General features: G+C 41.2%; 2 protein-coding genes across 3 annotated transcripts in view; both read left to right on the forward strand.

Annotated features, from left to right (window-relative positions):
• The first annotated feature begins 49,598 nt into the window (after positions 1 to 49,598).
• Positions 49,599 to 111,448, forward strand: chrnb5a (cholinergic receptor, nicotinic, beta 5a). The gene is made up of 6 exons (XM_020514540.2): positions 49,599 to 49,823; positions 61,455 to 61,600; positions 65,212 to 65,256; positions 75,751 to 75,860; positions 78,621 to 79,572; positions 110,442 to 111,448. The coding sequence occupies exons 1-6, from the start codon at positions 49,772 to 49,774 to the stop codon at positions 110,592 to 110,594; spliced, it is 1,458 nt and encodes a 485-aa protein (XP_020370129.1). The 5' UTR covers positions 49,599 to 49,771; the 3' UTR covers positions 110,595 to 111,448.
• Positions 111,449 to 138,788: 27,340 nt separating this feature from the next.
• Positions 138,789 to 144,179, forward strand: part of chrna6 (cholinergic receptor, nicotinic, alpha 6) — a 6,996-nt gene continuing 1,605 nt past the window's right edge. The window contains exons 1-6 of one of the 2 annotated variants that reach the window (XM_048594533.1): positions 138,789 to 138,958; positions 139,123 to 139,262; positions 139,379 to 139,423; positions 140,318 to 140,427; positions 140,529 to 141,362; positions 141,459 to 141,531. In XM_048594533.1, the coding sequence (XP_048450490.1) occupies positions 138,898 to 138,958; positions 139,123 to 139,262; positions 139,379 to 139,423; positions 140,318 to 140,427; positions 140,529 to 141,362; positions 141,459 to 141,531 (1,263 nt within the window). In that variant the 5' untranslated portion in view covers positions 138,789 to 138,897. Of the gene's footprint in view, positions 138,959 to 139,122; positions 139,263 to 139,378; positions 139,424 to 140,317; positions 140,428 to 140,528; positions 141,532 to 144,179 lie in introns of both variants that reach the window. The other variant, XM_020514539.2, reaches the window with a different exon arrangement.

The following is a 144,179-nucleotide window of genomic DNA, read 5'->3' on the forward strand; positions in this document are numbered from 1 at the left end:
TAATGATCATATCTGTAAAATTGCACTGACATCATTATGAATTCTTGCTATGCCAAAGTTAATGCCAGATAATTCTACTGAATGCCTATCTAAAAAGAAAAACCTGAATAGGTTACTTTTCATGAACCTTAAAGTCTTATGTCGTCTTCGATCGTTGAGTATATACCAAACTCTATTGTCATTCAATAATCCCCTTCCACGTGCATTTGTTTTATGTTTCACTTTTTTCTTTATTTTATCATTCAATATTTGTCTTCCTGTCACACGTGACTTGCCTCAAAAGCTATTTGACGCATTAATTCATTTGACAAGTATAAAGCCATGATTAATCAAAAACCTTTTGACTATTTATCACATTATTTCCTTCCTCCAGATGCCTGATGATAAGCTCATTTGTTTCAGCTACACTGCCAATAAAATCACACTCACCAAATTGCTTCAATGAAATTATCTTTCACGAACAACACTCTGGGTACACCTAGTCTATAAAGACTGAAGGTCTACATAACAAGTGATGGAGGCTGGCTCTATATGCAATTTGAAATGAAGGTCAAACAGGTATTTGAGGATTAAGAATTTAGAAAGTTGCAGTGAAAGAGGGAAGGAGGAAAGACTTCCATTAATTCTATGCCTTTCATGACTAGAATGTCCCAAAATGTTTTACAGCCAATTAAATACTTTGAAGTGTAGTCACTGAAGTAACGAAGGAAATGAGGGAGCTGATTTGTTATGCAGAATGCTTCTAAAAACTTTGATATAAATGACCAGGCAATCTGGTTTCAGTCATAGAATCCCTACATTGTAGATAGAGGCCATTCAGCCCATCAAGTCTGCATTGTCCCTCCAAAGAGCATACCACCTAATCTCTGTAATCCTGCATTAACCATGGCTAATCCACCTAAACTGCACATATTTGGACTGTGGGAGGAAACCGGGGCACCTGGACAAAACCCACGCAGGCATGGGGAGAATATGCAAACTCCATACAGGCAGTCATCTGAGGCTGGATCAAAGTCAGGTCCCTGGCGCTGTGAGGCAATAGTGCTAACCACTGAGCCACCCTGTTTTTATGATGTTAATTGAGAGCTAAACGTTGGCTAGGCCATCTAGGAAACTGACTGCTGTTATTCTATGGAATTGTGCTAGAGAATCATTTACATCTATCTGAAAGGGCAGATGAGGCCTTCATTTTAGTTTTTATTTGAAACATGACACTTGTGACCGCCAGCACTCTCTCAATCTTGCACTGGAAAAAGCAGGGATTCACGACAAAGCATAACTAAGCCATCCCTTCAACACCTGTCTCCTGAAATACTGGAATTCCCAAACTAACAACACTGTAGGAAAACCTCCAATACACAGACTACAGCGGTTCAACAAAACAGCTCACCACTCTCTTCTCAAAGACAACTAGGGGTAGGTAATAAATGCTGGCCTAGCAAAAGACCATAAAATAATTGGGAAAAAGGCTCTCATTTTACTTCCAATTTGGAATGGAAAGGTTGAGGACTTATCCGCAAATTTTCCCATTCAGCATGGGAATCAGGAGGTAAGTTCAATTTCAACTCATGGTCCTACTTCCAATTGCTGACAAGTACGATTTTCATGGGATTGGAGCCTAATGTAAAGACCTGTACCCGTTCATGGCCAGGAAGCAGTACAAAGCCATCGTTGTAGCTGCTGTCTTTGTATCTTCTTAAAATAGCGAGAGGTTCTTCACCTTAACTTCATCCAGGGCAAGTGGAGAGCTGTCAGCCTGGATAAAGTAGGGACAGATTGGTTGTTCAATGACATTACTGCTTATTAGTTTTTTTTAATACAAATTTGCATTTTTCATCTTCAGGTAAAAGTGTTAACAATATTGTTGCATACCCCTTATTCCCATCCCCACTGTCATTTGGACTTCGTCAGCTTCATAGAGCCTCAAAACAGTACTACATAAAAATCTCAGGAAATCGGTAGGTGAGCTCTTAATGAGCTCTCTAATGACTTTAACGTGCTCCATTTTCAATGCAGATGACTTCTTTTTCCTGTCAGTCTCCTCCTCCACCAGTCTCCCTCCCATTCCTGGGAAGGTCAGCAGAGTTACATAGAAACTTAAAAAGTAGGATCAGGAGTAGGCCACTCGACGCTTCAAGCCTACTCCACCATTCAATATAATCATGGCTGATGAACCAACTTAGCTTTCTCCCCATACCCTTTGATCTCTTCATCACTAAGAACTGGATTTTACTCATTCTTAAAAATATTCAATGTTTTGGGCTCCACCACTTTCTGTGGGCAGAGAATTCCACAGGCTTTTTACCCTCTGGGGCAAGAATTCTCTCTGGAATCAAGATTTACACATAGGCTGTTAGCAGATTATTTTTTGCCATCCTTCCTCCATTCCACCCAGGAAAATATGGCACTAATTAGTCTCAATCTTCAGTCAATGGCAATTTCCATTCCTCTATTGGCAAAGTCAAATATTGTGCCTACAAGAGCAATCAGATGCTAGGTCACTTAATTGCCATCTTTGTGCTGCAGCAATTCACCAAGTCTGCTGAATCTGTACCTTCCAGACCTGCAATATCCACGATCTAGAATGACATTGTGAAGGAGACAACTTTTATTTGATTCATTCCCAGATATGGGCATCGCTGACTGAGCCAGCATTTATTGCCTGTCCCCAGGTGCCCTTGAGAAGGTGGCAGTGAACTGTCTTCTTGAACCACTGCACTCCACATGCTGTAGGTTGACCCACAATGCTGTCACAACTATAGTGAAGGAACAGGGATATATTTCCAAGTCTGTAGTATGACAAATAGAAATTCCTTCACTAAAAGGCTTTGAACCTTCGCTGGCTTGTGGACATATTTAAGGCTGAAATAGATGGATATTTGGTCTGTCAGGGAATCAAATCATACAGGGAGGAGGTGGGAAACTGGAGTTGAAAGTCAAGATCAACCACATTCTGACTGCTTGATGGCTGCATGTCTGGTCCTGCTCCTGTTTCTTACGTTCTTGGTTCTTAATTCAGAGCAGAGAACGATGACCCAAGTTCAAAAGGAAAACCCTAATGAAAGTCAAATAATTAGGAACTAAACAGTAATTTTATTTCTGGAATATTCTCCTTAGTTTTATTTTTTCTGCACATCCTTTTTTAACTTCCACTTGATGTCACCATCTATGCACCACAGTGCCACACATCCAAAGCTGGTGTTTAAGCAATCCCATCTTTTTCCCTTCTCCAAGCTATTATCCTTCCTCTATTCTCTCCCCATATTCTCTTACAGTTTTCTGATTTCAATAATCAAGATTAAACATGGCTAGGATGACTCCCTGGGATCTTAGGCTACCTTCTTCAGCCCTGACATCTGACACTTCTAATACAGCTATAAGCAGCAGCAGAATACATATCCAATGATGTCTTTGGAGCATGTGGAAGAGGAGCATATTGACACTGGTTTCATTTGACTGTCAAACAGCCTTTTTTTTGTTTATCTTTATGGAGTCATTGAGTCATACAGCACGGAAACAGACCCTTCAGTCCAACTCGTCCGTACCGACCAGATATCCTAAATTAATCTAGTCCCATTTGCCAACATTTGGTCTGTATCCCTCTAAACCCTTCCTATTCATATGCCTTATGAATATTGCAATTGTACCAGCCTCCGCCAATTTCTCTGGCAGCTCAATCCATACACGCACCACCCTCTGCGTGAAAAAGTTACCCCTCAGGTCCTTTTTGAATCATTCCCCTCTCACCTCAAACTTATGCCCTCTAGTTCTGGACTCCTCCACTCTAGGAAAAAAAAACCTTGGCTATTCACCCTATCCGTGTCCCTCATGATTTTATAAACTTCTATAAGGTCACTTCTCAGCCTCCAACACTCCACGGAAAAAAGCCCCAGTCTATTCAGCCTCTCCCTGTAGCTCAAACCCTCTTGTTCTGGCAAGATCCTTATAAATCTTTTCACCACCCTCTCAAGTTTAATAACATCCTTCATATATAATATCAATGGTGTAAATCCTTCCTGTACTAATATCTCCCAGTATAACTCTTTGTCAGGTAATGTTTGATCCTGCTCCCGTGAGGTACCATGGCACATTTTACTATATTAATGGTGCTATATAAATGCACACTTTTGTTATTCATTCCTTCTGTAAATCACTACTGATGTACCTCAGAAAATGAAGGGTGTTCTGACCCTTTTCCAACCTTTTTTTCTCCATTTTTGAGTTCAGCAGCCCCTTTAAATAACAGCTGCAGCCTTTAAAAGCACAGCTGTGCTGTCAGTAAACTCTCTCAGATGGCCAGGATCTGTACCAGGAAATTGTCATCAACACCTAATCAGGCCAACCTTGAGAAATCGTTCATGGTCAGTTGTCACAATTTACTTGGAAACGTGTCCTACAATGTCCACCAACACTCAGAAGTATTTTGGCACAGACTTATTATGATGTTCCAGATATTCACAATCAGCGTAATTCTTGACCATCATGAGCAAGTGAAACAATGAGGCCGGGGGTCTCAGAGGGATTTTAATGATTTGTGAAGAGGAGCTGTTAAAAATCATGCCTTTTTTTCAAACATAAACCATTTTTTAAGTTTGTCAAGATCCTTTAGAGGAGAGTTACCAGAACAGTGCCAGAAATGAGGGACATCAGTCAAAGTAAACAGACTAAAGACACTGGGATTGTCCTCTTTCAAGCTGAGCAGTTTAAGGAGGGGGATTTAATAGATATTTTCAAAAATACCTCAGATTTTCTCATATTCTGCTCTTCGCACAGGATACAGTGTAAAGGCCAATATACTCAGTAATGTTCTCAATTGCCAGTAATTAGTTTTAAATTGATTCATCTACCTGTGCTGCCTTTCAAGCTAGCCCAGATTGACAAGTTAAACAAATTGCTCTCTGATCTAACAAGATGGCATTTCTTGAGTAACCACAGGAATGAGCAAATGGCTATTTAATAAGTAGAAGTCTGCTAAATAATTACTAAAATAAGCAATGAAATCATCAGGGTTTTTGTGGTAATAAATGACAAGTTATGAGCTTTCTTCCAAAGTGTCTGTTCTAACCAGCACGACAAGACAGGAGTAATATGATAGAGGTTGAGGGGGCAAGGCAAGGGAATGTTCCGAAGAAGGGTAACTGAGCTTGAAATGTTAACTCTGTTTTCTCCCCACAGATGCTGCCGACCCTACTGAGTGTCTCCAACAATTTCTGCTTTTTGTTTCAGATGTCAGCATTTTCAGTTCTTTTTTTTAAAATTTAGTGCAAGACATGGGATGCTGCAAGCTTCCACATAGGCTATAAGGAGTAAATGCTATGACTGAGTAAAGAGCCCAGAGATGCAGCCTGGTCCAATCCATGTGTGTCCCTAAGGACACAGTGTCCTTGCTGCAGCATTACAATGACAGCTGCTAGTACTACCTGAGGTGCAGCTTTGAAGCACAGAAGTGTCCTGTAAACAGATCAGAGATATGCCATGTGGATTCTTAGAGGCTAGTACATATCAGATGCTAATGTTTGTGGTCGTGGGGTGCATGTGACCAACATTCATGCTGTGTGTCCTGAGACATTGATGTTCGGTGCCCAACATGGAGGTTCTTCAAAGCAAGCGGTGAGCTGAATTCACCAGATACCATTCTGGTTTTCACGCCGAGTTTTCTCAACATCCAGCTTGTTTGGCGAGCTTGGTAAGACAGAAAGCTGAATATTAAATGAGATGAGTTGGGCCATCAAGAAAGTGTTTAATAAGCAATAATCCCTCTTAATTGGTAACTTGCTGCTGCCTAATGAGAAACTCACCACTTAGGAAAAGATTAAACAGATGGAGCAGCATGCTCCTGACATTGAGATGGGTCTCACAGTCCAATTCTGCCACACATCTCACCCATAGCCCACATTGCCCAAGCCTCCATATGGTTCCACCCTATAATTCTGCAAATGGTAATGAGATTAAAGTCAGATCAAGGGGCAGTGATTTTTGGGGACTTGAAAATGGAATCAAGTTCCAACTTGTATTATCCTGTGTTTTTAAGTTTACTTTTACTCCACATACCTCCGTGGGAGTATTCTCCCAAATGAAGATGATCATGTCCAAAGATCGCACTCATCTCACAGATACCCTTTTTGATGAACGGTATATGACTTGCTAGTCTCATGAGCTAAGTGAAGTAAATGTAAACTTTCACTTTTAAAAGAAAACAAGCTCAATATTGTTTTGCATCGTAATTATCTCCATATCAACTTTACTGCTTTGTAAATCAAACTCCTGATGGAATTTGGTAGCCAACCCAACAAAGACTAGATGAAGGAATGGAATTTGAGACAAACATGATGATTTGTTCTATCTCGTCTAATTCCTAAAATCGTGTGTTGAATTCCTCGCTGACTTCTTTGGGTGTGCACAGGAGAAACCGCTTCCTTTTCTCTGTGACTCATTTCTAGTATTTTCTCCAGACTCATGAAGGGTTTCAGCATTTTATTTTTTAATTGACAGGACAACAGATGCAGTTTCAATTTTAGTGTATTAACAGCACTGATCATATGTGCTAATCATTGTCATTTCCCTGCAGTTCATAGTTCAGTTCATTCAGCTTTGATGTTATATCTGTAAAGAACCTGAAGTCATGCAACTGGTGCATTGTCTGATCGCTCACTGCATACTTCATAACTTGACATAAGAAAAGTGATGATTTCAGGAATCAAATCAAAAGATCTTTGCAGGATTTTTCCTTGACTTAATCACCTCATATTAGCAGAGAAGATTAGTCCAGCATTAAGTTCACAGAGTAAGGATTTAAATAAGAGATGCTGAAGGGCAATGCTTGACTTAAGTTTACAATCTAACAATAACTTCCATTACATGAGAAAAATTCATAACTTTACTCACTAATCCTTGCTGGTGGATTATACAGTGCTAGTTGACTAAAGAGAAAAATCAGGACTATTTCTGCAAAATACAACAAAGTCCACATTTGCACCAAATATGGTTGTGTTAGTGCAAACCAGTTTCTTGATTGAAATGTTTGTTTCAAGCATGTACCTTTTGATTTTGTTGTAAATATCCTCCACCTTTGCTTTCTTTCTTTAAGGTGCAAAAGACTGGGAAGATCCTCGTTAGTAGTTATGTCTGTAAAACCGATAAACTCAAAAATCATCAGCTGGGTTGTGTTGGTCATGTTGATGAATTCTTCAAACTATAGGGAGTTGCATTCAAGATCCTTGAGGTCCTTCTGTAGTTGCTGAAAGATGTCTTTGGACAAATATTTCATTTGTCTTGCTAGTGTGGAGTCACCAAATGTCACGCTTCTGATTGCCATTATTATTTCTTCTTTATACTTAAAATCTTTAAATAAATTGAGTCAACAGTCACAGTCATTACTTCTTAAATTAGTCCATCATCTTGAATGATTTCTTGTGTTTTGCATGAAGATGACAAATGTGAAATGATGCTTCAGTACAGGCTTAACTTTTGCTGCTGGTTTAGGAAAAAATGACTGTTGGGCTTTCAAGACGGCCTTCAGCTCATCAACTTACTTTGTGCAAACCATGCTGTCAAGGGAAAACTATCCATGCATTCATTGGGCATCATTGTATGGTTTTGTTCCAAGTTTTCCTTTTGATTTATGGATATACTTTGATGACATATAAGGCAAACACTTATCTTTCACAGTTGTGAACAGAAATTTATTTTCCATCTAGGTGGAAATTGTACAGTTTTGTCTTCTTCTTAGATGGTCGAGATTCATCGCTCATCGTTACTGATCCATCTTGTAGTTCATGATGTCACTCCACGGTTGGTCCAGCTGCAGGTTAGTCTCAGATTCTGCATCTCTGAAACATCTGGCTGCTTTCAAGTGTGGAGATACTAGTGTTCTGTGGTCATGATTTGTTTCTGGGCTCCCTGGTCAACTTCCATTGTTCGGATATTGGATGTAAGGCATTGCAGCATTCCCCATATTTTTTCTTCATCCTGCACGGTCCTATTAGTTAAGCAGTTAAAGAGAAAAACTACAGATCTATTGAGAATGGACAGAGAAGTGAGACCAGCCGAACTGCTCCTACAGAGTCGATACAGTGAGGAGCTGAGGGAACACATCAGGTCAGACAGCATCAGAGGAGCAGGAAAGTTGACGTTTTGGGTTTACACCCTTCATCAGGACTCTAAGGAGCAGTTCGGTTAGGCAGATGAGAGTGTCAGTAGAGGGGGACTGGTTGGGCCTGCAGGAGAGGAAGAAGCAGAGGGCTTTTAGGCCATCTGCGTGGGGGATACAAGTGTGCAGGGATTGGATATTCATGGTGAAGATGATGCGTTTGGTGTCAGGGAATTGAGTCTTGGAGGAGGTGGAGGGCGTGGGTGGTGTCATGAATGTAGGTAGGCAGTTCCAGGACCAGCAAGGAGGGGGGGCGCGTGGAGGGAGACAGAATCAAGGTAAGCGGAGATGAGTTCAGTGGGGTAGTAGCAGGCAGAGACAATGGGTCGGCCAGGTCAGTTAGGTTTGTGGATTTTGGGAGGGAGATAGAAACATGCGGTGCGGGGTTGGGGAACGATGAGGTTGGAGGCTGTGGGCGGGAGGTCACCTGAGGTGATGAGATAATGGATGGTGTGAGAGCTGATGGTTTGGTGATCAGGGGTGGGATCATAATTGAGGGGGCGGTTGGTGGTGGTGTCGGAGAGTTGGCGTCTGGCCTCAGCTATGTAGAGGTCAGTGCATCATACCACTACTGCGCCCCCCCTTTATTCACGGGTTTGATGGTGAGGTTACAGTTGGAGCAGAGGGGATGGAGGGCTGCACGTTCTGTGGGGGAGGTTGGAGTGGGTGAGGGGGTGGAGAGGTTGAGGTGATCGATGTCACAACGGCAGTTGGAAATGAAGAGGTCAAGGGAGGGTAGGAGGGCGTGGGTTGGTTTCCAGGAGGATGGGATGTGTTGGAAGCGGGAGAAGGGGTTGGCAGAGGGTGGGTTAGACTCCCGGTTAAAGAAATAGGCGCGGAGGTGGAGGCAGTGGAAGAATAGTTCAACATCCAAATGTGAACAGAATTCATCGATGTGTGGGCGTAGGAGAATGAAGGTGAGTCCTTTTCTGAAGACTTACTGTTCATCCTCAGTGAGGGGGAGATTTGGGGGGGATGATGAATACCCTGCAGGGCTTCAGGCTGGGGCTAAGTGTAGAGCTGGAGCTGGGAGTGAGGGTGGAGACTGTCTTGGGAATGGGTGTGTATATGGGAATGGTCCCGTCAGCGAAAGCGGAAGTAGTGATGTGGTTAGTGGCGTTAGTAGAAGTGACGTAGTTGGCATCTGCAGCAGAAGCAGCATTGTCGGCGGTGTCAGCGTTGGAAGCTCTTACAAAGAGTCCATTTTGGATATGATTGGGTAAATAGTCTCCTATGTTTCTAGTATTGTTATATACCAGCTTCATACATCAGTTCCTAATATATTTCTTATTAATTTGTTTGCATTACATCACAAAAAATGACTCTGCCCTGAAGAGATAGTCATAGGGGTTCTGGAAGTGGAAGTCATGCAATGACATGATGGTCAATGTGCACATGGCAAGGGAACATGGGCAGGCAGTGAGATCAACTATCAGAGGCCTTGCAATCGATTAGTTGGTCACAATCCACTTGACTGTAGATTTCCAAGAGGTGGTGGAGATGCTGCATTTTTCCAGGCACATCCTTGAAGCATCTCCTTTGCCCTCCTGGTTACAATTTGCTGTGTGATGAAACTTGGAGTAGGCAGCTTATCTTATAAATCTTGTGTCAAATATGCAGTTGATATGGCCTGTTCAATGCAGCAGATTAACTGTAACCAGTGCCTTTGATATTGAGGATGTTAGCGTCAGGAAAGATATTGATACTGGCAGGGCTGTCCTGCAGTGGATTTGCAGGATTTTGCAGAGGCATCACTGGTTGTATTTTCAAGGCATATGAATGATCTGCTTTACATCGTCCATGACTCCAATGCATATTAGAGGACTGGTAATGCTGTTGCCCAGTAGATCATGAGCTTGGTGTCAAGCAAAAAATCTGTTCCTCAAATGGCCAAATGTTGCACAGTGATTCTAGAGGAAATATTGAGTTCCATCATTGATGTCTGCTCTTCCTGAGAAGGCGATCCCATGGTATGGAAATTGATCTACATTGCCCAAGGCTTGTAATGCAATGCCCAGAGATGGTCCTTGCACAATTGATAAGATTGGTGCCGGTCAATGCATGCAAATTGGCAGCAACATTGCACTTACTTATGTCAGTGTGCTCCAAAATGCAGCATTGAAGTGCAGAACCGTACTGTATGAGAGTTGGAGATGTGCCACAATAATGTGATAAATCTGGTATATACCCAACGTTATGGACCAGACCAAATCCCCACAAAATATATTAAGAAGATAATCTAAATCCTAACTTCCTCTTATTTTAAAAGTATTGTGTTCCAGATGCAATTTGATTGGTCAAACTACTCAAAATTAAGCAAAATATACTTTATTTTGATACTACAGTTAAAATACAAACAAGAAAAAAAGGAAGTGAATTGTCTTAACTATAACTCTATTGCAGTGCTTAACAAAATAATAAGTATATTACTACTACTAATTAACTGTTCCAATATCATAACATCCCATAAACACACCCTTGGCAAAGGCAAATTCAGTAAAATAGATTGTTTCATATATAATTCTAACAGCAGGAAGAGAACCCCCACTTTTAGATGCAACAGAGAGAGGAATAAGAACTTCCACAACCGGCTTTAAGACCACTGCGGGTGCAGAAGGCGAATACTAAAAATTCTGGCTCTCTGGGAGCATGACCCTACCCATTTAAGCTGCTTCTATTGTTCCAACTTTAGAAAAAAAGCCCCAAGGCCGCACAAGCTGTTTAATCTATTGACTTTGAGCACATAAATTGGCTCCTCTGTCTCAACCTTTCTTCTTAAAAAAAAACTAGAACAGGTTGATGTTAGGAAAGAAGATGTGCTAGAAATTTTGAAAAACATGAGGAAAGATAAGTCCCCTGGGCCAGAGAGGATATACCCAAAGTTGCTACGGGAAGTGAGGGAAGAGATTGCTGCGTTTTTGGCGATGAGTTTTGCATCCTCACTATACACTGGAGTAGTACCAGATGACTGGAGGGTGGCAAATGTTATTCCCTTGTTGAAGAAAGGGAATAGGGATAATCTTGGGAATTACAGACCAGTCAGTTTTACTTCTGTGGTGGGCAAATTATTGGAGAGGATTCTAAGAGATAGTATTTATGATTATTTGGAAAAGTGCAGGTTGATTAGAAATAGTCAGCATGGTTTTGTGAGGGGCAGATCATGTCTCACAAGCCTTATTGAATTCTTTGAGGATATGACAAACACATTGATGAAGGTAGAGCAGTGGATGTGGTGTATATGGATTTTAACAAGGCATTTGATAAGGTTCCCAATGGTAGCCTCATTCAGAAAGTAAGGAAGCATGGGATTCAGGGAAATTTGGCTGTCTGGATACAAAACTGGCTATCCAATAGAAGACAGAGGGTGGTAGTAGATGGAAAGTATTCAGCCTGGAGCTCGGTGACCAGTGGTGTTCCGTAGGGATCTGTTCTGGGATCTCTGCTCTTTGTAATCTTTATAAATGACTTGGATGAGGAAGTGGAAGGGTGGGTTAGTAAGTTTGCCGATGACACAAAGGTTGGTGGAGTTGTGGACAGCGTGGAGGGCTGTTGTAGGTTGCAACGGGACATTGACAGGATGCAGAGCTGAGCAAAGAAGTGGCATATGGAATTCAACCCAGAAAAGTGTGAAGTGATTCATTTTGGAAGGTTGAATTTGAATGCAGAATACAGGGTTAATGGCAAGATTCTTGGCAGTGTGGAGGAACAGAGTGATCTTGGGGTCCATGTCCATAGATCCCTCAAAGTTGCCACCCAAGTTGATAGGGTTGTAAAGAATGCATATGGTGTGTTGGCTTTCATTGGCAGGGGAATTGGGTTTAAGAGCTGTGAGGTTATGCTGCAGCTCTATAAAACCCTAGTTAGACTACACTTGGGATATTGTGTTCAGTTCTGGTCGCCTCATTATGGGAAGGATGTGGAAGTTTTAGAGAGGGTGCACAGGAGATTTACCAGGATGCTGCCTGGACTGGAGGGCAGGTCTTATGAGGAAAGGTTGAAAGAGCTAGGGCTTTAGTCATTGGAGCGAAGAAGGATGAGAGGTGACTTGATAGAGGTGTACAAGATGATGAGAGGCATAGATAGAATGGATAGCCAGAGACTTTTTCCCAGGGCAGAAATGACTATTACGAGGGGGGCATAATTCTAAGGTGATTGGAGAAGGTATAGGGGAGATGTCAGAGGTAAGGTCTTTACACAGAGAGTGGTGGGTGTGTGGAATGTGCTGCCAGCGGTGGTAGTGGAGTCAGATAGCAACTCTTGGATAGGCACAAGAATGATAGTAAAATGTAAGGTATGCAGAATAGTTTGATCTTAGAGTGGGATAATAGGTTGGCACAACATAGTGGGTCGAAAGGCCTGTACAGTTCTATGTTCTATGAATATCAATGGAAGGCTATTAGATTTTTGTCTTGTTAAACCTAAAAATGTTTTCCTCTCACTCTGTTGAATGCCACCAGAAGGTCGCAATTTTCCTCAGTGTAATATAATTGTTCACATTCTCCTCACTTCCAATCATTCGCTTGACAGTCTGAATGCAGACCCCTGACTTTGGTGGCATCTAGAATTAATCCCATTTCTTATACTCTTTAAAAAAAGGAGACAGCCCAAAAGAGCAATCTCTCAACCTGCATCTGCTCATGTCTACTATGAGGATGAAGTTTGTTGAAGCAGTGGTCCTTGAAGAAGACTTTTAATGTACTGCATTGTAGATTACCATTTACATTACAGGATTTTCACAAGCCTGTGCTATTCGTTAATATTTGTAGTAAAATTATAAATAAAGACTCAGATTAGTTATGGCCATTCAGCTCATTTAACTACTGAACCAGTTTACAGTCATCAGAAATGTTTGATAGTATTCCTTTACATTTCTGGTGGAAGTTAAATCGTTTGGTCCAAAACAATTAAATAGCTTCTCCTGGAGGGAATAAAACAGTACAAAGGCCAGTCATACCTGGAAATTAATGCACTGGTCATACTGGACCTCCATTTTGAAGTATATAAAGTGAGTTGGACCAATATGCGTCATTTGCAAGTTTTACTGGGTTCTCCCTATGGGAGCTGTGACTTCTTCCATTCTGTATTTCACATTGTTAATGTTTTAAGCATCATCTCAACCATTTAACCTATTGATAAGTTGATGCAACATGGTCAAAAAGTGTTGAAACAAACTGCTGGATAAAAATTAGAGAGCCACTTTGATAAACACGCAATATTTTAGGCTTCTTCATAGATGGACACCCCCCACCAAACCCCCGAACCCGCACCCCCCTCCCCCACCCTGCTATAGTTTGCTGTTAAAGCTCATCTTGTCAAAATATATTGTTTGCTTCCTGGAGCCTCACCTTGAGGCCTTCAACGCCATCCTTCATTATTAATTACGTAGATTACCGTAGATCTCTCAGCAGCATACAAAATTATGTAAAATACCATTCGTCCCAGGAGATTTATGTTATTTGGAATTCAACTCTGAATTCAGATGCTGATAATAAACTGCTTGAACTTTGCTCTTAAAAATTTGATTGCTATCTTCAAATTGCTCGCAAGGATCCATTATTACTTAAACTGAATATAACGAGCTTTGAAATGAGAGGCTGACCTTTCCATTTCTAGACAAAGTGGACTAGACAATCACACAGTGATTTAGTATTCTCTGTAATTTAATTGTAGATAATTGTGTGATGATCCTTGGTGATTTGAAGCTATTGAAACCAATTAGTGCTCATTGATTTCTCAGACCTAATGTGTATATATGATTAATATACAGTGTGTGCTCCCCAGTGTGGAAGCAGAGGTTAAGGACAATTGTACATGAATTTATTCAGTTTTCAAGTGCAGATACCAGATTATAAGGTTATGATCAACAATCCTTAGCTCCTAGAAACAAGATGTGGTTGTCAGAAACATTGGCCAAATAGATGATTAGAATATTGTCATTCAGGCTCGCTTGCTCATCCAGACCTCAATCTAATAACTAATACCTACACAAATCTTTGCAATTTATGAAAAAAAAATTTCCCATTGTCCATTTTTGCAATAGAATTGAGTATTGTATGGACCATAGCTGTAGCTATGGGTTTTAGGCTATACTCTTAACATATGATTCTCTAATCAATTCTTCCAATTGAACAGGCCAGATTCTTAGATTGTCTACTTTCGCTGAGACATTGACACAGCGCAACCCATTGCTAGGCTTTCTGGAAGCCTTCGCCATAGCACCAGTGAGAGTGCTGATGAGGGCTCAATGGTAAATGCACCATGACCACAATGGAGGCACCACAATTATCACATGAATGGCCATAACAGCATCAATGACAGCGCTATAGGAGATCCTGCCACTATTAGAATGCATTGTGTTTTCCAGGCACACAGTTAGAAACCATGGCTTGACAACATTGAGCAAAGCCCTTTCCAGGTGATAACCCATCACCAAAGAATCAGGGAAAATTCTTTATCTGGTTTTATTGAAGCTAAGCCAGCAGTGACCACTTGAAACACCAGATATGCCATGTTCTCAAAATAAACTTTTCTCCTTCTTTCACCAATTCAAAAGCACTTTGGTACACCTAAACACATCTGGTTAAATTTATATATTGAAATTCAAGGTTTTATTTAAAATCTACTTCAAAACTTAAATAATTCTGCATTCTGTCAAGAATTTACCACTGTTGTAATAATCACCATTATCTTGTTATTTTGAAGTTCTTTTACATTGTACACTTAAAGGAAATGCAAGTACTCTATCCATTATTGGCATATTGAGAAACACAAACATTAAAGCGTGGAAAAGTTTATATTGTCAAACATGTTCCAGTGCATGGAAGATACTAGAAGAAAAAGCCCTTCCCGGTTGTAGTTTATATGAATGATTTAGATTTGAATGTTGGAGGTTGACCAGTGAGTTCACACATGATACAAAAATTGATGATGTGGTAAATAGTGAGGAGAATAACCTTAGACTACAAGAGGATATAGACTGGCTGGTCAGAAGGGATGATTAGTGGCAAATGAATTTCAATCTGGATAAATGTGTGGTGATGCACAGGTGCAGGACAAACAAAGCAAGAGAATATATGATGAACGGTAGTAAGACTGAAGATCAGAGGGACCTTGGTGTGGATGTGCGGTGGTCCCTTAAGTTATCAAGATAGGTAGATAAGATAGTTAAGTGGGATACTTTCCTTTATTAGCTGAAGCAAAGAGTTTAAGAATGGGGAGATTATACTGGAACTGAATAAAATGTTAGTTAGGCCACAGCTAGAGTATTGTGTGCAGTTCTAGAATCCACATTTTAGGAGGGATATGATAAAATTAGAGAGGGTGCAGAAGAGATTCATTGGGATGTTGCCTGAGCTGGAGAGTTTCAATTATAAAGAGAGATTGCACACACTGTGGTTGTTTTCCTTAAGAGTGGTGGAGATTGAGAGGGGACATGATTGAGATGTATAAAATAATGAGGGGCACAGATAGGGTAGACAGGAAGAAGCCTCTCCCTTGATGGAGAGATCAATGATCACAGGGCATAGATTTAAGATAAGGGACAGAATGTTTAGAGGGTATGTGAGGAAAAGCTTTTTCATTAGAAGGTGGTAAACTCACTGCTGATAGGGTAGTATTTAAGTATTTAAATGTGCACTTGTATTGTCAGGGCATACAAGGTTATGTGCCAAGTGCTAGAACCAGCATGGATGCAATGGGCCAAAGGGACTTGTTCTGTGCTGTAGATCTCTGTGGCTCTCTGATTGTCAGGCCAAACTGAAGAAAATAAGTTGGCAGCGATAGTAAGTTGGTGAACATGAATGCACACAGTGTTGGTCTTAACGCCTACCTCACACCAATTCACAGGGCTGTCGGGGCTTTTACAGTCTAGTCATAAAGGCCTGGGATAAGGCCTTAATTGGATAGGTATTTCTTCAGGCTGGGATTTGGATTGGGTGAAAATTGAAAAGAAGTGAGTCTCTAACCCACACAGCTGTTGCCTTGTCATCTTGCTGATCAGGGTGAGGTAATATCTAGTAGCAGTAGTGGGCTGGAATAAAAGATAGATACTCAGTTTCTGAATACATCAATATCCTGACACTGGACACATTCACTACCTGTACAGTCATCAGAAAGCACCAAGGCCCAAACATGGTGAAGGTGCAACAGCACGGAAGGAGTATGTTGATTGAATGGGATTGGTAGAGGTAAGAAAATATTACTGAAACACAACAAGAAGTGTGTATAAAAGTCTGATATATAAATGGCAAAGAATTTTGAGGAAAGTGAAAGAGGAAATAACACAATGTTTGGCCACAATCTTTCAAATACTGTTGGATATGAAGATGAACAGGGAATTATCATTCAAACACTTCTTACACATTCAAACTAACTGCATTTGGAGCATAACACCATGCTCTCCGACACGTCTCGGAAATAAATGGAGGCCAACAAAGCATTTGAAAGTAGAGACCCCATGTCTGTGTCAGAAGCTTTAGGTTTAAGTTCCATGCCAAGTTTTATAGCAAAGGTGTGTTCTTAACATGGTCAACAGATTGATTGTCAATCTATGAATTCTTCCAAGATTCCTCGTGTAACTGGGTGAGTTCCCTGGTAAACCATGCTTCAGAAAGCAATAGAAATCTACTACAGTACCTGATGCATTACCATGGGCCAATATAAATCCCAAGGATGTCCCAGTCACAGGCACTAACTCCAGTCATGGAATATGGCAAAGAAAAACAGACAGGAAGAAAGTAAAAGTCATTAACTAGGGCAGGAATGACAAAATTTCATATGTACAGTGCTATATATTATGAGTCATAGCTCCAATGCACAACCTGGAAGATTTGGTTTCTGCTAATACATGCAAACATAATCACAATATCACAAAGTGCAGTGTTTGGTGGGAATGGGAGGTCAAATCAGCAAAGATCCAGCTTTCTGGTTCTCCATCTAATTTTCTGATTCCAAACACTTTATTACTAAACTTATGGATGTTCTTAGCAGTGATTATGGTGTTGTGAATGACACTTTCGTTAAGGAAAGAAACTAATCTCTTTAATCACATTTACAACTTCTAGATTTATGAGGATTTAACAGCACCGGGAGGAGTGCAGTATTCTTAAACACATAACATAACCAATATTTACATAGTTTGCCATTATAAACTAACAGCTATAGTTTATGTACCATATAAATGAAAGCTCTTATGCCACAAAGACAGGAGACTGTTGAAACACCAAGGACATTCACTGCTGTCTTGGATCAAGGGAAAATCCTGACAATGTCATTGAGACCCAACCGCATTAACTTCTACAAGATTGAGCATACCTACAAAGAGACTGACAATGTTATTAAATCTCAATACTGTTGAAAATCGATGATTTTGGAAGAATATTAAAATATCAGATGTAGGTCAATCACGATAAAGTTTATAAGCACATTAAAAGCTGCTTCTACCCCAATTCACATGTGGTGGAATTTTAGTGATTAGAAGGGACTTTGATGGTTCTTTCAAAACAAGTGCCAACATCGCAGGTTATAGTAAATACGTGTAACTTATTGCTAACATTCACTTTTTTAAAAGCAGCAAAATAAGATATCAGCTAATCGTTTGATAAATATCCCCCAGACTTCAAATATTCCTCACAAACTCAGCATACTAGTTCACCAAAAGTATAAATAGGGACGGCATGGTGGCTCAGTGGTTAGCACTGCTGCCTCCCAGCGCCAGGGACCATGGTTTGATTTCACCCTCGGGTGACTGTCTGTGTGGAGATTGTACGTGGTCCCTGTGTCTGTGTGGGTTTCCTCCGGGTACTCCGGTTTCCTCCCACAATCCTAAAATGTGCCGGCTTGGTGGATTGGCCACGCTAAATTGCCCATAGTGTTCAGGGATGTGTAGATTGGGAGGGATGGGCCTGGGTGGGATGCTCCGAATGTCGGTGTGGACTTGTTGGGCCGAAGGGCCTACTTTCACACTGCAGAGATTCTATAATAAATCTCTGTTATTACATAACCAATGTGAAGTATTCTATACTTTGCTCTTAGCCATCTACAGCAAACTATCAATCAGCAGATGATAGTAATTGCAGTAATTAGAAAGTGGGTACAGAAAATGCACCTTAGCATTGTTTTAATTGCGGAACTAATTGCAGTTAGCAGAAAAATCTTCATATATTTTAAGTAGTTTTGACATATCAAGAAAAACATACATCCATGTTTTGCATTAATTCAACTCTCTATAGCCATACTAACTTAACCGAATTCAAATCAATTGATTGCAAGGGAGACTAATTCACTGAATAATCCAACTCTCTTCTAAAAATTGTTTTGTAGTGAACATAAATTATCAGCTGGAGTCTAATAGGTATGGCAGAGTGATTGCAAGATTATAATTTCATTGGAGGTTTCAGACCATAACAGTTAAGGTGATCAAGTGTATATCCATCTTTTGAGCCTTCTCCAAATTGTTCCATGATTTTTACTGTGCATACTAACATGTAATTTATGAGGCCTGGTAAAATGTTCAACATACTTTGTACTATAAGCAGAAAGTACACTTTGCTGCATCACCTCGTAATGAGCTCCATTTTACATTCTCCTCTCAATTGCACTCCTCTTGGCCTTTTATCCATTTGCCATTAGACTGGAGTTGTACCCAATTACTGTGATCAAAACCATATATATAGCTTATGGCCTGGTTTCTTCAACTTTGTGTTGGAACAATGGTAATCATATTGAAGTCGAGTGCAAGCTAAAAGTCATTAATCCTTGCTGAATGTCCATATTTTCAATTCACTATTGTATGAGAAGGTATGAGTAAATTAAGATTAATAATGTATAAAATTACATAAAGATATTGGAGTTAAGTAAAATTCTACTCATCAAATGTTAAATCCACGGTGTCCAATTATAAGGCGTGGAAGATCTGGGCTATAGGAAAGACTGGTAAAACTGAAGCCAATAGAATACCTAATGCAGACTCAAATTTCACAGAAATGGCATTTCCCTGAAAACATAATGGCATTTTTTAAAATTAACATGTTACAAATAGATCATTTAATTACTCTACATGTTTGGTGTAATATCAACTACCAATCAATGCCAGCGAGAAATGGAAGAGAGCAGCAGGAGTGTCAGAAAAAGCTGAATTTTGATCAAGTATAGCATCAAGGAACTCTCACAAATTTGGAATCAATGTAAATCATGGGGAAAACTGTGGCTAGAGCTATACATAGCACAAAGGAAGATGATTGTGGTGTTTGGAGGTCAGCTATCTAATTTCCAAAACATGTCTGCAGAAATTCCTCAGGCTAGTGCTTGTTCAGCTGCTTAACCAATCACCTTCCCTCCATTGCAAAATCAGAAGTGGGGATGTATGCTGATGACTGCACAATGTTCAACACCATTTGTGAGTCCTTGGATACTGATGCAGTCCATGCCAAAATGCAGCATGACTTGCACAATATTCAAGCTTGGGCTGACAAGTAGCAAGTAACATTTGCACTACATAAGTACAAGGCAATGACCATTACTCCCTGACATTTATTGGCATCGCTATCATTGAATCTCCCACTATCAACGTCCTGCAAGTTACCATTGACCAGAAGCTGCCTGGACTAACCATAAACAATACTGTGGTTACAACAGCAGGTCAGAGCTAGAAATCTTGCAGTAAGTAACTCACCTCCTGATTCCTAAATCCTGTCCACCATCTACAAGGCACAAGTTAGGAGTGAAATGGAATATTTCCCACTTGCCTGGATGAATGCAGCTCCAACAACACTCAACAAGCTTGACACCATCCAGGACAAAGCAATCAGTGTGACTGGCATTAAATCCAGAGGCATTTAGTACTGCCACTATTTACACTCAGTAGCAGGAATGTATTCCATCTACATGATGCATTTTAGGAATTCTCAAAGGGTCCTCAGCACCTTCTAAATCTATGGCCACAACCATCTAGAAGGGCAAGATAGCAGGTACATGGAAACACCGCCATCTGCAAGTTCCTTTCCAATCCACTCACCAACCTAATTTGGAAATATGTTGCCATTCCTTCAGTATTGCTGGATCAAAATTCTGGAAGTCCCGATACCATTGTGGGTCTACCTATGGAAAATGGACTACAACAATGCAAGAAAGCAGCTCATCACCACCTTCTCAAGGAAAATTGGGGATGCGAAATTAATGCTGGTCCAGCCTGTACATTATTCCTCAGCATTGTCTGCATGGGATCCTGATTATCACTTGGAGAGATGGCATCAGCAAAGATGTATTACAGAAGAGGGCTCAGAGGTGTTCACGGCGTGCCATAACAGAGCAGCAACTGATGCTGCCAAAACTTGTGTTTCAGCTCCTGTACCAGAGTAATGGTAGAATAGAGACCACCAAATGGAAAAAGAAGACATGACTGGCCAAAGCAGACTTGACAAAGCACCGTTAAACAGGACCTTTGAGAATGGGACATCACTTGGGCTGCAGTGAAAGAGTTTGCAAAGAGTCAGGGCTGGGGATGAGTCATGCATGACCATTGCACCGGATGGGAGGTGCTGAGTCCAAATATGTCATTAAATATTCATTGCATTAGGTTGTGCTGCAAACAGTTATATAACATTTTCTTCCTCCTTGAACAGATTAAAGGAAGCATGGACAAGTACATTAACATACAGACACAGTTCCAGGTCAGGATTCCTTGTTATATTAAAAATTCTGTAAAGTGATGCAAAGGAATGCAAAGAAACTGAAAAACAATAAGCTGAGTCATAATTATCCAAGGTAGTAGAGGGAAAATCTCTTCTGTCCTCCATCCTGTTTCACCTGTCAAACATGTATGCAATTTCTTTAGTTCACTCTTACAATGTGGACAGTGCTGACCCGCCTGCGCTTATCGCCCATCTGTAACTGTCCCTGAACTGACCTTTACCTGGCTTTTTCAGAAGCCAATTAAGAGTTAATTACATTGCTGTGGTTTGACAGATAGGCCAGAACAGGTCATTCACTTCCTGAATGGACATTAGTGAACTAGATAGTCCACTGACGTTCCCTATGCACCACCATCTACCCTAAAAAAATCACAATTTGAAATGTACTGACAACATTCTAAAGTTGTGCCTGTAATCACTGATTGCAATTGGTTATTCTGCATTTGTTTTTGAATGCCAAGCTAACCAGCTTTATATTGATTCATATTTACATTGAATCTTTGAGACCTGCATACCAATCCATCCAAAAACAAACAAGACAAAAATATCATTTTTTCACAAAATAAAATACTAGAAGCCGTTATGGGAAGCTTCTGTTCCTCCAACTATCCCCATAGAATATAAAAATAATTACTAATCCAGAATTAATAAAACTTTTATTTATCATCCAACATTTGTTTCATTAAGTGAAAACTGAAAGAATTCACCTGACCTAAACTGTCAAATAGCAGATTTGTTGCAATGCCTCCTTATCTAGACAGCCTAGTTTATCATTTTGGCCAGAGATAGCAAGAACTGCTATGATGGAGTCAGAGATAACACAGCAGGAGCTAGAGGAACACAGCAGGCCAGGCAGCATCAGAGGAGCAGGAAAGTTGACGTTTCAGGTCGGACACTTCTGAAGAAGTGTCCCAACCCGAAACGCCAACTTTCCTGCTAATCATTTTGGCCATCCAGTTTTTCAGCTGTTCGAGGAAAGGAAGAGAAAAGGACTTACATTTATATATTATAACCATTCATGACCTTAGGATGTCCTAAAGTGCTTTACAACCAATTGTTTTGAACTGTAGTTATAGTTGTAACAAAAGAAACATTACAGCTAATATGCAAACAAAGATTTCTCGCAAACATTAATGTGACAATAACCAGGTTAGATTTTTTTGTGATGTTGTTTGAAGGATAAATATTGGTAAAGGCACAAAGCTGATGATTCCCCTAATTTCGCTAAAGAATGGTATAACAAAATTTATTATTACAGCCCCTTTATAGGGAATATGGAAATCTAATTTAAAAAATACAATTCAGGAAATTCTTGTGTACTGGCTGTATTTGTACAAAGGCCAAGAACTGTTTAACTCCAGTTTTAGACATGTTTCCAGTACACAACTAAGGTGGTATAACAGGATTTGTGGGAACAGTGGCTTAGAGCTATGAAACAAAAATGCTGTGGACATTTTATTCTGATTTGTGAAATGTATACTATATTGGACGCCAGATGACTGAAGGCAGATAGCAGTTTTTTTTGTTTTTTCTGTTGTTTGCAAATGTTGCTTTTATTAGATTCACTGCCAATAGTTCACAGGCAAACACAACAAACCATTGCTTGACATGGCCTGTAGGTATGTTAACTTAAATGCAACAAACTAATATCAGATGGCACCTGGTGTTGTGTTGCATCAAACTTTATTGCTTTCTTGACATTACAAAACAGCAACAACTTCAACTTATAACATGTCTTAAACGTAGTAAAATGGCATCAGGTGCTTAGCAAGAGTAATTACCAAGGTTTTGACACTGAGCTCAATTAATGAGATACTAGAATAGGTGACCAAGAACTCAGTTCAAGCTAGTTTTTAAGAAGCATCTTAAAGGAAATACAAGGGTTAGGTAGATAGACTAAGGGTTTTAGAGAGGGGATTCCAGAATTTTTGGCCTAGTAGCAGTATTTAAAAGTATTATCTTAACAATGGAGCAATTTCTTTAGTTCAGTCTTAGAATGTGGACAGTGCTGACCCGCCAGGGTGCTCACAGGAGGCTGGAATCAGAGGAGAACAGTAACTTTGAAAATGTTGAGCCAGAGGAGGCAGATGGGAAAGTGATGTGGGTTTTGCTTCCAGCAGAGTATCTTTACCAGATGCAGCAATGCTTATCTCTTGTAACATAAGAAACTATAGGTGTAAAAAACATGGTTTTGTAGGATCCAACAGTTATTACAATTCACTAATAATTTATGATCCCAGCTGATGTTTCTGCTGCACAAGTCAGATCCCATAATGACATCTACATGATGGACCATATTTTGTTTTCTTTCAATTTAATGTGGCTGTCTTGCACTTAAAAAAAGACACACGTGGGTGCAGTTTCGATTTTAGCAATAAAACAGAAATTTGTTGTGCAAATCAAAGAAAAATAAAACATATAACACAGTTCAAAATACTTCAAATACCCAGCAAAACAAAATCCCATCTATTCCCCAATGCTATCAATTTTCAGTTAATCAAAATCCAGAGAAATTTTCCTTCCCTATAAAACCTGTAAGTTCACTTAACTGCTTCCTTTCTATTCTCATCCTGTGAACTGCAATGCCTTTTCACTTGACCATTCACACAACTGATAGATTAGACTTTCTCATTCCTTTAATAATCTGCAGAATTCCAACCAAACATTCCTACTCTGGATGTTTTCACCAACTGAAACCCTTACATTGAGGTAACTTATTCCTTTTTCTGCTCTGAACAATTGCTTTTTTCTAGGAGAAACTATTCTTATATCTAACTTTGATCAGGTCTCTTTTGAACTGAATTCAAAGCTTTTAACCAAATTTTGAAAACAAAACTTGTTCATCCAAGCTCCTGCTAAGCTAATAGGTTTTATTTTTCTCCTGTCATAAACCTCCACAATATGAACAAACTTCCATCAACTCTTCAGGTATCTGTGCAGATATCTGCTCTCTGATTTACACTGGTTTGAAATTTTGGTTGTACAGAGACTGACCTAGTTACTCATCAAACCTTTCGCAAAAAATAGACCAACAGCCATCTGCCAATAGTTTGAAATACAAACTCTAAAGAAAGTTATAAACAGATATAAATCATACATCTTTCATTTTAATGCATGCAAATATTACCATCTCAAAGACATTGTTAGCAAGTTAGTATTAAGATATTTGGTTACAGCAAAACAGCACACTTCTAGTAGCATGTCATGATTCACTTGATCCCCAATAAGATGGCATCTGAGGGCTTTTAGACACTCCAAGATGATATCATGATCATGACTCTTAAAGATATGCTGATATACTGAGTGTTAGACATAGCACAACGGAAAGGAGGGATGTGAAGACAGGAATGAAAATCTTACAACCAACAAATCACAGAATTGTTCATGGACAGGAAAAGCCTATCAAGTCTTCTTGTATTCGCCGACCTTCTAAATGAGCAAATTTCTTAGCGCCATTTTGGTACTATGTACCTGAAACCTTACTTGTTCATACTTTTCAGATAGTTGCAGCTGGGTAGCTCTCTTTTGACAGCTTCATTTGAACCTACATCCATCACACTCTCAGACAGTGCATTCCAGACCTTAACTATTAATTGCATGAAAAAGCTTTTTCTCATGCTGCCTTTGGTTCTTTTACCAATTACTTTAAATCTGTGCACTCTAATTCTTAATCCTTTTACATGTTGGAACAGTTTTTCCCCACCCTAGGCTGTCCTTACATCTCATGCTTTTAAATACCTCAATCAAGTTTCCATTCCCCCTTCTGTTCTTCAAGGAAATTAGTTCTAACTCCTCCAGACCAGACCATCTTATAACTGAAATTAAGATATTGTGTAACAAGGAATCAGTGTAATGAAAATGGAGTGGACAGAACAACTGAAATTTTTTTTGCCTTGAGACTAAATGTACTTGCATTTCAAAATGACGCAGACCAGAAATATACTCCATGGCCTGTAGCAGTTGCAGCATTTTATCTTGCATCAAATGTCAGGAGTCTGCTCATCGCAATTGTACCAACATTAAGGGTCACACTCAGGTTGCAAATGGAAATACCTGTCTAGGTAAATGTGATGAATGTCGCTACTCAGTGGCCAGACTTGACAGCAGATGCTATTATAGCCCACATTACATTTGCAGACCCACCCAAATTGTCAAAGGCCTCATCAACTGAGTGATTTTCACTCAGAACATTGTATTATTAAGATTTACTAAATTAAAATTACCTGACTCCTGCAATTAAACTGAAGCATTTGGTTGATTTATATTCAAAATTGCCTCAGGCCAACTACACAAGTTTATGCCCCACAGTACTCATCAGCCTTCAGATTTATCCTTTGCTTTGGATTTTACAGACATTTACTTGTTATCTCCAAAATGCACTTTAGCATAAAATGTACATTTTCAAGTTAAGTGAATTAGATAGGATCCAACTACATTAGCAAGGTTTGTTTACCAATGTTTTATGATGCTGGCATAAATATGAATGAGCAGCTTTCAACAGACAGGGTCTTTTATTTAAATAAAAGATGCACCCAACTTCTGTTAAAATATTGTGGTCATAATATGTTTCTAAATTGGGGGTCACTGTATCAAATTTGTGGTATCACGTGCGTCTTCCAGAACATTATAAAGTAATCAGCTGCTCTAACTTTCAAGTCCTGTGACCTTTCTTCAGAACTCACAGTTCACAGGACATAAAAAAGCTAACTCCAGTATTTCTCCACAGATGCTGCCAGACCTGCTGAATTTCTCCAGGAATTTTTGTTTTTACTTGTTTCAGATCTCCAGCATCCATTCTTTACTATATTTTTTGTGTTATACTGTAAGTTAGGGTGTATGACTATTGTACAGTTGTACATCCTGTAAGGTAAATGAGTTCAAGTAGCTCCAGTACTAAAAGTGAAAAGAGAACTGACGAGAGACCATGAGAAAGTATTGGTGGCCAACATAATGTCTTCTATAGGCATCAAAATAATAGACGTCTGGTAAAAGGAGGATTAAGGCTGATAAGGGATCAAAAAGGGATTTTAAAAATGGAGGCATGGGGCATGGATGAGATATTACAGGAATGCTTTGCATCTGTCCTTATCAAGGAGACAGATGCCTCCCAAGCCTGGTGACAGTGGAGGGACTCAGAATTGATAAGATAGAAATGTTGGATAGACTTTTTACTTAGAGTTGGCAAACCACCATGACTGGATAAGATTCATCCAACGATATTGAAGGAAGTGAGACTAGAAATTGCAGGGACCCTGACCATAATATTTTTAGTCTTCCCTGGATTCAACGGAGGTACCAGCAGATTGGAGAAATGCAAAATTTATCCTGTACTCAAAAAGGATTACGACAATAAGGCTAATACAGGCCAGACAATTGAACTTTAATGGTAGAGAAGATTCTAGAAACAACTATTTGCAAAAGAATTAGTAGTCATATGGGTTGATTATGAAGAGTCAGCATGGATTTCTAAAGGGGGAATTATGTTTGGCTAACTTGCTGGAGTTTTTTGAAGAGGAAACAGAAAGACTCGATGAGAGTAATGTTGCTGATGTGATGTACATGGACTTCCAGGAGACTTGATACAATGCCACACAACAGGCTCAAAAGAATAAATACAAGTTGGTGGAATGAGCAGTTTGGTGCCTGATGAGGTTCAATGTGGAGAATTGTGGAGGGATACATTTTGATGGGAAGAACATGTGCATATAATGTAAAATAATGGGTACAACATTCAAGGAGGTACAGGAATAGAGGTAACTCAGTAAACATATTCACAGATCATTGAAGGTGGCAGGAGAGGTGGAAGAAACTGTTAAAAAAGTGTACAGTCTGAACATATTTGAGAAACTCGTTAGACATCAACTGGAGTACTGTGCACAGTTCTGGGTGTCACTTCATCAGAAGGATATGAACACATTGGAGGGACTGTACAGAAGGTTTACAAGAATGGTTCCATGTTTGAGAAACTTCAGTTTAATGACTTACATTGGAAAAATGAGGACTTGTTCTCATTGGAGGGAAGAAGGCTATGAGGATATCTGATATATTTTTTTAAATCATGAGAGATAGATAGGGAGAAACTGTTTTCAGTCATAACACGGTGGAGAATGAGAGGGCATAGGTTTGAAGTGATTTGCAAATGTGATATGAGAAGACAATGTTTTCCTGCAGTGAGTGAATCAGGTCTGGAACGTACTGCCTGCAGGAGTGATGGGGACAGGTTGAATTGACCCATTCAAGACAGCATGAGATTAGTACATAAATACAAAAAGCGAGAGAATAACTCTCAGTCATGATGCTCTTTTGGAGAGCCAGAACTCATTGGGCCAAATGGCATCATTTTGTGCCATAACAGTTCTTTGATTCTGAGTTCATCTCTAAGTTCACCTATCTTATCTTGATTTCTACATGTTTGAATTTGTCTTACAGGACAGTTACTATGTAAATGCAATTTGTTGCTGCAAATGTTAAATACTCATTTCAAACTGAGTTTCACAGGACAGCTTTTTCAGAAGAATACTCTTCCTTTTGAAGTTAATCAACTGAAAATGAAAATGTCACACTTGGTTAGAAAATAGATCATAATGCATACTGTACAAAATGTTAAGCCTGATAATAAACTGCCATTTTTTATTTATGTCACTTTAAAGAACTTTTAAGATATCAACTTTATCACCGCCCATCACTATTTATTGATCTGTATACCAACTGGGGACACAAGGAAGAGAAAAAGTAAATTTTTGTCTGTGGTAAACTTGTTTTCCCTAGAGGCCTCCTATTGGGAAGTCAAACTGTAATAATACTAAATGGAACTTGGGCTCCAATAACATTCAGAAGAACATTGCAGTGTATGTCCATAGATCACAGAAGGTGGCTTGTTATGTGGATATTGTGGCCAAGAAAACAAATGGATACTTTCCTTTGTTTATTGAGACAGACAATATAGGAGCTTGGAAAATATGTTGGAAATTAATAAAACGCTAATTAGGTCAAAGCCTGAGTAATTCTTCTCGTTCCGGTCACTGCATGATAAGAAAGATGTGATTGTACCAGACAGAGTGTGGAAGAGAATTACAGGGCTGTTGCTTGAACTAGACAATTGTGATTGTGATGAAAGATTGGACAGGCTAATTTTATTTTCTTTCAAACAGAGGAGGCTGAGGGGAGACCTAAAGTAAGTGTATCAAATTATGATGGGTCGAGAAAGAGTGGGAAGAAAAGCCATAATCCTCTTGGTTAATGGGTTCATAATGATGTGGCATGATTTAGGGAAGGAAGTATGAAGTTTAGAAGAGATTTGAGGGAAACCAGTTCATCCAAGAGATGGCTAGGATCTGGAACTCTGCCTGAAAGAGTGGGAGAAACAGAAGCCCTCATAACATTTAAAATGCACTTAGCTTGCAGATGACACTAAACTTGGAAGAATTGTAAATTGTGAGGATGACCATGTTGATATCCAAAAGGGCATTGACAAGTTAATAAGTTAAAATGCAGAGAATAGTGCAGTGGTGTACTTTGTTCAGAAGAGCATTGAAACACAATATAAAATAGGGCTACAATTCCAATAGGTGTGCCAGAGCTGAGCAATGTACATGTGCACAGATCACTGAGGGTGGCAGGACAGCTGGAGAGAGCAGTTCTTGGCTTTATTAATAAAGGGAAGCAATATTGAACTTGTACATGACACTTGTTAGACCTCAGTTGTAATATTGTGTACACTTCTGGCTGCCAAATTATAGGAACTGCAGTGAATGCAGTGGAGAGGGTGCAGAAGAGATTTACAAGATTGATTCCAAGAATGCAAAACTTTCATAGAATCCCTATAGTGTGGAAACAGGCCCTTTGGCCCAACAAGTCCACACTGAACCTCAAAGCATCCCACCCAGACCCACCCTGCTATAACCCACCTAATCTACACATCCCTGAACACTACGGGCAATTTAGCATGGCTAATCCACCTAGCATGCACATCTTTGGACTGTGGAAGGAAACCAGAGCACCCTGAAGAAACCCACGCAGACACAGGGAGAATGTGCAAACTCCACACAGACAGTTGCCCGAGGGTGGAATTGAACCTTGGTCCCTGGTGCTGTGAGGCAGCAGTGCTAACCACTGAGCCACCATGACGCCCCTTTAGTCATAAGGATAGATTGAAGAAGATGGGACTGCGTTCCTTGGAGAGAATAGGACTGAGAGGAGATTTGATAGAGGTTTTCAAAATCATGAGCGGGCTGGGTAGAGTAGATAAGGAGAAGCTGTTCCCTCTTGTAAAAGAAAAAAAGAATGAGAGAGCATTGATTTAAAGTGAAGTGCACATGAAGCAAGAATGAGGTAAGAAGAATCTTTTTCGCACAGTACGCGGTTAGGTTACAGATTGCATTGCCCAGAAATATGGTGGAAGCAGGTTCATTTGAGGCATTCAAGATGGTATTGGATGATTATTTGATAGAAATGATAGACATGCATACGGGGAAATGGCAGGAGTTTGGTACTTGGTTAAAGAAGTGGTGCAGACACATTGGGCTCAATGGCGTCCTTCTGCACCATAGCAGTGCTGTACTGCTGAACTGCCATAATCTAAAGGAGTCTGCAGTCACGTGACCACGGGCCTAATATTGGACATTCTAAATTGACCAGCAGCCAGAGAAATCGGACTTGACAGAAAATCAGCCAAACTAAATTCAACAGGAGCCAGCAGCTTTTGGCTACAGAAAACAGTGGAAACCAAGGTCAAAAAAGTCATAAAGATTCCGGGGAAAGCAGTTACAACCAGCCCAAGAGTTGTGTATTGGAGAAGTTTCAATCAGACTTTCTGGGCACCTTGACTTCCAGCCAGGTCCTGAGGATGTATACTTTACTCCTCCCTGGCACAGCAACAGTGAAAGGTGTTGTCACGACTCCATTGGATGCTTTGAACCAGCTCGTGACCCCTTTCACCAAAGGCCACAGAACATATGCGAAGGTCCCGGGTGAAGGGGATAAAAACACACACCTGGAAGCCACGCCCTCGGTGAAGACTCATAACAACATTAGTCTTCAGTCCATTCAAATCACTCCAAGTGATATCAAGAAATGCTGGAAGCACTGGATACTGCAAAGGCTATGGGCCCTGATAACATTCTGACAATTGTACTGAAGGCTTGGGCTCCAGAACTTGCTTCATACCTAGCCACGCTGTCCAGTACAGTTACAACACTAGCATCTACCCAACAATGTGAAAAAATTGCTCAGCTATGTCCTGTACACAAAAAGGACAAATCCAATCCAGCCCCATTTGTCAACTCTCAATCATCTATAAAGTGGTGGAAATTATCATCAACAAAGCTGTCAAGCAGTACTTGCTTAGCAATAGTCTGCTCACTTATGCTCATTTTGAGTTCTGTCAGAGACACCCGGCTCCTGACCTCATGATTGACTTGGCTTAAACTTGGACAATCATAAAATAAGAGTGATTGTCCTCAACGCTAAGGTGGCTTTTGACAAGACTTGATATCAGGGAGACCTAGCAAAACTGGAATCAATGGGAATCAGGTGGAAAATGGTTTTGTTTATTGGGGGTCAATCATCTCAGATCCAGGATACCTCTACAGGAGTTCCCCAGGGTAGTTCCCAAGGCTTAACCAACTTCAATTTCTTCATGAATGACCTGCCCTCCAACATAAAGCCAGAAAAGTGGGGATGTTCGTCCATGATTGCACAATAATCAGCACCATTCATAACTCATCAGATACTGAAGCAGTCGATATTCAAATGCAACAATATCCATCCATGAGTGGACAAGTGGCAAGTAACATTGGCACCACACAAATGCTGGGCAATGACCAATTGCCAATCAGAGACAGTATAACCATCACTGAAACTTCCAATATCAACATCCTGGATGTTATCATTGACCAGAAACTGAACTGGACTAGCCATATAAATACAAGAGCTACAAGAACAGATCAGAAGCTAAGAATCCTGCAGCGGGTAACTCACCGCAAGACTTCTCAAATCTTCTCCACCGTCTACAAGGCACAAGCCAGGAGTGTGATGAAATACTTCCCAATTACTTGGATAAGTGCAGCACCATCAACACTCAAGAAGCTTGACACCATCCAGGACAATGCAGCCCACTTAACTGGCACCACATCCACAAACATCTGATCCCTCCATAGCTAACACTCAGTAGCAGTAGTGTGTACAATCTTCAAGATGCACTGCAGGAATTCACCAAAGCCCTTTAGGTACCACCTTCCAAACTTATGACCACTACCATCTAGGAGGGCAAGGGCAGCAGATACATGGGAACACCACCACCTCCAAGCCACTCAACATCCTTACTTTGAAATACATTGCTATTCCTTCAGTGTCACTGGGTCAAAAGGAACTCCCTCCCAAAGCATTGTAGGTCTACTTACCCCAAATGGACTGCAGCAGTTCGAGAGGCAGCTCACCAACACCTTCTCAAGGGCAACTATGGATAGGCAATAAATGTTGAATCCCACATCCCATAAAAATGAAAAAAAACTTTCCATGACTGTTCATCATCACAGAATCCCTACAGTTTGGAAACAGGCTATTCAGCCCAAAAGGCCGCACCAACCGTCCAAAGAGCATCCCACCCTGACTTGGTCCCCTACCCCTGCATTTCCCCATGTCTAACCCACCTAACCTAAACATCCCTGGACACTACGGGCAATTTAGCATGGCCAATCCAACTACCCTGCACATTTTTGGACTGTGGGAGGAAACTGGAGCACCCAGAGGAAACCCACGCAGACATGGGGAGAATGTGCAAACTCCACCCAGATAGTCACCCGAGGCTGGTATCAAACCCGGGTCCCTGGTGCTGTTGAAGATTTGTGAAATCAAAACATTCAGGCAGCTTGAGTGCTCTTCCATTGTCAATTATCTTGGACTCATAGAGTCATAGAGACCTATAGCACGGAAAAATATCCTTAGGCCCATCACATATGCACCAATTAAAAAGAACCACCTAACTGTCCTAATCCCTTTTTCCAACACTTGGCCAGCCTTGTATGTCTTGGCATCTCAAGTGCACATCTAAATGCTTCTTAAATGCTATGAGGATTTCTGCCTCTAACACCCTTACGTCAGTGAGTTCCAGTTTTCCACCGCCCTCTGGGTGAAAAAGTTTTCACTCACATCTCCTCAAAACCGTCTGCCTCTTACCTTAAATCTACGTCCATTGGTCACTGATCCCTCTATCAAGTGGAGAGGCTAGTTCCTGTCTACCCTATTTATGCCTCTCATAATTTTACACATTGCAATCATGTCCCCTCTCAATCTCCTCTGCTCCAAGGAAAACAAGCCCAGTCTGTCCAATCTGTCTTCTTAACTTAAACTCTTCAGCCCAGGCAACATCCCAGTAAATCATCTCTGCACTCTCTCCAGTGTTATCACAATGTGGAATCCAGAGCTGCAGGCAATACTCTAGCTGTGCCCTAATCAATATTTTATATCAGCCATTGGACGAGCCTGTCTATATCATCCTGCAATCTAAGGCTATTCTTCTCACTATTTACCACTCCACCAATTTTCACATCATCTGTGAACTTATTGACGAACCAGCTGACGTTCAAGCCCAAATCACTTCTATAAACCACAAACAGCAAGGGCTGCAACACTGACCCCTGTGAGATCCCATTGGATACAGACTTCCAGCCAGAAGCACATCCCTCAACCATCATCCTCTGCTTCCTGCCACTCAGTCAATTGTGGATCCAATTTGCCAAATTTCCTTGGATTACATCAGGTTAAGTTCCACACTATTCTATCTCTGATACCTCGCACTCAGTCTATTGCCGCTTTTGCACCCACCTCACAATAAGGCTCACATTCTACCTCTCTCACTGTTGGCAGCAACATCTTCCCTCACTCACATTCACCCCCCAGCAGCCTCCTACAGCACTAACCCTGTGTGCCCTTTGTACCGTCCACTCAGTCCTTCAGAACACCTCACACTTTCCATGTACTGCACCAGCAGCATCAGCTGTGCCACCCACTTCTATCTCACTCAATTCCTCCCTTTCTCTCACTACAGGAAAAACTAGTCCATTACAAGGCACAGTGATACTGTATGGATGAATAAGTGACTGACATTAGGTTCCTAACCCCATATGAGTAGAGATTCCTGGCCCTCGCAGAAGAAGACTGGATAGCTCCTGTGGGAATAGAGACATCCATGTCCCACCAACAGAGTAAGTACCACTCTTTAATCTACTGCAATTTTCACAGTAAAACCTGCTGTTAGTGCAATGCATGCTCACCAATGACGACAATGCTTTTTCTCTCGTGTCTTGCATCTCTATCTCCTCGCAGAGCAATGGCCAGCTCTCCAAGAAGCCACATCTTTGACCTCTGAGGATGCAAGAACTGAGGCCTCAGAGGAAGCTTTGTCATGTCAGCTTCATGCACTCTATATCTGCTCAGATACTTATAGCTCAGTGGAAATGTTAGGCTTTAAAAGTGAAGGAGCACAGCAGAGCTGCAATGGCTCTGCAGCTGACCAAGGAGGAGTTACTCCCTGTCCACTGGCACTTGAAGGGCTGCCAGAGATCAGGCACCTACTCAGCAACAGGCAGGAGTGGTATTGACAAACAAGGACTTTGCCCACATGCATAGGGAGGAACTGTAGCAGTAGACACACACGTGGGACGCAATGGTCCTCATTGCCCAGAAGCTGCAGCATTGCAGCAAGTCAAAAACTATTTGTCCATCTCCATGAACAGGTTAGTGGCTGCCATGCAGATCCAGGTCCAGCACCCTCAAGGTCTGCTGGAGGGACACACAAACTGGCACTCACAAGGAGATAGGACAGTGCCAGAAGGCACCCAGTTGAAGGAAGAACTGCACGCGACCCTTAAGTGTAACAGAGGATTATGCTTACAACATCCCAGAGGTGGCTGGGGTCTCATCTCTGATCCTCACCATGCCACTTGTCAAAGGCAGAATGGTTGGAACGAGATGCTCCCAATTTCAACAAGGACCTCACTGGACTTCCATTCTGGTTCTGCTAAAAATTGTGCCGTAGTCCATATCATCAGACCCCCAAAATATTCCACCCATAAGATCATGAGGGGTCTCCACAGGGTGACTGTGGAAAGGATATTTACTCTGGTGGGAGAATCATCATATCATATAATCACTACAGTGCAGAAAGACGCCACTTGGTCCGCTGAGTCTGTATCAACCCTCTGAAGAGCAACCCCCAGACCCACCCTATCCCCATAACCTTACACTTACTGTGGCTAATCTATCTAGCCTGCACATCCATGGACACTATGAGGCAGCAGTGCTAACCACTAAGCCACCATGCGATGCTAAAATAAATGGCCATTGTTTAAAAATAAAAGGTCGCATATTTAAGAGAGAAATAAGGAGAACTTTTTTCTCAGAGAGGGTAAAGTCTTTGGAACACTTTTCCTTAAAAGGTGGTGTACGTAGAGTCTTTGCATTTTTTTAAGGCAGCGGTGATTAGATTTTTGATAAGCAAGTGGGTGAAAGGTTATCAGAGGTAGGCAGGAAAGTGGAGAAATTCGATCAGCCAGGATTTTGTTGAATAGTGGAGCAGGCACAAGCAGCCGAGTGGCCTCCTTCCATTAATAACTCCTGTGTTCACATGACACGCTTGGCCGGACTGCCTCATAGTGTCATCGAGCTGTATTTGATTCCAGACTTGGGCGACTGTCTGTGTGGAGTTTGCATGTTGTCCCTGTGTCTGCGTGCGTACTCTGATTTCTTCACACAGTCCAAAGGTGTGCAGGTTACGTGGATCAGCCATGCTAAATTGCCCCATAGTGTACGTGGGTGTGCAGGCTAGATAGATTAGCCACAGTAAATGTAGGATTATGGGGATAGGGTGGGTCTGGGGGATGCTCTTCAGAGGGTTGATACAGACTAGTTTTGGTAAGTTATAAGGCTCTTGATGGAATATTGAACTTTTCTACATTCATCACTCAACATCTGAAGAAAGTTCAGTGATTTATTGAATAATATTGCAATTGGAGGCACAGGGCCTGACGTTTATTGTCTTCCATTTGTTGAATTCCATTTACCTCTTTACTCCTCAGCTGACCAATCCACTGATATCTTCCTGCAGTCTTAAACTTTCTCTTTCACTAACCCTTCATAAATATTAATTCAGCTTTTGACTTTGAGCAGTTAATTGCATGGATCCCCAGTGTGGAGTTATTGCCAACAGGAAAATAATAAATTTATTGTCACATACTGCCTCAGTCATGGTAATGATGTGAGTTAATTTATTGAATGACAAGGTAAAAAGAGAAAAACAAAGCAGCAACTGTTGACGTTTTATAACAGAGGGAGATAGCAGCAAGTCAAAATGGTCAACTAAAATTTCAGAAGAGAAAAGATAATCTACAACGAAGGCTGAAAGCTCTTGTTCAGTTTATCATAATTTTTTATGTTATTTAACTGTAAATACATCACTCAATTAATGTAAAACATAGCTCAACATTTTGCCAGAATACAGAAGATTGATTTGCATTGATGTAGCACCTTTCATCACTCAGGAACCTCTCAAAGCTCCTTATAGGCTGTCAAAGTATTTTTAAAGTGTAGTCACTGTTATAATGGAGGAAATGCAGCACATAATTTGGACATCGGTAGCTCCTACAAATAATAATGTCACAACAGCATAAAACCTGTTTTAATAATGCTGTTTGAGGGATAAATATTACAGAACATTGGTGAATGCTTCTAATCATCTTTGAGTGAGTGCTGATAGGGCTTTTATCTGACTACCTGAGAAAGCAGAGTGGGCAAACGAACACATGAATTAGAAACAGAAGTAGATTTCTCCCACTTTTGGGCGCTCAATTTGTTAAGTTAACACTGGGAAGCCCTGTCCTGGAAATGAAGAAGCAGCAGCCATATTATTTGTGGGTTTAGGCATCCCTGGCAACTGCCGAACATAAGGACTTAGACCGATTAAAATATTAGGCTGGAGGTCAAGTACCTGTGCTTCCTGCCTTTGGGAAAATCGGTGCCTGCATGAGTTTCATTCTATCTTTGTTAAGCTCAGCCAGTAAGACATGATGGCAACACATAGGAAAGTAACTGAAGCAATGGCAATGAAAGGAATCATCACCTCCTCTAAGCTGAGTCTATGGATGGTCGTGTTAGCTTGAGAATTAGGTTCTTTCAGTTGAGTTTCAGTGACTTATTGATGAGGATGGGGGAAGAAGGATGATAAATAAGTTTGCAGAAGACATAAAGATTGGTCAGGTGGTTAATAGTGAGAAAGAAGGTTTTAGGTTACAGGAGGATAATAACAGATTGGTCAAATGGGCAGATTGAATTTAACCCTGTTCATATGAGGTAATGCACGTTTGAGGAAGAAACTAAACAATGGAGTACTCAAAGAGTGACAAGATACTAGGAAGCTCAGAGGAAGAAAGGGATTTTGGAGTACTTGTCCACAGATCCCTGAAGGTGGTAGTGTAGAATTGAGCAAAAATCTCCATCATCTAAAATTGGACAAGACTGGACAAGACCCTGGATCCTTCCAACATCTAAAATACTGGACAAAAGCCTGAGCTCAGGCTGCAACAAATACACACAGAGCCAGAATGATTTCAGTCTGGGACTATTATTCAGCCTGGAATTCCAATTCAAACTTCAACTCTAAAAGATCAATCAACCAAATCTAACACTCAGGACCAGAACTAACTTTTACATCTTGGGCTACACAGCACAGACAGAATGGGGCCTACACAGACACCGCATATTCAACTTCAATCAAAATACATTTACACATACTCTTAACTATCAGGAAGCCAAACTGGCATCAAAGGAAATACAAGAAACACAATGGCAAGCACAGATTTGGCGTGAAGATAAGGGGCCCACATCAGTACAATTGCAGGCCCCAATCTCAACTGAGGCAGCTGTTCCCCAACAGCAATCCCCAGAAGTAGAATTCCAACAGCTAATTCCAGCAGCTATTTCCAAAGCTATCTCCACAAGGGGAAACCTGGCAGCAATTCTGAGAGCTACTGACTCAGGCCTGTTCCAAGCCAGGGCAACCAATGGCAAACGACCATGACCAACAGACCTGAGAACCGACAATGTCCAAAAACCACCAACCTGAACGACACCACAAGGCCTCAGACACACACTGAGGCAAAAACCAGCCTGCAAAACCACCAGAAAGTAAGGAAAACCAATCACTCACCTGATAGATCCAATACACATTCTACGGCATCAGCAAACTCAACCCAGATTGAAGCCCTACGCAGCCTGAAGTCTTCATCCAGGCACCGGGTACGGCAAGCAGGAACAGCCAGCTGTACCTCAAAGTTGTGCTTTCCTCAATGATGAGCTTAAACACCCGAGACCCCAAAGTTTCTGACCTAGCAAGGAGAGGAAGGTGGGTAGTGACCGTGCATGGCACCCCAAGAGTAGGAAGCCTGATTAAAGTTGCTGAGATTAAAACTGCTGTTTGGGTTCTAATAGTATTTAATTAATAGTGTATTTAATTACTGTCCTGATCATGTCAATTTCACTGCATAGTGCTCTTATCTATTTTTCTTGTATTATAGTTACCTTTTATATTTAAAATAAATGCAGATTCTTTTGCTCTGAAACACCGGTCCACTGCCCTCTTCATTTCACATTCCCTAGGTAAGTCCAGTGTCTAGAACTAGGGATCTGGGGGTGATCTGAACCACCTAAAACCAGTAAATTACTGATTGCAAACTAGAATCCCACAGTAGGGCAGGTTAATCGGGTGGTAAAGAAGATAATATGGAACACTTTGTCTATCAGTCATAGCAGAGATTATAAGATCAGGGATGTTATGTTAGAGCTGTGCAGGACTTTGGTTAGGCTACAGCTGGAGTACTGTGTGCAGTTCTGGTCAGCACACTTCGGGAAAAGTGTGATTACACTGGAGTGAGTGCAAAGGAGATTTGTCAGGATGTTGCCTGAGATGGAGCATTTTAACTATGAAGAGAGACTGAATAGGCTCAGGTCATTTTCTTTAGAGCAAAGAAGGCTGAGGAGGACCTGACTGCGGTGTATAATATTATGAGGGGCATGGACAGGGTGGATAGGAAGCTACTGTTCACCTGAGCTGAAGCGTCAATAATGAAGGGGCATAAGTTTAAGGTGGAGGGCAGGAGGATTGGAAGGGATGTAGATAAAACTTTTTTTCATTCAGAAGACGGTGAGAGTCTGAAATATACTGGGTGGGAGTGTAGTAGAGATGGGAAACCTCACAATATTTAAGAAAATATACAGACAAGCACTTGAAATGTTGTAAAATTCAAAGACTATGGGCCACGTGCTGGAAGGTGAGATTAGTGTTGATAGGCTGGCACAGGCATGACAGGGTGAAGGGCTTCTTCTGTGTTGAGTAACTATGATATTTGGCTGCACCTGAACTGTTTTATCATTTTTTTGTTCTTATGGGATGTGGGCATCACTGGTAAGGTCAGCATTAGTTGTCCATCTTAAATGCCCATGACAAATGGCCCATCAAGCAATTTCAGAGGGCAGTTAAGAGTTGTTGTGGATCAATGGTCACATGTAGGCCAGATCAGGTAAGGATGGCAGATTTTCTTCCCTAAAGGACATTAGTGAACTAATTGCTTTTTGATAAAAATCAATGATAGTTGTCCCGGTCACCATCACTGAGACTATCTTCCAATTCCAGCTTTAATCTTTGAATCTAAATTTCCCTAGTTGCTGTGATAAGACTTGAACTCAAGTTTCCAGAGCATTAGTCTGGGACTTATCCAGAGTTGCTATTGTGCCATCATCTTCCCTAAATTAGCTGGGTCATGGAGGAATGACTCTATTACAGTGATGGTCATTGAGGCTATTGCTTTGTGCTAACTTCTCTAGGAGCATAGGTAGATATTTCTCCATAGTAGCTTTGTGCTGTGAGTGTCTACACATATGCACACTGTTCGAGGCTGCAGGTTCTACCAGACTACCCCTGTTCTGGGTCTCTAGCATCCTAGTCAGCCATTATCCTAGAGTACAGCTCTCTCACTGTCTTCATTGTTTATTTATTTCAGCACATTACAGATTATAGAACACAGATCTCTATTTCCGTATGTGAGACCTCCCCACCTTGACTAGCATCTTCTCATCTCTGTACTCCGTTGACTTTGTCTGAGTTGTTCTGCTGATGTGTGGGTAACACCAACAGTTGCATCATCATCATTTGAATATTGCAATGATGCTGCAGCGACCACAGCAGCTGGAACAGTAGCAGTAAACATGATAGCACAAATCTGTGATGGCTCAAGGACGATGACAGTGAAGGGAGGGTCACAGGCAGAGAATTCTGGATGAAAACTTCATGCCTGGACATGTTGAAGGAGCAGTGCATGAAGGTAGACATCTTCAGTTAGCAGCCCCATGTCACCTGGTTCAGCTGAAATTGAATCCAATGCCAAGCCGTTGTTTGAGGCTCTCAAGTACCCTTGACTATCAACTTCTTCATTCCAGGCTGTAAAGGGTGAAATCAATTTTCTGTCCAAATAATCGTCAAGCAAAACGGTGATGATACCTGTGTCAAATGTATCCTTTTCTTTACATAAGGCAGCATGGAATTTGCACTCGATCACAGCAGGTCAGACAGCATCCGTGGAGAGACAGCAAGCTAACGTTTTGAGTCTAGATGACTCTTCATCAGAGCAGTGAAGAGCTCTGATGAAGAGTCGTCTAGACTCAAAACATTAGCTTGCTTTCTCTGCATGGATGCTGTCTGACCCACTGTGATCTCCAACATTTGTTGTTTTCAATACAGATTCCAGCATCTGCAATAATTTGCTCCTGAAATTTGCACTGATTTAGGTAAGCCAGGGGCAGAAGGAGAGGAGGTGCAGAGATATAAAAAGTAGGCAGCTAATATGAAACCTGTATAATCCACCCAATAATGTCAAAAGGGAACTTTATCTTGACTCAACACACAGTGATTTACCAGCTCAGATTCCCTTCCCAATTATCCAAGGAAAACTGAAGGGTGATAGAATCCAAATATTTTCCTTTGTCACCTTCAGTACAAAATAACCTCTTTGGAAATTAGAATTATTTGTCCCTTTCCTCACTTTTACAAAGAAGGAAACATTGCGTGGATTTGGAAAAAAAACAAAGAGAAATACTAATCTTTTATTTACATTTGCAGCATGATATTGAGCAAGCTTGGGGTCATGTACCCCTGGTAGACAGCTCATTCATAAATTGCTCTCCTAAGCCACTGGCTATAGTTATCATTTCAAATCAAAGATTGCTTGCAACCTTCCACAATGAAAACCTATCCCTTTTATAATCCTAGTTTAAGGTTTATCAGAAGAGGCAGAACATTATTTTTTGATTGTGTATCAAGCAATGCAATGCTCCTTAGTACAATGCTGTCAGCTTCAATTATGCTTTCAAATCCTGGTTGAACTCAAACACACAACTCACTAACACTGAGCTAACATCACTTTGAGTGGCAGTATGTTGATGAATAATGGATTAAAGACACAGAGTTCAATAAGAACATATGTGAGTTATTTTACAAATCCCATTTGAATGGTAAGGGAAAGAATGCAGTTTCACATCATATAAACCTTGGTGACAGACTAAGTGTGTTTTCACTAAATGAATTCATGACCGATGAATTAAATATATTTTTAGACAAGTTGAGCAGGATTACCGCTTCTTCTTTACACTTAACCTAATAACATATTTAGGTGGCATCAGGAGATAATCATCAGTTTCATCATCAGGACAGAATGGATAATGCATCATCTGTAGACTCCCTCAACAGGACAAAGACTAGATGGATTCCACACTAGGTGGGTACTGAAATACAGTAGCTTATTGCTCAGGCAGTAAAGGTGACAGTCGACCTCTCAGAACCTTGACGAAAGACTTTCCCAACGGATTGTGATTATTTTTAATGCATCCTAATATATTTGCATGGCTCCGACTTTCATGAAAAGAAAAAATAACATGGAGTCCAATCAATATAATCACGCTGTCGCTGCCTGTCAGAGATGCCCTATGCCACAATGCAGTGGGTCGTGAAAGTTTTGAGCAATGAGAAATGACAGCCTACAGACTTAAGATGCATGGCAACTTATTTCCACAAGATTAACAATCTTCCTTTCAATGCTTCATTAAATACTTTGAGATTTTAAATATTTACTGTAGAACAATGTCATTTTTAATGTTTGGGTTGTGTAACCCATAGTATAAAGACCCTGTCTTTATGTTTTTAATACTTTTTAAACCTATGGAGAGAAATGAGAAGGAATAATTTTGAAACCCAAGGATGGTTGTGTTTTAAAAGCAAGGAATTTGATATCTTTGAACTCTGTGTAGCTGTGGGGGTTTCAGCAATATGCAGATGGTACTGGAGCCCAGGGGTTGTCTACAAGTGAGCCTGATTGTGTGCACTATGGCTGTGAATAAGATAGAGCAAAGCTAGACAGACCAGAACTAAAACTTAAAAAAAAGCTTATCTCTACTCCAGATACCGCCAGTTGTGACTTTGAATTGAATAAGTTAGAGCCCTTTCATAAGTGAACCAGTCACCCTGTACCTTTGGCAGCACTTGGAAAGAGAAAGGTTGACAAGAATCCTTCAGAACAGCAACAATCAACCCAACAAATTTTGTTAAGAAAAAGCTATGGAACTGTTTTCCTAGTTTTCCCTCTGTCCATATTTCATTTTTGCCCTTTACATGTCTTTGCGCATATTTGTGTAAGGGGCATTTATGAGAGGTTTAGAGTTTTCTTTAATAGTGTTAAAAGTTTATCTGTTTACAATTGTGTGTCTGTAGCTGGCATCTAATTACCTGTATTAGTGACTCTTGTTTAGCACAGAAACTTGGTCCATGATTTTATCAAACCAGGTCTGAAAATCAGATAGTTTTGGAGTGTCGTGTATTTCTTTTAAAAGCTGTAACTTTTGTGATAACTCCGGAACGAAATGAGTAATTTTTACAAATTTTCTTTTCCAGGTCATGGCTGCAGTCGAGAGGAAAAGCAAAGCAATCGTCTGTGGATTTTCTATCACCTGCTGGAGGTATTATTGTCTGTGGTGAGGAGCATGAGTAATAAGCCTTCCCCACATATCGAAGGAGAAAACCCAATATTCTGACAATGATGGCCAAGGTATAGAAGATACATCGAGTTAAGACCAGGAACAGTTCCAAAGGATTGGATACAGTGCTGCACAAAACGTAAAGATCTCTCAAAGTCAACAAAGATAAACTTCTTGTTTCCCAATCTCTAGCATTATATTTGGCCACTGTCTTTCTCCACCTTCCTTAATATTCACAGTGTATACTTTGCCACTAGTCACAAGGGCACAATGACCCATCTCTCAAACTCATTCGTAGCAAACACTCAATTTCATTCTTTCTACCAGGGGCATGAACATATGAAATAGAAAACTATTCAGCACTTCAAGCCTGCTCTGCTATCCAATAAGATCATGCCTGATCTATTTGTGTTTCGAATTTCACATTTTGATACAGCCATGACAGCCCTTGATTTTGCCTTACAAGAATCTGTCCACAGACAGTCTGGCAGTATCTGTGGAGAGAAGGCAGTATTAATGTTTCCAGTCCAATGGCCCTTCATCAGGATGGAACCCTTCTTCTGAATAGAATTCCAGTTCTGAAGAAGGGTCACGGGACTCGAAATGTTAACTCTGGTTTCTCTCGACAGATGCCGCCAGACCTGCTATGTTTCTCCAGTAATTTCTGCATTTGTTTCAAATTTGAAACAATACACAATGAAAGCATCCACAGTTCTTTGTTTCACAACATAAGAACCTCTACACCTCTGTCTAAAAAATGACACAAACTCCACCACCTTCTGAGTAGAGAATTCCAAAGTCGCATAACCCTCTGCGAGAAAAAAATTCTTCTCATTTTTGCCCTGAAAAAGGTGAAGCCTGATTTTTAAAACAGTGCCCCCTAGTTCGGGACTCAATCAGAAGAGAAATGTTCTTTCCACATCCACCTTGTCAAGTCCATTCAGGGTCTTACACACTTCAAATCACACCTCTCTCTTCTAAATTCCAGAGGATACAATCCCATTCTGACTGATATTTCCTCATAAACACAACCCACTCATTCCAGCATCAGACTTGTAAACCGCCTCTGAACTGCCTCCAATGTATCATCGTCATTCCAAAAATAAGGACACCAAAACTGCTTACTGTGTTCACAATGTGGTGACACCAATGACTTGTATATCTGATCTGCTCTCAGTTCACAAATTGCAATTCCACTCATGACTCTTTTATCAATAGGATTAAGGAGAATCCCACACCATTCCATACATGTATTTATGAGCAAGAGGATAATTAGGAAAGGGTAGGTTCACTCAAGCACAAAATAGGGAATTTATGCGTGAAGCCAGAGGAAGTGGATGAGGTTCTTAATGAATATTTTGCTTCAGTATCCAATGAGGAGAAGGACATGGATGATGGTGTGATCAGGGAAGGATATGTTGATATTGTGGGGCATGTACATTAAGAAGGAGGGGGTGCTGGGTGTCTTGGAAAACTTTAAAGTAGATAAGTCCCGAGGCCTGATGGCATCTATTCCAGGATACTGAATGAGGCAAGAGAAGAGATTGACAGAGATCTTTCTATCCTTTTTGGCCATAAGCGAGTTTCCAGAAGACTGGAGAATAGCCAAGGTTGATCTTTTGTTTCAGAAGGGCAACAGGGATAAACTAGGAAATTATAGGCCTGTGAGCCTGAAATCAGTACTAGGGAAATTGTTGAATAAGGTTCTCAGGGACAGGATTTATCACATTTGGAAAACAGTAGACCTATTAGGAATAGTCAGCATGGCATTATGCAGGGGAGATCTTGTCTCACAAATTTGATTGAGTTTTTTGAGGAAGATGGTTGGTGAGGATAAGGCAGTGCATGTTGCTTATATGGACTTTACTGAAGCACTTGATAAGGTCCCACATGATAGGCTGGTCCAGACGATTAAATTGCATGAAATCCATGGAAAGTTGGCAAATTGGAAATTAAATTGGTTTGGGCATAGGAGACAGAGGGTAATTGTGGAGGGGTATCTTTCTGACTAGTGGTAACCAGTGGTGTTCCACAAGGATCAGTGCTGGACTCCGTTGATTGTAATGTATCTAAATGACTTAAATTCAAATATAGGTGGTCTGATAATAAGTTTGCAGACAATACAAAAATTGGTAGAGTTGTAGATAGTGAGGAAGGTTCTCAAAAGATACGGTAGGGTACAGATCAGTTGGAAAGTTCGACAAAGAAATGGCAGATGAAGTTTAATCTGAACAAGTGTCAGGCGATGCATTTTGGGAGGTCAAATGCACAAGGCAAGCATACAGTTAATGGCAGAACCCTTATGAGCATTGATATAAGGAGGGATCTTGGGGTCTAATTCTACACCTTCCTGAAAGTGGCAACGCAAGTGAATAATGTTGTCAAGAAAGCAAACAACATGTTTGCGTTCACTGGTTGGGGCATTGAGTATAAAATGTTGCAGCTGTATAAGATTTAGTTAGACTACATTTGAAGTATTGTGTGCAATTCTGGTCCACACATTATAGGAACGATGTGGAGGTTTTGGAGAGGAAAGAGTTTTGCCAGGACATTGCCTGGATTGAAATGTATTAGCTAAAAGGAGAGGTTGGTCAAAGTTGGATTGTTTTCTCTAGAGCATCAGAGACTGACAGGTGAACAAGTAGAATTATATAACATTATGAGAAGCATGGATTGAGTGGAGTCTTCTGCAAGAAGCAGAACAGGAGGACTTATATGGAGCTTTTGAAAGGAATGGATACCCAAAAAGCACAATCGGCCATTACCTTTGCGACAGCCCACAACAAGAAAACACAACACGCCTAGACACACTAGTCATCCTACCGTACATCAGGGACATATCACAGATGACTACAAGACTATTCAGACCCCTAGGTATCAGAGTAGCCCACAAACCAACAACCAGCCTGCGACAGCTACTGACGAAAGTAAGGGATCCCTTACCCACAAACAATAAAACTAATGTAATATACAAAATACCATGCAAGGGCTGTGAGAAACATTACATAGGCGAAACACGATCCACCAACTAGCCACCAAGAGACACAACCAATTTTCACAGGTCTCAATACACACGGACAAAGAAGAACACGAATTCGACTGGGACAACATAACCGTAACAACACAAGCCAAACGGAGACACGCCAGGGAATTCCTGGAGGCCTGGCACTGCAACCGGAACTCCGTCAACAAACACATCGAACTGGACCCGATATACAAACCACTGAAAAACAGAACCGGAAGTAATACCAACCACCCCAGAAAACTGAGGCATATAAATAACAAGTGTGACAGAACACCAACACTTCACTGGAGGCGCACTGCTGATGTTACCTAGCAGGGTGGTGAAATATCTGCAATCAAACACACCGGCTGAGCAAGCAAGTCTGCAACCTCAAAGTTTAACAGGCATTTAGATAGATAAATGAACAGGCCAGGAATAGAGCGATACAGACCATGTGCAAGCAGATGGTAATTCACATTGGCATCAAGGTCAGCACAGATATGTCAGATATGGTGGACTGAAGGGCCTGTTCCTGTGTTGTATTGTTCCATGTAATTCACATTAAACCAAGGTACACTCCTTCAAATGTTCCTATTCTTTGTTTTATCTTGTTATTTTACCAATGCAATTTTGAGACTGTGTAGAAGCCTCACACATGTGCACTTGCTATCTCTGGAGATCCTTGTAAATCTCTTCACTTTCTTCTGTAGAAGAATAATGCACAAGAGAAAGGAGAGAAATATGATCAATAGAGGTACACTAACCATTATAGCTCTTCGCCTCTTTTGTTGGTTCTGCAGTACAGGCCCTAGGGACAATACAGTGGGTGTAACAATGTGTTTTGCTACCTTTCTCCTGTCCTTCAATGGTTTTGACAAGAGACCTGTTTGCCCACTCTATTGGACGAGGACTCCCTCCATGTTGATTTCTTATTCAGCCAGCACCTTCTCTGCTGCATTTACGAATTTCTGGTTCCTTTGGAAGTTACCTTGTGTCCTACCATCTAATCTTACTGATCTCTGACATAATTGCAGCAAAAAAAAACTACCCTTTATTGGGCAGTTGCACACTTTCAACAATTATCTGCTTTGGTGGATTTTTTTTACCGTTTTAATTGGCAAGTTGCCTACTGGCATCACTGATTCTAATCAGAGCTGGCACTGCCAACTCCACTGGGTGATTGCTACATACGTCCTGCCCACTGCCTATCTGGTGTATGATCCACATGAAAATCTATCTATATATAATCTGCTTTATATTGTGTGATGCAGCTGCAGATGACTGACTCTGCTTTCTTGGTGTGGGAGGGCGAGAAAAGTAAATAATGCAATACTGCAAAACTGGCCGGAATGTCTTTACATTTTACGTTTCGTATTCCTCTATTACCTCAACATCCAGAAGCCCCTCGCTCCTCTTTTCACTAGGGGTCAAGGGCCACTGCCCCTCTTGTCTCTGTGAACTGGTGCCAGTCCAGTGTTTGTGAGCAGACAGAAAAGGGTTATATTTAGAAAGAGGGTGACATGTCACTTGGCACCCAGTTGAAATCGTACCTGGGTGTTCACACATGTAGCACGCTGGTACGTGAGGATTGTGGGTCTTTGGAACTCTTTGCCACAGAGTGCTGAAGAGTCAGAGTTCATTTATACATTGAAGGACGAGATAGATAGATTCTTGATCAGTAGCAGGGTCAAGACTTACAGGGAAAGGGCAGAGAAGTGGTTGTGAGGAATACTGGGTCACCATGATCTTATTGAATGGTGGAGCAGGCTCACGGGCTGAATGGTCTACTCCTGTTTCTATTTCTTATAGCTTTATGGTTCTATAGTACCTGATGAGAATAATATGCTGTTTGTTGCTGAGCCCATTTCTTGTGTCACAAGAATAGCCAATTGTGATGACAGTGTAGTAGACTGTCTCAGATAAAATATGCTTGGTTATTTAGAAAGTACACGGTCTCTGGGGCGTTGATTATTTCAGTTAGCTAGACAGCTGGTTTGTGATGCTAACAGTTGTGGGTTCAATTCCCACACCAGTTGAGGTTACCACAAGGACTTTCCTTCTCAACCTCTCCCCTCCCTGAGGTGTGGTGACATTGTGGACAGTCCAGTACAAATACAGTCTCACCTGGCACTCCTGCTTAAGAAGTCGAAGTATATAAAGTGCAGAATCCAGATGCTTAAAAGTGTTTCAATGCGCAAACATCATTCTTGCAATGTTCTACTCCTGTGCCCACCATTTATAACAATCCTGATTAATTAATGTTGAAACAAATTCATCATTGTGTGAGCTCAAGTAGTTTCTAACTAATCAGGGCTAAACAGATTAAACTGTTTCCATCTAAATCCACTTTGAATTAACAGTGAAACAGAGGTGGTGAATGACAACAAGGTGTGAGACTCTCAGCATGCGATTAGTGTGTGCCATCTGCCTTCAATGTTATTCAAGGCTTTATCCAGGTGGAAGTGATGTACACTGGCAAGACCTGTAATTTATGTTCAACAAGATCTTTTGGAGCATTTCTACACACTACAGAAACTTGAGAGAGAAAACAAAAAGTTCTAAATTTCAGTTTAAATAACATACATAACAGGAGTGAAGAAGAGATAGACTTCTGAATGGCAAGTGCGTAAGTCTAAGAGGCTATAATCAAACTCAGCACCTTCAACTATGTAAAGCAGTTCAGTCATTCCCTTCCACTTAACTAATAAAATGAAAAGTGAAGTTAAGAATTATATATAGCACCTTTCAGACAGGAAAGCATCCGGACGTGCTTTACAAGAGTGTTATTCAGTGTAACTGAGTAAAAAAATATTTAAGGAGTAGAATCTCAAACCTGAGACCAAGCACACAGTTTACAAAGCAGTGTTGTTCCCCATGCTCCTGTATGCTTCAGAGACATGAAGAACCTATAGCAAGATCCTCAAAGAACAGGAGAACTATCACCAATCTTGCCTTTGCAAGATCCTCCAATCCACTGACAGAAAAGACTGTACATCAGCAGTGTCCTTTCCAATTCAACTTGCCCATCATTGAGGTGCCAATCACTGAAAACCAACTCTGCTAGGTTGTACATGATGATCATGCATCTGACATCAGACTTCCAAAGCAACTGCTGTACTTGGAAGACAGTTGTAGCAGGTTACTCACAAAAGGACAATCGCAATTCTTTCAGAATGTCCTCACAGCATAACTTAAGACTACATCGCCATTACCATCCCCACTAAGTCATGCAAGTCCTTTAGGGAAGGAAACTGCCATCCATACCTGATCTGGCCTACATGTGACTCCAGACCCACAGCAATGTGTTGCCTCTTAATACAGTTAGGGATGGGTAAGAAATGTGACACTCACATCCCATGAATGAATTTTAAAAAGTCTCTGTTTCATGACTGACTGATGTGGAGAAGGTTCATTCCAGAAGGCACCAAACACACATCAAGAGAATTCATCAGGAATACATACAGATGAAGTCAAGGTGTTGGATGAAGTGCACAAATCCCCCAACAACCCAATCTATCTAACTTTTCTAGTGCCACCTGTTCCATAGAGTATGCAGATCATCCATTGGTCTCATCAGGCATCTTAGAACTCATCAAACCAGAGGAACTGCCAAAGACAACATTGGCAAGATTTGACATTGAACCACAGAATGAAACATCAGGACAGGTGGCCAATCCTTTATCCAAGAGGTAGGCATTACTTAGCATCTTGAAGGAATAAAGAAAGGTGGAAACACTTAGAGAGAGAATTCCAGTGTTCAAGCCCTAAGCCTGGGGAGGCAATAAGCTAGAGGTATTATCACAAGACTATTAATCCAGAGACCCAGGTAATATTCTGGTGACCTGAGTTCAAATCCCACTATGGCAGATAGTGGGATTTGAATTCGATAAAAGAAATCTGGAAATAAGAACCTAATGGCGACCATGAAATCGTTGTCAATTGTCAGAAAAACCCATCTGGTTCAGTAATGTCCCTTAGGGAAGGAAACTGTCGTCCTTACTTGATCTTGTCTACATGTGGCTCCAGACCCATAGCAAAGTGGTTGACTCTCAACCGCCCTCTGGGCAATAAATGCTGGCCTAGTCACGGAGGCTGTCATCCTGCGAACGAATTAAAAAAAGCCGCTAAAACGTTGCCTCTAATGTTTCAGCAGTTAAAATCGGAAATGTGTAAGGGGCCAGAACTGGAGGTGCATGGAGATCTCAGAGTTGGCCAGCTGGAGGAAGTTTTAGAACTGGACGGAGTGATAGATTTGAAAGCAAGGATGCAAATAGTAGAGTTCAGATGCTATTGAACCAGGAGCCAATACAGGTCAGCGAGCAAAGGGCTAAGGGAACTAGCAAGAGAGCAGCAGAACGTTAGATGAGCTCAACTTTCTGGTGAGGGGTGGAAGATGGGGGTCAAGCCTGCAGGAGTATTAGTTATTCAGGGCTGGGTGTAACAAGGTCATGGATGAGGATTTGTGCAGCAGCTTAGCTGAGTTGGGGGAGGATTGGGACGCTGCTGTTCGGGTGATAGTTGGGATTCTGACGCACTTTAAACTCCAAGGTGTCTTTTAGGACCTCCATGTGCCAGCGAACTGATGCTAAGTGACTAAGAGGCTTCCAGTCAATGGGGGGGGGCATCGGTAGATATTCGTCGCTTTTCCCGGCCCCCCTTCTCCCCTCCCAAACTACCTTTTCTCTCCCCTGTTCCAGCCCCTCCCCTTGCCCTCCAAATCGCCCGTCTCCCCTATCCCGCCCCCACGGCGTGCTCCGGGAGGCAGCACCGGCTCAGCTCCAGTCTGTGCAAGCGGATAACGGAACCGCATCGTGCTTTCTGTGCCCGGTGTCCGTGCAGCAAGGAGATCACAGCAAGATGATGATGGCCTTCACGCTGACCGTCTCCTCTCTGCTTCTCGCTTGCGAAAGTAAGTGCAAAATGCATCTCTTCCATTACCTAGACTCTGCCTGCCAGATGTGACCGACATGTGTATTGACAGAAATAAACAGGAAAGGGGGGAGAGAGAGAGGGAATGGGAGCTGCGGGGGGGTTCTTGTCTGACAGTGTTGTTTCACATTGAGAATTGTACAGATATTTATTTTGCAGCAGGTTAGTGTGTAAGCACCAACACGCGGGTTCTTGCAGTTCGGGCTCTGCTTGCTGTTTATTTCAAAAGAATTGTTTTCTCGCATTTGCTCCGACTCTAGGTCAGTTGCGACGAAAGAGTTGGCAAAAATTGTCTTGTTGTCGTCTCTTTGGTTTTTTTTGTGTGGGGGTGGGGGGGAATCCGGAAACTGACGCAAAGAGACCAACTTGGAGAGTACGGTGGGATTTGGAAGTAGAGCACATGTTTTGGAGGAACACAGCTGTCCCAGACTCATTTTGCATGACTAGGTATTTTATTTTTCCTAGCCGGTCTTTCTAGAACAGCGTAGAAATACTTCGCATATGTCAGCAACAATTCAGGAGGTTTGGTACTGTCCTTGGCGGAAGAACGAGCTGATAGTGTTGACGCATTGCCGTGAATTCCTGCGTGTTATTCCCTTGCCAGGAACATGCTAAAGTTTCAGCATCTCCTGCATTTGTTAACATGGTCTATTTTTTTTGAAAGCAAGGATGCAAATAGTAGAGTTCAGATGCTGTTGGACCAAAAGCCAATACAGGTCAGTGACCAAAGGCCTAAGGGAAACTGGCAAGAGAACCGGACAATGTTAGATGAGCTCAACTTTCTGGCGAGGAGTGGAAGATGGGAGTCAAGCCGCAGGTGCAGGACCTCCAGTTTATTGAGATACTCTTCTGAACCAACCCCTCACCGCCCAGCATACATTAATACTTTTTATGGAAAACATCATCACCTGCAATGTTCCATGTAAGATTTCAATGAATTTGAAGACCAGGATATGAAACCTGATAAGATTCATTAGACAGCAGTGATCCTCCCACAGCTATATACAACACAGACTTGACTGACTTACAGGAGACAGCACAATGCACTGGAGAAATAGCACCAGTGATACCTTCACAAGGTTCTCCAAATTCAGTAGTTAGGAAGGTGGTCCAACAGCAGTGTCCTTTCCCAAGCCAGCATGCCCAGCAACTAGGTACTAATTGCTTAAAACCAGCTGCTCTGACTGGGACATGCTATTCATATGCCTGCCATGTGACTCCTGAAGCAATTATTCTATTCAAAATCGAAGGCAGCAGGAAAATCCCAGGAAGACCTCCTCCTGATGGCCCTCAAAGCATCCTTCAAGAGATCAAACTGTCTACTGACACATGGGAATCTCTGGCCTGTGACTGGAATGGAGAAGATTGTTCAGAGAAGCACTGAGCACAATGAGAAACACCATCAGGAATATGCAATTTCAAAGGAGAGATGTCGAAAAGATTGCAAAAAACTCCAAACAGCCAATCTGCCTGATCCTTTAAGCAACACTGTCCTGCATGTGGCAAGGGCTGCAGATCATAAAATAGGTTCTTCAGCTATCTCAGAAGCCATGGAACCAGAGAACAAGCAGGTCATTCTCAATCCCAAGGAATTCTCTGAGCACAAAACTCCAGGAAGCTTCTTCTTATATCAAAACATTCCCAGAATCCTTCTGTATGTTTTCATTCATTCTCAGGAATCCAGCATGCATATTGATACACACTCCAGGGACCTTCCACACTTCCAGGAGCTTCCAGTAAATCTTGACACACACCCTTGCTAGTGCCAGCTACTTAAAGAGAAATACTGTTATCCCTGCAGAGAAACTACTGGCACTAAATCAAACACAAATAAATAGTGTAGAATCCCCTAAGATGCGTAAAAACAGAAAACTGCCAGTCTGGCAGTATCTGTGGAGAAAAAAAGACAGTTCAAATCGATGGTTTGAAATGTGTGTAATTGATGTTCAGCAGGTGGAGAAATAAAGAAGAAAAGTCAGGGATAGGTTGTAGAGTAGGACAGATTAAATAATAAGGTTTCATGCTCTGAAGCCAAAGAAATTGGTAGTAGGACAAGTGCAGAAATTAAAATTGCATCAAGACGGCATGTGAGTGGCAGGACAGCAGCTATCTGAATGCAATGTTAAGAAATGAAGAGAAAAGAAAAGCAAGAAAGAACAAATAGGGGCAAAGTTATGATTTGAAATTGTCGAAAACACTGTTGAGAGCAGAAGGCTGAAGGGTTCATATGAAAGATGAGGTGCTGTTCCTTAAATTTGTGTCGAGTTAACGTGGGACACTGCAGTGAGCCAAAGACAGAGAGATCAGTGTGGGAATGAGGAATGGAACTAAAATGACATGCAATTGAAAGATACATATCACACTTGTGGTCTAACTGGAGATGTTTTCCAAAGTAGTCATCCTGGTTGCACTTGACTTTTCTAATGCAAAGGAGGACATCATGAGGAGTGAATACAATGCTCTAAATTGAAAGAAATGCAAGTGAATCAACGTTTCAGTTTAAACTTTTTGTAATGTCCGTCACCATGTAACATATATTCCCTTTGTTCTCCTCACTGTCCACACTTCACATTCTCAAAACCTGTTACCTTTTGAACTTCTCCCAGTTCTGATGATAGGTAATATTTTTTTCTTTCTCTGTAGATGCTGCCTTACCTGCTGAGTCTTCCCAACATTTTCTGTCTTTAATTCAAGTTTTCAGCCTCCAGTATTTTTTCTTCTAGGCTAACAGAAGTTTGATAACCTCAAGTCCCTTTCAACTTGGGTACAAATTGACCTGAGTACAGGTTCAAAAGCAAAACCCATTTGCAACTAGGGAGGCTGCCTGTAAATGTTTTGCTACAGTTTTACAGAATAAGGCTGAGGCTACATCTGTATAGAGTTTTGGTTTCTTTGTTAAAGAAATAATGTACAGATGTTCAAGGCAGTTCGGAGAAGGTTGACTTATTCCTGGAATGAAGGAGTAATCTTACAAGGAAAGGTTGGACAGGCTGTATCCCTTTCAGTTTAGAAGAATGAGAGGTGATCTTATTGAAACATTTAAGATTCCTGAGAGAACTTGATAAGACGGATGCTAAGATTATTGGAGAGAAAAGCCTTAGGGAGCACAGTTAGATGAGGATTTTTTTCTCTTAGAAGGTTGTGAATCTTTAGAAATCTGTTCCCCAGAAATTGCTGAAGCTGGGGTAATAGAATATTTTTAAGACAGAGCTGGATAGATTCTTGACTAACAAGAGAGTCAATGATTATCGGCGTGGGCGAGAATGAATTTAAGCCACTGTCAGATCAGTCCTGATCTTATTGAATGCCAGAGCAAGTTGGAGGGCCCAAATGGCCTGCTCCCTCCTTCTAATTTGTATGTTTGCATATGATACAAGTTATTGCTGTTTCTGTTTTATTGTGGTGCCACACCTCTGTGAAATGAGCTTAAGCACTGTCCCACAGTACTGGTTAACTTTTCTTTCCAAAATAACATTGATTCCTGCTCTGTTTAGATCAATCACCTAGAACTGGTCCTTCCTGCTTTAGAACTAATCTCTATGCCCTAGGATTCTGAAACCCTCCCTCTTGCATCTTTTCTTTTGCAGCTAAACATTAACCTGTTTTACCATACTATTCCCATACTCATCAGCCTGTGTCACTGGGAAAGATCCAGAGATAAATGCCTGTGAAACCTTCCTTTTTAACCAATGAAATCTCTGGAAGTCCGACATCAGGACTTCAACCCTCTTCCTTCTAATATCGCTGGTCCCACGTGGATCACAACTTCTGGCTGTTCCCCCCCCCTTTCCTCAAAACCTTCTCTACACTCACTCTGACTGATGTTGTTTGCCTTGGCTCTAGACTAATAATTTGTGGGGATTCACGTGTGCCTTGAAATGGCCCCACGAGTACTGAATCCCCTATATCCACTGTATGACAGTAGTTCACTATGTCTCCCTCTGTGATCGTCTGCCTGTTAGCACCTCGGGTGTGCTCTCAATTGCATTCCCCCAAGATGTCTGCACCCTCACTGGTATTCGGTGCTAAAATCCATTTTGAGACTCTCCTGAGAGGGTTGCTGTCTGCTTGTTCCTATTTCACTGGATGGTTTCTGACTTACTATCTTCCTAAACCTAAAGGGTTGCAGATAAGCTAAAGTGAATGTGTAAGGTTGGTGCAGAACAGACAAACATGGTACCATGACAGCAGGTCTCCTGGTAGGAGTAGTTACAAGCTGAGATAGAAAACAAAACAGAGAAAACATAATAACTCACTTATATTGAACAACCTGACACCTCTTAAAATAGCAATGAAAATTTTCAGCTAAAAACATGAGCATTCATTTGTTCATAATATCTGTACCACTTTGCTTTAATCTGTTACTCAAAATAAATATTTAAATGCAGTTTTGATTTACATTCAAGTCAATTTAAATTCCAATTGAGACCAATTGCAGTCCTCTTTGCAAATTAATATTTCGTAAAAATATTGTATTATATTTCCGTTCAAGATCTAGCCATTTGGACTGCTGTTAAGGTGCAAGTTGAGCAAAGTTACATGGTTGCACAAAACACAATAAACTGAGAATCAAAGTTGTTATTCTGAAGATCCTTTCAATTTTGACAAACAGCTTATGACAAATCTTGCAAGTGGTCTAATTCTATTTGGGCACATTGCTGGTGAAACCAGTTTTTTTTAATATATTACCGTGATTGTGATGGCCTTACTTCTTCAAATAAAAACCCCCTTTTCCCTCATTTCAACAACCCCTCTCAAAGTATTGACTGCTGAATTTATGATCAACAGTAATCCTCCAGACCATAATCACTTGACCATTCAGCATTTGCAGTCAGGGCAGTGACCGCAGAAATGGTGTTTAACAATACTGCAGGACAATCCAATCCTGTTCTCACATTGATTGACCAGTAGATGTCATTGAACAGCAACTATGAGTGGTAACTTTTGCCATTTTTCTCCTTCTACATCCAGGCAACCTACAGTCAATTATAGTATCCTTCCACCAATCTGGCAGAGATCAACTAACTCTAAGCAGATCTCAGATTGAACCAGACCTTTCTGTAACAGTATTATTAAGAATATCTTTTCTTTTAGTTTTATTTAATGCCACAAGTTTAAAATTCTTACCTTTGATTTCAAATCCCTCCATGACACTGACGTTCACTTGCTCTGTAACCTCCTCAAGTTCCTACAACCCTCTGTGATTGTTGTGTGCCCCAAAAATCTGATGTTTGCCCAATTTTCTTTGCTGCACCATTAGTAGTTGTGTCTCCAGCTACCCAGCCCTAAGCATTCGAATTCCCTTCTTCTCTTTCTACCCCTTTTTGCTTTTTGACACTGCTTAAGATCAATCTCATTGATCAAACTTGTCTTCATGCCTCCTTATGTGTTAAATTTTGTTTGATAGTATTCCTGTGGAGTTTGGGATTTTTTTGCATGGTAACGATGCAATATTAAAACAAGTTTTTATTGTTAGTGACCTGAGCCATCAGATGAATTTGTTACACTGTATGACTGTAATCTTGGTAAAGATCTGAAAGAACATTGATGACTAAGATTAAAAAATTCAATTCAATAAGACTTGAAAATAAATTTAAGCTTGATGTATAACTCAATATGTCAGCTCAGCCTTTAAAATGTTTATAAAAATAATAAATCTCTTTATTAAAATAACAAATAAAAGTAATCATTGAACATTTATATTTTACTTTTCATATTAAGAAATAAATAATTTTAAAAGTAACATAAGTTGATTTTCTTTCAGGATGGGGTAAACTTTACAGTTTAGCCCTTTGGGCACAAACCCTCACCCAGAAATTCTTATAGGCAATAATGGTCATGGGTTTGGAAGGTGCTACCTAAAGAGCCTTGGTGAATTTCCGCAGTGCATCTTGTGAATAGTACACGCTACTGCTGAGCATCATTGGTGGCGAGAGTCACTACTTATGGATATGGTGCTATTCAAGTGGTTTACTTTGTCCTGTATGGTGTCATGATTTTGAGTATCGTTGGAGCCTCTGTCAGCAAAGCAAGTAAGGACTTGTTTGCTTCAGTCTTTTGCAGTTAGTTCCAGTGGGACAGATTTTCCAAGGGGTGGCAATCACAGTCATGTTGTCACGCAGATCCTACCTTTTAAATTGAGAAAAAAAGCTCAGTATTTCTGACAGGAGATTTTGATCAGGGTTACCTCATAAATGTGGAGCGTACTTTAAACATGACAGGTGCCACTTAGTGCAGGACAGTTCATGGAAATTTTTTGAAGCAATAGTTGTCATATTCTGTGATTTAAATATATAGCCTCACAAACAGCTGCTTTCCAAGCTCCTGTGAAAGGTCAGTAAGTAAGCTAAGCATGAGGTTAAAGTGCCAAGAGGGTTGTGTACCAGTAGGGCAGGGTGCTAATTGGGTAAGATGTCAGTTGAGTCCCAGATGGGCAGGGTGCCAGGTAGGTAGAGTGCCATGATACCAGGTGGGAAGGCAGCAGATAGGTGATGAAGTGTTTAGGATAGGTCAGTGTGGGTCATCATATTAGTTCCAGTGTTGGGAGTATGCTTGCTTTGGAACCATGGGGGAAGGGTCTGTCATGTTCCAGGAGTCTAGGGATTTAACATCCCAGTGGGGTGTCATTTTCTGGGCAGAGAAGGAGTTGTCAGATCCTGGAGATGTAGGGTTGCTGAATATTGGGGGTGGGGAGGCAATGCGTAGAGTCCTGGTTTGGGGGAGAAGTGGGGGCATAGGCGCAGTTTCAGGTTCATGGGGGGAAGCAGGGTGTTTGATTCGAAGGAAAGAGTAGTTGTTGGCCCTGCAAAAGGAAGAGTTGATGTCAGATCCTCGCGATTGCTGGGTGCGAGAGGAGGGGGAGATGTCAGCTCCAGTGGCAGACAATAAGGTTTGTCAGGTCAAGATCCAGGGAAGGTGTACTTGGAGACGCATGTGTTAAATTGGAAGGGGTTTGGATGATCAGTTGAATAATTACTCATGAATTAGACTAGGTTTTTTAATTGTCTAACGTTTCCTGGGTAACTATTTACTTAATTGCAGCAGGAGCATCTGAATTCTCTGATTTAAATGGAGGCATAAGGAGGGTTCCAGATGTAATGCAATTGCTCAGTGGGATCTTCAATTTCCAAGCAATTTCTTTGGAGTGGGCAATGATGCAGGTTCCACATGGCCCTAGTGAGCAACTCCCAACTACACTGCGTAAACGACCATAGTCGCTTAGTAAAAGAAAAAAAGATTTGAATTTATATAGTATCTATCATGGTAGCCACGTGCTCCAAAGTGCTTGACACTCCGCACTATTTTATAGCACAGTCATGTTATATAGTAGGAAATGCAACCACCAATTTGTATACTGCAAACTCCCAGAAAAAAACATTGAGATAATGATCAAAATGAGCTTTTTTTATAATGTTGACTAAGGGATGAATATCAGCTTCCACACTAGGCATAATTTTCCCATAATTGGTTGAAAGAATGCCTTCATATCTCTTACGTTCCTGTAAGAGATTATGCTCCCTGAGAGCCTCAGTTTATAATTTCCTCCAAGAGGGTTCTTGTGGTGCAGTGGTAGTGTACCTGCCTCTGATCCTGGTGGCTTGGGTTTAAGTCCCACCTGTTATAGAGGTCTGAGCAGGTTGATTAGAAAATATCTATAATCTCATCCAAAAGGTGACAGCTCTGACAGTGCAGCCTGCTGGGCTATTATTCTGCATTGATACAACTTAGGACCTGGGATGAGAATTGAACCTACAGACTCTTGAACCAAAGGTAAGAGCCCTACCAACAGAACCTCAGGGAAGCATGATCTTACAGAGTTTACATACAATAAAACTCAATTATTTGAATTGGCATTTGAAAGTCTCTGTGTTAACTTGGACAATTTCTTTAGTCCAAATAACATTGAAGCTTACCCTTATAGTTTGATGAATCTACAGCTCAATCCTTTTCATGTGGCACATGAACCCTCTGAATACACGTTCCTCAAATCTTTAATCCCAATCTTTATTCGTTGACTGTGGATAATGAATTCATAAATAACAATCAAAATTCAATAATCATTATCAGAATTTATGATGAGCATACTCTCCACGTGGCTGAAGGCAGCTGTTTATACAGCTGATGCCTGTGTAGTTCCTGAAAATTACAGATGTCTTTATTTCAGCTAGTCAGCTGTTGGCAGTGAAATGTAGAATATTTTCACTGCAACTACAGATGGTGAAGTGTCTGTTTGAGTTATTAGAAGAATCACTGCACAGTGCATAAATGCTCTGGGCCTCTGTTGCTAGAAAAGTTAATGTTATTTACACTGACATTCATTAACTTTGAATTAGAACTAGGTTTTATTTTCACTTGTAATTAAGCACAGGGATACAGGAGTACAGTGAAAATTTTACAATGTCGCCATCTTAAGTACAAGGTACCTAGGCTCAAAATCTTACGTAAAGAATTGAAAAATAAAGAAATAAGTTAACAGTTCAATGTTACAATTCTTGTCAGTATAAAGTAGTAAGTAAGAATAGAGTTAAAAGTTCCAAATTACAGTCCTTCTTTAGCCATGGGCCTGCAGTCCCTCCACACTGGGCTTTCCCCATGAGGGCTTGATCTCTGTCCTGTGCCAGGCTTAATTTCTTAATTTCCACATTGTCATGTCACTGTGGATCGCCACAAGCCAACAGAGTGTTGCTCCGGTGCCACTTCAGGCCCCCAGCCGCTTCCATGATGCCATCAACTGCCAGATTGCTGCCTGGGAACAACAACCACCTCGTGGCTGACTGGCAAAGTCCTTGTTCTGGGCCCCCAACTGCTGCCATCGCCACTGCTGCTGCCTTCACAACCAAGCTCCCTCTAAAAGGTGAGTAGAGAGAAAATAAACTTTAAAAAAACTGAAGAAACAAAGAAAGCGAGATAAGAAGAACGAAAAGCAGTTGGAGCAGATGAGCTTCAGCTCAGGAGCCCTACTGTGCCGTCATCTTGGAATAATGTTCCCAGTATTTAAGCTGCTTCTTTTGGAATGGTCTTGCTGACTTTTCGTTCAGTTGAGTCATAAGTCATGGATGGTCAGTGTTCATCCCCTTTCAATCTTTCTAAAGCTGTTAGCTTTCAAACGTTATTTCAAGCATTGGGATTAAGATCTCTTCACCCAGCTAACCTATCAAACCAGAGAGACATCCTTGGAATTTCTATTGATATGGTCATTTTGTCAATTTCTCCCTCTAGGTTTCAGTGCTATGCTGTAATACATTCTCAGACCCCTCAAGTCTGCAGTCTCTGACTCTAATGGAGAGACTATCAATTGAGGTGCACAATCTCTGCAGCTAAGACTAATCACCATTTAATGGTAATTCCAAAATCTTTGTCAAACTGATCAGGCACCCTAAAAGAACGGTTTGTCCACTTCAACAAAATTATGATATAAACAAATTTACCACAAGATTTTCTATCTCCTGTTCATCCTTATATAAAGCAAAAACCTTTGACTTTTTCATCTCGAATGAAACACGAATGGAGAAATGGGTTATGCAATGAGTTAGCACATTTACTGCTTCCTGTATAATCTGCTTCTGCTTCAATTGTGTCCGTATGACAGACTATTATCCAAATACCACCAAGATTTATAAGGACAGCACTAACTAAACCAGGCATGATCTCCTCATATATTAGACCTGATGGTGAAAACTATCAAATAGAAATAATCTAAAATGGGACTTAAATATTTCAGTGATGGCAGCTTTTCTTACTCTGTAGGTGTGAACCTTGGGAAGAAAAATTGTTCATACACTATCTTGGAAACAGATGGCCTTACATTTTGTATGGATGGCTGCATTGTGCATTGTCATTGTCAAAGGGTACCAGACACTTGTTTCTCAACAATTCATATCAGGTCATTCCATAACAGAGATGACAATGTTTTTTTTACCTCTGCTGACTGTGAAGACCTTTATGTAAGTCAATTTGAGGACCTTTTATTTGGTCAGCAAAATGCACAATCATGTAGTAAACTGCCTGTTCTCATTCAGAGTAAATGTAAATGTGACCAGTCTGAGGATTGGAATGTTGGTGCTTTGAGAACTTATTGAATTCTGCAAGGAGTGGTGAACCATAGTTTGGGAGACTGTTAGCAACGCACTGGGGTACTGCACTGTAAATTGAGTCCCGCTATTCCTAGAGTTGTACCAAACGGTAAAGTTTTGCTTTGAGAGGTAGACTGAGCCCCAAATAAGCTGACTTTTAGAATACATTTGATGGAAACATGGACCAGGTATCTGTATTAAATAACAAATTTTATTGTAAACCATTGCATTATTACACTACTAATTAAAACTGTAATCCTCTTATACACTCTATCTTACTTACACACACACCCACACACACAGACAAACAAATAAGTAAAATAGAATATTGGGCTCAGGTGGAAAAAAACTGGACAGTCAATTCAGTTGTCCTTGCGTCCCAATTCTGGTATTGAAATGATTCTACATCAGCTCACCAGGCCTGTGGTGTTCAGTTGTCTTTCTCTGAAAGCTTCTGCTGGTTTGCAAGAAGCACAGAGTGACTGATTCATTTGGAAAATGTCTTTGATTTATCAATTCAAAAATCACAGCTCAGAGCATCTGCTGCAGGAAAGGTAACTAGTTTACTTCAAGTTTAAGCAGAGTTTTTCTGCTGCAGAGAACAGCCTGCTTCTGCTGGGAAGAACAACAGTACACCCTTCTGTACCTTTTTCTCTGTGTGTCTGTGATGCTGTAACTTATTTTGATTTACGACATGCCCAGTTGGCTGAGAGACAATCAGCTTCACTTGCAAATGAAAGCTCCTGATCATCTGCATAATGCAGGAACTTAAAACCACAAAAACAGAGTTTCACAATAAATATTGGATTTCTTGCTGTGAAATTATGCAGCAGTTCTGGTAAGTACCTGTTTAAAGAACAGTTTGTTCTGCTTGCAGTTTTTAAAGACATAAAATTAAAAGACACAGTCCTTATAAAACCTTGGAAATCGTGACTAACTGATGCATACACTTCTGTAGTTAACAGGAAATACATTGGCATCAGACGTATAATTGGTTACCATCAGCCATGTCAAGAGCATGGTTGTTAGAAACTCTGATAATGATGTTAAGATTACTGAATTTTGATAATTATTTAAGGATTTAGTATCCTCCATCAACAAACAAAGACTGGAATGAAATCTCTCCAGAAACGTGTAATCAGAAAATTCAAGTGACATACAAAAAGGAATGAGCAGTTGCTTCATCAAACTCTCGCTGTAAGCATCAATGTTATGTGGACTAAAAATATCGTTGGTCACATTAGTAAGTGTAGTCATCAAATGCCAATTCAAATCATTGAGTTTTTTGCATATGAGCTCCTTAAGATCATGTGATTACCCTGCTACAGTTGAAATAGGAATGAAAATGTTACAGTTAGAATTTCCAAATCGTTGGAGTAGATCTGTAGCTCACAACACTCGCAACCCGAGCTACAGATCTACTCCAAAACCTTAATTTCCAAATCGTCAGTTTTGAAATTCTGTACCATTATTGACATGTTTTTTTAAAAATCAAATAAAAAGAAAATGCTGTTCAAATTGAATTATTTTCTTTATAGGTGCCCTGCCTCAAAATGCAGAAGAGCGGCTAGCTAATTATCTTTTACATCCGGATCGCTACAATAGACTCATCAGACCTGCAAAAAACAGCAGTGAGATTGTCACCATTGCAATAAAAGTGTCCTTGTCACAGCTAATAAGTGTGGTAAGTGCATGCAGTTTTAGTTGAAACAATGCTATAGTGATGCGTAAATGAACACAACTTTTTAAGAATGTATTGCAAAATGCAATATTAACAACATGGCTGGAATGTTAAGTGAGGTCAATGCATTCTGGTGCCATGTCCCCAGTGCAACAGGAAAAATAATGTATTATCCTTTATTGCAAGGGTTGTGATGTATAAAGAAAAGAAAATCTTGCTGTAATTGCATTGTGCTTTGGTGAGACCACAGCTGTATGGTTTTAGTCTATTTTACCGAAAGAAGGATGTCCCTACCTTAAAGTTGCTGCATTGAGACTAATTCCTGAGTCTATGGGTTGTCTAGTAGGAGGGAAAAAGAATGCAATTAGCTTCTGTATCCTTGTAGTTAGAAAAATGAGATGTCATCTCCTTGGAGCATATAATATTACCTGGGATAATTTGTGTAAAAGCTATGGAGGTTGTGGAATTCTTAAGATACATCCAGGAGATTTTTTTATCAATATTTGACAATCTATCTCCTTGAGATTTGATGGGAAAATCAGATCATAATGTTCATGGCTTTTTACATGTAGTATGATGGCTCCACCCCTCTGTCCATATCTCCTCTTGAACTGATTTGCATATCATCAAATTCAAAGTCAAAATCTGTATGAAACAGATAATTGGGCAAAATGTAATTATTCAAAAGATAAATATTCTTCTTTACAAACAATTCCTTGATATATTTGATAATGCTACTTCTATACAGCTGAAAATGGGTGTCGATCACAAAAAGTGCATTTTAGATTGCTCAACCCATCATCTCTGTGTAGCTCACTTGGCTGGATGGCTGGTTTGTGATGCAGAGTATACCAACCATGCAGGTTTAACTCCTGCACGAACTGAGGTTACAGTGAAGGTCCTGCCTTCTCAACCTCTTCCCTTGCTTGAGGCACGGTGGCCCTCAGATTAAACTCACCGCCGGTCATCTCTCTCTCAAATGAGAAAGTGGAACTATGGTGATTGCTACTGTAATATTAAATTAATGCTTTTGTTAAAATAAACATAAGTATTTTCTAGTTATATGTAAGTACAGGAGTCAGTTTCTGTATTTTGCAACAAAATTACATTCGGCAGTTTTGGCGTGCCTATTAGTGTCCTTGTTTATTTATTTTATAATGTGTCAGCCTGGGTTCCACAAATTGGCATCACCAGGTTTCAAATGGTCTATCTTCTTTCCAGGTGGTGCAAATCTCACTTGTGATTATGTAAAGATCAATCTTTACGTACAGAAATCAAAACCTTTTAAGGTGGAAGTATGAAACAAGACATTTTTATTGGAGTTGTTGGTTGGTTCGCCAAGCTGACTGGTTTTCATGCAAACGTTTCGTCTCCCTTCCAGGTGACATCGTCAGTGCTGTGTAGCCTCCGTTGAAGCGCTGTTGTTCTGTCCCGCTCTGAATTTATATGGTCCGGTCTGTCATGGTGGGCAGTCTTGGTTCTGGTTTTGTATCGTAGCTGATGGTAGTTGGTAGCTGATGGGGTCAGTTTCGACATATCCCAGTCAAATTGTACTAGGTACTAGGACAAGGGAGATAAAGACAAGCATGAGAATTCCTGGAGGCCTAGTTTTCAGCCACCAATGCAATTAACAAACATGTTGAAATAGACCCCATTTACGTACCACTACCCAAGCTACAGATCTTCATTAAACATCAAAGACATTTTTGTGGTTATATGATTTACGTATAGGCAATAATATGCAAGGCTAAGGATTTGCTCCTCCTTTTGGGCGGACTTTTTAAGGCAGAGAATTTAATAATCTTAGAAAATGCAAGCCTTTACATTAATATTTGGAGGAACTACATGTATAATTTAGTCCTTGAACAGATTGCAGAACTTCTGGGATGCTTATTGCCAAAAGTAACACAAACACTTTCTCAATTCCATTTTTATCCACGAGACAAATACTAAAGCCCTGACAGTTTATCCCATGCAATCATCATGACAGTCCATTTAGAAGCAATTGAGCTTCACCATGAAATGGCCAGATTCAGTATGTTCCTGCTTGCTAATTCACATCTGCTGGAAGCTGTAGAGAAAAACCAGGATGGGACTTTCAGTCCACACTGAGTATTTACAATGAGGTGGGGAAATAATGTAGATTTTCATGTTCTTGGAGAGAGCGTTGTTACCTCCTTTGACATGCCATTATCTCAAATACCATGGTACATGGTGGTTGCTCTGGATAGGAGAAGGTTGGATACTGACTCTTCCTGATGTCATTGTCATGCTTTCTGATGGTGTTGAAAGTAGTCTCAGGTGTACCATTGAATTCCAGATCCAAGAAAAGTGTGAAGGTGTCTGGATGCCTGAATTGCTCATTGCCAATGCAGATTACCTATCTATCATACAGTTAGTTCATGGCTCTTTGCAAGCGAGGAGGAGGAATCAGCAGTGGCCATGTCCTGTTCAAAGTCCCGTGGGACATAACAGAGCTCCTTCTTGATATCACAGGCAATTTCTGTCTCCTGTCTGGTGATGAAAGACTAGCCTGTTCTGTCAGAGTCTTCATGAGATGGTTGGTCAGGTTATGACATTGGACAATCCACATGGAGGGAGGGTTGCAGGGCGTAAACTTTGTGATGGTACAGTTTGGGGACAGCATCCCCATGCCAGTATGATGCTGATAGTTCTATCGGACGCATACAGGGACAGCAGAGCCTGAGTGGGAGCCTAACCTGGAAGAGCCACTGAAGGTCTCCAACACAACCTATGTCATTTATTCTCCGTTGTTTTTGGAGTTCAGGGTTCTTCTGTGAGCAAGGCTAGTTGTTCATCAGTGGCATCTCTGGAAGGTGTGATACCTGATTATCTCCATCCGAGCCCAGTTGGTGACAATATCATGCTCAATAGGGTACTTCAGAGTCAGGATATCTCTCTGCTCCGGGTTTCGTTGCCAATGAAACTGTCGTTTTGTTCCATACACACCTGGTGTCTTAAGTGACCAGCAATGGCAGGAAAGACAGCACCAGAGGAGTCAGTTTGAGTGAAACGAGTTTAACAAATACCAGGTCCACTGAAGAGCGATTGGTACAATGTCATTATTCATGGTTTGCTGTGCATTTCCCTCTTCAGTTACAAGCTTATTTTCACTCTCAGCCATTGTGGGGATAAGGGGAGGGGTTCAAACAGCCTTCTAATTTTGGTACTTCCTTTGAATAAGCATGAGTAGCATAAACCTGCAGTGATAATTAACTCACCCTTAGGGACATGGTTAGCTTCATGGGCAGGCCTATTTCTCATGTGATGATTGTAAAACTAAGGTGGATGATTGCAGTAACTCTCTTGGCACTGAATGTCATCTGTGCTTAAAATTCCACAATCTGCAGAGCTGCTGAAATGATATTAGATGAATTGCACTGAAAGTAAAAGTGAAAATCAACCAGACACAGGGTTTTCCTGATATAGCACTTTAAATGATGACATTAAATTCATCTATTAAATGATATTTTACTGATGTTTCAGTTTTAATTATATCATAACACTTTACTGATGCACATGAATGTGTCTTTGTATGTGTGATTTATAATGATTTATGAAGATATAATTATGTCATTTTTATTTTTCTCCAGAATGAGAGGGAACAGATAATGACAACAAATGCTTGGCTCACGCAGGTTTGTATGATTCTTTCGCAATGTGTTCAATCACACATATAAAATATTGGAACCATGATGAGCCAAATATGTAATTTGAATCTATACTTAATTATGAAATTCTTCATCCCAGAACAATTCAGTCAAGTTATTTGAATGAGGTCTTGCATTTTGGTTCAGAAGATGACTGTTGTATATTTAAATGTATATTCTTACTACATCTGATTAATAAGCTCATACACTAGAAGCAAATAACTGGTATTATGCAAAAAATATCTTTAATAAATGTCATGTCAGTGATATTAAGATGAATTGTGTTGGAAGGAAGCCAACCTAGACTGCTGCTTCAGAATATAGAATCATTGAGAGCACAGACTGGACATTCACTTTTCCAAATGCATGTAGAGGTGATGTTTGGCCTCCTTTCCCACAAACAAACATTCTTTTCTTGCTTAGTCTGACTTCACATCCAACAAGGGCCAGGAACCTTTCAGCTTCTTTGTCACTTTTGCCCGTTAACTACCTCTACTGAAGTCCCACTTCCTGCCCATGAAACCACCCATTCCTCCTAGATCCCAATCTGCATTAACACAAAATTTGTATTTTCCTCCCCTCATGCCATTTCTGAGCTGATCTTTCCCGTTGCTGAAACCAAGGCTACAAATTACATTCTGTGTAAGTGTGATCATATTTTAGTGTCCCTCATCATTTTATTTATTATTTCTGGGCTGTGGGCCTGGCTGGCTGGCCGGCCAGCTTTTATTGCCCATCCCTAGTTGCCCTTGATAAGGTGGTGGTGAGCTGCCTTCTTGAACTGCTGTAGTCCTCCTGCTGTGAGTTGACCCACAATGCTATTAAGGAGGGAATTCCAGGATTTTGACCCAGCGACAATGAAGGAATGGCGATATATTTCCAAGTCAGGATGGTGAGTGACTTGGAGTGGAACTTGAAGGTGGTGGTGTTCCCATCTATCTGCTGCCCTTGTCCTTCTAGATTCCAGACAAGAGATGGAAGCAGCACCAATGATGTCATCGATACATTGGAGAAAGAGTTGTGGGTGAGGTTTGGAATAGGACAGGAACAAGGAATGTTCCACATACCCCACGAAGAGACAGGCATTACTAGGGCCCATGTGGGTACCCAAATAATGTGATAATCTGTTTTTGCTGTGTTAGTTGAGTGTTAAATAGTAGCCATAGCATGATGAATTACTCACCCACACTTCTTCAGAATAGTGTTATGGGATCTTTCGTGCCCACCCAGGAGGAGGAGCCTGATTTTATATTTCATTCAAAAGACGTCACCTTCAACAATGCAGCTTGGGCATAGGTTTCAAGGTCTAAGGTCCATTTTGAAGTCAGTGGGAGCCTATGTTAGTGACAATCAGCAAACTGTCAACAAAGATATTCAAGTTTCATGTAGAGTGAAGATGGAAGTCACATGATGGCATAACTGAAGTTAATTTGTAACAGACAATTAGAAATGGAATAAAAACAGAAAGCGCTCGAGAAACTGAGCTGATCTAGCATGACTTTTTGGAGAGAGAAACAGAGTTAACGTTTTGGGTCTGATATGACTTCTTCAGAACTTAAATTTTCCATTCTAACTGTTCTGCACTATTTTGCTTTTATTTAACTAGAAATGGAATTTATTTCATTAATTTTTTTTTATCCTTATGTGCAGAATCTTGTAGGAGTCTAAGTAATATGGCAGTCGTGAGATATGTGGATTGGATGAGAAGTCCGATGAGACCTATCTCGATGGTGGGGCAACTCCTCTGTCTTTTGTGCTTTTCACGCATAGTGTAGTGAGTTCCTCACCAGGCATTGGCAAGTTGCAACCAGGGGGATTATTACTTGCTAAATGCCTTGTTGATGGCACAATTCACCTTGTTAATATTCAGCTTTCTACCTTACTAAATTCTTGAAAAAGGTTAGACATTGGGGAAATCAGACGTGGAAACAAGAGCAGGGACCTGGAGGATTCAGCTCGCCCCTGGCTCTAGAATCATCTTCACGTCATCTGGGACCAATTCATAGGCACCAGGCACATGCACCCCTTGTCCACAGACATTGGCCTTCAGAACCTGCCAACACTTTAAGGCACTTCTCCAGGCAGGTCGCTCACAAAGCACCTATTGCAGGACATTGCATTGCATTGCAGGATAGATCAGCATTGAGCATTGCAAAGCTGCTTAAGGATGCTTTACGCGAAGGGGCAGGCATCCAGCTCACAGATTGGACAAGGCTGTGTTATAAGGCTGCTCGCTTGCTGTCTTAATATTCACATAATTAGCATCTATCTACTTGATCACAGCATCCATGTCTTGCATTGCCTTACCTTGCAATAGCTTTTAGCGCACTGGTGCTGCAATCAGAGGCAAAGGTAATTAGTGTTGCTGTTTCTGTTTCTCTTTCCAAAGATGCTGCCAGATCAGCTGAGTTTCTCTAGCACTTTCTGTTTTTATTCCATTTCTAGTTGTCTGTCACAGTTTAATCTACAGTTGTGCCATCATGTGACTTCCATCTTTTCTTTTGCACAGCCACACAAACAGATAGCTTCTTAGTTGGTATCTCTCTGGGATGTGGGATTGTCTTGCTGTGCAGCAGACCAAGATGTCCATCTAACACCTGCAACATGTGCTAGCAAAGATCCTGCATGTTAATCAAACAATGGCCGTGTTGAAAACTGGGTGAGGCTTAGTCCTCAGTGCAGGGATGGGAGGTAGTTGCTGGTTGTGAGCCCCGGTAATATCACTCACAAGCACAGACCGTACACTGTCCAGGGCTTTACAACAGTTGGTTGCTAAAGGTCAGGGGAACTGTCTGAGCAATATTCCCTTGAAACTGTATGGCTGCGAGCACGCACAACCACTCCAGTATTCTGCACACGGTGATTGATGTCAGCACACCAATCATGGCATTGACTTCTGGTCTGGGAGTTGCTGTTATGCAGAGGCTTCAGAGGCTCACACAGCTACTAAGAAAATGAGAGGGAATGCTGCATCAATGGAGACATGTTTCTCATTGTAAGGGTGCAGCATGTTTCAGTGTGTGGTGTAGTGTGCTCAACCTCATCTGTAGGGTATGACACTGACTCCTCTGAGATCAGAGGAACTCTTTCAGGCCTTCTCCATTGAGAGTCCTGGGCCCTGCCGCTGCTGGGACTTTGGTCACTGTGGCTGACTACCTGTGAAGGTAAAGGCAGATGCAGCAGGAACAAGGCCAGTGGCAAGCCCTGGAACAGCAGCAGGCCACCTTGGAGCCAAATAGTACCTAGCTCAGGGAGAGGTCACTGCTACGGGGCATCTCACAATGTGTGAGGTGACCAGAATGCCCAGAGTTTTCTCACTGCTAAATCCATTTCCTGGAGATGAGTGAGGCACAGTGCCAACGCAGGCTCTGTATGTTCAGGGTTACTGTGATGAAACAGTGCTGGAACGAGATCTGAGGACTATAGTAGTAGCAGGCCCTCCTCTAGTGGTAACTGTGAAGCTGACAGCTGTTGAACTGCTGTGTGACTTGCTCCTTCCAGAGAATAATGAGTGACCAGTGAATGAATCAATCAATGATGATTTATTGTCAGTTCTAATTTACAGTGAATAACACAGTAAAATACAGTGAAAAGCTTCAACTGTCACCACAATCGATCGTCACCTCAAATAGTTTAAGAATAAAAAGATACAGCTGAAATAGTTAGTCTGTTATCGTTCTGTGGCTTACCATGGGTCCTGAGCCCTGAGCCAGCTCACTAACAACACCTGCTCCACCACACCGCTGCCTGTGTCCAGACTCACCAAAACCGGAATCACCACTTGTTAGGTGCCATCTGTTCGTTATTGGGCCCACCTCACCGATGCTGGGTCCCGTGCTGGACCTGTACTCACCCCACAACCAGGAGATCCCTGGCTCTGCTGCCATCACCTCGATGACACCTGGAGTCCCTGCTCCCGGCATACCACACCGCCACAACTTCAGCTGCTACCCTGCCGACATCTTGAGTCCCTGCTCCAGGCCTGGCACGTTCAGGAGTCACTGCCTCCTCTGCAGCTGCCACCTTGCCAATGCCTGGAGTCTCTGCTCAGGTCTCACCACAGCCAGGAGTCCCTATCTCCGCTGCCAGGCCATGCCACTACTGCCTGGCCAAGAGTCCCACTCCAACCACCCTCCTCTGTAACGTCACCTTCTCCGCACCACTGACAGGAAGAAGATGATGATAAAGAAAGACTACAAAAGGTTTAAGGAAAGAAGGGAGTTTTTTTTTCCTTTATTCATTCATGGGATGAGGGAGTTGCTGACCAGGCAGCATTTATTGCCCATCCCTAATTGCTCAGAGGACAGTTATGGGTCAACCACATTGTTGTGGGTCTGAAGTTACATGTAGGCCAGACCAGACAGTTTCCTTCCCTAAAGGACATTAGTGAGCCAGATTGTTTTTTTTTTCCCGACAATTGACAATGGATTCACAGTCATCATTAGGTTCTTAATTCCAGACATTTATTGAATTCAGATTCCACCACCTGCCCTGGCAGGATTCAAACCTGGGTCCGCAGAACATGATCTGGGTCTCTGGATTAACAGTCCAGTGATAATACCGCTAGGCCATCACCTCCCCCTGCCCCTCTCAAGATGTCAGCAGGGCAGGGGGAGTAAGCGGCCAGTCTGGAACAGATGGATCCAGGAGCCCAAAAGCTGCCTACCTTGCCAGTGCTGCCATCTTGATGTGTGGGATCTCTCGGTAGTACACCCACAAATACATCAGGACAGTGACTGATGCCATCTGTGTAAGGTCGGACCGGTTCACTGCAGTCTGCCATGACAAGACCAATGCTGCAGGGAGCTTTAGGATTCAGGAATGTAGCTGTGTTCCTCCACTAAAAGGGTGCCATCAACGGTACAAATGTGGCATTGACACAGCAGTATCACAATCCTACAGAATTCATCAACAGCAAAGGGTTCCACTTGATTAATGTTCAGATGATCTGTGATCACTGTTGCACTGCCTAGAGGTGTGTGCCCACTACCCTGGCAGCTGCCATGACTCCTACATACTGGAGAGCTATTGTGTATTTGGTACTTTTGCGAGTTTGGATGGCTTCCAATGCTGGGAACAAAGGATAACCACTGTGACCAAGTCTCATGACCATTATACAGCCCCCTGCCTGATGCAGAGCACAGGTTTAAACCTACCCTTGTTTTATCGAGGGCCGTGGTGGAGCAGGTGATGGAGGTATGGAGGGTTTAGTTCCACTTCTTGGAATTTTCTGGATGGACCCCCTCTAGTATAGTTCAGTCACATCATCATGGTGTGCTGTGGTCTGCACAATTGGAGCAGACAACAACATGGTGTTTTGGATGCTGAGGAACTGTGGCAACAAGAGGAATCTTTCAAGCAGGAGGATGAGGACAATAGGAGGGAGAAAGTTTTCTTTGTGCATGGCAGAGTTTATCTGCTTCGCGGTCTGATTGACAGATATGAGCTGGGTGCAGTGGAAAGTCGTTGATTTGTCAAATAGTCTTCGGTCATGATGTTGAAACCTCGTTTGGATCGTAGAGTAAAACTCGGCCTCTATTTGTTTGTGCTCCCTTTTGCTGTCTGTAGATAAAAGCTCATGTTTGAAATTGTCTGATTACTTACTTGTATATGATATTCCCCTCCTGGACAATGACAAGATATAAGTCTTCACTGGGCACTGGTGACCGGGTATTGTTGAATTCGAGGGTTTTCAGACTGGATGTAGCTACAGAATAATGCAGTGTATAGTGTGTGGTTAACCAACAGATAGTTTGCGAAAATGGGGTTATATGTACAAGGCATGTCATCTCTGTGTGGTGAACAGTGTAGATTTGTGACTGTTGTGTCATGAGCAGTGCAGATTTATAACTGATGTGCCATGATATTGCCAGTGAGGGGCAATGCTGATTTGACCTTTCAAAGATGGTGTGAGTGCAAGGAATGCTGGTCTTTGGGCGAATATCTGCTGGGTAACAAGTTGTTCTGCGAACAGCGCACGGTAAGATGAGGGTGGAAATTCGATATGACAGGTACCATAGGGGTGGGTAGTAATTATGTAGCAAGTTCAGTAAGACACAGCAAGAGAACTCACTTAACCTCATGTCAAGAAATTCTAAAAAAAACATAATGCAACTCCAAATTAGCCAAAATGAGCAAGATTCAGCCCAGTATTTCAGTAATTTCTAGAACATAGAACATCGAACAGTACAGCACAGTACAGGCCCTTCGGCCCACGATGTTGTGTTGACCTATTATCCTACTAAGATCAAACTACCTTGCATACCCTACATTTTACTATCCTCCATGTGTCTATCCAAGAGTCGCTTAAAAGCCTCTAAAGTATCTGACTCTACTACCACTGCTGGCGGTGCATTCCACACACCCACCAAACTCTGTGTGAAGAACCTGCTTCTGACATCTCCCCTATACCTTTCTCCGATCACCTTAAAATTATGCGCCCTCATAATAGTCATTTCCACCCTGGGAAAAAGTCTCTGACTGTCCACTCTATCTATGCCTCTCATCATCTTGTACGCCTCTATCTCACATCCTTCTTCACTCCAATGAAAAATGCCCTAGCTTCCTCAACCTTTCCTTATATAACCTGCCCTCCAGTCCAGGCAGCATCCTGGTAAATCTCCTCTGCACCCTCTCTAAAGCTTACACATTTTTCCGATAATGCGGTGACCAGAACTGAACGCAATATTCCAAGTGTGGTCTAACCAGAGTTTTATAGAGCTGCAGCATAACCTCGCGGCTCTTAAACTCAATTCCCCTGCCAATGAAAGCCAACACACCATACGCCTTCTTTACAGCCCTAGCAACTTTGAGGGATCTGTGGACATGGACCCCAAGATCCCTCTGTTCCTCCACACTGCCAAGAATCCTGCCATTAACCCTGTATTCTGCATTCAAATTCGACCTTCCAAAATGAATCACTTCACACTTTTCTGGTTTGAATTCCATCTGCCACTTCTTTGCTCAGCTCTGTATCCTGTCAATGTCCCGTTGCAACCTACAACAGCCCTCCACGCTGTCCACAACTCCACCAACCCTCGTATCATCGGCAAACTTACTAACCCACCCTTCCACTTCCTCATCCAAGTCATTTATAAAGATCACAAAGAGCAGAAGTCCCAGAACAGATCCCTGCGGAACACCACTGGTCACCAAGCTCCAGGCTGAATACTTTCCATCTACTACCACCCTCTGTCTTCTATTGGACAGCCAGTTTTGTATCCAGACAGCCAAATTTCCCTGAATCCCATGCCTCCTTACTTTCTGAATGAGGCTACCATTGGGAACCTTATCAAATGCCTTGCTAAAATCCATATATACCACATCCACTGCTCTGCCTTCATCAATGTGTTTGTCATATCCTCAAAGAATTCAATAAGGCTTGTGGGGCATGACCTGCCTCTCACAAAGCCATGCTGACTATTTCTAATCAACCTGCACTTTTCCAAATAATCATAAATACTATCTGTCAGAATCATCTCCAATAACTTGCCCACCACAGAAGTAAGACTGAGCAGTCTGTAATTTCCAGGATTATCCCTATTCCCTTTCTTGAACAAGGGAATGACATTTGCCCCCTCCAATCGTCTGGTACTACTCCAGTAGATAGTGAGGATGCAAAGATCATTGCCAAAGGGGTAGCAATCACTTCCCTCGCTTCCCGTAGTAACCTTGGGTATATCCCATTTGGCCCAGGGGACTTAACTATCCTCATGTTTTTCAATATTTCTAGCACATCCTCCTTCCTAACATCAACCTGTTCGAGCATATCAGCCTGTTTCATGCTGTCCTCACAAACATCAAGGTCCCTCTCACTGGTGAATACTGAAGCAAAGTATTCATTAAGGACCTCCCCTACCTCCTCTGACTCAGCGCACAAGTTCCCTTCACTATCCCTGATTGGCCCTACCCTCACTCTGGCCATCCTCTTGTTCCTCACATAAGCATAGAATGCCTTGGGGTTTTCCTTGATCCTACCTGCCAAGGTTTTCTCATACTCCCTTCCAGCTCTCCTAAGTCCATTCTTCAGTTCCTTCCTGGCTATCTTGTAGACCTCTAGAGCCCTGTTCAATCCTTGCTTCCTCAACCTTAAGTAAACTTGCTTCTTCCTCTTGACTAGGTGTTCCACATGTCTTGTCATCCAAGGTTCCTTCACGTTACCATCCTTTCCTTGCCTCAGTGGGACAAACCTATCCAGTACTTGTAGCAACTGCTCCCTAAACAACCTCCACATTTCTTTTGTGCATTTCCCTGAGAACATCTGTTCCCAATTTATGCTCCGCAGTTCTTGCCTAATAGCATTGTAATTACTCCTCCCCCAATTAAATACTTTCCCATACTGTCTGCTCCTATCCCTCTCCATGACTATGGTAAAGGTCAGGGGGTTGTGATCACTATTACCGAAATGCTGTCCCACCGAGAGATCTGACACCTGGCCTGGTTCGTTGCCAAACACCAAATCCAATATGGCCTTCCCCTCTAGTCGGCCTATGTACATATTGAGTCAGAAATCCTTCCTGGACACACCTAACAAAATCTGCTCCATCCAAACTATTTGCACATAGAAGGTTCCAGTCTGTATTAGGGAAGTTGAAGTCACCCATGATAACAACCCTATTACTTCTGCACCTTTCCACAATCTGTCTCCTTATCTGTTCCTCAGTGTCTCTGTTGCTATTTGGGGGTCTCTAAAAAACTCCCAATAAAGTGACTGCTCCTTTCCTGTTTCTGACTTCCACCCATACTGTCTCAGTGGGCAAATCCTCCTCCAGGACCTTCCTTTCTGCAGCTGTGATACCATCATTTCTGACTGTTTTCCAACAGTCCATCATCCTTCTTCGCTTTAGAGTCAGAACAGATTACTTGTTTCCAGACTACTTGTAATGGCACTGCGTGGAACCTGTTAGAAAGTATGAAAATAATCAATTTAATTTATTTTGTAAATTGCCTGTGTTGGTGCCACATGCTTCTGCTCCCATTTTGATGTTCTTGTAGGTAGTGAAAGAGATCAAGGAACATTTTACATGGGATTTCTAAAACATGTAACACCTAGGTGCACCAGATAGTCACCTTGCGATTGTGGCTTAATGTGCTGAGTGGTGAAGTTGGTTTTATTTGTGCATTGATTGAACAACATTAAATCCTAGTTCAGTGTGGCTTCCTTTTCCCTTGAAAGGTGTGCTTCCTCAATTAATAGAAACGGTTGCTATTTTGGTTTTTACTCAACTGACTCATCAATGACAGAGCACTGAACAGCAATTATTATAATAACAGAGGTAGCTGGAAGTTGGAGCTCTTTCTGTCTTATGTCAGGATGAGAGCTTACATCATATGTATCTGTTTCATCAAACTCATAGGTAGTTATCACTCATGTCGATATGGCAAGTCAGGACATGGGTGAGAAAAATATGGGATATGCGTATATCATCAACTAAAAGACACTCAATTTCTGAACGTTTTCCAAGGGAGTATGAGAAAAGTGACTACTTCATCTCCAGTTATTCCTCACTACAAAAATCTGAAAGGTGAAATAACAATTGACAGTTGATTTCAGATAACATTATTCTTATTTCAGATAATTGCTTCATTCAGTCTTCCCAGCGTCACTAAAATACATACTTGTAGAGACTCAGTTTTTAATAGGGGAGCAGATTGACTTAAGAACTTGGATAAATTATAAAATAGATGATCGGAACAATATGCTTTTTAGCTGCTCATTCATTAATGAGGTAAATTTAATCCTACTTTGTTACTTATTTCTTGAATAGCAAACAGGTTTTGTGGCAGACATACTTTCAGATAAAAACTTAGGTGCAGCATTGAAATAAGAACAGGCTGACCAAAAGTTGTTTCATATACAAAATAATTGTTTAACATTCACTGGAATGCCCCCCTACTTGTGAAAGGCTTTTCCAGTTGTATGATGGAGATAAGAATCATAGAATCCCTACAGTGCAGATCTGCACTGACCTTTTGAAGAGCATCCCACTCTATCCCCACATTTACCATAGTTCACCCACCTAGCCTTCAATTTAACATGATCAATCCATGTCTCTGACACAATTTAGACTGTAGGAGGAACTGGAGCACCCAGAGGAATCTCTCACAGACACAAGAAAATTGTGCATACTCGAGACATATAATCACCCAAGGCTGGAATTGAACTTCAATCCCACACACTATGAGGCAGCAATGCGAAACACTCTGCCACTCTCAAATATCACACACACCAGACAAAATGTGAAGAACCTCGTTTTTGAAGGACAGAAATTACACAGTAGTTGACTTGATGTCTTCCATTTGATACTGCAGATTTTTCATTGACTCTAATTCTTCAATTAAATGTTTAAATGCTGTCACCAGTCATTGAAAAGACCAGCATTGCAACACTTTTATTGAACTCCTACCTAATCTACAGTTATAATGGTATTTAACAAAAATGTAAAATTTACTTTTTAATAAAATATGATCTTATTCAAATAGGAGTGGAATGACTATAGGCTAAGATGGAATCCCGGAAACTACGAAGGGATCGATAAACTCAGAATATCTTCTCGGCATCTTTGGCTCCCCGATATAGTGTTATATAACAAGTAAGTCACTCTTTCATCATTTTGCTCCTGTTCATTTGGTGGCACTTTTGTGTTATTGGGTAGTTATGTACTTTGGCAAAAATCTTTAAAATATCTGACTGGAGTAGCACGTTTGGTAAATTCATGGTACTTACAGTGACAGTATAGAGGTGAGTGAAACACTCGGGTTGTGAATTCAACCATCAGCAAGAGCAGCTTTGGTCTCTTGTGTAGGAATGGTAGCATCCCTACCCCTGAGAAAGTAGGCTTGGGTTCAAATCTCACCCGATTCAGAGGAGTGTTATGTCTAAACACATTGATTAAAAATTATCTATAATCTGTAAAGATGTGTTTGGGAGGTGAATGAAAACGCTCTTATTTACCCTAAAAAGAGTAATTGTAAATGCTGGGAATCTTTGAAGTTGCCTGAATTGAGGAATTCAAGAGGGCATTGGATGATTATTTGGATAAAAATGGCGTGTATATTTATGGGGAAAATGCCGGAGATTGGCACTAGATAAGAGCTGGTGCAGGCAGAATGGGCTGAAAGGCCTCCTTCTGTACTTTATCAATTCTGTGGTTCACAAGATTCACACATTCTGGATCTCTCCCAGTGGGGAGTGCTATTTTCTGCGAGTGAACCTCAGAATGTTTCAGATTATAATTTAGATTTGGATTGTTATCCCAAGTTCAGATGCTGATTGATCTTAAAATTCACCTCAATGATTCCCTTCCTCCAACACCAGTGCAGCATACCTGCAGTACTTATAAGCAACTTGCCAAATCTCCTTCAAATGTACTGTGAACCAATGACCTCTAAAACCCAGAATGACAAGGGTAGCAGATGCAAGGAAAAGCAATAGTTCCAAATTCACTTTTAAATTCAGAATTATTTGTTCATTCTTGCATTGGATGTTGGCACCTCTGACAAGGTTGGTATTTGTTGCCAATCCCTAACTGGCTCTTCATGCCATTTCAGAGGGCAGTTAAGAGTAAGCCACATTGCTATGGGCCCTGGAAACACATGTCAGCCGCACCAGGTAAGATAGCTGCTCTCCTTTCCCAAAACAACATTAGTGAACCAGATGGGGTTTACACTTGACACACATTCACCAATAGATTAGCTTTTAATTCCAGATTTTATTGAATTCCAATTTTACTGCTCAGTTCCCAGTACATTAGCCTGGGCCTTTGGATTTATCAGTCCAAGGATATTGCTGGTGTGCTACTGTCTTCCCTATATTGTTGTTGGGTTAAAATCCTGGTATTCCTTACTCAGCACTACTGCTCAGTGCCTTCACCACAAAGACAACAGTGGTTAAGGAGGTGGCTTATTCTATCAAGGACAATCAGCGATGGCCTTCCCAGCATCATCCATGAACAGCAACTGAATTTTAAAATGTTTGCTGAGAACTGACAGCACTTACTGTTTTTATTTTAGTACCATTATTGTCGATATTAAATGAATTTTTAATCTTTATTTACTTGCACTGCTGAGCCATTTTATTGATTTAATTGCTACGCTAATTAACCTGCAGTGTAGTGCACCAATGAGAACCAGAGCTTATGAGCGCAATTTAAACATTTAAATAATTTTAATGTACGGCCACTGTTACTTAGTATTTTACATCTTCGTAAATTGAATACTGCAAGCTGACAGTGGGAGGAGGGCTTTGAAGGAGAGGCACTTGCCTTCTCTTCTTCATGTCTCAAATACCTGCTGAGAGTGTCAGGCTTGTGAGAAAGTCCTCCTGTACATCTCATGGCTTTGATTCTTTGAGAGAGGGAAGGAGGAAGCAATTTGGGGAATATTCCTCTTCTTTCTCCAACGGTTGACTCCAGCAGGTAGAAAATCTTAGAGGCAATCAAGCCACTTTGGTTCAATTCATGATCTCCAATTCCTTTCCAAATGTGAAGGTAATATAAAAAGAAGAGTTACAAGGCCAATCCTTAGTGCCTGAGTCTGAACAATAGGAAAAGAATTGAGAAAATTAAGCACTTTAGCCTTGAAACAGGCTTCCAAGAGATAATTCTGTTCAGGCAAATGAGAGCACTGAAGTCAATCAGGAACAGTACTTTAAACAATGAAGTAGAACCAGATAATACAGCTACATCTAGAGAAAATTACTTACAGGAAATATGGAGGGTGCAGATTGAATTTCTAGATAAAAGATTGGTGGTTTTTTTTTGTCCCTCTTTCCATCGATCTCTCTCTCTTTCTCCCACTTTTTGTGTTTCCATGTAAAGCTCCCAAAAGTCAGTAGGAAATAACTAATTAAAAAAAAATAAAATGACCAATTATCAATTCTGTTTTTGTTATTAGATCTATAGCTGAACCAGAAAGGCTAATCCTTCTCTTTAGTTCATACACTCAAAAGGTTTCAGGTAAAATGACAGCATTGTCCATGATAATTGGAAAGCATCTGACACATAATGCTATGTGGACCACACTGTTTTTAATGGGTCCTGTAATGTGACCACTCCTCCTTCCTCTTTACCCTCCTATTCACCCATACACATCTAACACCCAAGAGTCCCTTTTTGTTTAAATTGTATGTAGGCATCACTGGTTAGTCCAGCGTTTATTGCCCATTTCGAATTGCTCTTGGGATTGTAGTGGTGAGCCATCTTCTTGAACGATTGCAGGCGTCGTGACACCCTCAGTTATGAAATACCAGTGAAAGCTTGCAGCTAGTCGAGGTGAGGAATTGATTGCATCTCACAAATTATTTTGAGAACTTAGTTGTAAACAGTTATCTTGGGGTTTTTCTTTCCTTTCAGTGCTGATGGAACCTATGAAGTGTCCCTTTATACTAATGCAATTGTATACAGCAACGGAGACGTGTTCTGGCTGCCTCCTGCCATCTACAAGAGCGCCTGCAGAATTGAAGTGAAGCACTTTCCTTTTGACCAGCAGAACTGCACCCTGAAATTCCGATCATGGACGTACGATCGCACTGAAATTGATTTAGTCCTAAGCAGCGATGTTGCAAGCAGAGATGACTTCAAACCCAGTGGGGAATGGGATATTGTCTCTCTTCCAGGGAGAAGGAATGAGATACCAACTGACCCAACATATGTTGATATTACATATGATTTTATCATCAAGAGAAAGCCATTATTTTATACCATTAATCTGATCATCCCCTGTGTGCTGATAACTTCTCTTGCGATTCTGGTGTTTTACTTGCCCTCCGATTGTGGTGAGAAAATTACGCTCTGCATTTCTGTCCTGCTGGCGTTAACTGTCTTCTTACTGCTCATCTCCAAGATTGTTCCTCCAACCTCACTGGATGTGCCCCTGTTAGGGAAATACCTGATGTTTACCATGGTGCTGGTTACCTTCTCAATAGTTACCAGTGTCTGTGTATTAAATGTGCACCATCGGTCACCCAGTACCCACACCATGCCCGAGTGGGTGAAGCAAATGTTTCTCAAAAAGCTACCCACCCTCTTATTCATGAAGCGCCCAGAGAGTCGAAGCCTGAAGGACAGAATCAGTAGAGAGCAGACATCAGCTTGTCCAAATGGCAAGGAGGATCAGACTGATGTTCAAACATGTTACATCAACAAAGAGCCAGCAAAGGAATATGGCTGGCATTTAGGAGATCTGCCAGACCATCAAGATCTAAGGAAGAAGGGGTCATCAAAGGTCAATTCCAGCATTCAAGAAGCAGTTGATGGTGTTAGATTCATAGCAGAACATATGAAGAGTGAAGATGATGATCAGAGTGTGAGTTCATCTTTTTCTACCTCTTGTTTTAACACTGGATGCAAATAAAATTCCTGATCAGTGAGAAATAGGCAGGTTAATGTTCCATTGCATGAGGGCTTTTAATTCAAGATTAATTTTCAGCATCACAGTCAGCAGAAGCCCGACTAAATTTGCAAATTTTTTGCCAAGCGACTTGACGAAAGAGCAGTAGGTGTTTGCAACACAGAAGGTCATTCAACTCAGTTGTTTTGCACCAGCTTTTCACTAGAATGATCTGAAATTAATGCTGTTGTCTCACTAACTCTCAATGGCTTTGATTCCAGTATGCAACCTGGTAATTGCTTTATAAGAGGTTTGCAAACACTCAGCTGACCTTTAGTATGTGTTGTGTTGTGTTTTTAGTTGCACTTCAGCCCCATGCTCCTGATCTTTGGATATCTGGTATGGAGGGGTCCAGGCAGATGGGAGGACCTCCTCATGGGTCTGCTCCAGGGCCTGGCCAGGCTGGTTGTAGACAGGTTCCAGGCAGCAGGCTGTGGAGGGAGTCATCTCTGCCGGCTGTCTGCTCCTCCTAGCCGTTATGTTCATGCCTGGGTGTCCTTGGAGAGGGAACATGCGGAATGCATCAATGCTCTTGATGTCTTTAGAAAGAGATGGCACCGTAGGGGATACAATGTTTTATTTCCTCCTCCAAATCCATTTTGATTTAGATCCTTCTGTCCCTCCCTACTTCACCACTCCCCTCACATTTGAAGGTTAGCATTGCCCTTAATGGGCTTTACATGTAAATATTGAACGGCGATTTACTGGTGGTTTTAAAAAAATGCAAAAAAAAGTCACAGTGATTTTGGTGGTGGGAATGTGGCTCAGTTGTGTGTAATAATACTTGTGGGTAGAGAAAAAGATGTTGATTTATTTTGGCACGTCCCTGTGGCACAATTGGTCAGTACATTTGGCTGTTAACCGAGAGGTTGGTGGTTCAAGACATTCAGGAAGGATGTGCACAGATAGTGTCCATACCTCTGAACCAGGAGACCTAGGTTCAAGTCCCACCTGCTGCGGAGGTATGTATTAACATCTCTGAACAAGTTGATTAGAAAGAATAGATTTATTTTGAGATACCTTGCAACCTTACACTGCTTAAGAAGTAATTTCCTACAGTGCTTACCAAACAAAAAGATTTACCTAGGATTTTAGAAGAACCATGTGCCCTTTAACCAAGCAGAACTTAAAAATAAACTAACTAGCAATTTTAGGCCACAGCCAAACTCATCACTCAGGTGATCTAGTCACCAAATGCTGGAAATAGAAAGTGACTGTGACCACACCCAGACTGGGCAGAGTAATGGTTCAGAGATAGTAGGAACTGCAGATGCTGGAGAATCTGAGATAACAAGGTGTAGAGCTGGATGAACACAGCAGGCCCAAGCAGCATCAGAGGAGCAGGAAGGCTGACGTTTCGGGCCTAGAACATAGAACATAGAACATTACAGCGCAGTACAGGCCCTTCGGCCCTCGATGTTGCGCCGACCTGTGAAACCAATCTGAAGCCCATCTAACCTAAACTATTCCATTATCATCCATATGTTTATCCAATGACCATTTAAATGCCCTTAAAGTGGGCGAGTCTACTATTTTTGCAGGCAGGGCATTCCACGCCCTTACTACTCTCTGAGTAAAGAACCTACCTCTGACATCTGTCCTATATCTATCACCCCTCAATTTAAAGCTATGTCCCCTCGCGCTAGCCATCACCATCCGAGGAAAAAGGCTCCCACTGTCCACCCTGTCTAATCCTCTGATCATCTTGTATGTCTCTATCAAGTCACCTCTTAACCTTCTTCTGTCTAACGAAAACAGCCTCAAGACCTTCAGCCTTTCCTCATAAGACCTTCCCTCCATCCTGGTAAATCTCCTCTGCACCCTTTCCAATGCTTCCACATCCTTCCTATAACTGTACGCAATACTCCAAGTGCGGCCGCACCAGAGTTTTGTACAGCTGCAACATGACCTCATGGCTCCGAAACTCAATCCCTCTACCAATAAAACCTAACATACTGTACGCCTTCTTAACAACGCTATCAACCTGGGTGGCAACTTTCAGTGATCTATGCACATGGACACCGAGATCTTTCTGCTCATCCACACTACCAAGAATCTTACCATTAGCCCAGTACTCTGTATTCCTGTTACTCCTTCCAAAGTGAATCACCTCACACTTTTCCGCATTAAACTCCATTTGCCACTTCTCAGCCCAGCTCTGCAGCTTATCTATGTCCCTCTGTAACCTGCAACATCCTTCCGCACTATCCACAACTCCACCGACTTTGGTGTCATCCGCAAATTTACTAACCCATCCTTCTACGCCCTCATCCAGGTCATTTATAAAAATGACAAACAGCAGTGGCCCCAAAACAGATCCTTGAGGTACACCACTAGTAACTGAACTCCAGGATGAACATTTCCCATCAACCTAGAAAACTTTTTTGAAGAAAGGCCCGAAATGTCAGCCTTCCTGCTCCTCTGATGCTGCTTGGCCTGCTGTGTTCATCCAGCTCTACACCTTGTTATCTCTATGGGAAGAATAATTGTTTTATTTCTATCTGAGCACTCTACTTGCGAGTTATGTGAGGATCTTGGAGGGGTAATTGCATTAATCAGTCACTTGCACAGTACAAGTTGATGACATCCGTAATCATAACACTCGCGTATGAAACACGCAGAGTGTCCAGTAAGTGTAGGTCACAAGCAATTTTGACCATGTTATTGGTCACTGCAGATTAAAGATAGTCATCTCTGTGAAGCAGAATTTGTAATAGTCAACCTGAAAAGTTGCACCAGCGGGGCACAATTCACAAATGCAGTCCCAGATCTCAAAGGCTACAGATATCCTCCCACTTTGAAATGTGTATATTCAGCAACATGCTCTTAGATGCAATGCTACCTTTCTTGCGTGGTGCAGGGATGGGAGAACAAGTATCAGTAATCATACAGCACCTACAGTCTCCTACGATATCTGTCCATCATGGCTTGTGTTGTATTAATCAAAATAAGGCCCCTCTGTCAATGGTCCATGTAGAGACATTCCACAGTCACCCTCCATGTCCCACTTTATCGAAGACTATGCTAAGTTGTTATTTGTGAGCTATGTGAATGCTGACAGAGGATGTCCAAGGACACTACAACAGAACTGTGTTAACTGCTGGAGTAGGACCTGCAATGTGAATTAATTAGTAAAGACAAACGCCAGACACGGTGGAAATTATAACGGAGAACAAACAGATGGCAGAAGAATTGAACATTTTGGTTTTGTCTTCACAAAAGAGGACACAAGTAATTTCCCAGAAAGTTACGGAAACAAGTTTCCAGTGAAAGGGAGGAATTGAAGGAAATCCGTGTCAGTAAACAAATGGTGCTAGGTTAAAGTCTGACAAATTCCCAGGGCCTGATAACCTGCAGCTCAGAGTATGAAAGGAAGTGATCCTAGAAATATTGGATGTATTTAAGATCATCTTCAAATTTCTACAGACTCTGGAGAAGTTCCTACAGATCGGAGCTTGGCAAATGTAACTCCACTGTTTAAAAGGGAGGAGGAAAGAAACTGAGAATTACAGACCAGTTAGTCTAACATCAGTAGTGGGCTAAATGTTGGAGTCTATTATAAAATATGTGATATCAGTACACTTAGAAAGCATTAACAGGATTAGACAAATTCACCATGGGTTGATGAAAGGGAAAGCATGTTTAACTAGTCTTCTGGAATTTTTTAAGGATGTAACTAATAGATACGGAGGAACTAATAGAGGTAGTAGGAACTGCCAATGCTGGAGAATCTGAGATAACAAGGTGTAGAGCTGGATGAACACAGCAGGCCAAGCAGCATCAGAGGAGGAGGAAAGCTGACGTTTCGGGTCTAGACCCTTCTTCAGAAAAAGGAGGAACTAGTAGTTGTGGAATATTTTGCTTTCAAAAAAACTTTTAATAAGGTCCCACACAAGAAACCATTGGGGAAAAGATTAGCAGATAGGATTGTGGGTAATATATTGGCCAAAATTGAGAATTATTGACCGACTAGAAACAGAGACTGGTATAAATGGGTCATTTTTCAGGTAGCTGACAACATTCAACTGGGTGGGATTGTGAGTTGTAAAGAGGATGCAAGGAGCCTTCAGGACAATCTGGACAAATTGAGTTTGTAGGCGAACACATGGCAGGTGCGGTATAACGTGGAGTAATGTGAAGTTAAACCATTTGGTGTGAAAACCAGAAGGGCACAGTATTATTTAAACTGTGATATATTGGGAAATGTGGATCTACAAAGGGATCTGGGTGTCCTTGTACATTGGTCAATGAAAATAAACATTCAGATACAGCGAGCAGTTAGGCAAATGTTGGTCTTCATCACAAGAGGATTTGAGTTAAGGAGTAATGATGTCTTACACAGTTATATAAAGCCTTGGTGGGATTGCACCTGGAGTACTGTAAGCTGTTTTAGTCTCACTACCTAAGATGGGATATTCTTGCCATAGAGGAGAGATTGGTTGACTGGGCCTGTAATGACTAGAGTTTAGAAAGAGAGAAGATCTTATTGAAATGTATATAAATATAACCGGGCAAGATTGTCTAGGTACGATGTTTCCGTTGGTTGGGGATTCTGGAACCGGGGTCATAGTCTCAGGATACAGAGTAACCCATTTAGGACAGAGAATAGGAAACATTTCTTCGATCAGAGGGTGGCCAACCTGTAGAATTGACTACCACAAAACGCTGTGGAGGTTGGGTCACAGTATATTCAAAGAAGAGATCATTAAACTTTTAGATATTAAAGGCATCAAGGGGTATGGAAGGAATGTGGAAATATGACATTGAGGTAGAGGGTTAGCTATGATTATATTAAAGGTAGAGCAGGCTGAAAGGGCCGAATGGCCTACTCCTTCTCCAAGTTACTGTGGAAGAGTGGTTGGCCACCTGTCATTGGTGTCTATCAAAGTGACAGTCATTGGCTGCTACCAAGCAGTCACAGGGCAGTTGTGTGAGATCTCATTAGCCTTGACCCACAAATGTATCAAGGCTGTTACTAATGTAATTTGAACTGGATCACACTCTTGTCTTCCCATGCCAAGGTCAGTGCTACTACCCAGGCAGGAGAATACACCAATACAGCTGGCTTCTCCCAGGTGTAGAGTGCTACAGACTACTTGAGTGTATTGAGAGCACCGTATCATAATACAGCTGACCTTATCAAGACAATGTGGCTCATTCTGTGATCATCTGCATCAAGTACTCTGGGAGCTGCCATGATGCAAACATCCTTGCGAAGTCTCATTTCCTGCTTCTTTTTAAGGGCTGGATGTTTACGTAGATGGTTACTTGGTGATGAGAGTTACACAGTTTCAACCATGGCTGATGACTCCATTGCACAACCTCTGACTGAGGCTGAGCGCAGCTACAGTGCAGCCCATTACTGCACCAGGGGCATTGTGGAGCAGATGATAGGTCTACTGAAGATCAGTCCGGGAGGGGCCTTGCTGTCCAGTGTGGACCTTCAACAGAAAATGTAGCGTGCGGTGTGACTTCAGGAATAGTGGGGCTTGATTTACAGTATGCTATTGCAGTGGGTTGTAACAATGTTGTGGGATGGGAGCCAAAAATAAACACTTCTCAGTCAGGTCTAGACAAAGTGTGCAGTGCTCTGCTTAACTTCAAACAGGCAACAAGGCGTTATGATGGGCTCTGAAGAGCTGGGAGAGCAGCAACAGTCATCCAGGCAAGAGCAGGAGAAATATCACCTGCATTAAAAAGTGCTGCAGCATCAAACACAATAAGCTGGACAGGGCATAATTTATCCCCGATTACAATAGATGTGAGCTGGTTGCAGTGATCATTCATTGACTGTAAATTTGTTGCTGCTCAAAAGACAACCTGACTGTTCTCAGAAGCAAATGCAACTTTGTTTATTCTTTGCTTTGGCTTATGCTGAAGGTAAGTAAATGGTTTCAACTATTTGAATGCTTTTCAGTATGTGATGGTCCCACATCTAAACAATGCGAAAATTTTAGATCATATTGGCATGAAGAAGAGAGTAGCAATTCCTTAGACAGGATTCCAAGATGGGATGATGCAAAGGACTAGTAACCACGGTTGCTTAGTCCTTAATCAGCAAGTGCTTTATGATTGTGCACTTGTATTTGCATTGAAGTGTCAGCCATGCCTGTTATGTGCCCTGAGAAGTGTTTATTTTTGGCTCCCGTACCACAACATTGTTACAACCCATGCAATAGCATACTGTAAATCAAGCCTCACTATTCCTGAAGTCACACTGCATGCTAAAGTTTCTGTTGAAGGTCCACACAGTATCTCAATTTACCTGACTTTCAGATCACGCTTGATACAAAGCACAGACTAGGTTTTGGTACTAAACAGGAATTATTATTCATTATAAGTAATTACAAATACTACACATAAATCATTAGCGTATAACACGACTAACTAAAACTTGATAAGCTCCCTCTTTACACACTCACTGTCAAATAAACAGGGAAAATAGATTATTGGTGGAGGTAGAAAAATCTTGAAAGACATTTCTTTGGTTTTTGCTTCCTGATTCCGAATGATCCTTCTTTGGCTAGCTGACTTTTGGGGTGCATTTGTCCTTCTCTGAAAGCTTCCGCTGGTTTGTAAGAAAGACAAAATGACTGATTTATTTCAAAAATGTCTCTGATTTATCAATTTAAAAGTCACAGCTCACAGCAACTGCTACAGGAAAGGTAACTGGCTTTCTTCAAATTTAATCTGAGCTTTTTACAGGAGAGAACAGGCAGCTTCTGCTCAGAGAACAAGAGCACATCCTTTTATGCCTTTCTCAGACTGCGTGTGTCTATATCTTTGTAACTTGTTTCCGGTTCCAACCCACTCAGTCAGCTGCAAACTATTGAGCTTTACTTGTAAACAACTCCTTGGCTCCAGAGCACCTGCAAATTGCAAGAACCCATGGTCACAAGAAACTGAGTTCATAGTCAGTATCGAATTGCTTGCTGTGAAATTATGCAGCCTCTCTGGTAAATCAGTTTTTTATTTTAAAACATCAGTTCTTTCTTCTTGATATCCACAGTTTTTAAACACAAAGAAACAGTTTTTGTAATGTGCATAGTGAAGGGAAACTCCTGACTGGCAATGCTTGACCTGGTGCATGGCTAGGCTTTAAAATTGGCACCAGTGCCAAAAATCCCAGCAATCATGGGTATCTCTGCCTCTGGTGATAGAGAAGCTAGGACAGGTAGAGTTCCATAGGGTCATAGCGCTTAGACAATGAGGCAACTTTCAGTGAAGAGTGAGAGAAATCTCAGTTTGCCTCACGGAGAGAATACCTTCATGTTTCTCACCATGATTGACACCTTGCCAATTTCTGACAAAATTGAGTCCATTCACTTTGTTTCTCCCACCTGAGGTTTCTCTCTGAGTTCTGTTTTTATTCCAAGGGCAGGATTTTTCAGAAGGCAGAGTGTCTTACCCAACCACTACCCAAGAATCTGAAGAGGAAGTTTCAAGGCCCCTCAGGATCCTATGTTTCAATAAGATCATCTCTCATTTTTATCAACTCCAGTAGATGCAGATCCAAACTGTTCAATGTTTCTTCGTGAGGTAAGTAATTTATCTCAGCAATGAGATGAATGAAGCTTCTCTGAACTGCTCCTGTCACAGTTGTATCCTTTTACAAATTAGGAGGCCAAAGCTACATAGTACTCTAGACAAAAGCAAACTGCAGCAAAAATAAAACAGAAATTGCTGAAATATCTCAGCAGTTCCGGCAGCATCTGTGAAGATGCAAACAGAATCAATGGGCGAACCTTACCCTGTTGTGGCTAAGTACGAATTGCATTGAGTTTAGTGGATTATTTCTTGCCCAAGGCCTAGCAAGTTTCCTTGATGTATCTTACCAAAGTGGTTGCTGTCCACACCCGTAAGGTGTCTCATCTGATTTTTTTGTCACATTTTACTACATGCATCTCCCATTCCCACTACTTGGGACTCAGCAGATATCCGCAAAAAGTCGAGCATCCCCAGCACCCGCGCCAAATTTAAAAAGCTGCTATGCCCCTTGATAAACATTGATAAAATTTAGTGTGGCACCTCACTTGTAAGGTAGTGGCATTGTAGCCATTCTGTTTGTGGCACATAGCTAATGTGGCTGACACTCCCTCATACGTACAACACCATTCCCTCACCCTATTCACTGTTTAACGATCATGCCCAAATAGTTTACCTGTCCTTAGCTACATCCCATCAGAACCCTCTCTAAGTCAGTGCTACATTGTCAGCAATGCCCACTGCAGACCCGCAACTCATTGTCCTGTAGGGGAACGTCACATACAGGTAAGACAATTCCAAACATGAGCTGTTGTTGACAGGCTGTAAAAATGAACACAAACAAAACCAGTAGCGGCTGCAATTCATACTTATGATGCAAACCATTATGACCAATGATATTTTGACATTCTACTCTGCTGTGCCCAACTATCATTTACTGGCACTGTCTGTCAAGTCCTGTCTCCCTCATAGTGAGGCCGACACAGCTATGTCATATACAAGGAGAGCTTCCTCCTTCCCAATATCCTTGTCCTTTTCTGTGGAAGACCACTCATGTTTCTTGAGTTCCACAGAATCTAGCACATCATTTCATCGCCAGCTCCAATTGTACAGAGCACAGCACGTCAGGGTGATGAGGCATACTATGTCTGGATTATACCAAAGAGATTCCTCCTGCCCAGACCAGTCCAAATAATAGAATCATATCTTCAGCAGCCCCATCATTTGATCCATCATGGCTCTGGTTGATGCCTGAGCAGCATTGTATTTGTGTTTCATATCAGTCATGAGGTTGTAGAATAGTGTCAAGAGCCATGGCCACAATGGGTAGCCTGCTTTCCCCAATGGCCAGCCTCATAATGTACCCAGATTTTCAATCTCACCAGGTACTTGAGAGTACTTCAGGATGTAGGAATCATGGAAACTGCCAGGGTCATGGGGCACACATTTCCAGGAAGTGATAACGGTGATCATTTATCAAGTGAACATTAATTGAACGGAATCCTTTCCCATTGGTGAATTCCGCAAAATGTGATATTGCTCTGTCAGTCCCATGTGTATATAGTCAATGGCATCATGCACCTGGGAGGAGTGCACCTATGTTCCAGATTTGTACTGTCCCCAAGGCTGCAGCACTGACATCATCATGGGGGAACAAAATGAACCAGAGTGACCTTACACAGATGGCAGCACAACTGAGGGATCTCCTTTCACTCCCTGGAAGGAGCGAGTTGCATAGAGATTCAAGCTGATTGTCGTGATCAAAGCCAGCAGGAGAGGATGGCCTCCCACTCCTGAAGCCGTCAGGTCTCTGTCCAGCACCTGGCACAGATCCATCACAATGGCCAGGGATGGGACAAAGTCTGTATCGGCACTGTGCCTCATTCATTCCAGGAAATGGATTTGAACTTCAAAAGACTCTGGTCCTCCTGCATTCATCTTTGCTTTCTTAGGTAGTCAGCCACAGCGACCAATATCCCACTAGCAGCAGGAAACAACCCTCACAATGGACGTGGTCTGTGTTCTGAATACAATGAGCAAAACTGGCTCTTATGTTTCAGAACAGTCACAGGTGACCTATGCTGCGATGAAGGCTGAGCATATTTCTCTATTTAGTGAGGAAATGCAATACTCTAATAAAGAGACCCATGACTTAATCATGCATTTGGCCTCAATCTCAGTATGTGCAGCATCTCGGTGAATGTGTAGTGTCAGCTGAGGCACCAGCACATCATGAGAAAGGAAGTGCTCGCTGTCCTCTAATCTCCTTCCTAACCCAGACCCACATCAATCATTCAACTTCTCACTACATTCTGTTTGGATCATTGTTACACTTATAGGACAGACAATGAAGCAATGGTTTATGGCTCCCACCCTTGCACAAGTTAAGCAGTCATGGTTCAACTTTGACCAACATTGGTTTCTTTCTAATTCATTGTTGCTAACTTCAGAAAATTGAGATTCCAAGTTCAATTTGCAAGAGTATAAGATCATAAAACATCAGAGCAAAATGAACCCAGGGGTCTATTCCACCATTTAATCATGGCTGATACGTTTCTCAACCCCATTCTCCTGCCTTCTCCCCATAAACTTAGATCCCCTTACTAATCAAGAACCTATCCATCTCCATCATAAATACACTCAATGACTTGGCCACCACAGCCTTCTGCATCAGTGAGTTCCACAGATACACTTTCCTCTGGCTGAAGAAATTCCTCTTCATCTCAGTTCTAAAGGGTCATCACTTCACTCTGAGGCTGTGCTCGCAGTTCCTAGTCTCCTCGTGGAAACATCTCTATATCCACTGTATCCAGGCCTCTCAAATTCTGTAAGTTCCAATGCAATTCCCCACTAATCGTTCTAAACTCTATTGAGTTCAAACCCAGAGTCCTCAACTGCTTCTTAAATTGCAAAGCCTTCATTCCCAGGATCATTCTCGTGAACTTCCTCTGGACCCCCTCCAAACCCAGCACATCTTTCTTTAGATTTGGGCCCCAAAACTGCTCACGCTATTCCAAATGCAGTCTGATCAGAGCCTTGTACTGTTTCAGAAGTACAACCCTTCTCTTGTGTTCTAGCTCTCAAAATAAGTGATAACATTGCATTTAACTTCCTAACTGACAACTGAACCTGCATGTTAACCTTAAGAGAATCCTGAAATAGGATTAAGTCCCTTTGTGCTTCAGATTTCTGAAGTTTTCCACATTTAAAAGATAGTCTAAGTATTTATTCTTCCTACCAAAGTGCGTAACTTTATATTTCCCACATTATATTCCATCTGCCTCTTCTTTGCCCACTCTTCTAGCCCTGTCCACGTCCTTCTGCAGCCTCCCCGTGTCTTCAACACTACCTGTCTCTCCACCTATCTTTGTGTCATCTGCAGACTTAGCAACAATGCCCTCAGTTCCTTCATCCAGATTGTTAACGTGAATAGTTGTGGTCCGAACACTGACCCCCGCAGAACTCTGCGAGCCGTTGGCTACTGTCTTGAAAAGATCACTTTATCCTCTCTCTTTGCCTTTTGCCAATCCTCTGCTCATGCCATTACCTCGCCCCTAATGCCCAAGGCTGTTACCTAATTTCACAGCTTCCTATGTGTAATGTTTACAGGGAGGTGATGGCTTTGTGGTATTATCACTGGACTGTCAATCCAGAGACCAGATAACATTCTGGGGAACTGGGTTCAAATCCCACCATGGCAGATGGTGGAATTTGAATTCAACAAATATCTGGAATCAAGATAACGATGACTGTGAATCAATTGTCAGAAAAACATATCTGGTTCACTGATGTCCCTTAGGAGAGGAAACTGCCATCCTTACCTGATCTGGCCTACGTGTGACTCCAGACCCGCAGCAATGTGGTTGACTCATAACAGCCTTTGGGGTGGACGATAAATGCTGCCTAACCAGTGACACCCTCATCCCGTGAATGAATAAAGAGTTGTGAAAGGCCTTCTGGAAATTCAAATAGGGGATCATGTCCACTGGGTCTCTTTTGTCTAACTTGCTCGTTACTTACTCAAAGAATTCAACAGATTTTTCAGGCATGACCTACTGTTGTCGAAGCCATGCTGTCTCAGCCCCATTTTACCATGCTCTTCCAAGCACTCCATGAGCTCATCCTTAATAATGGAATCTAAAACCTTACCAATGGTATGAGGTCAGGCTAACTAGACTATAATTTCCTGTCTCCTGCCTCCCTCCTTTAAACAGGGATGTTATACTAGCCATTTTCCAGTCTTCTGTAACCCTCCCTGACTCCAGTAACTCCTCAAAGAACACCACTAATGCATCTACAATCTCCTCAGTTATCTTCTATCTGGGGTATGGTCCAACAGGTCTGGCTGATTTATCTACCTGCAAACCTTTCAGCTTCCCCAGCACCTTCTCCTTAATGATGGCCACTACTCTCACATCTGCTACTGACTGTCTTGATGTCTTCCGCCGTGAAGACTGATGCAAAGCACCTTTTCTTCCCCCATTTCTTTGTTTTCAACCTCTACTTCTCCAGTCTCATTTTTCAGCAGTCCAATGTCCACTCTTGCCACTCACTTTTATATATCGAAAAAGCACCTTGTAATTTTCTTTTATATTAACTCCATCTATACTTCCTGCTGCCTCAGGAAAGCAACCAAAATAATCAAAGACCCCTCCCACCCCAGTCATACTCTTTTCCACCCTCTTCTGTTGGGCAGAAGATACAAAAGTTTGAATACATGTACAAATAGATTCACGAATAGCTTCTTCCCTACTGTTATCAAACTTTTGAACAAACCTCTCAAACGTTCATTCTGATCTCTCTGTATCTTTGCACCTTCTCTGTGGCTGTAACACTGTATTCTGCACTCTGTTCTGCTACCCTGATGCACTTTTATGGTTCAATCTGCCTATATAGCGTGCAGAACAGCACTTTTTACTGTATCTCGGTACATGCAACAACAATAAATCAAATGCAAACGCATCTTACCCCTTTTATTGCTTTTGGCATGGTGCAAATCAACTTTGACCAGCACCTGACCCTTAAGCACCTTCACTCTACATGCATATCAAAGGGGGGCGGATGAAATGATTGCAGATGAAATGTAGCTGGGCTTTGTAAAGGCCTGCTTCAAGTGTTTGCTCTTTCACCATCCAGCAAACTGCATGTTGATGTAGATTGACATCTCAGTGTGTCTTACAGCAAGACATTCCCTCCACAGAAAGATTCCTCCTGAGAGGCACAACAAGGAGCCCATCTGTGTTAAAGAGCAGCTTAACACAGCAGTCCTGATAGCTTTGGGCTCTGGCTGAAGTGCCAACAACTAACTGGTGTGGCATGACAAGGAATAGATGCCAGGGCATGCAGGTGGGCACTGGGAGAGCAAGTGTTTAAATTTCTTTTTTAAAAAAGTTCATTCATGGGATGAGGATGCTGCTGGCTAGGTGAGCATTTTTTGCCCATCCCTGATTGCCCAATGTCAAACACATTGCTGTGGGCCTGGAGTCACGTGTAGGGCACACCAGGTAAGGATGGTGGTTTCCTTTCCTAAAGGACAATAATGATCCAGATGGGATCTTCCTGACATTTGGAATGGAGTCATGGTCATCATTAGACTCTTAATGCCATTGTTTTTGTTGAATTCAAATTCCACCATCTGCTGTGGCAGGATTCAAACTCAGGTTCCTGGGACATTCCTGGATCTTTGGATTAACGGTCCAAACATAATACCGCTAGGCCATTGCCTCCCCGAGTGAGCAGCCTTGAGATGCAGTCTGGTCTATATCATGAGCTGGGTCCCTGACTCTGAGCGCAAAGTGCCCGTGTTGTACCCTTTCAATGCTAGTTGCTGTTGCACCCTGCAATTTCAGGTCTAGGTGCCCTGTCAGTGCTGTAGAGAGTTGCCATAATGGTCCTGAGGTGTAGGCAAATGCCAGATGCCAGTGTCTATGGACAAGGGGTGCAGGCCGCTGGTGCTCATGGATCATACCCTGAGATGCCGTTCGGTGTTGAGCAACTCGGAAGTCCTTTGGCGCAAGGGGCAAGCTGCAGTTGCCAAGTATCTGCTCTGATTTCCATGTTAAGAATTCTTGATGTCTAGCTTGTTCAGCACATTTGGTTGGATGGGAGGCTGACTATTATTGGTGAGTTGGGCCATTATCAGAGCATTTCACAAGCTAAAATCTTGCTTAATTGGCAATTAGCTGCTGCTCAGCGAGAAACTTGCTACACCACTGGTCAAAAGTGTAAAAGACGGTGCGAGATGCTCCAGAAATTGAAGTAGACCTTACCAGACTTTTCATCTGATTCTGCCATAAATTTCACCAAAGCCCACGTTGGTTAGACCCCTGTAAGATTCCACCCACTATTTGGAGTCTAATATGACTTTTCCTCCGAACTGAAATGAGGTGGTAAAGTGATAGATTTCTTGCTGTTGAAAGAGATGGGAATGGACAAAAAGAACAGAATGGAAGGTTAGGAAAATGGTTAAGGGGGTTTGGAGATCAAAAGTATTGAAAGCTTTTTGAAAATAGAGAAAACATAGATCCCCCAAAATTGGGTGTTGTAATAAAAACCGAAAGAACTGCGGATGTTGTAAATCAGGAACAGAGAAGTTGCTGGAATAACTCAGCACGTCTGGCAGCATCTGTGAAGGAAGAAGCAGTGTTAACGTTTCGGGTCCAGTGACCCTTCCTCAAAACGGAGGAAGGGTGTTACAATAGATGTTAAAACTGACTACAAATCAGCTCTGATTGAAAAAGCAAAGGCAAAAGATACGGACACTGAAAACTATGCGCAGTGCACCAAATATGCTTTCACCACAGCATGACAGCTGCAGTAAAACTTCCCTACTTTTATATTCCATTCCCCTTTCGATAAGCATTAACATTCCATTTGCCTTCCTAATCACTTGCTGACTTGCATGCTAACTTTTTGTGATTCATCTGCCCGGATCCTTCTCTACCTGTGAGTTCTCCCATTGCTCTATTTCAATGATATGCTTCTCAGCATGCTTCAGCCTTGATCCCTGTTGCATCCAATAGCCATAACCTTCTAACCTGAAAAATCAATTGATCCTTAACTTTCTACTTCATGTTAGCTAACCAGTTCTTTATCCATGCTAATAAGTTGCATTGTTTTGGATAGTTACCTTTAACATAGCACTTTATCAAAAGCTTTTTTTGAAAATCCAAGCGTGCTAAATCCACAGCTTCCAATTTATCAACCTTCCTTGTTACTCTCTCAATGAATTCCTATAAATTAGTTAAATATTAAATCCCTTTCACAACACTGTGCTGATTCTGTCATGACAAAAGCCAGCATTCCAGTAAGTTTTAATTATTTTCTATATCATCCAAGACATTTTTGTGTGTACCAGGATCCCCAAATCTCTGTGGGTCTCCACTGTTTCTAGTTATTCATTACTCAGAAAATACTCTATAAATCTTAGGCCTTATGTAGAAGACCTTATATTTGCTTACTTTGAAATCCATTTACTATGGTTTTGCCTATTCATTTGATCTTTTCAATATTTGTAATTTTGCATTTCGGCCTAAACAGTTTGCAACGTGACCTAACTTTGTGTCATCATCAAATTTGGAAACATGCTTTTTATAGCATTGCCAAAGTCATTAATGAATATGAAGAATAATTGAGACCCCAACACAAATCCCAATAGGACATCACTTGTCTAACTCCTGCAAGTTTGACTGCCTTTCCGATATCTTTTGCCTCTACCTTCATTTGCTCGGTCAACTTGCTAACCAGCTCAATACATTATTTACAATTCTATGAGCTTCAGTTTTAGTTCACAGTCTCAAATGAGGGACTTCATCAAATGCCTTCTATAATTCCATCAGTAACGTCTGTGACATTTTCCAGTCCACAAGTTTAGTCACATCTTCAAAAAAAATCAATTAGATTTGTCAGGCATAACCAACCTTTTACAGATTCACTCTGGCTCTCCCTGTTCAGCTGAAAATTTACAGAATTCAATTATTCCATCTTGAACTATACACTGGCAATTACTTTATAGCATACGTTAGGCATAGTATTGCCTGGTTTCTCACAGTCACCTTTCTTAAATTGCAGGCGGACATGTGGAATTCTCTAATAGAAAAAAATAGACTCATGAGAACTTCGCAACATTGTAGTTAGGGCACCTGCACTGTTCCTCACCTACTTCCTTCCAAATATTGATTTTGAAACCATTTTGTTCTCGATATTTGTGGCTTTTTAGTGCCTTTGTTTACTCCATTACTGTTGATTTACTGACATTAATTCTACTGACTCCTTGCCTTGATTCAGTGCTTGTTTCCTTGGGGTGTCAGCCATTTTGACCTCTTCCTCTGCTCTATTTTGCGTGGTAATTATTCTGCATGTCCACTATTTCTCTATTTTCATTAGCAACATCATATTTGTCACTTGTCAGGAGGAATACACGGCTTCTCTTTTATTTCCCTAAGATAATTTGAAATAAAAGTCTGTTACTTTACTGTCCCATGCCAATCATTTTCCTTACTGGTTTTGTAGTTCTTAGTATTTGTTTTGTTACCCATTGCTTCTCTTTGCAACCTCTCCATGCAAAAGATCTATCCTATTCTTTGCATTTTGTGACCATTTCCATTCATTTTTTTTGTGAACCTATGCTTCTTTAGTTGGTAAGGAGAACCCTTGCCTGGTATTAAAATTTTTTGAACATCGCCTGCTGATTTGTTGTCATTTCACTCATTAACAGATGTCCACAGTTTGTACAGTCTCATTTCCTTTGATACCAAACTGACCTAAATCTAAATAATTTTAGTCTGCCATCTCCAAACCCCCTAAGACGTGAGATAATCTTGGCCCCCAATCTCTCCAACCAACACTTAAAAATCTCATTAATACTCAAAAATGAGGGTAAACTTGGTCTGCCCCTTCAACCACTGAGAAAAGATTCCATCCTTAAACTAAAGTTTGATCCCAATTGCCACTTAGAATTTGAAGCTATTCCTGTCACTGAGAAGAAAATTGATCTAACTGAGCGTTGTTGGACCCTATCCCATTCACAGTTGCCATCTCCATTTCCTCCCTGTCCTCATCCACTTGCCTATCCTCTCCTTCCGTCTTTACCTGCATTGTGAGAACCAGGGCCTGGCGACGAGTCATGCCTTCCCTCAATGCCATCCATTGTTCCCTGTCCTCTGCCCCTTCGCTTGATCTGTGTCTCTCTTTTTCACACCTTCCAACCCCTCCTTATTGCTTGTTCATGATCCAGTTTTGTTTTCCATTTCATTCCAGTTGACATATGATGGGAGCCCAGTGGAAATCAAAGGGGAATTTGGGGCTAATATTTTAACAGATATCCCTCTTCCAGATCCTGACAATGGAACTATCCCTCCTTCCTAGCCTCTACTCCCACTTAAGAGTGATTTAAAAACTGATTCACAATGAGCAACAACAGGGGAAATTTGCCTAATTAATGAATCTAATTAAACACCACATTCTGTAGATTTAAGGACACAGAAGTTACTGATCATTCCATGAAAGTACTTGCTTCAAGGCATCACTTAAATTTCTCAGACTTGAGTCCAACTTCTATAGCCATCAGATGAAACATGTAAAGAGATGCCTCGTTATTTCAGTTGATTATTGACGTACAAAATGATACGAACATCAGGAAATAGCTGCTGCAATAACCCCTGAGGCCCCTTGAACCTGCAACATGATTTAACAAGATTATTACTACTCTTCTGCATCATGTAAACTTTCCTTCCCTATCTCCATGTACCAAGATTCCAATAGTGCCCAACAATCTGTAGATCTCAGTCTGGAACATATTTAGCAAATAACCATTCCCAAGCTTCTGGGATAAAAATCTGACAACTCCCAAGTCAAGAAATTTCTCCTTATGATAGTGTCCTAAATGATTGGCTCTTTATTCTGAGGCTTCGTTACCTTAGTTTTAAAATGTCTTGCGAGTGCAAACAACTGTTCAGCACCTGCACAGCAAGTTCTCTAAGAGAGTATAATGATTCCATAATAGTTAGATTACTGGATTACTAAACCAAGGGCCAGATTTTCACAGAGTTGAACTGATTCCACAAGTTTTTAAAAATGGTATATGGGACTTGATACAGACATCCTGCCCTAATTTCTGGTAAATGCCATTTTTGAAAGTAGGAGAAGGAGTAGGATGCGAGTCGTACAGGTGGGAAACCCAAACTTAGTAGTGCCATTTGAAATAAGTATTGACTTCAAACAGATCCCATTTTTGCTTTTCCAAAGGCCTTAAACCAAAGTGTGAGAGTACTTAATTTATGGAGGAGGTGTAAATGCTCTTGAAAGGTGAATAATATGTTTTAGTTACATGATCAGATGGTATTTAAATCACCAGCTCTTTAAAACTGAAAATAATCCGTTGGTTTCAGTTGGAGGAAAAAAGTTAGACACCTGTTGTTGGAGTACATGATGTACATGTTATATGGTATAATTAAGAAAAAAAAAATTGTTTCCTCAAATTTCAAAAGGCTTAATTCTTGATATTGCCCCAAGTGTTAGAATTACAGATGAGCCCATTATGAATGCTCCATCTAGTTTCCAAAGGTCTGAAATCACTTATCTAAGCAGTTGTGTTGAGTTCACATTTTAATTGACAGTATTACAAGATTGTTAAAGGATTAGCTCATGTGATTTGTTTCATGCATAGAGCACGGTTTCGCTACAAATTGGTCACTTAAATAGATTTAAAGTTTTGAGTATGTTTAGGAGGTTTTTTCAGTATCAAGTGTGCATGAGTAAGAACTCTCTAAAAGTAATACATTTCTTAAAATCTTCCACAAGGCTCATAGGGAATACTGGTTAAGTGACTATAGAGATTCCATATAGTTCTATGGGAGCATGAAGGCACATAGAGGAGACATAGGGTGTGGAGGTCATGAAAATGGAATTTGAGGTAAGATGGGTGAATGGTAAAGGGCCTAACAGCCTTTTGTTTAGCTGTGCCACAGTCACAGAAAGCCAAGGCCAACCTTTTAGCCAACACAACATAACACTTGCCTTCTTCCGTGCCACATCTGAACTGTCTCCAAATGTAGTGAGCCCTACTTCATACCACCCCAGTCCCTCCCTGGAGCAAAACCATGGTTGGTGGAACTCTTTCAAAGGAAATTGGTCAGCTGATTCTAGAAATTTCCAACTCAAGCTTCTCACTTTGAAGGTGAAAATCATGCCTCAGTAAGTCACAAGTGAACTGGAACCATGAGATTGAATCCTGAATAAGACAGCTAACATCAGCATTGGTGAGTTTTGCAACGGCTCCTAGATGCCATACTCCACCACTTCCTCTGGCAGCTCATTCCATACACGCACCACACTCTCTGTGAAAGAGTTGCTCCTTAGGTCCTTTTTAAATCTTTCCCCTCTTACCTTAAACCTATATCCTCTAGTTTTGAACTCCCTCACCCTGGGGAAAAGACCTTGGCTATTCACCCTATCCATGCCCCCCACGATTTTATAAACATCTATAAGGTTACCCCTCAGCCTCCAACACTCCAGGGAAAATAGCCCCAGTCTATTCAGCATCTCCCTACAACTCAAACCCTCCAACCCTGGCAAGATCCTCATAAACCTTTTCTGAACTCTTGCAAGTTTCACAACATCCTTCATGTAGCAGGGAGATCAAAATGGAACACAGTATTCCAAAAGTGGCCTAACCAAAGTCCTGTACAGCCAAATCACCTCCTAACAACTTTTCTCAATACATTGACCAATAAAGGCAAGCATACCAAATGTCTTCTTCACTATCCTATCTCTCCACTTTCAAGGAACTATGAACCTGCACCCCAAGGCCTCTGTGCAGCAACACTCCCCAGGATACCTCAGAGTACAACAAGACCTGGATCAGATGGAGTTTAATTTAGATAAATGTGAGATGCTGCATTTTGGAAAGGCAGATCAGGGCAGGACTTATATATTTAATGATAAGGTCATGTTCCCTCACCACCTGCCGCAACCCAGTCTAGCAGCTATGTGTGTTAGGATCTGACCACCTCTGTCAATAGTGCTGCTGCCGAGCAACTCTTGGCAGGTAGGCATTGAAATCCCACACCCAGAGTTTATTTCGTGCCTTTGCCACCTTCAGTACTTCTTCCAAGTGTTGTTCAATATGGTGGAGTAATGATTTATCAGCTGAGGGAGGGCAGTAATGGTAATCAGCAGGAGGTTTCCTTGCCCATGTTTAACCTAAAGCCATGACACTTCATGGGGTCCAGGGTCAATGTTGAGGACTTCCAGGACATCTCTCTGCCAACTCTATACCACTACTATCACTTCTGCTGGGTCTGTCCTTCCTATGGACCAGGACATATCAAGGAATAGTGATAGTGGTGTTTGGGATATTGTCTATGAGTGTGACTATGTCAGGGTGTTGCTTAACTAGTCTATGAGACAGTTGTCCTAATTTTAGCACTAGCCCCCCAGTGTTAGTAAGGAGGATTTTGCAGGGCCATTGTCTTTTCCAGTACCTAGGTCAATGCCAGGTGACTCACCTGGCTTCATTTCTTTGTTGAGACTTCATAGCAATTGATACAACTGAGTGACTTGCTGGCCATTTGAGAGGAGAGTTGAGAGTCAACCACATTGCTGTGGGTCTGAAGTCACATGTAGGTCATTCATATCCCCAAAGATTGTGCTAAAGCTTTCAGTTGTGATTAAGATTTTACTTGTGGTTAGGACAGTAAGATTTCTTTACTCATTTGTAGATTCCATTTTGATTAACTTTGCTGGTTATCTGAGACCAGACAGAATGTGACATTTTTCTAGCTCAATACACTCTACTGCTGGAATAGATATTTGTGCTCAAAGGAGTTTGGGCTTATTAGAGAAAATTGTTTAATTTCCCTGTAAATGTTTGTAGGTCAGAGTTACAGCTGGAACAATGCACATTCATTTTTATTAACAAACTGCTGTGTCAAGAAGTTTATTCACATTTAAAATATTCAAAAATTAAAAATCCACTTGTTACTTTGGATGCATGTTTTGGTTTAATCATACATCTCATATAAGGGAATCCTTTTTTCCATATGATGGTAAAACAAATTGACTTAACACCATGGAAATAAAGTTCCATTGCTCAGCAAGGAGATGTCATCATAAACACTAATAATTACAAAATTTCTTCTCATTTGTCGCTTGCTTTTTGAGAGATTCAAACTAGGTAATGGTGGACAATGGGGTCCGCCATCACTCCCTGTTGAGATTTTCCTCACCTGAGCTGTAGTGCTCCTTGCAGTAATCCTAGTCATGTCATGCTTCTGATAATTAAGTGCCCCTTTAATGGAGCCCGTTCCATCTCTGTGCATGTTTGCTGCTGAGTTTCCCTGAAAAATATTGACAACACTTCAAATGTAATTAATTGTCTGCAATGTGCTTTACGATACTCTGAGGAATTTAAAGGCACTTTATTAAATGCAAATTCGTTCTTTTTTCCTGCTTATCATCTGTTGCCAAGCTCTAAGAATCAACAGCCGTGTAAAAGAGATGAAGCATCTCATTATGCATGGTGAATGCATGCTAAATGAAGGACTGCTGTTATATTCTTGCAGAGTCTAAATCCCAGCAGTATTCACAGATCAGTGTGCTCAGCTGACTTGACCTGGCCTATAATACCAGCTCAAATTTTAAGAGTGTCATCCCCGCCACTTGCCACTCCTAATGCAAGCAGAATCTTTATTTCTTGAGACTGTGGCCCAGTCGTGTTGTTGTACATTATGTGTCTCTCAGCTTGTTGTGTTTTTAGAACATCAAATCTTGTGGACAGAAAGTTCTGAAGCTCACTGGGACCTCCTGTGCTCCATCTTCCAGGTGCTTTACTTTAAAAGCATGCAGACAGTACTTCACTTTTTGCAAGTTAGAAACATCACCTAACCTCTGTTGGTTATCCACCCTGGAGATATCTGAGACCAGACAGAAAGTGGTTGCAAAATTCAGTGACACCTCCTGCAAGCCAACTAGGAGAGAAGGGAAATACTGTTCGACAAAAGGTCATCTTGATCAACAAGGGCAGCCTGGACTGAAGCTGCTTCAAAGGTCAGCACTCAGAAGGTGTCTCAAGAGAACCTGGATCCAGTGCCACAAGAGGATGAATGATCCACTGTGCACCACCCTGTCAGTTCAATACTTCATACCCCTGTATGAGTATGAGTTATCATTGACACTGCAAAAGTGTCACACGCAAGTTTGAGTGCCAGGCATCTCCATCAGACGACTCATGAATATGTCCCAATTATCAAGAGCTACCAATGTTGCTCTACTTGTACCTCAGTGTTACTGGCTCGTATGCATCTGCCAGGGCTCATACCTAAAACATGAAAAGGAGCTGTAACATTCAGCAGCTTAGGCACCATCAGCTCACTGATCTTTCATCATAACTAGGAGAATATAGACATGATACATTTCATCAAAGGCTTGCTAAGACAAGGGCACAGCCACAAAATGTGGCTCCAGTCAAAACACCTCAAAGTTATCTCAGTTACATACATTATCTCATGCTTCATTGTCTTTCACCTACTCTAATCCTTTGACCAAACAGAAGCATTGTTCACTTAAAACCTTTCACTCCTCAAGTGTCCCATTCCACATTTTTCTTCATATCATTGCCAAAAAACACGCATCCACTGTTCTGGAATTGACATCTCAATCTGTATCTGTGAATGCAGGAAAAGTGCTCGTGTACCTATGCTAATATCTCTTAATGCTTTTCTCCTGCAAGAGAGAATTATACACAATCAGAGTGAACATGCAAAGACATTCAGGGGAGTATGCCTGACTTGTATGTCCCGACCCTCTTTGAGGAACATATAGTGGAACCAGCAGGTGGGCAAAAGGATGGTGCCCATATCAAAGGCCAGATCAGCTATGTACGTCCAGCTTGAAAAAGCCTACACTCTACTCTTCCCAGTTGCACATGAAGCAGAAATATCTTTAAAAAAAACATTTGGGTAAGGGTGGTGCCTTGCGACACCAACAGATCTTTACATTTTTCTATGCAGCCTCCATTTCCTTTTCTCAATCCTAGAGAGAAGAGAAAAGAGCCCCATCTCCCAGCCCACCTCAAGTGCCCTGCCTGATGAGAAAGTGTCAGGACCACTGTCAAGAAATTCCTCCCCATCCTCCTCCACAGCATTCACTTTGATGGATAATCTGTCTAGAATAGATTTGAGGTCACATTCTGCTGAGTACAGCACTGACAGGGACCCACAGCTGGCACAGAAAGTTACAACTGAGGTCTCTGAAACTTGGGAGGATTGCTGCAGAACTGCTCTGTGCTGAGCCCCATGTGGATGATGAGAGTTCAGACTCAACCATTGACGAGATGAAAGGGCGGCATTGTCAAGCAGTCGAGTGCCTGCGAGAGTTCCCAAAGACCATGCGCGAACTGGAGAGCAGCCTGAGCTGTAACTAACATGTGAGCACAAAGCTGCCTCCATGAAAAGAAAGGCAGTTGGTGTGGAGACTCAGGTCAAGAAAAGCAATCTGTATCTGCTGAATATGTTTGGGGACTTTCACTCCACTGCTCGTGGTTCACCTGCAGGTGTCTAAGACACCTTGACTTCCTTATAGGTACCCTATCCCCTAACTGGATGAGGAGGGTGCTATTGTGCACTGATAGTGGAAAAGGGAATCACAGCCAGCCATCCAGTTGCCCTGCCTCACCATCTCCCATCTGCCAGGAGTGCAACTGTCTCTAGTAGATCAGGCCAAAGAGTTTACACCTATGTCCTTGCAGGAGATACCCAGCAGACTAGAGCACTCTGGGCCCAGGACTGCCACATGACATCCACCATAAAAGGCAAGCTGGCTAAAAAGTCAGCACGTCTCCTTAAGGTCGGCTGTGAATGTCAAAGTAAGCACCCAGATGTGGCAGTAGGAAAGGTAAGATTAAAGGACATTGTACTCTCAGTGGATGCGATGGTATTTAGAGATATATAGAACCAAGTACTGTTCACAAATTTAAACTTTGTACTGTAATATTGTAATCTCTTTCTAACTATGAAGGCTTCTGATTGGAAATGTTATTCTCATAACCAACCTTGAAGGGTGCTGATCACTGCAGATGATCATATGTGCAACATGTGGAGCTGTGCCCAGGCCATGGAAGTTGTCAATCTTGCTGCCCTTTGGGAGGAATTTGACCTCCAGGAAGTATGACCTTAAGCTAGATGTATGGGTTTGGAGAGAGCAACTCAGCATTGTATAGGCCCTCTTCATTCTGCAGTAGACAAATATACTCATTCAAATATACTCATTTTCACTTATGTTTGGAGAATACGTGCATAGTCCCTATGTATTCCAGCATAACTTCAAACTAATGCTCTGACCCAGTAACTGGGCAAGAGACCATTGGAGCAAAGCTAACAAAACAACTCTAATTGAATGCCAAACAAAGAAGCAAACATTTTTAGTGTTAGAGATCAAATATTCCTTTCAGGGCAGGAACACCTCTCCATCAGATTTGTCTCCAAGCTCTGAGTATCCACATATGATAATCTAAAATCATTCTCAAATCTAGGTGCCATAAGGCTCTCTCAGGCCTGTCCACCTCATCTCATTGCTTAACTAGCTTCTTCTTCAGCAGCAGCAGCAGCATTATCAGCTTCCTCTCCCTCTGTCGACTCCTTTCTTGTCCCACTTTACATGTCCATGTAACTCTTCTAAGCTGCCACCTTGTTGTGCAGTGTGATTGCACAGGGATGCAGCAAATAATCATTATGCTGGCGACTCTGTCTGGTGAGTACAGGAGAGCTTCTCTTCAACATTCCCAATGCTCCCTAGCCATAGAAGCACATTTTCAGAACACCATATGTCTGTTCAGTAAATGCATGGGCAGCATTGCAGTGCTCATCACATCTGATTGTTGCGCACTGAGGTCATTAGCCATGCCTTCTGGGAGTGCCCCTTATCGTCCATTGGCCAGCCTTGGAGATGATGGGCAGGGAACTGAACATTTGAGGAACCTGGGAGTTGTGCAGAATGTAAGCATTGGCGGAATTGCTACCTGGGGTCACAAACAATCCGTACCTTGTGAGAGTAAACTCCTCTCCTGTTCAGGAATCTGGCTGGATGATGCCAGGGAGCTCTGAATGCCCTGGGGTTCCACTGCAATCAGTGTTGGGGCCCTTACTCTTTGTGGTATAAGTGATTTAGACTTGAATGCCAGAGGGTTGATGGTTAAAAAAAAAAAATTGGTGGGGTGGTAGATAGTGAGGTTGATAGCCTTAGAATACTGGAGGATATAGACGGGCTGGCCAGATGGGCTGATCAGTAGTGAATGGAATTCAGTCTGGATAAGTGTGAGGTGATACTCTTGGGCAGGACAAATAAGGCAAGGAAGTACATGATGAACAGTAGAACCCCGGAAAGCACCAAGGATCGGGGGACCTTAGTGTGCTTGTCCTCTGGTCATTTAATAGTGGGACAAGTGGATAAAATGGTTAAGAAGGCGTACAGGTTACTTGTGTTTATTAGCTGAGGCACAAAGTTTAAGAGCAGAGAGGTTATGCTGGAACTGCATGAAACACTGGTTAGGCCGCAGCTAGAGTATTGTGTGCAGTTCTGGAATCTACATTACAGAAGGGATGTGATTGCACTGGTGAGTGTGCAGTGGAGATTTAACAGGATATTGCCTGGGCTGGAGAGTTTAGTTATGAAAAGAGATTGGATAAATTGAGGCTGTTTTCCTTGGAGCAGAGAAGACTGAAGGGAGACATTACTGAGGTTTATAAATTTGAGGGGCAAAGACAGGGAATACAGGAGAAGCTTTTACCCTTGTTGAAGGAGTCATTGACTAGGGGGCGTAGATTTAAGGTAAGGAGCAAGAGATTTAGAAGGATGTGAGAAAAAAAGTCACCCAGATGATGGTGGGATTCTGGAACTCACGGCCTGTAAGGATGGTAACAACAGAAACCCTCATAGTATTTAAGAAATACTTCGATGTCTACTTGCTATGCCAAGGCATGGAAGACTAGGGGCCAAGTACTGGAAAATGGGATTAAAATAGGTAGGTGGCTGTTTTTGACCAGTTCAGATTCGATGGGCCAAAGGGCCTTTCTCTGTGCTGTATTTATGACACATGGATGCATTTGATGGCTCCTCGTACCCAAAGGAGGCCATCATTGACTGCAAATCTGACGGCTTGGGCAGTTGGCACTTAGGCTAAAGTGAATTGGATAAACTGATGTGACATCCTGAGCAAGGATTCGATGTACTCATGGACTAGTTAGTGTTGTGGCCCACTGAGAGACGCCACACATGTACCCAGTTGAAGTTTAAAAGGAGCTGGCAGTGAGGAAATCCAATCCAATTAGATCTTCAGTACCATAGACGGATTACTTTCTTCTGAGCTCCACAGCTGCCAATCTTCCTGCAGGAAGTGTCAGATGTAAGCGACAGCAACAATGTGAAGATGCCTGTGGCTTTGCATTCACTCATCTGCATTTGTTGCAAAACTTTCGGTAGGTCCTTTTGCAGTACACTGCTTATCGGAGCTGAGGACCTGGTTACCCATTCTAGCTACTGCCTGACAGTCCTCACCTGGAGCCCCTGATCTTCGTGGATCTGGGCCTCTTGGCGCCGGACGTTCTTTCATCTCTTTATCCTCCTTCTCTGTGGTGCAAAGCCAGTACAGCTGCTGGGTTTAGCTAGTCGTTCACTGAAGTAGGAATTTGTGAAGAAATAGCAGGAAGTAGCATGTTTGATTTCGTTTTGAGTTCATGCCCTAGTCAACCAAGCCATTAGGCCCTTATTGGGCTGATTCTAAAGTGAAAGTTTGCCCCTCAGCCACTTCAACATAGTGAGACCCATCCTACATTATCCATCACTGCTTGTCTTCTTCCTCATGCAGCCATGTGCAAGCAATTTGTAACCTGAAGCAATATAATGCATTCCAAGCATTTGGCAAGTAGCTCACCCTGATTCTTGATGGCCTACATTATGCCCCTCTGACACAGCCCTGAAAACCTGGAATCAGCTTCAGCAATATATTTCCAAGTCGGCATGGTGAGTGACTTGGAGGAAAACTTGCAAAAAGCGGTGTTCCCATGTATCTTGTCCTTCCAGATTGAAATGGTCGGGGGTTTGGAAGGTGCTGTCTAAGGATCTTTGGTAAATTTGTGCAGTGCATCTTGTACACATTGCTGCTACTGAGCGTTGGTTGTGGAGGGAATGGATATTTGTGGATATGGTGCCAATCAAGTGAACTGTTTTGTCCTGAAGTGGCTATGTTGAAGGCTTCTTCAGTGCTGACTTGTGCCTTGTAGATGGTGGGCAGGCTTTGAGCAGTTAAGAGGTGAGTTTTGCTGCAATATTCCTAACCTTTGACCTGCTCTTGTGGCCACTAGTCCAGTTCAGTTTCTGGTCAATTGTAACCCCCAGGATGTTGAAAGTGGGAGATTCAGTTGTTGGAGATGGTCATTGCCTGGCATTTTGTGTGGTGCGAATGTTACTTGCTACTTGTCGCTCAAGCTTGGATATTGTCCCGGTCTTGTTGCATTTTGATATTGGCTGTTTCAGTATATGAGGAGTTGCTAATGGGGCCGAACATTGTGCATTCATTATGCAAACAACCCCACCTATGACCTATTGTTGGAGGGGAAGGTCATTGATGAAGATGGTTTGGCCTAGGACACTACTCTGAGGAATTCCTGTAAAGATGTCCTAGAGCTGAGGTGCCTGACCGCCAGCACCCACAACCATCTTCCTATATTCCAGATATGAATCCATCAAACAGAAAGTTTGCCCCTGATTCCCATGGGTTCCAGTTTTGCGAGGCTCTTTAATGCCGTTCCCAGTCAAAAGCGGCTTGATGTCAAGGCTGTCATTCTCACCTCACTATATTCTCTATTCGTGCTTTTTCTTGCCTTTGTGCCTTTTTTTCCAATTTGCCAATTCCTGCCCCATTTTTAGTTTATATCCTAAGTGCATGGCGGCATTTTTTCTGGTTGGTCCGAGTTAGGGCCCTGTCTTCCGAGCCCGAGTGGCATTTCGGCAGCATTGTTTGTGAATGGTCAATATTGTGTGTGAGGTGAAACCAAAAGTCAACTTAATAATGCCAGAATTTGCTCAAGGTTCTCATGCTGTTTGTTTGCATAAACGATGAGATAGCTAATCACATGTATTTGGGCAACCTTTTGAATTTGTACTTAGGCCACAAGTTTCCAACAATCTCCAGGCAGCTTAACGTTACTATTTTATTGGCTGTCATTTTATTTCTACTTCATCATTTCTTTCACAGTCCTGTAAAATTGTAAAGCCCATAAGGTTGCAGGAATTCCAGACTGCAGACATTCGGTGCCTGTTTCATTCAGATCCTCCTGTAGACCTCCACTCCACTTCCCAACCCCCCGACTTTCCTCCACCTCCCAACAATCCAGTTGTATCTGGAAATAGTCCCAGCCTATGCAGACCATGGAGACCAGCCAAGCATTCGGTTGAGGGCCTTGAAAAGGCCCCCCCTCCATAACTTGCCAAGGCATGTAATGAACACAATGAATGTTTCACAGCTGCAGAAGCATTAAACCATTTGAAGGGTTCCCGGAACTCACTTTGGAGCAGTTTCATTTTCCTGACTGGTTTCACAAACTAAACCAGTCACATCACTGATCTTATCCTTGCCATTTGGGATGGAACAGACAACGGGCTGTGAGGGCAGACACAAGTTCTGTGGAACTTACACAGGCAGAGCCATAATGACAGAAAAGAATGTAATATTGTATCATCGTGTTCATAAGGAAGAACTCTGGATATCTTGTGTGATACAAAATTGGCACAAAGAAGCCCAATGCCACTGAGGCCATATTCCTCTGAGTGTTCAAGAGCTTTCTACCGCAGTTCCTGCTGTTATAATGATGGGCTGGAATCTCAAAATACTACTGGCTTGTTAAATTCTTAATTCCAAAATTTGCTATTAGAAAGAAAACTTCTGCAAAGATAAGGTTACTGTAGTTGTCATAAAAATTCTGTGTGGGGCTGATGAGACTTAAATGTGTCAAAGAAAGTAGAAAGACTGGTAGTGATTTTCTGTGATGACAACAGCAACTGTAGCCACGTTTTTATTTTCCCTCTGGAAGATTACACAAGAATAGGGATTAAAAAAGCAAGTTCAACTCTGTTGGAGTGTACTAGTGAGACTGAACATTCGCAGGAACACCAGACTGCGTCTAAGCTTTAGCATGCTATGAAGGTCATCATGGAGGAGTTATTTCGTAGTTACCCCTGTGTTGCTAGTAAAGATCATCGTGCATTCCAAGTGCTGCAGCCAGTTCAAAAAGAGCTATCAAGACAAAGGTACTTTAGCAGCCTACAAACCAAGAATCTCAAAAATCAATTGTTCAACCAACAGCGTCAATGCTACTGGTAACCTCCATTTGTAATGGCCACAGTGTTGAACTGTACACTCTTCGTGAACAATAGAAAAACCGATCTGCAATTTTTTTTTAAACTTTTACCTTTTTTGGACTCACTTTGTATTCCTGATCTCAGTTTATGTGTTTTGTGGTAGCATTTCTTCTTGAAAGTAATAGTTAATAAACCCACTGTTTTTGTTAATTCAAAAAAGCCTAACTATAGGTTCATTTGAGTCAGGAGGAAAGGTGTTCACAAGGGAAGAGATATTTTATAAATTAACCTTCCTGCAGCCAACTGAGGGGGTGGGTAAATAGAAAAGGAGAGCTTGTTCATTCTCCTCACCTGGGATTTTAACAAATTAGGGAGCCTCACTGGGGTCTGGTTGTAACACCTGCAACAAATGTAGGAATTATTTAAACATGATCATGAAAATCCTGACCATGAGTCAGAAGCCTATTGTTTAAGTGATGACTGCATGCACATTAAACCCTGTACCCTGACCAGTGCAGCAAAATAAGATGCAAGCAATCAGTAAACTGTACCTAAAGGAATTCTAGCCCAAATTAATGTAAGTCTCTTTGAGGAGTCATATCAATTCAATTCGAATGTTATTGTCCATTCAGAAATTCATTGAGGGTTCATTCCTTGCTCATTAAAAAATACATATAAATTAATAAGTAACATGCAAAAAGAATAATTACATCAACAATATAAGATTCCATTTTAAATTTTGAGTGACTCATTTAAATTGGTGTAATTGTTCTTAATGAAGAAGTAATACACATTTTGAGATCACCTTTTACAACCTCAGGATGTTTCACGGCACATTTTGACCAAAGGAGTAAATGCTTTTAAAAATTGGAAAAAAGTTACCACAGCAATTTGTGCACAGCAAGAACCCACAAAAAACACTGTGATAGTGACCAAAAAGTTTGCTTGAGTGATTTTTTTCAAAGATAAGTATTAACCAGGACACTAGTGATGACTCACCCTGCTGTTCTTTAAAATAGGACGGGGGGGGGGGGGTCTTTTACATATCCCTGAGAGAACAGGGTGAGCCACAGTTGAATTTTTCATTAAAAATAGCAGCACACCTTTTAATACTGTTTGGAATGTGTGATTGTTTGTGACCTATCAATGGGTATTGTGTGCTTTACTTGGAGTTATAGATAGGAAATAGGACAATAAGAAATTAAGATCATGTAACAAAAGAAGGGAGTAATCCCAGTAGGCTGTAAAGTTTTCCTTATCAATTCCCTTGTAGAATTGTGTTTTCTTTTACATTTTCACATTGCTGCCAATTGATAGGACAAATTGTGCCTGGCAAGGTTTATATGAAAACTGAGTTGATATAAATTAATGTAAATGCTATTGTCCTACATGCCTTAAAGTGCAGGGGCACAGATTTCCAAAGTAGAATGAGTTCAAAGATTCTACGTGTATTTTCATTTACAGGCGACAGGATTGTGATACCATAGCTTTGAAGTTACAGAACTAGTATCCATGGTCCTTGACCAAACATGAGGTCAAATCATGGCAGCTGGGAATTTAAATTGGGTTAATTAGATAAATAATAGACTAAAAAGCAAGTATCAGTAATAGTAACTATGGAGCTATCAATTAGTCCAAAAAAACCTGTCTGTTCAACACATGCCTTTTATGGAAGGAAATGACTCTAGACCATTGGAATGTGGTTGTCTCTGAACCATCCTCTGAAATGGCCGAGAGAGCTACCTAGACGTATTCAAGAAGATGGCTCACAGTTACCTTTTCAAGGGCAATAGCTTGTAATGAAAGAGTGGAAAATCTGGATTTTGGGGTGGACATCACTGCTATAAAAATGACCAAGGGAAAATATCAATATCAGTAAGTTCTTGGTCGTGTTTTTTGTCAACATCAGATGAACTGCATTTTGACATTAATTATTCTTTATTTTTCAGATCATTGAAGACTGGAAGTATGTTGCTATGGTAATCGATCGTCTGTTTTTGTGGATATTTGTGCTTGTGTGTGTAATTGGCACATTGGGACTCTATCTTCAACCTTTATTTCAAAATCACATTCCACCAGATGTATTTTCTGATGCAGAATAATTGTTCTTCCTTCTATGATTTTCCAAACTCAAAAGGTAATGAAAATGAGAGTCATCCAAGCACATGTATTTTACAGATACTCAGTGAAAGTGAACTGCAACTTTGGAGTTCGTATGGTGTCAGTGATCATTCAATTTAAACATGGCTGTATGCTCATCTGAAATGTTAACTCAGCAGGTATTGTTGCCCTCTCTAGGTTATCCTATTTTTCTCAATAGAGTTAGGGCAAAACTAATTTGCCACAAATCCAATGGCAGCAAGTTCGACTTATTTTTGTTTAAAATGGAATATTATTGGAGTGCAGCACTTAGTGGTTTGAGTGCCTACTATTACCTGATTAGTATTATGCTTGATTCAAATATTACCACATTAGCGGGGATAGATATAACAGAAAGCAAATAGAAAATGAGGATGGCAAATTATGTTCCAGCAATCATCGTTCTTCTCTAACTTGCGCTATGAATTCTATACCAAAAAATTTCATCTCTAATGATGAGTAATTGAACTTTGATTAGGATATTGTCTTCCTGCAAACCTAATTGGCAAATCTTTGGGTGAAAGCCATGTAGGTTGAATATGTGGATGTCCCTTTGATCAAGGTGTGTGCAGTTCATGCTGTGTTGCTTTGTAACTTTATTTGTGCCATTGCATTGTTTGTTAGTTAGCATTTTGTAGAACCACTAGGGTTTTTAAATGAATTGGAATTCAGCTTCCCAATGAAATCACATTAGAAGGCTGTTCGATTCAAATGTGCTTACAATGCCATGCTCATGTAACCATGAGTGCAACAGATAATTGCTAGAAACTTTTAAATATATATATAGAATACATTGTGACTCACTGAGACATTGGACATCAATAATCAATAAAAGTTCCATTTTCAAACTCCATGTGTAAGTGGACCTGTTCATATCTTTTCTCTGAATTAACTGTCAGATTATTCTGCTATTACCATTATTAGATCTGTCTGTAATATGTTGAGACTCACTTGAACTGTTGTTTACAAGGACCTCATTCTAACAGATGCTAAATATTCTAGCAAATGCTAAAGATCAAACAGATGTATGTTACAATACTAGACTGAGATGAGCACGTGCTCTGTTAAGATTTTCGGTTCCACATAATTTAGTTTATTGCTCCAAATTCATCCACAGACTTTTTTTAACTACAGTCCTCAGGTTGCAGGTGTGTTCCACACAATTTCACTGAAGCCAGATTTTCAAACGTCTTTGTTTTGTCAAGAGCTCATACAAGATTAATAGCTGAGTATATAGTACTGTCAACAGCAAAAAAAAGTGATTGATGTTATTGGAAAACATCAACATTTTCTTGTACATGTTTAAAATATCAGAGTAATTGTTACCTTTTTTAAAGTTATCTGAAAGTCTTATCTTGCAGAGAAGTCGTTCTTGTACCTGAACATACATCTCAATGGTAAAAGTGAGCACCACAAAAGCAGAAATGTCAAAACTCTTCCTTCAACTAGAAAGGACTGTTACTTTAGCAGCATTTTGCTTTCATTCTTCTGTTTCACAGTCACTATCCAGATTTGATCTGTGGGGGCACAAGAAATGGCACAGGGCTATAATTTGTTGGATCCCCTTTGTATTTATAAATCATGTCATTTCCTGAGGGGCCTGGAGTGTGAGAATTTAATTAGCACACAAGGTTGTATCCAACACAACTCACATAGAATTTCACATAATACCTGCTAATGCCTGTTTCACATGGTCTACTCATTCCAGCCATATAACATGGACATTGAGAGCCCATTACATTCAGACCTGCTTTTAAATACAGATTTTATATTGCTACTACCAATATTATCAAAATGTTATACTATTCAATGATCGTTCAATCCATGTATTTAGAAGTTAAAGAGGACAATAAGCAAAGGATAAGAAATAAGAATACATGAAATAAGAGCAGGAGTAGATCATACAGCCGCTCGAGCTTGCTCTTTTAAGTGCATAATCATAGTTGATCTTCTAGCTCAACTCCACTTTCTTGCCTGCTCCCCATTTCACTTGATTCCCAGATGATTGAAAACTATCTATTTCAACCTTGAAAGTATTCAACAATGGAGCATCATAAACACCTAAGGTAGAGAATTCCAAAGATTTACAAGCCCAAGTGTATATATCTATCCTCGTCTGTCCTAAATGATTTACCTCTTGTGCTATGGCTTTGCCCTAGTGTTCTAGATTCCTCTGGCTAAGGGAAACAGCCTCTAAGCATCAACTCTGTGAAGTCCTTTGAGAATCTTGTCTGTTTCAGTTGGATCACTTCTTATTTTAACAGTGTCAGAGAATGGAATTCTGTTGCATTCAAGCTTTCCTGATAGGATGGTACATTCATCCCAATGACCAATCCAGTGACCCCTGGTCAGACTGCTTCCATAGCAACTATGTCCTTTTTCACGTGTGGAGATCAAAATTGTGCATGGCACTCACTAAATCCCCATACAATTGGAGCAAGACTTCCTTATTCTTGCACTCTAATTTTCTTACAATAAAGACTAAAAAGTCTAAAAAACTAAAAGACTAAAAAACTTATGCATCTGCTTTAGTTTTATCACTATCACAGATGAATATGTCAAAATCAGCTATGAGATGCTGAGATACTTGTACTCACAGTGATAATTTTTAAATGGATATATTCCAAAGATGGCTCTTGAAGATTTCAAGTGACTGGGCAGTCACGTTTTTGACTAACAGCTTGTACATTGTGGGGTTGTCCTCAGGAAAAAAAAGGAATTGTTGATGTACTGCCTTGGAAATAAATGGCCTGTTTGGTTTGTGTGGATGACTATTTTGTGTTTTGTGATTATCAAAAGGCAGTAAGGACTTATTTCTGTCAATTTTCATCTACCTAATTGACTGGTGCACCTTTATGTTATGTCTGTGTTTATGTCACTACTGGGCTGAGGTATTTCTGTATGCAAACATTTGAAATGCAATGGAAATGGACAGCTTCAATACCTACAGAGTCAAGAATGGTGCTGAATATTGTGCAATCATCAGCAAACATCCCCATACCTGACCTTATAATGGAGGTAAGTTGTTGGTGAAGCATGTGGAGATTGTTGGGCTTAGGACACTACCCTGTGGAACTCTGGCAGAGATGCCCTCGAGCTGAGATGACTAACCTTCAACAGTCCTTCCAATATTCCTTTGTGCCAGATATGACACCAATGGAGAGGTTTTTCTTTTCCCCTTGATGCCTATTGTCTCCAGTTTTGCTAGGTCTCCTTGATGCTACACAGACAAAGGTGAGCTTGCTATCAATAGCAGTCACTCTCACCTCCTCTCTCGAATTCAGCTCTTTTCTCTACTTTTGTCCGTATTTAGCACGAAGGTTTGTGGTCTTTGCCCAGGCTGATTTCAAATCCATTCATTTGAAAATATGGGCCAACACACCATTGCACAGATCCAGAATAACATTGAATATCATCAGTTATTAAATAATACATTTTTTAATAAATGTTCTTGAATGCTTGTAAAATCCCAACTCATTCATAAAATTAATTTTAAGTTATCTCAAGCTCTTTCCTGGTATGATTGCCCAAAATCAGTGCTTCCCCATCTATTTTCCATTATGACCCTTTTTTTACGCAGGCATGCACATCATGAGAAGTGTATGTAAATGCAAGTTTCCTTTTTCTTCTTTTTGGAGTTATCACCTTGAAGTCTGCAGAAGTCCTTCCAGCTTTTCCTTTATTAAATCCTTTGGCACGAGAAATATGTGCATTTGGCTATCCACTTGGTGCCAGTGTTTGTCTCCACACAAGCCAGAAAAGATGTGTAGTAAGGAGACGAAAATAATACAGGACAGGCAAAGCAAGCCTCTCAGGATTACTGAATAGTCAGAATGCTGAAGCATAGCATTGATGTGAAAAGCCGTCGCATCTTTTTTCTGAAATAATCAGAATGACTTTAATTGATTTAGCTGCTTATCTATCACACCAAGTTATGATTTGTGCACATATATCCCACTGCCCCTGAGATGCAGGGTATTTTCTGTAATTTGGAACAGAGCAACAGTGTCATTTTGTTTCTCTCATTTCTCATCCTCAGCAAACTACAATAAATAGAATGAACCAGGGAACTGAAATTTCTTTTCCACTTTGAATAGATATGTGATTGCTAAATTAAAACATGTGAGAATTTGATACAAGTAGCACAATGGAATCAGTTGATGACATGAATATCATTGAAGAGAAGCCAGTTACAGCCATTCCATCTGACAAGAAAAACCCACAGTGATCTCCTAACAGCCTCAATTAGGAACTCTGGCTGAATTTTCTCCAAACAAAAACAGAAATTGCTGGAAAAGCTCAGCAGGTCTGGCAGCATCTGTGAAGAGAAATCAGAGTTAACTTTTCGGGTCTAGTACCCTTCCTCAGGATTTCTTCTAGTTTGGCTGTGTTAATTTTGGGAGTTTTGTGGAGGGTTTCTCTCCATGAACCCTGGTGGTTTTTCATTATTCCCTGTGGTCACCTTATTAAGTATGCATCCCTCCTCCAAGGTACCACTTTAACGCAGTTTTGCACAGAGCAACAGCAGCAGTGCTCACCAGGACCAGAACTTTCTGGAAATCAAGCAGCAGGCACCCACAATATTTAAGCCCCAGTTGTACAGTATTTCTACCACTACAAGCCAGATTCAGTACTTCACAATGTGTTGCTGTTTGTTTAGAAAGGCCATGTCTAAGAGAGGCAAATTTATACCCCATTTTGCCAGTAGAGACATGGAGTTCCTGGTGGAGGAGGACTGGAGAAGAGGGACGTCCTCTTTCCTCAGGACTACCAAAGGAGACCACAGCATCAGACCCTGCCAGCATGGTCCAAAGTTGTCAGCAAGTAAATGTGATATTCACAGACTGGAGGAACATGCATCAATGCCATAAGAAGGTGTGTGATCTTCTGCACTCAGCAAGTGTAAGTGTCACCATCTTCTCTCAAATACCTCACAATCACATTGACTGTGCTACTGCACCAACCCTACCAAAGCTCACAGTCTATCGTTCTTATTATTGCATGCAGGATCTTCCGTCAATGACTTTCACCTACCCGGTGCTCCTAAACTACTAAGCTTCATGCCCTTGTTGCTTCTTACTCACACTGGACACCTCATCACATCACATCCCTCCACTCCATCCCACCTACCCCCAACCTGCATCAACACTAACAATTATGCCAGCCTCTTGCATCTGACTCAATCCCTCCCTTTTGCTCATCGCAGGAGAATATGGACCACAACAGAGCTGGAAAGATCCCTTAGAGGATGCACCATCAAGATTCTTGCCTGTACCCTCCATCAGCTCAGATACTTGCACCTCAATGGGAACATTAGCCAGACTCAACTCGGGAGCATGTTATACTGAGCACATTACTGTAGCAGGCCAAGGAAGAAATACCCTAGGTCGTTGACATTCCAAGCACTGCTCAGCCCCAGGAGGAGAGGACCCTGTGGTGTCAGCCATTAATAACTTTGTGCAAATGTACAGCCAGTCATAATGGCAGCAGATAGATTTGTCTGAAACACTTGGGAAACTGCACCAAAGATTGGAGGGGTCAATTAATGTCTTCAGTGCCATGCTGACTCTGACGTGAGACACCTTACTGTTTCCATGAACAAGTTGGCAGCAGCCATGCCCAGCAGAACAATCAGAAGCTACAGGAGATGCACACAGATCCAAATTTCATTGCTGTAATTATTAGGGCTGTGCATCAACAGCAAGGTGAGATGGACAACAAGGGACCTCGACCACATTCCTGGTACCCTTGCCCTCAAGGAGACAAGTAGACACCCAGATAGAAGAGGATCCACACACAGGCCCCCACAGGCCCCCACCCTCAAAAGTCTCCTCTCAGGACACTCCAGGGTGCTGGCCCCTTTACTTTGATCCTGTCTGCAAGCACCTGACCATTGGAAGTTGAAGCTGAGTCAAAGCCTGCATCTGGTAGGGACACTCTCTGTATGTCTGCACCTTCTGGCCACAAACACTACAAGGCCATCTGCACACAGGTTCCCAGTGGATCTTTGGAAGCAGTCAATAATATAAAAATTTTGTGTCACCTTGACAGCCACTAGGATTGGATTGCTACCAACTCCTCAGTGATGGTGGCCCAGAATATTCTCAGTCTGTGGCAATCGTATGCCTCACTCATCTGCAGGAAATGACTGAGGGCAATAGACTCTGAGCCTCCTGTAGTTCCGTTGTATCCTGACGGGAACTTCAGCTGTGACTTCTTCATGTAGAGACTGCTTGGGAGCCACTAATAGTTGCTGCTGGTCTTGGGCTTGCTGCCTCTTCAGTTTCTCTGGCCTTTGTTGCACAGTGGCCACAACGATGAAAGTACCTAATGCGGCTGGATCCGTTGAGGATGGTTTCCATGATCCTATAGGAGAACTTCAGAAACAAATAAAAGTTCCTGACAAGGCCACTGGGATGCGTGTAACTGGATGTCTGACACATTAGACTTTACTCAGTTTTGTGGAACACTAGTCATGTTGTGCACATATGGTAGGAAATGTTAAGTGTTTTAGGATTACTGAAGCCTTGTCCCATCCCAATCCCCACATCACCCAGAAATGAACCATTTCATATAAGCATATGTTCTCTGATACCCGGTTCAATGTAAGAGAAAAGAAATTCCTTGCCTTTGGGCAGCCTAAAGTGCCTTGGAATGTGTTTGTGAATTGTCGACTACAAATGACTAAAGATTTCACAGGGAATATGAGGATTAATTTGTGATGATCAATGAAATGGTCATGAAACACCAAGTGGACAATGCTACATAATAGAGTTAACTCATATCACTCACTCATTGAACAGTCCAAGTCCAAGATACATGTAGTTTATTCACATGTACACAGGGAGTAGTTCAAAGACCCCCCCACTGGATTAGGTGTGGCCTTTACATACAAAATACAGTTACACACCCCATTTCAGACAACCTACATATCACTCGCTTTATATTACATATCACATGTTCTAACTGCTGACTTAGTGTTTGAGTCTGACTGTTCACAGTTCAGACAGACTTAAACAAAACAGAAATTTCTGGAGAAATTCAGCAGGTCTTGCAGTGTCTGTGAAGAGAAAGGAGAGTTAATGTTTAGGTCCAGTGACCCTTAAGGGTCTCCAGCAATTTCTGTTTTTGTTTCAAATTTCCAACTTCTGCAGTTCTTTGTTTTATTTAATCCTTAAACAAAACACAGCTTTATAACAGTGAAGTGGAACAAATTCATTCAAAGCTAAATATATGCTCCCTCAAGATAATAACATTTAACACATTTTCCTAATAGTATCATACTGTAGGTCCATCCTTGATCATGCTACATGCCTAACTTTCTAATTAGTTATTAGTAAATGGCATGTAATGTCCTGATTGGTCAGAAGGATCAAGTCCAACCCTGACTTCAGGTTACCGTGGTGATGTGTCCTGGATTGTCTCTAAGGGCCTGCTGGCTGGCTCCAAACAGTTTTCAATTATCTGTCCAAACTATGTGCAGGCCCTCCTTTATTATCCATTGGGTGCTATAAATATCTCATTATACTCTGGGCTTCGTCTATCGAGTATCAGAGAGACACAGACCTAAACCTTGCAGTTTCCTCCCCTTCATAACTAGTAGATGCATTTCTCAGCAGTTTCTCAAGATGGTTTGGGGAGGGGTGGGGGGTGTTAGTGGTGGTTGGGGTAATTCTTTGCTTCTTCCGCTTATTGCTCCCGGACATCTCTAATTATGAGCGTATACAGTCTCTCAGTAATTTTCCATACTGTTGTCTTTTCTATTGTAAAACTTTACATCTTTGCTCTCCTTTATAGTGCTAAAGTTGTTCTTGTCTTTTATTTTAATTTATTTCACCCTTCAGTTGCTTATAATCCAAGATATTGTAATACACATAGTTGGCCAATGCATGAGCCACACATGCAGGATTTTGTGAATGCAGATGTCTTGAACCTCAACTCTATGAAAGCCTAATTATTGTAATTGGCCCTTGAAGGGCCTCATATCGTCCACAAGTGGAGTTTGATCCTGCAGACCAACTAAAACAAACATAATTTAATCCATTCACTCTGTGTGCACGGTCAGCTATTTTTCATTTTCATTGCACAGTTGAGAATTGAGAAAATGAAGGCTTTCCACTGTAAGCTCCAGGGAGTGAGCTGCAGTCTCCACCTGTTATACAGGATGCCTCCCCATCACTTAATGTTCCTCTTGTGTTGCAATCCCTGCCAACCTCATCAGCATTGAATGGCCCCACGTTCCCAGACAACTCTTTTCCTTAATTATTTAGGTCTCTAATTTACCTCTGAAACCTAGGCTACCACTTAGTAGTGCCCAGCATCATAATGTACTGTCCCTCCAGGTTGATGGTCACCTTCAATGAACACCCTCCAATTGTAATACTGGCTCCTATCCTTATATGTAGAGTTGTCGCCCCAGCCCTGCTTCACACTGATTCCCTCCTCAGCATCCCAGTATACTGCCCCCAATTCTCACACTTGACTTCCCCAATTTCCCAAAAGTAGGACTGCACCTTCCCAACATCCCATTCCCTGCCACTCCCAGAAAATCCTCCTTGATGTGTACAAACACTGACGAATGACTGTGCCCTACCACAGGATTGATGAGAGGACATCCCTGACTGAGGATGGACTGGCCCTTTGACTGATTTCGAACAGAATATAATCCCTGCACTGGTTGGACTCCACCCCCAAGATTGACTTGGCCCAATACCCTGATTGTAAGGGCACAGATCCCTGGATCCTAATTTCGCCTTGTGCCAGACTGTCTGTGTTGTCATCCCCTGGACTAACTATGATGGCACCTGCTGTCTGACTTAGCCCCCTTTGCTGGACTAAGCACCACTCCCCTTGAAACATGCCATGTGGTTGAAGCACATACAGTGTGTTTGCAAAGTCAGCCGTGAGTACATGCTGTAGGTTTGACATTAACATAGTATGGAGCCGTACAGCAACATGTCAACCTCCTTGTCTGTTCAGTGTTGGCAAACATAACGAGCTGCCTGATTTTTTGTCTGCGCTAAAAGACAAGGCAAGATAGAAGTACTGTGAGCCTGTGAACCTTGAACGAAATAGCAATGCATTAAAAAGCGTAGAAAGGCATAAATACTTTAGTGTCCAAGTAAGCACAACGTGAGTGAGTGCTAAGAAAGCAAATCAAGAGTCCTGAGAGCGTCCTAGTCCGGTGCATAAGATGTACGTATGACCCTGTGTGCAAAGTGGCCTGGCAGCATCATCATTGCAATATAAGGTGTCGGTGAACCCCAGAGTGCAGCATTGAAGTGCTGAATTGTATCATAAGTTGGTCAGAGATGTGCTATGATGATGTGGTAAAGCTGGTGCTTTGCTGATTCTGATTTCCAAGGGTCCTGGCCAAGATGAATACCTGGAGTACACACCAGCCACCAGGTAACCACTCTTACTTGCATAAAACAATCTCGGATGCTAGAAATCTGAAACAAAAACAGAAATTGCTAGAGAAACTCAGCAGATCTGGCAGCATCTCAGAGAGAAAACAAAGTTCACGTTTTGAGTCCAGTACCCTTCTTTAGAACAGATTCTATCTCGGAAAAGGTGGCATAGGAGTTAGCGGATAGGCAGAGATAGCATCCAGAGATAGAGAGTTAAGGAGACAAAGGGATAAATGATGGAATGCCAGGGAGATGGAAAAGATGATAATGGAGACCATCAGTAGGTGAAAATAAGTTGGCTGTGCAGAAAGTAGCCCATATCATGACAGGGCCTGGAATGCGGGAGTGGGTAAAGGACATAGAAGGAGATGTCCAGTCTCTAAAATTATTCAACTCAATATTCCTGAAGGCTGTAGGGTCCCCAAGCAGAAAATGAACTGCTTGTCTTCCAGCTTGTGCTGAGGTACACTGGAGCACTGTAGCAAGCCCAAGACAGAGATGTTGGCCAAGGAACATGGTAGTGTGTTGAAGTGGCAGGCAACTGGAAGCTCAGGATCATTTTTGCAGACAAAACGTAGGTTTTCTGCAAAGCGGAAAGGGTGTGGGTAGGTGTGTCCTGGAAGGACGGGTCCCTGCAAAATGCTGACAAAGGAGAGGAAGGGAATTTGTCTGGTGGTGTCATCCCACTGGAGGTGGTGCAAATGGTGGCTTATGCTCCTTTGCCTGCAGATACTGATGGGGTTGAAAGTGAGGACCGGGGGCCCTATCCATGCGATGGGAGGAAAAAGGAGGAGTGAGGGTAGAAGTGCAGGAAATGGTTCGAACACTGCTATGGACTCTGCCAATCAGAGTGGTGGTAAATCATCGAGTGAAGAAAAAAGTGGACATTTCTGAGGCCCCCTGTAGAAGGTGGCATCATCAGCAGAGATGCAACAGAGATGGAGAAACTGGGAGAAAAGGAAGGCAGGGTATGAGGACGTATAGTTGAGGAATCTGTGGGAGTTGCTGGGTTTGTAATGGATATCGGTGGCCCACCTAACCCCAGAAACAGAAACAGAAGGAAAGAGAAGGGACGAGTCTAAGATGGACCAGCTGAAAGTGAGAGCCGGGTAGAAATTGGAAGCAAAACTGAGAAGTTTTTCCAATTCCGAATGAGAGAGGGAATCAGCACCAATGATGTAATCGATGCATTGGAAAAAGAGATGCGGGGAGCAATCGAGTAGGATTGGAACAAGGAATGTTCAACAAACCCCACAAACAGACAGTCATAACTGGGGCCCATGGTCACACCTTCGATCTGAAGAATGTGAGGAGTTAAAGAAGTTGTCCTCAGGATGACCTTGGCCAAGAGGAGGAGGATGGTGGTGGGTGGAAACTTTTTTTCCGAAAAGAAATGGAGATCCCTAAGACCATCCTGATGGGGAATGGATGTGTAAAGAGAATGCAGGTCCAATGTAAAGAGAACCAGAAATTCTGAAACTGATATAAAGCATCAGAAGAATAGTGGATGCAAGTGAGAAGGAACTGGACAAGGGGAGAAAACAATCAAGCCAAGGTCGATAGAGATAAATTCCATGGAGCAGGAACAGGCAGAAACATTGGGTCTGCCCAGGCAGTCTTGTTTGTAGATTTTGGGGAGAAGATAGAATAGGCCTGTATGGAGTTGGGGTCTATGAGCTTGGAGATTGCATTGGAGCGATCCCCAGATAAAATGAGATTAATGACCATTGTGGACACAAAAGCCTGATGTTCAATGGTGGTCCGGGGAGATAGGAAGAGGTGTCTGAGAGCTGGTGCTTAGCTTCTGCAATGTAGAGGTCAATATCCAATACGACAATAGCAGCACCCTTGTCAGCAGGCTTGGTTACAAAATCAGGATTGAATCTGAGAGCACAGATTGGAATTATCTGTCCCTTTGTCTGCCTAAAAGATATTCTCTCTCTTTTGGGTCCATCTCCTCTATCTGCTCACTCCTTCCACACCCCTTCCCCCACCCTATGTCTTCAGCACATGTACCATCTTTTCCAGCTACTTTCAGTTCTGAGGAAGGGTTTGAGTCTGAGTTTGATTTGTTGTTGTCACATGTATTGAGATACAGTGAAAAGTGTTGTTTTGCATGCTATACAGGAAGATTGCATCAGTATAGCAGAACAGAGTGCAGAATACAGTTTTACAGCCACAGAGAAGGTGTAGAGAGAGAGAGAGAGATCAGAATTAACATTTGAGAAATTCATTCAAAAGTCTGATAACAGCGGTGGAGAAGCTGTTCTCGAATCTGTTTGTACCTGTATTCAAACTTTTATATCTTCTCCTTGACAGAACAGTGTGGAAGAGAGTCTTATCAGGGAAGGAGGGATCTTTGATTATGTTGGCAGATTTCCAAGGAAGCAGGAAGTATAGATGGAGTCAATGGATGGGAGGCTGGATGGATGCAAAAGGTTAGCTCTGCTTTCTCTCCATAGATACCATTCTTATTTGGGAATTGTTGTTATTTAGTTTCTCATCTGTATCTGTGAGAATAGCAGCCTATATATAAATTAGGAGAATTTAGGTAATAATGAGAACATCAGGTGAGGGCCGTCTCTGTTTATCAGCAAGAGCTTCATCGAGCCATTGAAGCCTAAGCAGAAATTCGGACTCTTCATTTCTTGATGCCAAGAATCTCAATTTTTCATTCTCACCACATTTTCCCAACTTTCTCACATGACATGACATTACACATGATATTCAGATGCTGGGAATATTTCACCCTCTGGCTTGGCTCCCAACTTGGAGCCTTACTCTGTTTGGGAACTTTGAACTGGAGAATCTGGCACAGTGACCAGCCCTGCCAATTTCGGGAATACCAAGAACACTGTGAGTATTGACCTCCACAGCCAATTACCCAAACTGCATTCCTGTCAAGCAAGGCTCCATGTTCAGGAGCAAAAGTTTGCAAAATAGGCCCTTTTTGTGCTCAAGTTACTTTCTGTTTCTGTTATTGCTTTACAGTTTAAACAGATTAGAAAACTGATTAAGAGTAGTTTTCCATCCTTCTTGATATGGAATATTCGATTTGCTTGACCTGAAAATTGACCTTGAGGTGATAAGTGGATTCTCAGAACTTCCTCATCTTGATTGTATTTCTTGTGTTGTCACAGAACTGTTACAAATTGTCATGACATGGTGCGAGGCTTTTAATCCTGAGTGACAAGCCCAAAACATCATCTCATTGCCAAAAGCATAAATCTGTCTAAAGGTAGTGTTCATTATACGGGTCACAAAAGACAATCAAGAAATACTAATGCAGTCTCCTCAGTTTTTATCCTCTCACAGTCTTTCTCATCTTTAACTTTACGTCTCTCTTTTTTTGATTGTTTCTTTCTTGTTTCTTTCTTCTGTATTTTTCTTCATTTATAGCTCACTGGCTATGAGGTTTGAGCATGTTCCTGTGCTCCTGTCGTGACAAATGCACAGAATTTGCAGTTCACAAAGGTATTTTCAACATTATCGGCTAATACCCAAAGTTGCGCAGAGATGCTGAGGGAATGAAATTTTGTGGGTGTGGTAACAACCTAGTAGGCTATTTTGCCCTGGATGGTGTTGAGCTTCTTGAATGTTATTGGAGCTATTACCATCCAGGCAAGTCGGAAGTATTTCGGCATACTCATGACTTGTGCCTTGTAGATGGTGGATAGGCTTTGGCGAGTTAAGAATGCATATTCATTGCAGGATTCCTAGCATCTGACTTACTCTGTAGCCACAGTATTTATATGGCTAGTCCACTTCAATTTCTGGCTAATGATAACACCCAGAATGTGGGAAATGGTGAGAAATGCAGTGATGGCAACCATTCGCTCTTGTTGGAGATGGTCATTGACTAGCACTTGTATGGCAACCAGTTGATATTTGTCAGCCAAACCTGGATATTGTCCAGGATTTGCTGTGCATGGATTTGGACTACTTCAGTATCTGAGGGGTTGCGAACAATGTTGACATTATGCAAACATCAGCAACACCACCTTTGAACTTATAACAGAGGAAGGTCATTTGTGAAGCAGCTGAAGATGGTTAAGCCTAGGACACGGTGATCAGTAAACCTGAAGAGATTTCTTGAAGTTGAGAAGACCGATCTCTAACGAAACCATCTTCCTTTGTGCTAGGAATGATTCCAGCCAATGGAGATCTTTCCTCCAATTCCCACTGACTCCAGTTTTGGTAGGGCTCTTTCATGCCACATTCAGTCAACTGCGGCCTTGATGTAAAGAGCAAGCACTCTTAAAATCACCTTTGAAATTCAGCTACTTTGTCCATGTCTGAACCAAGGCTGTAATGAGATCAAAAACTGAATGGCCCTGCAGGAACATAAACTGAATATCACAGAGCAGGTTGTTACAAAGCAAATGCTACTTTATAACACTGTTGATGACACACTCTATCATTATACTAATGATGGGTGGTAATTGGCCAGGTTGGATTTCTTGTACTTTCTTGCCTGCATTATTATTTGTACTGGAATAACTTGGCTAGGGGTGCGGCTAATTCTGAAGCACAAGTTTTCAGTATTGATTCCAGAATGTTGTTAGGGCCTGTAGCCTTTACAGTATCCAATGCCATTTCTTGACATGATATGGAGTGAACTGAATTGATTGAAGACTAGCATCTGTGATGTTGGAGACCTCAGGAGGAAGCCAAGATGGATCATCCACTTGGCACTTCTGGCTGAAGATTGTTGTAAAAGCTTGTACTGAAATGCTGGGCGCCTCGATTATTGAAGATGGGGACAATTGTGCAGCTTCTCCTTCAGTGAGTTTTTTAATTGTCCACCACCATTCACACTAGATGTTGTAGGACTGCAGAGCTTATCTACTGATTGTGGAATTTCACTTGCTGTTTATGCCATTTGGCATGCAAATAGTCCTGTTTTGTAGTTTCATCAGGTTGACACCTCATTTTTAGGTATGCCTGGTGCTGCTGCTGGCATTCCCTCCTGCATTCTTCATTGTAACAGGGTTAATCCACTGGCTTGATGGTACTGATAGATTGAGGGATATGCCAGGCCATAAGTTTGTAGATTGCATTAGGGTATAATTCTGCTGCTAATGCCCCACTGTTCTTTAATGATGCCCAGTTTTAAGTTACTAGATCTGTTTTGAAGTGTGTTGCATTTAGCATGGTGATAGTGCCACACAACGTGACATAGGGTATTATCAATGTGAAGATAGGACTTTTCACTGTTAAGATGAAACTTGTGGAATTGGATGTCAATGCATCTGCACACCAATTGGCATGTGCGGACCTTTTGCGTGGCATTCTGGCAGTATGGCTTAGAGAGAACTTCGTCCGCCTCTTTCTCTCTAGACAGCCACTTAATCTACATCTACAGTCATTTATTGCAGTGTTAGCCTTCTTTTTTAAAAGAATGTATCTTGGAATGAATCAATAACATTGTCCGCAGTATTTCGCGGTTCTGACCGATGGACATGACAATATGTGATCCTTTACATTTCAATGTGAACTGGTTAATGCTATGTGCATTTAGAGAATTTGTTTCTAAGTCCTTCAAGACTTGAAGGTTGGCCTTATACAATTAGTTCATACATTGGGAGAAATATACAGAACTGCCCAATGAGGCCTAATTAACAGACAGGAGGGTGAATTGAAATGTTTCAAATCTTTCCCAACTGTGATACAGAACAAGAAATAAGAGGAATTAAAGATTCGATTAGGAGTGATTAAAGAAAGGATAGCAAATAAGAAGTAGAAATCGTAATTTGTCAAAATCTCTTTAAACAGTTCACGATCTGAAATTGTACCACTCCAAATTATAATTGCCATTGTCTCAGCAAGAGAGTTCAGCACCTGTTAAAATGAATTATCACATCAGTAGAAGAAAAATGGCATTATTAATTTACTAAACTTTAACTTTTTGTAATGAGTGTAATAGACGATTAACATACAAATGCAACAAGTTCAGAAAAATCATAAGAAGTTTAAATATGAGAAGCTGTTTTTGCAAAGCTGACAGTGGAGTGATCCAAATAGACCAGCAACATCTCAGTTCACACATCTCCTCCTCATCAAAAAACACTGACTAATATGCACTTTAATAATGGTGTGTATCATTCACACAGCATTATCATTTCTAGAAAAACTGGGTCAATGTTTTGCAGTATCTACCAAAATGTCAATTGGAGCACAATAGAAAATGCCAAATTACACCATCTGTAGCTCATCCAAAATCTAATAGTTGACAAAATAATTCCCACATTAGAATTCTAGCAGGGATACATGATTATAGTTACATGTCTCCATAATATTACGAATTACTCTTCATCATGAGGCCTGGGAGAATGCCACCATCCAATAGGCTACAGCTTTTGGTGCATTGAAACAGAGATCAATAGGTTCCTTACAGATTGGTTCAATCTATCATTAATATATTTACTTAGTTTACTAAACCTCCCATTTGAAGTGCAAAGGTGGCTTAATAAATCAAATAAATCGAACTTCTGTTCCTATATTTTACTCAATATCAGCCATCAAGTCTAAATATATTCTTTGTGGCTCCAAATGCTCTTTCATGTTCTCTTCACAAGAAACTATATAACTATGAGCTCTATTTCAACAGCAATTTGGGTAGAGCTGGCCACCAATACCTTAAAGAATTAATTTCAACCATATCTTAAGTTATTTATTACACTGAAAGTGTGAAGGTAGTTGGTAACCTAACAGAAATCATCAATATCATGAGGGGTCACAGTGAGGTCAACAGTGGTCAATTTCTCCCAGTGCTTGGTGATACAGTAATGAGAGATAAATTTAAGATCAGGTGATCAAGAAAATAATTCAACTGAGTAAAGACAGCTACAAAGTTGAGATTTTTAAAAAACTTGTTCTCAAGATGTGTAAATCATGGTGAGGGCAATGTTTATTGCCCTTCTCAACTTCTTAAACCTATCTTCTGAACTGAGAAAGAATCTTGAATACAACTTGGCTTGCTGAGTCATTTCAGAGGTTATTTAAAAATTGGCATATGGGCCAAACAAAGTAAGGCAGATTTCCTTCTAAAAGACAATAGCAAATTGTTAAATTGACCAATATGATAATGTACTCTGTGTTATAAGTATTAATAGAATGAGGGAAAAGATGCAGAAGGAAATAGCATCATTTAAGACAGTCTGATCCCTAAGTTGTTCAAGATCACATCAGACTATTACCATTTTCAAAGAGGAGTTTTTAAAAATTAATAACATTCTCAGTAAAATAAAATGGAAAAGAGCAAGAAGCAGACAACTTAAGGAGCATCATCACAGCTGAATAGAGTTTGCATGGATACAAACCCTTCAGTCCAACTTGTCCATGCTGACCAGATATCCTAATTTAATCTAGTCCCATTTGCCTGCATTTTACCCATATCCCTCTAAACCCTTCCTATTCATATACGCATCCAGCTGCCTTTCAAATGTTGTAATTGTACCAGACTCCACCACTTCCTCTGGCAGCTCATTCCATACACGCACCACCCTCTGCATGAAAACGTTGCCCCTTAGGTCCCTTTTAAATCTTTCCCCTTTCATTTTAAACCTATGCCCTCTAGTTTTGGACTCCCACACCCCGGGGAAAAGACGTCGGCTATTCACCCTATCCATGCTCCTCATGATTTTATAACCCTCTATAAGGTCACCCCTCAGTCTATGACACTCCAGAGAAAATGTCCCAGCCTATTCGGCGTCTTCCTGTAGCTCAAACCCTCCAACCCTGGCAACATCTTTGTAAATCTTTTCTGAACTCTTTCAAGTTTCATAACATCCTTTCTATAGCAAAGAGACCAGAACTGATCGCAATATTCCAAAAGTGGCCTAACCAATGTGCTGTACAGCCGCAATATAACCTCCCAACTCCTATACTCAATGCACTGACCAATAAAGACATGCATACCAAATGCCTTCTTCACTAACCTGTCTACTTGGGACTCTACTTTCAAGAAACTATGAACCTGCACTCGAAGGTCTCTTTGTTCAGCAACACTCCTCAGGACCTTACCATTAAGTGTATAAGTCCTGCCCTGATTTGCCTTTCCAAACTGCAGCACCTCACACTTAAGTAAATTAAACTCCATCTGCCACTCTTTGGCCTATTGGCCCATCTGATCAAGGTTCCCTTGTATTCTGAGGTAACCTTCTTTGCTGTCCACTACACCTCCAATCTTAGTGTTTTCTGTAAACTTACTAACCATACCTCCTATGTTCACATCCAAATCATTTATATAAATGACCTAATGAGGTGGACCCAGTATCAATCCTTGAGGCACACCGCTCGTTGCAGGCCTCCAGTCTGAACAGCAACCCTCCACAACTACCCTCTGACTTCTACCTTTGAGTCTGTATCCAAATGGCTAGTCTTGTGATACAGATCTCGATAAGGCTTTCAAAGCAAGCTTCTTGTAGTGCACTGGTTGTGTCCCTACCTCTGCAAGACTTACCTGCCTCAGAGGTGTAGTGTACAGCGAAGAAGGTGACCTCAGAGTACAAGGGGACCTTGATCAGATGGGCCAATCTGAATAGACTGATCAGGAAACATATCCAGTATTTAAGGACTTGTGGCGCAGTGGTAGTTTCGCTACGTCTGAGCTAGGAGACCTGGATTCAAGTCCTACCTGCTCCAGAAATATGTAATAGTATCTCTGATCAAATGAATTAGAAAATATTTATGGATTTCAAAGCAGGGCTTTTGTGGCACAGTGGTGCTGTCCTACCTCCGAAACAAGCGGCCTGGGTTCAAGTCCCACCTGCTCCAGAGGTGTATATCTCTGATCAATTTGTTATGGAGATATGGTTTTTAAACAGCCTACGGTGACAGTTTACAAGGGCAAGACTGAGATATGTTAAGAAGGGAAGTAAGAATGAAAGAATAAAGTCAAAAAAATAAGATAAAGGAAAAAATGCAGAATAAAATGTTAACGGGATCCACAAAGAAAATATTTGAGAAATATTAGGAAAACCAACTTGATTCAGGGAACGGCTGGATGAGAATATTCTAATTCATTTTCATTTTTGATGAGTTCCGCTCCCAGAAGTTTCTTCTCTTTCTCTTTGTGGATCAGTTAATGTTCACTTTTCACTGCCATTCTGTGCCCAATCACTCAAGGTGCATCTGCTTAATGAAAAATAATTCAATTCCATTTTACTGACTTCACTTTTGCTACCGAATATGTAGCTCTGAATCAATATAAACACAGCTAGGAAATAAGGAAGGCAAAAACACCTTCCAAACCTATGATCACTGTCATCTAGAAGGATGCATGGGATACCATCACCTGCAAGATCCCCTCCAAGCCACTCACCACCAGACTTTGGAAATATATTGCCGTTTCTTCACTGTAACTGGGTCAAAATCTTGAAACTCTCTCTCCCCAATGGCATTGTGAGTCCACTTACACCAGATGGACTGCAGCCATTCAAGAAACCAACTCACCAGCACCTTTTCAAGGGCAGTTAGCAACAGGCAATAACTGTTGGCCCAACTAGTGACGGTCATATCCAGTAACTGAATTTTTTTAAAAAATTACAATCTGAACTCCTCTTCAGTACGAACTGCAGACTCTGGGCTTTTCACCCACCTATGCCTCACAAGCCCATTTGTGCCAAGGTTTCCAGACTCTTCCCATTGCAAGCTGTTGGCCTGCTGCTGGGAGCTCAGGCAGTGGAGGAGCAGTAGTTTGCAAGTTGCTAGTGGAACATAAGGGGACTGCTGTGACTATTTAAAGGAAAGTGGTAACTTAAAGGTAAGCAGCATAAAATTGTATGGCAAAACCCCTTGTGTTCAAAAATGATACCAGTTGGCAGAAATAACAGAGAAATATTAGCTTTTGACAATAGTAAAACACAAGGGAAAACAACTGGGCAGCCTGTGAACCATCCTGATTTTCTTTCTCATTAATATTGATGGAGAAGACATATTGAGGTAGACTACAAAAATACTACACCTTAATTGATGCACTCTATATTTGGTTGTTTTATGCATTTAACATTTCAACTTCGTCCAAAATGTATGATGTACATTTTCAATTGTGAAATTGCTGAAGCCTGGATAGCACAGTGGCTCAGTGGTTGGCACTGCTGCCTCACAGTGCCAGGGACCTGGGTTTGATTCCAGTTGTGGGTGACTGTCTCTGTGGAGTTTCCACATTTTCCCCTTGTTTGGTGGGTGGGCGGCTTCCTCCAGGTGCTCCAGTTTCTTCCCACAGTCCAAAGATGTGCAGGTTACTTGGATTTGCCCTGCTATATTGCCCTTAATGTCCAGGGATGTGCAGGGTTAAGCAGGTTAGCCATAGGAAGTGCAGGGTTACATCGATAGGGTAGGGGGTTTGTATGGACAGGATGATCTTCAGAGGCTCGGTGTTGTTTCATAGAATCCATAGGATCCCTACAATGTGGAAACAGGCCATTCGGCCCAGCAAGTTCACACCACCCCTCCAAAGAGCATCCCATCCAGACCCATTCCCCTACCCCTGCATTTCCCATGGGCTGAATGGCCTGCTTCCACACTGTAGGGATTCTATGATGGATACATGCTACATATACACTTTTAAAACAGTTATACAAAATGCTTTTGTTTTTGGCGTATACTCAATTTCGCTGTCAAGCATAATTATCCACTATATGTACTCCTATTCTTATGTCACAGTAGTAATGTCCCTATCTTTGAGTTAGAAGGTCTGTATTTAAGTCTCACCTGCCTGGAGGTATGTCACAACATGTCTGCAAAGATTGATTGAAATACTTACGAGAAGGAGCAGATTGAAATTACAGTGGTGGGATTTAGGGCTCTTGTTTTGCAGTGATAGTGTCCCTGCTCCTGGGCCAGAAGGTCTGGATTCAAGTCCCAACTGCTCCAGATGTGTGTTATAACATGTCTGAACAGGTTGTTTCAAAATATTTATAAGCTTGCTAAAGTCAATTTCTCCAAGAAATATTACTTTCTCACCATGAATACATCTTCCACAAATTTCAATTCTTTTATTCCCCAAGTGTAACCCTCCTCAAGTACACTCTCAGATTAAAACTTGGAAAAGCACGATCTATGCATTCCATCAGCAATACTGTGTGATATCTCATTGCATTTATATTATTGCTAGAGAGCATTCTTTAGTGGATTAAAGATTATAACTAATATGGTGGCACTGCTATTATTATCACAACAAAAGCAAAATACTGTCAATGCTGGAAATTTGAAATAAAAACATAAATTTGCAGAGAAACTCAGCAGATCTGGCAGTAACTGTTGAGAGAGGATTTGAGTTAACATTTCAAGTTCAATATGACTCTTCTGTGGAACTAAAGAGAGGTGGAAAAGTAACGGGTCTTATGCTATAGTAAAAGGGAGAAGAGCAAGTGGAACAGTGGAAAGATTGAGGGAAGGTATCACAGAACACAAGACAAAAGGGTATGGTGATAGTTGTAGAGATGTACATCTCCAGTAGATGTTAATAGCAGATGTTAAAAGCAAAATATAAGTCAGCTCTGCTGAAAGCAAAACAATGCAAAAAAGACAGTAGGTGATGGTGTTGTGATCAAAATGGATAGCCTGAAATTATTAAACTCAATGCTGAATCCAATGACTGTAAAGTGCCTAAGTAAAAATTTGAAGTTCCATAGTTCCATCTTGCATTGGATTTCGTTGGAACAATACAGCAGATTTAGGAATGAAATGTGAACATAAGAGCAAGATGATGCATTAAAATGGCAAATGACTGGAAAGTTAGGGTCATGCTTGTGGACTGAGAGGAGGAGTTGCATAAAGTGGTTGCCCAGTCTTCATTTAGTCTCCCCAATATTATTATTACTGTTGTCATAGAGTTGTTCAGTACAGAAACAGACCCTTCGGTTCAACTTGTCCATGCCGACTAGATATCCTAAATTAATCTAGTCCCATTTGGCCCATATCCCTATAAACTCTTCCTATTCATGTACCCATCCAGATGCCTTTTAAATGTTGTAATTGTACCAGTCTCCACCATTTCCTCCACCAGCTCATTCCATACACACACCACCCTCTGTGTGAAAAAGTTGCCTCTTAGGTCCTACTTATATCTTTCCCCTCCCACCTTAAACCTGTGCCCTATAGTTTGGACTCCCCTACCGTGGGAAAAAGACCTTGGCTATTCATCCTATCCAAGACCCTCATGATTTTATAAACATCTACAAGGTCATCCTTCAGCCTCCAACACTCCAGGGAAAATAGCCCCAGCCTATTCAGCCTCTCCCTATTGCTCAAACCCTCCAACATGGCAACATCCTTGTAAATTTTTTCTGCATTCTGTCAAGTTTAACAACATCTTTCCTATAGCAGGGAGACAAAAATTGAACACCGTCCTGTCCTTGTGGTGTGGACATTTAAAATTCTTTCAAGAATTTCTAGAGAAGTACAGCATTTTGCAACATTATAGAATTATAACACAGTACATCAAAATATATCTCCTCTTTGCAAGGAAAGAGACTCACACATCAACAGTAAGAAAAAGCTTTGGAGCTATCAGAAACTTTGGAAAAAGTCAATTCTACTTGAGGCCACACAGATAAACTTATGATCTTCTACTCTATTCCCAGAAAAAAATCTAATTTCTCTTTAACTACCATGGCAAAAACTGAATGAGAGGTGATCTCATTGCAAGTTACAGAATTCTTTCCGACCTAAATAAGGGTGGATGCAGAAAAGAATATTTCCTCCGGCTGGAGAGCCAGGGGACAAGAGGCAACATTTTTGACTGAGATGAGCAGGAATTTCTTCACTCAGAGGTACTGAATCTTTGGTATTCTCTATCCTGAAGGGCTGTGGAAGGTCTGATGTTCAAAACAGGGACTGATAGATTTCTAGATACTAATGACATCAAGGGATGCGTGGTTAGCACAGGAAAATGGTGTTAAGATAGATGATCAACCATGATCCAGAATAATGGAGAGGGTTTCAGGGGCTGAATGGACTACTCCTGTTCCTTAATTCCTATGATTTTAAGTAAATTACATCTTGTACACGGTTTATATTTGTTATGATTCTGCTTCACATCACAATATATTATAGCAATCACCTTTGTTAACAACCGTCAAGAATGAAATTTCCTTCAGTACCGTACATACTCGTGTAAAAGTCGAATTTTTTAGACTATTTTTTAAGGTTAAATTTATGGGGTTGACTATTACATGGATACTAATTTTGAGAGGCTGAAATTCATGCTGCAGTCCAAAATACCATATCATTAGCAGAAACCCAATTTATCTCTAAACGAATAAAGAAAAAAAAAGACAATGAATTACGGTAATTACCAGATAAAGACAATAGAAATAATAACGAATTAGTAAGCTTTTATTTATACATACAAAAAGTGAAGTAGAAATATAATACAGCTTTAAATTACAATTCCACAGGTGCCTGACTCTGACCTGATGTGTCTTAAACTTTCGAGCTAAATTCTTCCATTTTCCTCTGTTTTCTCTCATCTACTGTTGTTTTAGTTTTTCAAACTAACATTTTAAGCTTTTATTTCTAATAAAAACAGTTATCAAAACATTTGACCCTCACAGTCTCACCGGTCATTTCTTCATCATAACATTTATATACAGGATAATACCTTGACTCACAAATGCTGATCTGTTATCTGTGAAGAACTAGGATTGACTTTTACACGAGATACATGAAAATTCAAGACTTTTTTGGCCAAAAATAGGGGGTCAACTTTTACATGAGATCGACTTTTACTCAAGTATATACACTATTTATGCCAGCAAAAAAACGCCAATCCTATAATTGACTGACTGTTAATGTACCTGACAGTTTAGCATGCCTAGGATGAACAATAAATCTTTTCAATAGAAATCATAGAAGATGCCTCACATTTTAGGCTAGATGTGAGGCAGTTCATATTTTCTTAGAGAGTAGACAGCCTCTGGATATGTTGCTAAGTGGTATAACAGATTCTGACTTAGGAAGTATTCAAGAGGGAATTGAACCAATTCTTGATTGGGACAGATATTGCATTGTGTAGAAAGATTATCTGATAATACATGGTCAGTAAGGTCTGGACTGGTTTTGATCCTGGCTTAAGCTAACCTAAGTATAGTGGCAGGCTTGATGGACCAGCTGGTCATTTCCTGTCTCTTGTGATATCCTTCCACATCCTCTGAACAATGGGTGAATAACACACAGTCTAACCCTGAACATCTAAATTACTAAGAGTTATCTTAAGAAATAGAATTTGTAGATTTTGATTGATTGATTTATTTTGATTGATTGATTTATTTATTGTCATGTGTACTAGTTACATGTATTTGTTACAAATACAATGAAAAGTGTTGCCACTACCAGCACCTTCTTAAAGACACAGAAAATAAACCAAGACATAGAATATAAAGGCACAAAATAAAGCAATAATGTTAAAAGTTCAACATTACAGTCCTTCTTGTTAAGTGCCTTAGCCATGGGCCTGGATCTTTCACCACGATGCTGAGTCCAACACCAGCATGAAGAAGTCAGCCAGCCTCAAGTCCCTTCAACGCACCGCCGCTGTTGGAATCATGTTGCCATTCTTTGGCACCATCTTGTCTCCACCGACATCATCGCTGCCATGAGTCCGCACTGGGCCAATCTCTGCAATGCAGCTAACGCTGCCAGGTCCTGAACTAGGCCCAAACTCGACGCTGGGCCCAATTTGTTTCAAAAAGAATAAGTGTTTCAAATTTGGTCATTTTCACATCTTAGGACATTTGTGATGGAAAGGATTTTAATTGCTAATCTTCCCTGTAATATTGGACAGTGCCAATGTTCCCACGAACCCCAGATCAGTGATCTACTGAAGCAGATATACTGACATTTGTTTATATTGGTTTTGGTTTATTTCTTCTCTCCTGCTTGTAATACTTGAATGGTTCGATTTCTGTAGCCACAATTATTAAATAATAGCAAACAAATATATGTCCATGGAGTTACATTGCATATCTGTCACGATCGTCTTGAATGGCATAACTGGATTGAGGAGCTAAATGGCCAACTCATATTTCTGTTTTCCAGTGTACCAAGCTCCATTTTTCTGCCATGTCCTAATATACCTTAATTTATTTCATGCAAAGAATTGTAGCAATCTCAGTCTTAAATTAACACTGTGACTGTGCATCCACAACCTTTTTTATTCCACAGCTGCCAATTATAACGGAGCTTCAAGGCATTGGTCAATTTTCCTGACAGACTTCTCTGATATGTTTACAACATGAAACAAAGCAATGCCCAAGGCTGAAAGTAATAGCTTTTCCAAAGAATTGGCCAGGCAGTAATTCCTAAATGATAAGTTGCATCTCCTGCTAGCAATCCAACGATCAATATTAATTGTTTCTGACACCTGAATGCATTCTGTGGCTGTGATTTGGTAAACAGTCCATGTAGAAAATATGACTCATCCAAGCTTTTACATATGAGACAATCATATGTATCTTAAGCAGACACAGACAGATTTGTTTCCAGCCACAAGTGATCGAATATAAATGGTCACCAGCTGGTTAGCAACGAGAATCCCCTAGAGAATTATTAAAATTATATTCTTATGATGATTTAAAACAACAGATCTCTGATCAGTCACAATATTCAGAACTTCTAGCTAATATGTAACCATTTTCTTTAATCCAAATGCTGAGCACCGCAGAGTTAGGGATCTTTCTACGTTAATTGTGTTTAACCATATACAAAATAAAACGTCCCTTTGTTGACTAATTTCTTCTGATTTTTAAGGGCTAATTCTGCTTGTGGATGGCTCAGGAGATGAGAACTACAGATGCAATCATGTGTAATTCACAATGTGATTGCCTTTCAATATGCTTGGTGTAAAATTTGCACCCAGCAGTATGCATAATTATGGTACAAGGCAAATATATGGCATAAAACGTGGATGAAATTTTGACTCAAGTTGGCTACATTTGTTGATTATGTTAGAGTATCCTATATGTTTTATGCCCATTTATTGCTCCCAGCTCCAATTTCAGTTTATTAAAATTAGCATTAACTTCATACTGAAGGGCTGCACACACAGATTTCCTATGTTTACACAGTTCAGAATTTTACTGCTGAAGTTTTGGGAGTCGTAGGAATCAATGTATTGATTATTAAACGACTTTAAAAAATTATCTTTTCCAGAACCTGCACTGTATTTTACATTTGTTTGAATACATTTTACGGAATCGGTTTGAATGACATCAGCAATTGGACAGCTTCCACGGTTTCCTTTTCTTGAAAATCCAATGGGCACCAAGAGTTCAATGGCTTCAAACTTTAACTTTTAGAAATCTGCAATTTCCTATACATGCACCGAATGTGGAACTTTGGGTCTAAGAGTGTTATTTACATAAATGCGATATACTCCAATCTCCTCAAAATTCTACAATCATCCCTTCAATGGCTCGCAAACAGGGGTCCCATGGACATGTGAGGGGGATCTGGGAAACAAAGTAAAACATAGTTACTGAGTCGGGGGAGGTAGTGATAGTGGTGGGTGGGGAAAGGGAGGTTTGGTAAGTGCAGTGGGTTTGTGTGGCCTTATGGGTGGGTGAATTGTGCAGCTGACAGAGAATATACAGCAAGAGCTTGGATCCAATCCTGCCACTGTATAACCTATTAGATTTATCTTCTTAAGGTGATATATATTTTACTTAAAAGCACTATGCAGGTTAATATGGCAAATGCTAACAGAGTCTCCAGGCTCTCACTTTGCTGCTCTCTCACTCATGGAGATGTACAACCAAGTGTCAGACCACCCCTTAGCCAGCCTCTCAGTGCTCTGCTGGCTTACTGCTCCCATTTTTAATTGCATAGGATTTTTGTGGGCATTTGAGACACTGCATTCTTCAATAATATCCACCTCTCCCTTAAAATAAACAAAAACCTCGCTTTTATATTGAATGATTTAAGGCTTTTATTGTCAAACATCAAGAATAGACTGTAATAAGAAACAGGCTCACCCATCTTATCCATATCTGTGAGTACCTGATTTCTAAATAATTAATTCTTAATGATTAAAACAGTTGCATAAAGCATTTTCAAATTATGAGCATCTTGCAATGTCATAATTTGATTTGTTAGTGATCAATAATCCATTTGAAAAGAGGATGGCAAACAAAAAGGTTTGAGAACCATTGGTTTGTCAGTACCCCTGCCCAAACGTTTTGCAGCTCATAATAGATGGTCTTCCTACAAGTTACAGAACCTGCATGCAAGTCTCCTACGATTACACATAGTAAAAATCTGAATGCTTCATTGATTTCAGTTTTTAAAAGTGATGGCCGTGAATATCCTGTACAATTGTGCATTCAGGCTACAAATTAATTCTGTGGGATAACCAGTTGCAGAATTTTTAGGCAAAAATAAGTTACATGTTGTGAGTGCAATGTTCCTGAACCTCTCACTGTCTATTGAGGTCCTTCAATCCAATGCACATAAATGTGGTCACATTCCCAATATTCAAACATAAGCTTCCTGCAAGTGCTTTCTACATAATTCTGTACAGATCCTTAGGTTCGTTTGTACCTGTACTAACCTGAATCAGGTGCAAATCGGTTGATCTGGGAAGCAGCAAAGTCATTCTCATATTTTGGCGCTGCACTCAATATTCAAAATTAAATTTTAAACTGTCTCTTTTGGAGACTCTATTCCTGTTAATACTGAAGCAGAGTAGCATGAATAAGAGGAACAGAAATCCAGAACTTGACAGATGCTCCAAAGCTCCAGGAACCTTCTGAGAAGTTGACTGTACAATGGTTGCAACTTTACAAAAATAGCCATTGACCAACAATGTGACTGGCTTGGAAATTACATATAGTCTTGCTCCACATATACCAGAGCCTTGACTATGGAAAGACAGTGATTATGACCCTCAACTATTGCAAATCTGAACCTTGGCAAGCATCAACTAGCCAGCCCATTGCTCCTACTTTAAATTATAGGAAATCAGATGTTTTGAAACCACCACCTCCTTTACGACCTTCCCCTCAAGCCTGCCAAACCTATACTTTGCCCTCCCTGGCTGCATGAAAATTCTTGCCCCGCAAAAGAGAAACAGAGATAGAATAGGCGGAAGAAGGGACCCGAAACGTCAGCTTTCCTGTTACTCTGATGCTGCCTGACCTGCTGTGTTCCTCCAGCTCCACACTTTGTTATCTCTGACTCCAGCATCAGCAGTTCTTGCTATCTCATAGAATAGGCTTGTTGCTTTCTGTAGAACAACTGAATGAACTACAGACCTGTGTCTTTCAATGAAGTGTGGTGACCAAGGCGGAAGGGGGTGAAAGAATGGACTGCCTTACCTTTTCTCTTCCGCACAGACCACTGAATGCTCAGTGGTGGTGCTCCACCGTGCTGGGCCCTGTAGGTTACTTAGCACCTCCAGCCACACTTGCTACCTGAGTGGCCAAGTTTTCGAATGCAATTGATATTGATGGAATGGGAATTTTTCAGGGTCTACCAACTTCCAGATTGCAGGAAATTCTGAAATATACGGAGTGAGTTCAGCAATTCTTCTTGGAAATTTAAGAGTAATCCAATCCTGGCAGAGTGTGTGTGTGTGTATATGGAGTACTTTCCCTGGGGCGTATCTTTCAGCCCTGTAGCTTGTACTGCACTAACGCTGGGAGAGCAGGGGGCGGAGCGCGGGCGGGGTAGCTTGAGGGTGACTGACAGAAGGCGAGGAGCCCAATGCTGGACTCAAACCTGAAGGAGGGAGCGCAGCCTGGAGCTTGTGCCCTGGCTGCATGCAGTTGGAAAGTCCGTGTGAAGGTCTCTTCCGAACAGAACTACCCTGAGCGATTCTTGACTACCATCATATACAGTCGTTTCCGCACAGATGACAACTGTTGGGAAACCGCATCCATTAATCCTCATTGTTTTGCCTTTATTTATGCAGGGTAAGGGCACAATAAAAAATATAGCTTGCAGATTGATCAAAAGTAGAAAAAGAGATTATTGCATAAAATGTTGATATTGTTTGCAGATTTAAGGAGGATGTGTTGCAATTTATATTCTGCACTACTTGTAATGTTTCTGTTTCTGTATATGTGTGTATGTTAAGGTTGCTCTTCCTCCAAAGCGGAGGATAGGCTGTTCCGGAAGATTTTCCGCCGATATAACCAGTACATCAGGCCGGTTGAGAATGTGTCTGACCCGGTGACTGTACAGTTCGAGATCTCCATCTCACAGCTGGTCAAAGTGGTAAGGGATAGAGGCTAGGAGTGAGCTTTGTATCAGAACTTAATGGCACGCGTGCGTTATGGACAGTTCTGTTGTTCTAAAGTGTAATCCACTTTGTTTGCATCCCTTTTTGGTAGGACGAGGTCAACCAGATCATGGAAACTAATCTTTGGCTGCGACATGTAAGTGGTGCACTATACATAAGCGATGTTACCCGTGATATGCAAATACAACATCCTGCAACATCTGTCGAGGGCACATGTACGTTCATCTAAACTAGTTTCTCAGTAAAGTGAACCACATCAGTCTTAGCTATTCATTTACCTCCACCCTCTGGGAGGTAGAATCCCTAGCCCTTAATTCATCGCAGCCCATTTTGATCACACAGAACGACAGATAACACTTTACAATTTGCACCTAAAACAGTTGCTTTGTACCTAAAACAGTTGCAACAGAAAACCTAGTTCTTTCGGCCTGACTTAAACTCTGTGTTAGCTAAAGTCTCACCTGTGTCTCACCCGCTGTGTTTCACTGGGACATTGCACTCTTTATGACTTGACTGTTTCAAAGTGACAGCAGATGCGTATAGAGTACGCCATTCAGCTCGTTGAATTTGCATCATCGGGGGTAAGCATGTTTCAGTGTTAAAACATGCCCAGTAGTGGAGAAAGAGCAGGGGAGTCGCACTAGCACTATTTCTGGTGACCAATCAAAGAGCGGTTATATCCACAATAGGCTAAATAGCCTCCTTCTGCGCTCAAATCTTAGCATTCAGATAGCCAGAATGTTTTACTACCAAGGCAAAATACTGCAGGTCCTGTAAACCTGAAATAATAAAAACCAGAAAGCACTGGAATTACCTTACAAATATGGCAGCATCTCTGAGAAAGTTAATCTTTTGAACTGATGACAGTTTTGATGAAAGGTCTCTTTATGGGTTGGTGACTATAAATCCAGCATTTAAGTATTCCAATAAGCTAATAGTAAGTCAAGCCTCAAAAATACGTTGTTGTTGAGCAAACAACTTTCTTTATAATGAATGTAATATTTCCAATTCATCTTGTTATTTTCAACAGATCTGGAATGATTACAAACTGCGATGGAACCCAGTTGACTATGATGGGATTGAATCTATCAGAGTACCTTCTGACCACATATGGAAACCAGACATTGTGCTGTACAACAAGTGAGTTTCACATGACTAGTAAAGCAGACTCAATGCTTTAATCTATTTCTCCAGATATTTTATTGATGCATTAACCACTTTTGGACCCTTCTCCTTTGCAGTGCTGTGGGAGATTTCCAAGTTGAGGACAAAACAAAAGCATTACTCAAATATGATGGAACTATTACTTGGATGCCTCCTGCCATTTTTAAAAGCTCCTGTCCAATGGACATCACCTATTTTCCTTTTGACTATCAGAACTGTTCGATGAAATTTGGATCCTGGACCTATGACAAAGCCAAAATTGACCTTGCCATCATTGGGTCCAAAGTAAACTTGAAAGATTTTTGGGAGAGTGGCGAATGGGAGATCATTGATGCTCCTGGATATAAACATGACATTAAGTATAATTGTTGTGAATCAATTTATGTGGACATCACTTACTCATTCTACATACGAAGACTGCCCTTGTTCTACACAATCAACCTGATCATTCCTTGCCTATTGATATCCTTTCTGACCGTGCTAGTTTTTTACCTACCTTCTGACTGTGGCGAGAAAGTCACTTTGTGTATATCTGTCCTCCTCTCCTTGACAGTATTTTTGTTGGTTATCACTGAAACCATCCCTTCTACCTCACTGGTGATTCCTCTGATTGGTGAATACCTATTATTTACAATGATCTTTGTCACTCTGTCTATTGTTATAACTGTATTTGTTCTAAATGTCCACTATCGAACTCCAACTACTCACATCATGCCAGGGTGGGTGCGGAGAGTCTTCCTGCACTTCTTACCCAGAGTGATGTTGATGAGAAGGCCTTTAGATGAAAAGCAAGCTGAAAACTCTAGGAGCAGACAAAAGAAAGCTAAGTGCCCCCAAACAAATTGCACCAGCTATATGGAACATGGTGACTTCAAGATTAACAAAGACCAGTCAAAATTCCCCTGCCAGCACTGCAAACAGCCCAGTGATGATGCTTCCTATAACTTTTCCAGACACATCAGCCCACAGTCACTAGAGACTCTGTTAGGTGTCTCACTCCTTTCTCCTGAAATCCGACAGGCTATAGAGAATGTCAGGTACATTGCAGAAAACACAAGGAGCCAAAATGCTGCCAGAGAGGTAAGTAGACATTGGAATTATTTGTCGGCTGGATGGTCAAGTAATAAGCAATAAATAGTGTTGCTTCAACAGCCACACTGCTTTGTTTCTTTTGTACAAATTAGTGGACGTGGAATTAATTAGCAGCAGAAAAATCAGACATTTGGCCCAATTGGTTCATCCTTAAATTAATCTATGCTATTTGTCTCAATTACTTGCGGTATCATGTTCCTATTCTTAACCCTTACTGGATAAAGAGGTTTCTCCTGCATTTCCTACTGAATTCAATAATGCATAATTATATTATTGACAGCTAGTTTTGGTTTCCCCTCACGTTTTCTCTGACAAACCCTTTCATAATGTTTTAGATGCTCTATCAGGTTACAATAAACCTTTTCTTCCCTAAGGTTAAAAAAATTTGGCCTATTAAATCTTTCTTGACAGTTACTACCTCTAAGTTCTGGTATCATCCTGTGAATCTTACTTTTGCACTTTTCAGTGCCTATACCCAGGCTGGAAAGTCAATAGCACAGACCATGTCTGGTTCCCAAAATCCCCAGTTTATGTTATTCCAATAGGAAGTGCCAGTAACATCCCTATTCTATGTTATTCCAAAAGGAAGTTCCTACGATTTCTCCCCATGCAAAATTCAATCAGTGGCAGAAAGAATGCACTTCCATTTGAAAAACAAAACTCAGTAGTATGTATTACATTCATGCTACCAAGCAGTAAGTAACTTTAGTATTCTTCATGGATAGTAGAAATACGATATTGGTCAGTTGCAATCTGTGCCAAGCCCAAAAATCAAATTAAAATCCACATAAGTACCCATAGTCTAGTGCTGTTTTACTTCTGAGACATATTTCATACAAGCACTGAGAACTTAACTCCATTTCCAAATATCTTCAGTGCTCCTCTGTATTTATACCTTTATGTCTTTTTTAATGCATATTTACTTTATACTTTTATGATTTGCAGGTAATATATCCATTTATTTAAATTCTTGGAAAACCTCATCACCAAATCAGGTCATTTTTGTTTGCTTTTATAAGTGCTAATGTCAATGTCCTGTTCTTACAGTGTACTGATTAAATAGAAGAAGCCCAGTACCTGTAGAGTTAATGTAGTTGAGCTTGCTCTTTTCGCAAATATGGTAAGGTCGACTTATTTCTTTAAAATCACCAAGAAAAGCAACATTCTAGTTATATACATATGTTGGCCCATTATTGGGACTAATTCTAACCATATTTAGATGAATTTAGATTCTTGATAACTGAGGGGATGAAAGATTAGTAGGATTATGTAGTAATGTAGAGATGAGGTTGAAATCAGACAGCCATGATCTTATTGAATGGCAGAACAAGCTCAAAGAGCCAAGAGGCCGACTCTTGTTTCTTGTACAAATGTTTGTACATTTCACTTTGATCATATTTACATATTTGCTGTACATTTTAAGGAAAGAACGTATATTTGGGTAGTGCCTTACATGATTTTAGAAGATTCTGAAGTACCTTATGGACAATCAATCACTTTTGAAGTGTAATCACTGTTTTAAAGTAGGGAAATGCAGCAGCAATTTATGCATTGCAACATCTCTCAGATGGAGTGAATGATCAGAAAAATGATATTTGTTGAGGGATAAATAATGGTGGGGCATCCCTATTGCTCGACTTCAACTAGTGCTATTGGGATTGTTGTGTCCACCTTACACAGCATACAGGGGTTAAGATCCCATAAACAGGGTATAAAGCCTCTCAATCAATGTTTAAGGTACTTTGTAAATTGCAACACGGCATTGACGTGCCAGCTTGAATTATGCACATAAGGTGGTGGAGTGAACATTGAATCCAAGCACCTACTTTCTAAAGTGGGAATATGCCACTGAGTCAAGGCCAACATTTTTCAGGACAAGGCAATATAAAATCTGCAGAAGCAAGGGAACTTGTGCGCATATTTTTAGTCAGATAATGGTAATACTGTAGAATACTTGGATTTAAAATAGAAAAGAAAATGTGGGGAAGTTTCGTTTTCTTTCTTATGTATTTAATCTTAACCTCAAGATTTATCTGATTCTCAACAGTTCATAGGAATTTACTATTAATTCTTTATGAACATTGGTCTGAATAGAGAGATGAACTTGTTTATTTGATTCAGTAGATTTGCATTTTGAAGTTGAATGCAATAATGGCATGATGACAGACTGATCAAGCAAAAGATAGAAAAACCAATCAATTGAATCTGTTTCGGTCAGAGCTATGCAAACAGATCAATTTGCAAGAAACAACTTAAAAGCAACAACTTTACAGCAAGGAACTGAAAAAGAAGTGTTTCAGAGTCAGCACGGAGGGATTGATGGGGCTCTTGAATCCACTGAACAGATTAAATCCCATTTCTAAAACGTTTACGGTGCAATTACACACATAATCATTTAAAGGTAGCACTGGAGCTCTGCTACACATTTTGTTTCAAGGCAAATCATTAGCTTGATTCTGTTTACAGTCTGAGCTACAGTGCGGAAAGCCAACCTTAAAACTTTAAACTCTAACATTGTCTTGATTTGCTAAGTAAGGTTAAAAGGGTGGTCTTTCAGTCTTAATCCTACTGTTTCTTTTCCAGTTTCTCTAGGAGGGAGTACAGCGTAGGTTTACATGAATAATGCCTGGACTTCA

Source organism: Rhincodon typus, chromosome 3 (assembly GCF_021869965.1).
Source record: "Rhincodon typus isolate 14 chromosome 3, sRhiTyp1.1, whole genome shotgun sequence".
In the NCBI taxonomy this organism is placed as follows: domain Eukaryota; kingdom Metazoa; phylum Chordata; class Chondrichthyes; order Orectolobiformes; family Rhincodontidae; genus Rhincodon; species Rhincodon typus.

What these genes read in the sequence shown, in the direction of transcription:
- chrnb5a (XM_020514540.2), top strand. Translation starts at nt 49,772, where the DNA reads ATGATGATGGCCTTCACGCTGACCGTCTCCTCTCTGCTTCTCGCTTGC. An exon ending in TCTGCTTCTCGCTTGCGAAA is followed by an intron (nt 49,824 to 61,454) that starts GTAAGTGCAAAA and finishes TTTTCTTTATAG; the next exon opens with GTGCCCTGCCTCAAAATGCA. An exon ending in CAAATGCTTGGCTCACGCAG is followed by an intron (nt 65,257 to 75,750) that starts GTTTGTATGATT and finishes TTATTCAAATAG; the next exon opens with GAGTGGAATGACTATAGGCT.